Source organism: Orcinus orca, chromosome 5 (genome assembly GCF_937001465.1).
Source record: "Orcinus orca chromosome 5, mOrcOrc1.1, whole genome shotgun sequence".
Taxonomy (NCBI): domain Eukaryota; kingdom Metazoa; phylum Chordata; class Mammalia; order Artiodactyla; family Delphinidae; genus Orcinus; species Orcinus orca.
In genome coordinates, this window is record NC_064563.1 from 29,583,955 (window position 1) to 29,728,133 (window position 144,179).

The 144,179-nt window shown below is 46.2% G+C and overlaps 2 protein-coding genes across 3 annotated transcripts; one reads left to right on the plus strand and one right to left on the minus strand.

Moving 5' to 3' along the window:
- Window positions 1–1,849: 1,849 nt before the first annotated feature.
- Window positions 1,850–32,968, plus strand: COPB2 (COPI coat complex subunit beta 2). The gene is made up of 22 exons (XM_012536425.3): window positions 1,850–1,990; window positions 6,331–6,468; window positions 9,972–10,058; window positions 10,261–10,387; window positions 11,265–11,413; window positions 13,280–13,426; window positions 14,374–14,473; window positions 15,121–15,263; window positions 15,513–15,712; window positions 17,032–17,142; window positions 20,197–20,285; window positions 20,376–20,482; window positions 21,552–21,695; window positions 22,341–22,471; window positions 22,742–22,949; window positions 28,764–28,874; window positions 29,908–30,122; window positions 31,495–31,587; window positions 31,676–31,856; window positions 32,043–32,111; window positions 32,264–32,335; window positions 32,597–32,968. Exons 1-22 carry the CDS (start codon window positions 1,988–1,990, stop codon window positions 32,690–32,692), a joined length of 2,721 nt encoding a protein of 906 aa, XP_012391879.2. The 5' UTR covers window positions 1,850–1,987; the 3' UTR covers window positions 32,693–32,968.
- A 609-nt stretch (window positions 32,969–33,577) lies between these two features.
- Window positions 33,578–62,619, minus strand: MRPS22 (mitochondrial ribosomal protein S22). 2 transcript variants are annotated; one of them, XM_033404121.1, is made up of 8 exons: window positions 62,592–62,619; window positions 46,044–46,207; window positions 44,813–44,977; window positions 42,829–42,972; window positions 42,438–42,521; window positions 40,809–40,954; window positions 34,704–34,812; window positions 33,578–33,706 (listed from the first exon to the last, which is right to left on the minus strand). In XM_033404121.1, the coding sequence occupies exons 1-8, from the start codon at window positions 62,602–62,604 to the stop codon at window positions 33,611–33,613; spliced, it is 921 nt and encodes a 306-aa protein (XP_033260012.1). In that variant the 5' UTR covers window positions 62,605–62,619; the 3' UTR covers window positions 33,578–33,610. The 2 variants fall into 2 exon arrangements, with proteins under 2 accessions (XP_033260012.1, XP_004279018.1); XM_004278970.2 differs by lacking the exon at window positions 62,592–62,619 and adding an exon at window positions 52,682–52,884.
- Between the last annotated feature and the right edge of the window lie 81,560 nt (window positions 62,620–144,179).

Below are 144,179 nucleotides of genomic sequence, written 5' to 3' on the forward strand. Positions count from 1 at the left end.
TTCAACCCAAATCCAAGACTAAATTTTTACAGGTATAATCTTCAGGCAGCACCTAGTATAGTGCTTTGGATACAGTACAAATTCATTATGTAATATCTGAAAGAAGAATGAATTTATAATGCACAACTCCAGAACTTAATGTTGGTTAACTGCCATGGAAAAAAAATGAGAAAATATATAGTCAAAGTGAGTGTGATACTTCGGGACTCAGCATCTTGGGTGCCTAGCGGTGTACAAAGATTTTTTTTTTTAAGATGAGGAAAACTAAGACCCACAAAGAGGTCACATTGGCAACAAACTCCTGCTAAAGGCAAATTACTGAAGGCAAATTACCTGATGCAGAGTCCATATGTCTCCCTCTGAATATTACTTTCCACACACACACACACACACACACACACACACACACACACACACCCCTCTTTTTTTTTTTTTCTTTCCGATAATCTAGAGGTCTAAAAAATCCCCAAGGCTACTCTCAGGCCTGAGGTACACGTTTATATGTAGCAAAAGGGCAAGTGTTACTTGGCCCACAGTGTTTAAAAAATAAAATTTTAAAATAAATAAATTTATTTTAAAAAGTGGGAAGGGATTTCCCTGATGGCGCAGTGGTAGGATCTGCCTGACAATGCAGGGGACACGGGTTTGAGCCCTGGTCTGGGAAGATCCCACATGCCGCGGAGCAACTAAGCCCGTGCGCCACAACTACTGAGCCTGTGCTCTAGAGCCTGCGAGCCACAACTACTGAGCCTGCATGCCACAACTACTGAAGCCCGCGTGCCTAGAGCCCGTGCTCCGCAGCAAGAGAAGCCGCCACAGTGAGAAGCCCAAGCACCGCAACGAAGAGTAGCTCCCGCTCGCCGCAACTAGAGAAAGACAGGGTGCAGCAACGAAGACCCAACGCAGCCAAAAATAAACAAAATTAAAAAAAATAAAACTAAAAAGGCGAGAAGAGGGTGCGGGTAGGCAAATGCTCTAGCACTTTACTTTGCAACCGCTATGGCTCAGGCCCTTATTCTAGAGTTCAACTACCTTAATGAAGATATACTTCGGTGTAATAGAGCACAGGACTTGGAGGACTTATCAGTCTGGTATCAAATCCTGACTCTACCATTTAGTGTGGCCTTGGCGGGGACCCTGAACTTCTTTGAGCCTTAGCTTCCTCATCAGTAAAATGGAGATAGTTCAGATTCGATGTGAAGATTTGAGAGGAAAGTATTCTGGCACACAGCCGAAGATCAATAAATAGTTATAAATGAATGAACAACGCGGTCGACGCTCAATAGAAGGAGATCCTGCAGGGTCGGATACTCCCATATCCTGGGGAGCTCCAGAGCTGAAGACTCTTCGCAGCCCTCAGACCACCAATGCCTGAAGCTCAGCCCAGAAACCGGCCCACATCCTTCCAGCCTCAATCAGGGCCCCGAGCAGGCCCCGCAGAGGACTCTCTGGGCCTCGTTCTCAGGTCCACCAGAGTACAGTAGGCTTAGAGCCTAGCTTCGCCTTCTCTTCTCTTCCCCGCCCTCTCCTCAGAGCCAGAATCAGAGGAAGCTTCACAGCGCTTCTCAGCCCCTGCGACACAACTCCACTATAGGGGAGTTTCTCCGGCCGTTAGCATTCGGATGAAGCATTTCGCTTTTCCTCATCTCATTTAACTCGCGGTTTTCTGATTCTCGTACAAGCTCAGCAGCCCCAGGACACTGCAGCGGATAGTGGAGGCCACACCCCCACGTCCCCAGCAGCGCCAGGTGGGCTCGAGGCCATTTAGGAGGCCCTGTTGCCTTGGAAATTGGGGCGGGGCTTGGGAATCGTCAGCCCTCCGCGCCGCGTTTGCGCAGGCGCTCGGGCCCTGGACTCGAGTTCTATCGCGAGAACTCCTCCCGGAAGTTCCACGTCAAGCAGTCGGCCGGTCGGCTGGTCGGTGGGTCTCTCCCGGACTGCTTCGTCCGCAGCGAGTAAAGGCGCCCGGGCTCGGACCAACGGAGCCATGGTAGGTCCAGGCCCTGCAGGAGGGAGTGGGGCCCCTGCGGCCAAGGCCAATTCCTGGGGCTCCTGGCCTGAGGACCGTAGTCAGCAGCGGCCTGCGCTCCCGTTGCGGCCGCCGCCTCAGGCCTTGCGGGGTCTTGGTCCAGTTTGAACTCTGGGAGGGAGTGGTTTGAGGAGGCAGTGCCTGGAATTGAGGGGTCCCTGACTCCTCCGGTGCTTACGGCGTTTGCCAGAGGTCGTGCGGTCTGCAGCGGGATCCTTGGTGTAGGGAAATAGAAGAGACTGAAAACGTTGAACTCCGTAGAAGGCTTTGGCGAAACTGCCTCATTGTGCCTTTAAAACGACGACAGCTGATTTTGCAGTCATGTTGGGTTCTGGTATAGTATGTGCTGACCGCAAACTACGAACTTAAACAGGCAAGCCCCCCCCCCAAAAAGTAAATAAAATGCATAGAGAGTCAACAGTGGAATTTCAGATGCTTTGGGACCCCAGCTTAAGTTTCTAGGGAGAAACGAAGAGTTGGGGAGTTGTTTATAAAACTGGTTGGCGTGTTTTTCTTCATTTGCAAATATAGCGGCTGATAAGAATGACAGTCATGACAGCATTTTTTATTATCACCCCCAAATATGCTCTAAAATACTTTTGCACAAAAAGAGTTATAATAGTAAGAAAAACAGTATGATAGTGTGAGAATTTCTTTCCAAAAAGATGTAAGAAATTCAATATTTTGTATTTAAACATTTTCCTGCTTTTCTTCACTTGTTAGGAAGCACAGGTTCAAGGATTTTGGAGCTTGAAGACCGTAGGGATTGATAAGTCCGAGTTCCTCACCTTGCTGTTAAAGGAAAAAAAATAAATAAAAACTTAAAAGCAAGTTAGTTTAAGGCTCATTGCTGCAGAGTTTTAACTACAACAAGTTGATTTCCTGGGGAAACTTGTGAACATTATGGATACTTCCAGAAAAATGCATAGAGAAACACGCTGTGTTTTAGTGGGTTCACTCACAGATACCGCCCCCCCACAATCCTCATCCATGAACTTTATTGGGTTCCCAGGTTAAGAGCCTCTGAACAATACTGAAGTCACTTAATTATGCCCCCTCGTATTACCAACCACCTGCTCTGGGGTGTGCTGTGCTTTCAGCACTGGACATTTTTGGAAACAGCCCTTGCATCTGCCTAATTTAGTTTTCTTTTGCAATGTTTAAGAGTATTTTTATAATTACATATTTCATTCTTTAACACATTTAAAATCTTTTATATAACTACAAAATGTGAATTTATTTATTCACTCATTTACCATAGAGTGTTTACTATGTGCCATGGATTTTGCTAAACATTTGCCTCCTAATTCTCACAACAGCTGGGAGAGTGAATTATAAATGCTTATGGAGTGGTTACAATAGGCCAGGCACTGTTCTGTTTAACACTGAATTTAATTCTCATTATACTAAGCGGTAGATAATAGTCAATGGTTTTACATTTTTCAAACCTGAGAGTTAAGTAAATTTACCCACTGTTGTACGTTTGAAATGAGTAGTGGAACTGAAGTTTGAGTCCATCATGATTCTTTAGACCTCGATTATACTGTCTGTACTTAAACCTCTATACCCAAATATATAAGATGCTGTGGAGATAAACACATGAATAAGCAGTGACCCTGCCCTTAAGTAGCATCTGTTCTAGAAAGCAAAAACAGACATGTGCACAAATGTTAAATGTTAAAATTAAAACCTGTAGGATCCCGTAGGAAAGGATGCTTCTGGTAGGGTAATCTGAAAGATCATAGTAGTGGCAGTAGCATTTAAGCTGAGTCCTAAATGCATCCAGCTTTTGGGAGATATAAGGAGACATTTAGAGTTAAGGCTGCAGTATAAGTACCTTACTCATTTTGTATTCCACAGTGCCTAGTACAATGTCTCATTCAAAGTAGGCACTAAAATCTTGGGAGAAATACAGCAGGAGCTCTTGGCTGTGCTTTTTGAACTGAGATTGTGCATTGGGGGTATGTAGAGTTATACTGGGGTTGCTCAGTCCCCTGGACCACCTTCCTGAAGCATCACTTTTACTCAGTAATCAAGCATTTAAAATATTTTTAATGGTAAAATATACATAGTTTATAAGTGTACAGTTTCCTCATTTACTAGAGGAAAAAGCCTCCACCGTGCTTCCTGGCATATAATAGACACATAATGTTTGCTGACTCTGAAGAGACCAGAAAAAAAGAGTTAACATTTGTGATGATAATTAATGGGACAAAATTCAGAAATGGGTGAAGTAAGAGGTCCTGCTTCAGCAAGGTATGTGAAGATGATGGTTTGAAAGTAGCAAGTTTGAGATGGAGAAGAAGGTAAGACAGTGGAAACATTTTTGTGGCTATTGTAGAGAAGAGCCAGAGAACTCGGATCTTTTAAAGGGAAGTAAGAGGTGTAGGTTGTTGCCAAAAGTGAGGGAGGCCTGTATAGAAGTCAGAGCAAGGTTCGAAGCAGTCAGTGACCCAGATTTGATAGAGATCCAAAACGATGAATAAAAGCCTTGTGAGGTGTTTGCTTTGTCTCAGGAAATTATCTCTGCGGAAATTATGTAGCAGTCTTCATTTGTGTAGAAAAGTAACGTTAAATTTCTGTCCAATTCATGATCATCATGGAAGATCGCAAAAATAAAAATTGGATGATAACGCAACTTGCCAAATAAACTTTGAGGTTGTGTGTAAAACCTGTTGAAGGAGAAATATATTTTAAATCAGTCTTCCTCAGATCTGCTTCCAAGAGAGAATTAAGACTACTGCCCTAAGCCATCATTATATATAATGAGTTAACTTTTCTCCTAGAGAGGTATCCTTGGGAGAATTGAGAAAGTAGTTATTCAGATCATTTTCTTTCTGTGGTTTAGATGAGGAATCCAGGTTGAAAAAGGCTGTTTTAAACTATTAGTATTTTATGACTCGAGAGAGTATTTTAGCTTCGGTTTAAAATTGTAATTTCCGTTTGGTTCTTGTAACTTAAATACATTAAAACATTATAAACATTCCCATTTGGCTCCAAAGCCCTTCATGGACATGGATATAACCCCTATTGATCCCACATTACATTGCCTAGCATTTACTGATATTATTGCCAAAATAAATCTAATACTTTTCTCTGAAGAACTCAATTTTTTAAAAAAATAATTGAGGTATAATTGACATATGACATTATATTAGTTTTAGGTGTCCAATATAATGATTTGATATTTGTGTATATCGTGAAACAATCACCACAATAAGTCTAAACACCTGTCACCATACATAGTTACAAAAATGTGTTTTTTCTTGCAATGAAAACGTTTAAGATCTACTCTCTTAGCAACTGTCAAATATGCAACACTGTATTATTAACTACTGTGCTGTACATTACATCTCCATGACCTACTTATTTTATAACTGGAAGTTTGTACCCTTTGACCCCCTTCACTCATTTCTCCCTCTTCCACACTCCACCTCTGGGAGTTACCAATCTGTTCTCAGTATCTGTGAGCCAGGTTTTTGTGTTTTGGTTTTTTTGGGTTTTTTTCATATACATCAACCAAAACAATATATCACAACATATTGAGGGCTGAAGCAGATATGGGAAAACAAATGTCCTCTATTAAGTCAGAATTTAAAGAGTTTTGCAAAAATGTAAAACATTGCTACTCTTCTCACTAAATTTCTTTTGAAACTATAGTTAGTTTTCATAACAATATCTTACTTAAGTTAACATGTAATGGGTTTAGTTCATTTTTGAAAATGAATTAATACAGAAATATTTTAATGTCTCAATTTTAATTTTTAGCATGGTAAATATTAATAAATATAATCTACCTAAAAAGAAGCTTTTTAGTGTCCTCAAAAATTAAGACTGTAGGGCTTCCCTGGTGGCGCAGTGGTTGAGGGTCCGCCTGCCGATGCGGGGGACGCGGGTTCGTGCCCCGGTCTGGGAGGATCCCACGTGCCGCGGAGCGGCTGGGCCCGTGGGCCATGGCCGCTGGGCCTGCGCGTCCGGAGCCTGTGCTCCGCAACGGGAGAGGCCACAGCAGTGAGAGGCCCGCGTACCGCAAAAAAAAAAAAAAAGACTGTAAAGGTGTCCTAAGACCAAAAAGTTTGACAAGTGCTGCTACAAATTAAAAATTCTTAAATACTCATTTTTTTTGTATATATGAGTGAATAAGTAGGTGCTTTAGACTTCAAATTGTGTCTGTAATTTAGCAAAGTAAAAACTGAATTGTTTTGTAGGCATGTTAATGCACTGTTTTTAGTTAAGATCTCACGCATGTTTTATTTGGCATAGCAATTTAATGTTTGTTTGTTTTTTATGTTTGTCCTTAGCCTCTGCGACTGGATATCAAGAGAAAGCTAACTGCTCGATCTGATCGAGTTAAGAGTGTGGATTTGCATCCTACAGAGCCGTGGATGTTGGCGAGTCTTTACAATGGCAGTGTGTGTGTTTGGAATCATGAAACACAGGTAGGAATTTTTAAAGACTTTATTAGAAATACCATCTTAATCTGTTTACAGTGAAAGAGAAGAAATATAACAGAGTTGAGTAGTGTATGCCTACTGCTTTCTTAAATAAAATTAGTACGAAGTATTTTTAATAAACTAACATTTATGAGGGTAGAGCTTGTGGGAGAAACTGTCTGGACTCATTATATCCAATATTTAAGTGTTAAGTTCTGAGATAGGTAGTATTAGCTCTACTTTGAAATTAAGGAAACTGACACCAATATAAGATCACTTGCTCTAGATGAAAGTATTTAATGGTACTTAATTTTCCGTTCAGTGAGTATTCTAACCATCTTAAGAATGGGATTTTTACTTTTATTAAATTGTCCCCAAGTGCTCACTGTAATGCATGATGCAGGTAACTTCCAGTCAGCCATACAAATTATAGATTATATCAGAGAGAGATTTGTAGTCAGCTTTTCATTACACATGAGAATGTGCCTTTTACAGATTATTTCCCTTAAATGCTTTCATCTGAGTAAATAATACGTCTTTCAGCTTAGTTTGTCTTATCTTTTCCAGTCTTTGTTGGCCATCCTTAATCTTTTTCTTTCAAAGTACAGAACATATCATAGTTTTGAGTCTATTTATACAGTAATTATCCCCAACATCCAAGGTTAAGTTCTTAAAATCCAGATAAAATTCACATTTGAGGAACTTAAGGTGGCAAAAATAGGCCTTAGGGAACCAAGTTCAGGAGTAAACCTAAAAACACCCTTATAGCTTATATCACTCTAATGAAACAGTAAGGACTACACAGTCAGCCAAGTCCCACCAGTGACATTTTATTCACATTAACACTTTGATCTCTGCTATATCCCAGTGCCTATGACATTACCTGACACACAGTAAGGGCTCAGTAATTATTTGTTGACCTAGTGAATAATAAACTTTCCTTTTATCAGTATATCACTAATTCAGAATTTCTGTCCAGCGACTTCAAATCTTTATCTTGTGAATTCCTTTTGCCTTGATGTGGAGAGTATGCTTGTTAACTGCTTTTGTGTGGGTGGGGTCGGGGGGAGGATCTACTCTCTCCATGTGTTTAAAACCTTTCAGATTTTATGCTTAGCAGATACACTGGTACCTGCTCCACCGCCACCTTGCTTCCTGATGCTCCCTGGAGTCCCCTCTGTCAGCTCCATTTAACCATTTCTCAGCTCTGTCATTTCACTATAGTTGTGCTCTAAAGCCCTGGTGTACTTCCCTTATCTTTCTCCAGGCTTTACTGTAACATAACTGCTTTATCTGGGTCATCTACTTTGCTTCGTTTTTCTTTCTGTACCCTTCTGTGCCCTCCTGCAGGGCCACCTACTTCCCCTTTCATAATTCATCTCATTGGTAAGTTTTTGTTTAATTTCCTTCTTTCCTTCAAAAATGGAGGTTTTATGAGGACAGGGATTATCCTAGTGTTAATTCCTATTGTTATTCCAAGTGGGTACCTGGCAGACAGGCTCATAGTAGATACTCAGTAAGTTTTTGTTGAATGGTTGATCTATTTTTGGTTCTACCTGCTTTTCCTCCTCTTTTTATCACCAACAGAAGTTACTTGCCACTCGTGTATTGAGAGCAAAATTCTTGAAAGAGCCAAAAAATGTTTTTGGAAGTAAATTCAAATGTACTTGAATTTCAGATAAGGAGATATTATACTCTTTGAGGTGATGGGTGCAGCAGTTAAAAAATCAGTATGTTATATATACAATGGAATATTTCTCAGTCATGAAAAGGAACGAAACTGAGTTATTTGTAGTGAGGTGGATGGACCTAGAGTCTGTCGTATAGAGTGAAGTAAGTCAGAAAGAGAAAGACAAATACTGTACACTAACACATATATATGGAAGCTAAAAAATTGGTACTGAAGAACTTAGTGGCAGGGCAGGAATAAAGACACAGATATGGAGAATGGACTTGAGGACTGGGGAAGGGGAAGCTGGGACGAAGTGAGAGAGTAGCATTGACATATATACCCCACCAAATGTAAAATAGACAGCTAGTGGGAAACTGCTACATAGTTTCCCTGCTAATTAAATGATGTGGGCAAGCCTTTTAACCACATTGAGGCTCGGTTTACTTACCTAAATGAAGATGATATGTTGCCTTCTTTACTTCGCAGGATTGTCAGAAGGATTAAATCAAATTGATAAAATTGTGTAGGAGACCTATAAGGCCCCATACAAGTGTTTCTTTATTTTCTTACATTTCGCTGCTGGTTTACATGTTGAGTGTGTAGCGTTTCCTCCTGTTTAGCTTGTTTAGCTTCTGGAGTGGGAAGACCATCCCTTAGGTCATTTGTATCAGCCACAGCACTTAACGTGGACCTGAAACATGACTGTTAGTTCTGTAGCTGCTTTATTTTTTATTGCTCAGCAGATCCCTGAATTTGTTGGCTCCTCACGAGCTTTCGTGGATTTGTCTGTCATCTTATAGGTTGCATGTTCTACCTGTTTGCAGTGTCTGTATCACAGTCAGCTGCTAGTGGTTGTGCAGGTTGGAGCTTATGTCCCCACTCATTCAGCCTTTGACTGAAGAATCTTTGAAGTCTTGCTCAGGAAGCCAGAGTGGGCTCAACAGTTCTTGTGAACCAGTCCCTATTTTTAAATTTGGTGCACATCGTTAATCAATCAGAATATGCTATTTTCATTATTCTCTTGTACAGAAAGAGAGATTAAAAAGTGATAGTTTGATTTTCAGAATTTTAAAGAACAAAGCATCAAAGTGGGAGGACAAAGAGATGCATTCATCCCTGCTCTTTCTAGCAGGGTCTAGTTTTCCACCTTTATCCTGTGTAAATAATTCTATTCTGAGCAGCTTTAAGGGACATCTGAATCACTGTGTTCTCGTACTTCACTAAAAGGAAATGGCATCTGTATGGAAGCATATTGCTGAAGTGTACAAAAGAGTTGTATCTTGTTTATAAATTTATTTTACGAGTTTATGGCTTTAATTTTTAAAAGGAGAAAACTAGGGGCTAATTCATTCAACAAATACTTATTACACATTCATTGTTTTTCAGCAGCTGTTCTAGGCTCTAGGTATACAGTGGTGAACAAGATTCCTGCCCTCAGGGGCTTAGCAGGAAAGATTGACGTTAAACACGTAATTATGAAGGTGCTATGTTGTGAAAGTGGAGTATAAGGTCCTCTGGGTGGGTGTTCAGGCGGAGGGAACATGAGCAAAGAAGGCACTGGGAGTAGCCAAGGATGAAGCTGGAGCACAGAGGATGGGGAACTTCATCTTGTTGACGTTTGCTTTCTTTTGTCATTTATAAGTATTTGCACTTTGAATCTGCTAAAGAAAAGATCTTTGGTCTATTGTTTTCATTTGACTGTTGCACTTTTATATTTTAGCCTGAGAACATTTTATGATTAGTAGTGATATAAAAAATCGGATGTTTTAAATATAACAGGATAGATTTTTCAGTTATTTTCTCATGACTCAAAGTGTATTCTTGTGAAATTTTTAAGACACTGGTGAAAACATTTGAAGTATGTGATCTTCCTGTTCGAGCTGCCAAGTTTGTTGCGAGGAAGAATTGGGCTGTGACGGGGGCGGTAAGTAATTCCCTGCGCTTCTAACCCATCCGTGAACCTGTCAGTGGCTGCTTTGGCGAGTCAAAGAGCTTTGGCTCTTGCTTTGTTTTGTTAATTAGTGCATTGTTTTGGAACCTGGGCTTTATACCCTGAGCCTATAATATACTTTTTTGTGCAATTTACTTCATAACAATAATGATGGTGTTAAACTTTCCATTTCCAGGATGACATGCAGATTAGAGTGTTCAACTACAACACTCTGGAGAGAGTTCATATGTTTGAAGCTCATTCAGACTACATTCGCTGTATTGCTGTTCATCCAACCCAGCCTTTCATTCTAACTAGCAGCGGTAAGAGATGACCCCTTTTGGTCATGTGCGTCTCTTTGAGTATTTCATTTTCATTCAGTGAGACATGCAATTCTTTTACTGCTGTTACAAGCAGAGTTCTAATTCCAAGCAGCCTTTAAACTATTTAAATCCATTAACATGCTATCAGTGCTGCTTACTTTTGTATTTTAATGAATATCAGTTCTACTTAGGATTTGTATAGCAGTTGCTCCAATTCCCGGTCAGGGAAGACCTGAAGGTCTAGATGCTGAAAAGTCTGCTGAACAGAAAGCTAATTTACATGCTGATTGAGTGAGTTTTTGGCAGATTGCCATATACCCTAGTCAATTTTATCTTTATACTCAGATTAGTTTGCTCCTTGGTATTATGTATAAAACAGTGGCGCTTTTGGAAGGCATTTAAAACCAGTTGCACTGAACTGGTAATAGCTCTTTGAAACAGTTTAATTTAGAGATTGAGAAGTAACTCAGAACTTTTTTTTTTTTTTTTAACCAATCTTGTATTAAAAGAGAAATGCTTATTTCTGAAATAGTCATTGCCATCATTATTCATTCATACTTAGACTTTAATCAAACTTGTTCCTCTTTCATCATTCTGTAAAGCCCATTGAGTCTGTCTTAAATTTTTTTCCATGAAATTTGTATATTTGCTATTAGTAATCTCTCTCTTTTATCTCCACTCTTTAGAGAGTTAAATTTATTCTTAGAATAAATAAGCATATTGAAAAATCTGTTCAATTCCGATTCTGTTTCTTTAAGACATGGAATATATGCTTTGTGTTAGATTTGCTGCCTTAAAAGGCACAGAGACTCTGCACCTTAGTTCTGAATGAAAGAAATAGAAATTGCAACTAACTGGAGACTTTTTTTTGGTCTAGATGACATGCTTATTAAACTCTGGGACTGGGATAAGAAATGGTCTTGCTCACAAGTGTTTGAAGGACACACCCATTATGTTATGCAGATTGTGATCAACCCCAAAGATAACAATCAGTTTGCCAGCGCTTCTTTGGACAGGACTATCAAGGTAGGATGTCTACTCTTGGTGTCAGTTATGATTGTTGGTGACATATAGTTGTGTCAGGTGTTTTACTACTGGCTGCCCAGAAAGTTATTCCTGAGAAGTTTCTCTCAAAAGCTCATTTTGAAGCAAAATAGGACTTCTCATTTTGAACCGGAAGGGCATATTCTGTTGAGAAGAACAGTGTGGCAGCTCAGTGTTCTTAATGAAGGAGTGTTTTTCCACGTGGAAGCAATATGGTGTAAGACTTCTTAAACCTCTGCACACCCAGAATAAGAAAATGCCCGTATCTTCTCTAGGTCACTGTTTCCTCTCCTTTAGTATATTTGTTGTTGACTTCTGCTGATTATTAATCTGTTTTATATTTAACTGTCATCTGCCTCCATTCTTTTTCTTACTTCATTTCTCCATACTGCTTCCAGTTATCTTTCTAAAACATGGATTCCATCTTGTCAGTTCCCAGTCTAAGGGTAAAGTCCAAATGCCTTGGTGTGGAATACAAGCGTTTCCAAGACTAGCCTTAGCTAATGTTATGAGATATCTCCAGTAACCCTGGTCTACTCACCATTTTCTAGAGAAGCCCTGAATGTTCACAGAACCTTACCTAATTCAGCTGGTCCTTCTGCCTGCGGTATTCTTTATTCTGCCATTTTGATTTCTTTTCCTCTGGATAATTAATTACTCATCTTTCAAGGCTTATTAGCACAGTTATTTACTCTGAGAAGCTCTCTTCAGACATACATTTCACCTCTAGACAGAGCCAGTCATTTTCATCCCGTTCCTTCCATCGCTTTTTGCCTCTATTATGACCTTCATGTTGAATAATAATGAACGTGTCTCCGGAAATTTTTATCCCTGAAATGTTGATGTTTGGGGCAGGAACTGTGTGTTACCCCCTCCCCCAGACACACGTTAGCAAGCAGCACAGTGCCTTGCCTATACTAGATGCTTAATACACGTTGCAGTGAGTGTAAATACATTTCTTTTCCCACTGTAGTATTTAAATTATTTCTGTATGCATAGATTTAAAATATACATTACATAAACTTTTGTTTGCATGTATAGGCTTACATCTATATAACATTTTTATTAGTTTTCCTTTAACTTTTATAAAATGTTATATGCTGTTTGTCTGACAATTTATTATTAAACGTTATATGTTGAATATCTTAGGACTTCGGCCTACTTTATTTTTTTTTCCTTTCACTGGATTGTCCTTGCTTTTGACATAGGTTGAAACTTTGAAATTAGTTTTAAACTTTCTTCACTAAATTAGGTATATCTTGAAGACAAAAATTATCTTATCTTTGGCTCTAGTAAAGTTTGTTTACACATCTTTATACTCCCCACAGGGCCTCCCATGTAGTAGGCATACAAAATAAACATTTGTAAAGGTAAAGCTCAATACCAGTGCTGTAGTAATATTTGACTACTTTTCCATACTTTTAATTTTTTGACTAAGCAGTAGTTTTCTCCTTTTAATATGTCCTACTAAGTCCACTTTCATTAGCTTTATATTAAATCTCTCATGAAGTCATTTCCTGCCCTTAAAGTAGTGTTTCTCCAAGTCAAGACACCTGGGCTGTCTGTTAAAAAAATCTGGATTCCTGGGCTTCATTGTAGATCCATTGAGTCATAATCTCTGGGGATAAAGCCCGGAAATTGGCATTTTTCAGAGAATGCTATAGTGATTCTGCCCCCTGGAAATTCAAGGAAAGTGAGAAAAAACAAAAACAAGTGGGTGAAAAAATGAGCTTTCTTCAGCCCGCCCCCCCAGCTTTGGCATTTACATGACCTGTCGGGGGTGTGGTGGAGCTGCCTTCTGAAAAGCAAGGCCCCATATTGACTGGCAGATGCTGTTGCTCTCTGAAGGTATGGCAGCTGGGCTCCTCGTCACCAAACTTCACTCTGGAGGGACATGAAAAAGGTGTGAACTGCATTGATTACTACAGTGGGGGCGACAAACCATACCTCATTTCAGGTGCAGATGACCGTCTTGTGAAAATATGGGACTATCAGGTACAGTTTTTTCATAACTTACTTGCCATATATTAGATATGCTTCTTACTGTTTCTTACAGGACAGTTAAAACTTGGGTTTTAAAGTTCTTACAGGACAGTTAAAACTTGGGAACTCTGTTTATAGCATAATAACTTAAGGCATCAGAATTTGCACCTAAAATGTGGTCTCAGACTTTCATTTATATTTGAAAACTAGCAGACAAATGAATAATGTCATGACATCACCATGGTACAATCATTTTGCCACAAAGACTCTTGTAAACCTAGGTATGTTACTATACTTTATTTTTTTGCGGTACGCGGGCCTTTTTTTTTGCGGTACGTGGGCCTCTCACCGTTGTGGCCTCTCCCGTTGCGGAGCACAGGCTCCGGACGCGCAGGCTCAGTGGCCATGGCTCACGGGCCCAGCCGCTCCGCGGCATGTGGGATCCTCCCGGACCGGGGCACGAACCCGTGTCCCCTGCATCGGCAGGCGGACTCTCAACCACTGCACCACGAGGGAAGCCCTGTTACTACACTTTTTATCTCCAAGAGTATGTTAAATTTTTATTTTTTTGTTTCTCACATCAAAATTTCAATAAACAGTTAATAAAATGAGGCGTAGAAACCAGTTGTACTGAGATACTCAAATTTGTGTTTAAATACAGGATAAAAATATTAAAGACAGGAATTTGAGGGAATGATACTTAGATGAAGACCACATCTTTCAGGGGTGTGTTGTGTTTTCTTCTTTAAATGTGATAGTTACATTTACATTTGCCTGTACTATCAAATAATTAGAGAAAATGTGTACACGGTAAGATGGTTCTGTTCCAAAAATCTCTGTATTGAATACTGTTAAGATGTCATAACCACTCTTATTTATTATGTATCTGTGCACTGGGAAAATTAAGGATGAGTTATTGTTTGCCACTAATAAAAGTGTTTTCTGTGTACTGATTACAGAATAAAACATGTGTACAGACACTGGAGGGACACGCCCAGAATGTGTCTTGTGCCAGTTTTCATCCTGAGCTGCCAATTATCATCACAGGTTCAGAAGACGGTAAGTTAGAAATGGGTATTTATTCCTGTGTTTAATATCATTACTAAGTGGATATTTAAGCTGGCTAGTGCCCTGCATTTTCATTGGAAGTTTTAAAGGATTTTGATATTTTTATTAGAGTAGACTGCTTAAGCTGTAAAAGAGTAAAGGGGCATTGTTACCAGCATCATTCTAATGTGTTTTGACTCTGTTACTTAAATAAGAGGACACCAGAAGTGCTAGAGAAAAGCTGAAAAAGCCTGTGCTTTGGAGTCTAAAAGCCCGGGGTCAAATTCAGCCTCTGCCACTTCATAGATGTGTGGTTTGGGTACATTATGAAATGGGCATAGATATATCTGCCTCATAGGATTACAGTGAAAGGATGGGAAGAAATCATGTATAGAAAGCATCTGGCACATAGTGGGCACTGTACCCAGGAATCCTGTCATTATTTCACACTTAAGATCACATTTCTTAGTTTTAGTTTCTTATAAATTTTCTATTATTTATTTATGTTGCTTTATAAAATCACAGACTATAGATCAAGAAATTAAGCTGTCAGGAAGTGTGTTCTGTTTGAATATAAAGACTTCCATGTGGCTGGTTCACCTGACAGTTCATTCTTGGATGTTCAAATCAAAAGGGCATATTCACATGGTTCTTTTCAGGAACCGTGCGTATTTGGCATTCAAGCACCTATCGCCTTGAGAGCACGTTGAATTATGGCATGGAGAGGGTATGGTGTGTGGCCAGCCTGCGAGGATCCAATAACGTTGCTTTGGGCTATGATGAAGGGAGCATCATTGTGAAGGTAATCTCTCATTACACTGTCTCTGAATAGATGGACATAGGGGAAGCAGTTATCTTCCAAGTCACCGGTTTTGTTAAACTGGCATTTCTGTCATTAAGCTCAAGAGATTAGCACCGGAGATTTAAAGTGGAAGAAAGGAGCCCTCCATTAAATGAAAATAGAAAATGTTTATTTTGTCGTGGTTTTATTTTGTTGTGGTTTTATTTTGTTTTCCTTTTCATTGCTAAGAGTCATTTGTCATTCCTCCAGCTTGGTCGGGAGGAACCTGCCATGTCCATGGATGCCAATGGAAAGATAATTTGGGCCAAACATTCGGAAGTCCAGCAGGCCAACCTAAAAGCAATGGGAGATGCTGAAATTAAAGATGGAGAAAGATTGCCACTGGCAGTAAAGGATATGGGCAGTTGTGAAATATACCCTCAGACTATCCAGCACAATCCTAATGGGCGGTAAGCCACCACCAAAATCTCTCTCTGGGCTTCTGTGTATGTTTGCATATCCACAGCATATCCCACCCCTGCCCTTTGGTGGGCATTCCTCATTGAGCTTTTGCCGTGGCCTCACAGTCCTCAACACAGCAGCAGGCAGCCATGCTTCTGATCGGGTTGGCATGCAAGGTGAAGTATAGTTGCCTTCCTGGCCTTATCCCACCACGCAGTTTTGAACAGTTGAATAGTTTTGTGTTGACTCTTTATTTCAGATGTGTTGGTATGTGTCCTTCTGCTCCTTCAAGGCATAGAATCATGTCTTATCCTGAGACTTAGTAGGTGCTCTCTAAATACTTGCTGACTCAGTGCTCTTAAGAAGAAGAGTTGTGAGGTCTTTGTCTTTTGAAAACATTTGGGGACTGCTAATAATTCTGCTTCTTCTCTGTAATTTGAATTGTCAGCTCTGTTTCTCCCTTAAGATTTGTAAAGCACTGAACATCTTGTGAGAGGAGAGTTTCTAGTACAATTAGTTTAAACCTGTGAGTTTTAAAAATTATTTTACAATAGATCTTGGCATTTTATAATGCTGTCCTGAGTATTAAAAAAGACAGAGTATATAAACCAAGTATGCTGCCTAGTTCAGTAAATGGTATCCATAATTACTTGTAATAAAATTTTCTTATGAAGATTAAGAACACATTGCATTTTTTCCCCTTAATATCATAAAATGTTTCTTGCTGAAGTTTTACATTTCACCTTTGGCAATCTAATAACAGCCAATATGTCTACTGAGAAAATTTTGACTATGCAACATTCTTTTTTTCTTATATTTAAATGTTAAAATATCCTGTTTATTTTGATAAATTTAACAGTCATTAAAAACTGGGGTAAGATATCTTTATTCATTTGAATGATCAGCTTTAAAATGAAGATAGCCTTGCAACAAGGTAGTGCCTCCCTATGGTGTAAATGTAATGAGCAAACTGCCAAGCATCTTGGTGCTCAACAGGTGCTCGTTGAATTAGGGGAATCTTCCCCTGGTGCCTCCACCCTTTCTCATCTTCCTGACCCTTTGTTTATAAGAGAGGCCACTGCAGTAACATTTTCAGTAGTAACCCCCTCTTCATAATCTGCTTTTGATTTGTTGGGTGGAATATTTATGTCTAGCTCCATATTCAGAGAAATATATAACTTTAAAAGGTAATAGGTTCATTTGTAACAGTCAACTGAAATAACGTTTGTTATTAGAAATATTTCACCATAAAGATGAATCATTGTTACTTAAATTTTACATGTCATTGGTCCTCTGTACTTCCCTCCCTGGGTTCTATAATTTCTAGGTTTGTTGTGGTGTGTGGTGATGGCGAATATATCATCTACACAGCAATGGCACTGAGAAACAAGAGCTTTGGGTCTGCCCAGGAGTTTGCGTGGGCCCACGATTCTTCAGAGTAAGTTTTGGCTGTGTCATATCCAGCTTGCCCTGATTGCCAATGTGTGTTCTCTGTGCAGCTGTATTAAAGAGGTTTGCAAGGCTCAGTGTAGGCTGTTCTTCACCATGTTAAAGAACAGTTCTCACCAGAGCTGTGTTGGAAGATTGGTCAGGGGCAGCTATGCAGCCTGAGCTGCCTCTGCCTTTTCTGTGTTCAGTATTGAGCGGGCACTCAATCTGATATAATAATCACATTAAACCGGGGACCCAGCACCTATTTCCTTGGTGGAGCCCATGGCAGGGCCTGGTACTTATGGGCTGAAGGCAAAGTAGGCCCTCAAATCAAGACCATGGCAGGCCCTCCCCAGGACCTGGCATCCTGAGCTGCAGCTGCCCTTTTCTGAGTTACTGGGGAGAGATGCCAAATTCTGATGTAATCTTGATGAAAACCTCAATGAATCTTTTTTTTTTTTAATATCTTTATTGGAGTATAACTGATGTACAACGTTGTGTTGGTTTCTACTGTACGACAAAGTGAATCAGCTATATGTATACATATATCTCCATATCCCCTCCCTCTTGAGCCTCCCTCCCACCCTCCCTGTCACACCCCTCTAGGTGGTCACAAAGCATCAAACTGAATCCCTGTGCTATGCAGCAGCTTCCCACTGGCCATCCATTTTACATTTGGTAGTGTATATATGTCAGTGCTACTCGCTCACTTCATCCCAGCTTCACCTCCCCGCCATGTCCTCAAGTCAGTTCTCTACGTCTGCGTCTTTATTCCTGCCCTGCCATTGCAGGTCTGTTTACAATAGCCAGGACATGGAAGCAACCTGAGTGTCCATCAACAGATGAATGGATAAAGAGGATGTGGCACATATATACAATGGAATATTACTCAGCCATAAAAAGAAACGAAATAGAGTTATTTGTAGTGGATGGACCTAGAGTCTGTCATACAGAGTGAAGTAAGTCAGAAAGAGAAAAACAAATACTGTATGCTAACACATATATATGGAATCTTTGGGGAAAAAAAAGGTTCTGATGAACCTAGGGGCAGGACAGGAATAAAGACATAGATGTAGAGAGTGGACTTGACATGGGGAGGGGGAAGGGTAAGCTGGGACGAAGTGAGACAGTGGCATGGACATATATACACTACCAAATGTAAAATAGATAGCTAGTGGGAAGCAGCTGCATAGCACAGGGAGATCAGCTCCGTGCTTTGTGACCACCTAGAGGGGTGGGATAGGGAGGGTGGGAGGGAGATGCAAGAGGGAGGGGATAGGGGGATATACATATGCATATAGCTGATTCACTTTGTTATACAGCAGAAACTAACACAACATTGTAAAGCAGTTATATTCCAATAAAGATGGTAAAAAAAAAACTCATTTTCTGTAATGTTACCTCCCATTCTTTTTTTTTTTTTTTTTTTTTTTTTACAATCTTAGGATCCATTTAATTTTATTTAAATATATCATCACCCTCCTTGAGAATCTAAATCAAGGACTTGGGATCCTAATTTGAAAATGAAACAGAACAACACAGAGGAACCTGTTTCCTCAAAACAGTAATGGGCTTACAGAATGCCTTCTAGGAACTTATACCTAATTAAGTCTGTTCATTCCTTGCATAAACTTTAAGCATCCTCAAATTTTATACATCTCTAAATAAAGTGGAGAAAAGGGGAAAAACCACATTTAGCTGCGTAATTCAAATAAAAGTATTTCTTTACTCACGTCCCAATCTTAACAAATTCTGTCAGAATTCAAAATGTTCATAAAATAGTCTCATTAAAAACAGGAAAAATTTACGTCTCAATTATTATAGTCACTGATCGGTTCCATTTTGATTCCTGTTTGGTGCCATGTAATAAACTACGGGGCTTACACGTTTTTTTCAGACACTGAATTACATCTTTACAGTTTTCTTAGTTTTGTTTTCCCCATATTTTGTGTTGCCTCTTCTGCCAGCAGTGGGTAACGTAAGCCTCAGTGTTGCATAGTAAGAGGCATGCTTTTTATTTTTTAACAAAAAGGTCACTGAAAGGTAAGATCTTTTCATAAATTTCCTAAATAAACTCATTCATGCACAGTTCCATATACTAAAAGGTACTTTGTAGGTACTTAGTTACCATCTTAAGCATGGTCGCCTTACCTCTCTCAACATACCTCTCTCTCTGTTTTGATAGTTTCCTCTTTTCAGCTTTATCCAGCCCAGACCCTGTTCAGCATCTTTCCCGTCTTGAGCAAAGCACTTGTCAGATCACTTCCTCATATACTCCCAAGTATCCAACCACAGCCCCTTTTCAAGGCAGAGGCCCGAGTATATATGATTTATTAAGTTGTTGCCAAACATGGCTGACTAATGAGCCCTTTATAATAAAAGTTTTATTTTTTAAGTTACTTTTATTGAGGTATCATTTATACCAAATAAAATGCACTGTTTTAAATGTATATTTCAGTGAATTTGGACAAATGGATACAATCCGCAACCACCAGCACAATCAAGATATATAGAACATTTCTGTCATCTCAAAAACAATCCCCTTGTGTCCCTTAACAGTCAGCACCCCAGCCCCTACTCCCCAGTAGATTAGATTTGTCTTCTTTAGGGTTTCATGTCAGTGGAGTTGTGTGGTATGCACTCTTAGTCTGGCTTGTTTTGCTCAGCATTAATGTTTTTGAGATTCATCCATGTTGTTGCATGGATGGGTAATTGGTTCCCTTTTTTGCAGAGTAGTGTTCCATTGTATGAACAGACCACAGTTGGTTTAGTTATTCACCTGTTGAGGAACATTTGGATCTTTTCAGCTTCTAAAATAGTTTGTAAGCCCTAGTAATTTGTGTAATAGACCTTGTGAAACCCATTCATTATTTGTCCAACTGTAAGCAGGTCACTGATCTCTCAGGAAAAAATATAATATTGAATTTTCAACTATTAATTTTATATTTTTGCATAATTCACTACTCACATATATTCGAAGATATTTGTAACATTCGGTGGAATTGCAGTTTAGTATATACATAATATGCTGTTTGCTTTCCTTTTTTTTCCCACCCCCCAGATATGCAATAAGAGAGAGCAACAGTGTTGTAAAGATATTTAAGAACTTTAAGGAAAAAAAATCATTTAAACCAGATTTTGGAGCTGAAAGTGAGTGCTGTTTATATATGATACAATTTTAGAAGCTTTGTAATGGCTCAGAAACATCTAAAGATCTAAAATTTTTTTTGTTCTTTTTAGGTATCTATGGAGGCTTCTTACTGGGAGTCAGATCTGTAAATGGCTTAGCTTTCTATGACTGGGACAATACAGAACTCATACGCAGAATTGAAATTCAGCCCAAACACGTGAGCTCCCTCCATTGCTGTTTTTGGAGTGTACATCTTTGTGACAAGCTCTGAGTTCCTGAGGCCAAAAAACATCCTTGTACCCTGCTGTCCCTGTTCCATTGTGCGGGACACAGTGCCATGTACCTCAGGATTGCTTAGAAAAGGAGAGTCGTGGTATTTGAGTGAGGCAGTAGATGTTGGGCTTTTTGAAAAGTATAAAAAGTTATACAAATGCCAAGTGCTGTTCATATTTTAAATGGCTTTAATGCTTTGAAGATAAGTAGCCAGGGAGTTCTTGACCTGGAAAGGCCTACAAGTCTCCCACTCAGTTCAGAAAGCCTTTTCATACCTTACCTGATAATGGCTGTTTAAAATTTAGGTAGCCATTCTCCAGTGACAAAGTTTTCAACCTTTACATCTGCCTGCTTCTTTGACAACTTTAACTGTCAGGAAATTATCTGTGGAGGCAAATCCACTTCCCCAGGGTCCTGGTTCTGTCTTCTAGAGCATGCATTTTCAGTAGGGGGACGTTGTCCCCTAGGGGGAAGAAATTGGTTCCTGAAACCAATTGATGAAAAAAAGTACTCTCTTTATCTATAAAGCATAGATGCTCATATGTTTATACAGATTATGTGTTTGTGTACCTTATGTATATGTTTATGTACTAATATATGTGTAGACATATAGTATCTGTGATACTAAAACCTCAGGGGAAGATGATTGGGAAAAAAATGCCTAAAAAAAGTTTGGGGTGGGGGTCATAATGGGAAAGAAAAAAAAGAGTGAGAAACACTATTCTAGAGCAATAGGGAACAGGCTAGTGCTCCTCTGAATCTCAGCACACCTGGCACTTACTGCCAGCGCTCCTTGCTGCCTCCCTTAGGTCTTTCCATTTCTATGAATGGAACAGTCCTGCCCTGTCCACCCTCCCAAATATGTGTGTATATACATGACAAAATTGTTAAGTGTATACTTAGTATCTTAATGTAGGAAGATAAATCTTGTAGGAAACAAAGTGTATGCAGTTTGTCATACCCACTTAGAAATCCGAAATCATTTATCTGTGTTTTTGTTTGTCATGTTGCAGATTTTCTGGTCTGACTCTGGAGAGCTAGTCTGTATTGCCACTGAAGAGTCATTTTTTATCCTTAAATATCTGTCGGAAAAAGTTTTGGCTGCACAGGAAACACATGAGGGAGTTACTGAAGATGGCATTGAAGATGGCTTTGAAGTAATTGCATCAGCACAACTTTAGCTTTGTTTTTAAATGATTTATATTCTTATAGCAGAACTTCACTCATTGTAACATTTTACTATAAAATAGGTTTGGGGAAACTAATAAGCATTTAAGGAGTTACGGTAAAATGTGAAAATTAAAATCTTGGCTCAGAGATCAGGGTCTGAAAGTATTTGTTCAAAAGAAATTTGTGCTTTGATTTTAGGAAACCTTTAGACTAACTTTGATTATCTTTCAGTAAGGAAATTAGAAGGTGTTTTGGTCTTAAGATAGTTTAGCCAGAGTTATTTGAAATGAGCTCTCAAATGTAAAGATAAATTGTGCATTGTGGAGGTGTCTTGGAAGACATTTTGAAATACTTATTATGCCAGTCTCATGTATGTTAGGAGTTTAGATCAACACATCTTAGATTACAGCTTTGACGCTACAGTGAGATTTTACAGTACAGATACTCATCCAGGAATCTGTTCTTAAATGAAGAAAGTAGAAATTCCAAGGAAAGATTTTCTGTCTTGAAATAGGATTCTTTCTTTGCATTTCTTATTTTACGTATCACCCCTAATTATATTCAGTTTTTTGTCATTGACAGGATTCCTGTTGCTGAATAAGACAATAATAGACTTTATTCTTTTCCTGCAGGTTCTTGGTGAGATTCAGGAAATCGTGAAAACCGGGCTGTGGGTAGGCGACTGCTTCATTTACACAAGTTCTGTGAACAGATTAAATTATTATGTCGGAGGAGAAATAGTCACCATTGCCCACTTGGACAGGTAGCTGAGTATCGTTTTGCTTTTGTCTTTAGCATCCTAAATTTAAAAGTATACTTTTTAAACATAAAACCAGTTGCTGGCTTTTAACAATGATAGGCCTGATTTTTCAGTGTTATCGTTTTAATAGATGGCAGTTCCTAACCAAAATTGCATCAATCAAATGGAAAGATTTTGAGCAAGAGGCAGAGTGAGTGAGTGACTGCAAGAGAGAGAGTGTGTGTATGTACTGACTTGGGCTTAGTTCTAAATTAGTTTCCGTTTCTCTTACAGGACGATGTATCTCCTGGGCTATATTCCTAAAGACAACAGGCTTTATCTGGGGGATAAGGAACTCAACATCGTTAGCTACTCCCTGCTGGTTTCAGTGCTGGAATACCAGACAGCTGTCATGCGGAGAGACTTCAGCATGGCTGATAAGGTCCTTCCGACCATTCCCAAAGAGCAGAGGACCAGAGTTGCTCACTTCTTGGAAAAGCAGGTAAGGGGGTGGGGGTTGGTTGTTTGTTTTGTGTGTGTTTTTGAAAACCAGCAATTTGAAAGAATGTTAATACAAATTTGAAGAACTTTATTTCTTAACTGCCACTGATTTCCTTATGGCAATGGAATTTCTCTTGTAAATTTAAGTCACTTGTACACTCCTCCTCCTCCTTTCTCATTGCCCTTCGCATCCTCTTTAAATGTTGGAGGTGATTACTAGTCTTCCCTTTTTGTAGACTGCTTTTCCATTCTATCAATATTTTCATTTCTATGCTGCATTTTTCTCTGTCCTAGCTGGCTTCTCTCTCTGTCTCTGTCTCTCTCTCTTTGTAAAATATACATAAAATTTACCATTACTGATAAGCCTTTTCCTTGATGTAGCACTTTTTAGTATAAATTCAAAGTTATATGTGCACAAAGTACTATGTTTTGCAAGGCTTAGGAAAAAAACAGCCCTCCCTCTCTCATTTCTCCTCCCTAGCGGTAATCACTTGTAATTCTTTTAGCTGACTCTGTTGGCATTTATTTTCACATGTCTAACATGCTTATATTGCTGTTTCTCAGCTTTAGGCATTTCTTGGGACTTTCCACTCTATACAAGATGAGGAATTTATCTTTCACTCCACCTGCTTCTACCACATACATGCCACATTCCTATTCCTTATCCTCCCAATATAGTTACATCATAATTTTGATTAAATTGGTATTCATTGTTTATATTGTTGTGGCTGTGTAAACACTGTTCATAGCTGAGCCATGTGATATATTATGGCAATAGCTTTCTCTTCTTGCAGTTGTTTGTTTTCCTTGGAGTTAATAATTGTTTCTTTTTTTAAAACTTTGCTTATTTTTCTATGTGCTTAGGGTTATTCTCCCTACTCTGATGGTTCTCCAGATTTCCTTGAAATCTCCTTTCAGTATGTTCAGTCTGCTTCAGGCTAAACTGGTTTCTGCCCTCATCATGGATATCCCCTCACCATCGTGTTGAGGCTTCCCTTTGGCTCTCTTGAGTTGGATCCGTTGTTTCCTATATTCCCTATCTTTCCTGGTTTACTCCCGCATTTTGCTGGAGTATGTCCTTCAGTAGTTTCCTGAGAAAAGGGTTATTTATTAATAGCAAGTAAATTTTTTTGTGACCTCGATTATCTGAAAGTGCCATTGTTCTACCTTAAAACATATTTGGCTATTTAACTGGATATAGAATTCTAGGTTGGAGATGATTTTCTCTCAGAATTTTGAAGACGAAACTCTTATTTTGCCTTCTGCCTTCTAGCTTCTAGTTGTTGAGGTCTAAAGCCATTTATATGCCTGATTCTTGGTACCTGATCTGTTTATTTCTCTTTGGAAGTTTTTTGGGTCTTGTCCCTATTGTTCTGTGATGTTATCATGATGGTGGGCCTTGGTGTAGGGGTTAATTATTGTTCATTCTGCTGGGTATTAGATGAGCTCTCTTAATTGGAAACTCATTCCTTCTTTTTTTTTTTCTGATACAGTGCCTGTGAAGTTGGCACTATTTTTATTTTTTATTTTTTTAACATCTTTATTGGAGAATAATTGCTTTACAATGGTGTGTTAGTTTCTGCTTTACAACAAAATGAATCAGTTATATATATACATATGTTCCCATATCTCTTTCCTCTTGCGTCTCCCTCCCTCCCACTCTCCCTATCCCACCCCTCCAGGCGGTCACAAAGCACCGAGCTGATCTCCCTGTGCTATGCGGCTGCTTCCCACTAGCTATCTACCTTACGTTTGGTAGTGTATATATGTCCATGCCTCTCTCTCGCTTTGTCACACCTTAACACTTCCCCCTCCCCATATCCTCAAGTCCATTCTCTAGTAGGTCTGTGTCTTTATTCCTGTCTTACCCCTAGGTTCTTCATGACATTTTTTTTTCTTAAATTCCATATATATGTGTTAGCATACGGTATTTGTCTCTCTCTTTCTGTCTGACTTCACTCTGTATGACAGACTCTAGGTCTATCCACCTCATTACAAATAGCTCAATTTCGTTTCTGTTTATGGCTGAGTAATATTCCATTGTATATATGTGCCACATCTTCTTTATCCATTCATCCGATGGTGGACACTTAGGTTGTTTCCATCTCCGGGCTATTGTAAATAGAGCTGCAATGAACATTTTGGTACATGACTCTTTTTGAATTATGGTTTTCTCAGGGTATATGCCCAGTAGTGGGATTGCTGGGTCATATGGTAGTTCTATTTGTAGTTTTTTAAGGAACCCTCATACTGTTCTCCACAGTAGCTGTATCAATTTACATTCCCACCAACAGTGCAAGAGGGTTCCCTTTTCTCCACACCCTCTCCAGCATTTATTGTTTGTAGATTTTTTGATGATGGCCATTCTGACCAGTGTGAGATGATATGTCATTGTAGTTTTGGTTTGCATTTCTCTAATGATTAGTGATGTTGAGCATTCTTTCATGTGTTTGTTGGCAGTCTGTATATCTTCTTTGGAGAAATGTCTATTTAGGTCTTCTGCCCATTTTTGGATTGGGTTTTTTTGTTGTTGTTGTTATTAAGCTGCATGAGCTGCTTATAAATTTTGGAGAGTAATCCTTTGTCAGTTTCTTCATTTGCAAATATTTTCTCCCATTCTGAGAGTTGTCTTTTGGTCTTGTTTATGGTTTCCTTTGCTGTGCAAAAGCTTTAAAGTTTCATTAGGTCCCATTTGTTTATTTTTGTTTTTATTTCCATTTCTCTAGGAGGTGTGTCAAAAAGGATCTTGCTGTGATTTATGTCATAGAGTGTCCTGCCTATGTTTTCCTCTAAGAGTTTGATAGTTTCTGGCCTTACATTTAGGTCTTTAATCCATTTTGAGCTTATTTTTGTGTATGGTGTTAGGGAGTGATCTAATCTCATACTTTTACATGTACCTGTCCAGTTTTCCCAGTACCACTTACTGAAGAGGCTGTCCTTTCTCCACTGTACACTCCTGCCTCCTTTATCAAAGATAAGGTGACCATATGTGCGTGGGTTTACCTCTGGGCTTTCTATCCTGTTTCATTGATCTATATTTCTGTTTTTGTGCCAGTACCATACTGTCTTGATTACTGTAGCTTTGTAGTATAGTTTGAAGTCAGGGAGCCTGATTCCTCCAGCTCCGTTTTTCGTTCTCAAGATTGCTTTGGCTGTTCGGGGTCTTTTGTGTTTCCATACAAATTATGAAATTTTTTGTTCTAGTTCTGTGAAAAATGCCAGTGGTAGTTTGATAGGGATTGCATTGAATCTGTAGATTGCTTTGGGTAGTAGAGTCATTTTCACAATGTTGATTCTTCCAATCCAAGAACATGGTATATGTCTCCATCTATTTGTATCATCTTTAATTTCTTTCATCAGTGTCTTATAATTTTCTGCATACAGGTCTTTTGTCTCCTTAGGTAGGTTTATTCCTAGATATTTTATTCTTTTTGTTGCAGTGGTAAATGGGAGTGTTTTCTTGATTTCACGTTCAGATTTTTCATCATTACTGTATAGGTCATTCCTTCATTTTTGAGAGATTTTCTTGAATCATTTCTCTGTTGATTTCCTTCCTTCGTTTTCTATATTCTCTCTGTGCAACTGTTATTCAGATGTTGGACCTCTTGCACTGGTTTTCTCTTTTTGTTATTCTTGGACTTTTTAAATCTTGTTTATGGATCAGAGTTTGTCTTCATACCCTGTGTAAGGGTATGAATGATAGTTTTTGTTGTTGAGTTTTCTTTTCCCCTTATGTGGTATGCTTTCTTCAGATTGCTGTTATTGGTTCATTTTGATCTCTGTCTTTCCTTTTAAAGATTTTCCTCAGGTATCTGATGATCTTTGGGCACTCATTTAAGAGTGGAGGTCTAAGAAGCAGGTCAAAAGATCTGAGTTTATGGGTGAATTTATTGGCTGGACTAAAAATATGTGATGTGGCTGGGCCTTTTGATTGGGGAGCCTCAATTAGTATCAGTATCTTCATCTAATGAATTTAATGACTCTTCACTTATTCATTTAGTGAATTTAATGAGCACTTAATATTGTACCAGGCACTGTTCAGGCTGGCATATGGCCCTCGTTGACATTTTAGCATTTTTAAGTCTTACCCCTTTGACTCGTTAGTTTACAGAGAAGCTCCCCAATCACCATCCTTGTGCGGGCTGAGCAGAATATGACTTGGTGTCTCAGTATTTAGTATTTCAAATATTTAGTGTCAACATCTATTCTTATAATCTCCTGTTTTCCTTTTGCCACTCAGCACTCCTTCTGGGTGTGCAGGGATCCCTTGGTGTGCAGGGATCCCTCAGACTGGAGACCCTCTAGTTTACTCTCTCCAAAGAACAAGATTCCTGTCTTCTGTGTGTGTCGAGAGGTCGGGGCAGGGAGAGGAGTGGGGACCTGGGGTATCTAACGGCTTCTTATATAGACTTTCAGGCAGTTATGTTTATTTGCTGGTTTTAGCACTACCCTTCACAAGACACCTCTGGGGATTCTGAGGTGTGAATCAGGTTGTTTCTATGCTGTCTTCACTCCTGATTTAGGGATTAGTCCTCTCTCGTGTTTTAACTTGAATGTTTGTACTCCTCCACCAGCTTTCAAGCTTCCAAAATTGTTACTCATGTCTCTGCTGCCTTTATGTGTGTCCTTGGGAGTTTATGCTTTTAAAAAAGAACCCCCTAAGTGTCATTTCAGTGGGGATTTGCAGGAAAGCAAAAGTAAGTGTATATAGCCCACCTCATTTCATCTGCTTTGCCCTCACCTATATCTGACTAGTTCTATAGATCTTCCAACCTCCACTCTTGGATTTTATATTGTCTACATCAGTGCTAGGGAAAAAAGGGAGTAATGCAGATTATTCAGAATGCCTTGTTACATTGTACTCCTGGGAGAATGAAGGGAGGGGCAGCTTGTATAGTCTGGGAAGTTATTTTAAACACAGTGATACAGCAATGCTGAATATCTACCCAGACAGAACTTAGACAGCTGTCCAGCTTCTCCCTCCTGACCACCCCCTAACAGAGCATTCACTCTCAGTCTGAGGAAGTCATATACCACATCCCTGGAGCTGAAGAACTTACCCATAGGGCAGACCCCATCAGCCCTGTTTGTCTTGGGGGAGAGGCTAATATAGTAATTACAGTAGTTGGTTTAAAAGCTTGTTGCTGATGACTGGAGCATGGGAAGGCAGTTTTAGACTTCTGTGCTCTGGAATACTTGCTCATGAGTAAACTGGACATGAGACCAACAGTAAAGGCATAGGTAATGACACCAGATCAATATCAGGACCTGAAGGCAAAATGTTTGCTAAATGACCTGCAGATGATAGAAAATTGGAAGGTTTTACATTCGACTTCCTTTTCTCTGAAGCACTGGACTAGATCTCTAAGGCCCAGCTCGGAGATTATGGACAGCTAGGTTTACACCACTGTGTCTGTCTTTCTCTTTTTGAAGTGGCTCTTGTTCAGTCAACTTTCCAAAATCCTTTTCTTTTTGACATTCGTTTACTTTTACATTTCTAAATTTTACTGATTGTTGTTTTACTTGAGTTTATCAAGCATTGGTCAGCTCCCACTGCTTAGAAAACAGTAGATGTTGTGTGACTGAATTTTGTCTGCCCTGTTTTTTACCAGTTAATTTAACAACTCCTTAATTTTTCTGTCTTCTAATTGAAGAGCATTTTTTATTTGTTACTTTGTTTAAGTAATGGGGCTTCCAGTGTCAGCAGCCTGTTTAGTTTGAGAGAGCAATGGATTGTTTGCCATGTGTGTGCACTGTATATGTAGACTACACACACAGGTTTTTCTGTACATAAACACGTATTTTATCTGTTTAGGGCTTCAAGCAGCAAGCTCTTACAGTATCCACAGACCCTGAGCATCGCTTCGAACTTGCTCTTCAGCTTGGAGAACTAAAAATTACGTACCAATTAGCAGTGGAAGCAGAGGTATGTACTAATTTATGATTTTTTGTAACTGATGGAAGGGTCAGTAGGTACTTACATGTGTTTACTATAAGTTATGTTTTAAAGTTTTCTGAAATGCAAATTAGTGACTCATTTTGGTGAGGTTGTTGCCTTTCTTTGGTCTTCTTAAAAAATGAATTACGTTTATCTTTGCATAAATTAAATGGATTATATTGGAGATATATATTATTATATTCTTATTAATATATTCTTAGCATTCTAATTTAAGAAAAAGTGGGGTTTTTTTAATCTTACATGAGATCTGTTTTGGAAGAGAAGGAAAGCTAGAAGATAGTAGATAAAGGAGTCTGGAACTCTAAAAGGATGCAGACACAGCAGTAATTTGCCAATATCCCAAACTAGTGAGGAAGATATTGGTTTTAAAGAAGGGTTTTGACATTTTGAGACAGTTTGATGACATTTTTATGGATCGTTGTATATTTTGTGTACTGAGGGCTCCCAGTTGTGGTTTAAGTCTAGCATTTACTGGTAAATTCATTTCAGATGTACTAAATAAATTTTAGCTATGTTAAGATCATCCAAATGAGCAGCATTTTATTTGATTTCTGAGAAGCTACAAATGACAGAAATGTTTATTATTAAATATTTAAGGACATAAAAAGTTTTTTCTGCTTTCAAAAAATGGTATTAAATCGTTCCTTAAAATAATTAGTCTAATTACCTTAAAACTCGTTAGTTTTAGTTTCACTGTGTAATTACAAAATAAAAATATAATGGGCTGACGATTATTCACATGCAGCATTAAATTTGTGTTTGAATTAATCTTATGTATGTGAATAATTTCAATTTCCTCATTATACATTTTGTCATTCCGTTCTTAATTTGATAGAACCTACTTAAGCACAGCTCAGTATATATAAAATATGTATTTTATAATTATAGAAAATATAAAATTGTTATTACAGTAATGTTCAGACTAACAGAATAACATTGATGTTGGAAATTCAAATGTTTATTTAAAAGATATTTTAATGTGGAATCTCTTTTCTTACAGTCAGAACAGAAGTGGAAACAACTTGCTGAACTTGCCATTAGTAAATGCCAGTTTGGCCTAGCCCAGGAGTGCCTGCACCATGCACAGGATTATGGGGGTCTGTTGCTTTTGGCCACTGCCTCTGGAAATGCTACTATGGTGAACAAGCTAGCAGAGGGTGCGGAGAGAGACGGCAAGAATAACGTGGCATTCATGAGCTACTTTTTACAGGGCAAGTAAGTATTAACCCAAGGTCTAAAAGAGGTGGGCACAGTAATAAAGCACTGACTTCAGGGGTGGTCTTTGGAGAGGAGCATGAAGAAGGAACCCTGGAGAGAGCGCTGATGCCTGGCCAAGTGGTGCCGCTGACGGGAGCAGGCAGGAGGACAGTGCTGCTTTGGAAGAACTCAAAGGATGCTCTTCAGCAAAGGATGCTCTTACCACTAACATTAGGTCTGATGTTCGAGCAAAAGGAGCTGCTCAGGGAGGCTCAACTGGGAGAAATGGTAAACCCCTTTCTCAACAGCCCTGCCACTTACTGGCAAAGGTATTTTATTTAATGAAGGCAGGAGGCTGTTGGGCTGCTTGCTTCATTTGGTACCTGAACGGCAGGTGATTTTACCCAAGTTGAATAATTCTGATCTGCTTACAACAAAAATAAGGCGGATGAGGATGCCAGTTACTTTTAGATTTGATTTCAACTGTAAAGCATAAAAATGTCATGTATTAAAAAGTCTAGCAGTTAGTGCATATCAGATCATTAGTTGACCATATGATGAAATAAAACACAAAAGTATTCAGTAACTTTGCCCTACATACTTTTTAAACCTCGCACTTAATCATAGAAACTTTGAATGTGTTTTTTATAACATATGTATGTGTAAATTTATATACCTGTAAGAATAGGTCCACTATTTCTTATCAATAACTCAAAAACCCAAAAACATTCTGAGAATATTTTATTTGGTGGCAAAACTTGGCCTAAACGCTGAAGTGTTATTATTAGTTGCTTTTATGCCACTTGGTTTGTTTTTATTGCATTTAGTATTCATGTGTTATAGCAGAATACTGATGTGTGTGACTCTGATGCTGAGGGTATTATGGAACGTATGGTATATGTACTTCCTAAAATCCAAAAAATTCTGAGTTCTAAAGCATGTTATCCACTTTATCAAACTTACCCAAGAAAAAGTTAAAAAAAGAAAATGGACACCTGGATATTTTCCTACTGGGCACCACTGGATTGTCCAGCACAGTCCATGTTAGAGATGCTGCCCTCAAAACTGTATTTGTGAAACCGAGTTTCTGCTCTTCATATTCTGAAGCCCTTAAATGTGCTCATCTAAGCTTCCTTGTTTTAAAAAGCCCCTTTAGATTCTTCTTAGGGAAGTTAAGGAGATTGAAAAATCTCTCACACTCCTGGAGTCCGTTATGTAACACACTGGTGATGACAAGTTAGTGGCTCGGTGACAGAAAAGAGGTGTATGCGTGAGAGTTGGAGAGGGAGTGCTGACTTGCCAGCACTAAACCCACATTTCTTTAATGTGTTAAGTGCCATTATTATAGCGTTTATTCTTGGTAACAGTGCCTCTCCTTTTTAATCTTTAGGCTTGATGCTTGCCTGGAGCTCTTGATTAGAACTGGACGACTGCCAGAAGCTGCCTTCCTGGCACGGACTTACTTACCCAGTCAGGTTTCAAGGTACAGACTTTTCATTTTAGGAAGAAATGTTTCAGATAAAAACAGAGCCCCTAACAGTCTCCCAATGGTTCTATGATATCTGTAATAGGGTGGTGAAACTCTGGAGAGAAAATCTCTCAAAAGTCAATCAGAAAGCAGCAGAATCCCTTGCTGATCCAACAGAATATGAAAACCTTTTTCCTGGATTAAAAGAAGCCTTCGTTGTAGAAGAATGGGTGAAGGAAACACATGCTGACCTGTGGCCAGCCAAACAATACCCACTTGTCACGGTGAGTGCCTGGGGTGCCTCATCCCGTGTGACTACGGGGTGGAAAGGCATTCACGACTTAAGGTTTTGAACTGCACCACATACATTATGGTTCGATTAGGAGCTAGTATCTGGGATTTAGGCCAAGTTTATAGATGACTTATGCTTTCAGAATATCTCATTTCATCATTGCTTTATTCTCTGATAGCCAAATGAAGAAAGAAATGTTATGGAAGAGGCAAAAGGCTTTCAGCCCTCAAGATCTGCATCTCAGCAGGTCAGTCAGACATGAGAAAGTCTGGCTGAGATTTGGTGATTTTAAGTACCATTTCCCACTTCCTAATCCTCGTCTGCCTTCTCTTTGGGAAAAATTTCAAATTCCTAAACAGATTCCTTTGTTTTTATGTGTGTTTCTACTTGGGTTTTCAGGAACTTGATGGGAAACCTGCTTCTCCTACTCCTGTTATTGTGGCCCCCCACACAGACAACAAAGAAGAAAAGGTACGGACATCATACCCAACTTCCTATTGGACCCCAGCCTCACCCTCCCTCCTCGCAAATGTCTGCAGGATGTGCAGGCCTCTGCGTTTTAAGTGATGTAATCAGTTTCAGAGCAGGGGTTCTGAAATGAGAAAATGCCCCCTTTTGACTGTTGTTTTAGTCCTCTTTGGTTCATGAATCACAGATAACTCTTCTTTAATAACTTTGCTTTAACACAGTACTATATAACTATATTACTCACCCTCTTCCTTTTCTTTGCAGAGTTTACTTGAACTGGAAGTAGATTTGGATAATTTGGAATTAGAAGATATTGACACAACAGATATCAACCTGGATGAAGATATTTTGGATGACTGAATAATGTTTCCCATTTACTCAACTAAACAGATCATTATTATGGACAGGTATTGATCATCACCCTGACCACAGTGCTTTGGACTCTGAGAAACTCCTTAGATTTTTATATGCAGATGCTGTGGCCCACTGGGAGCACAATGCCCTCATCTTCGGAGGAGTTTATGTGCAGCATCTAAATCACAATGTTTCCTTGTTAACTAAGACTGCTGTGGGCTTTGATTTTTTTCATACTGTCATTAAGACCATATCTCATAAAATCTTTTGAATTAATGAAGATACTTCAAAGTTTCCTTTCTGCATAATGAAAATAGGATTCTAGTTTTAGAAGGCTGAGCCAAAACTACACCTCACCTAGGGATCAGCCCGCATTCTCTTTTCTTTGAATAAGTATTTTCAGATACCATCAACCACATTTTTCTTAGAACTGAATATCCGTGCTAAACCATTTTCCTTGACCTCATGGCATTATTCCTCTCTATGTAGCTTTCTTATGCCTTGCCCTGACTTTGTCTGGTAGGTACCCGTTTCTGGAATCAGGGTCTGAAACTCCAGCTCCTCTGACCTCATTAAGCTGGGCTCTAGTTAAGTTACCGACTGACTGGCCCATTTGGTAACACAGAGAGGCACAGTACTTTTTTTTTCCTTTCTTGTTACACTGTACTCATCTGACATGATTAGAAAAATTCATAACCAGGCACTAAGATGTACTTCTCGGTTATCCCCTTGTAGCCTAGGAAAGTGAGCAGAGTAACAAGTTTTTCTTTGTATTTCTGATAGAGGCACTACTTGGAACTTAAAAAACAAAAGAAGTAATTTTATAGGGAGGGAACTCCCAATTTTGACATTTTTAAACCGCTCAGTATTAACAGAGAAAACTAGCCAGTATTTAGTAAAATGAAATTTATTTAAAAAGTATTTTTAGGAAGCTGCAGAATTGCTAATGAATGCATCTTGATAAGCTTGCAGTGTTAATTCTATATATGCTCCCTTCTGTGCTTCTGTTTCTGCAAAGACCTGTTTAAAAAAAAAAAGTTTGAAAATAATAGAGCATATACTATTGGTAGTTTTTAGTTTTGAGACATCACTAACATTTCTGTAGCAGCAAAGGAAAGTCCCAGTTTAAAAAGCCTTCCACATTTCCAGTATTTTTCTGATTACCAAACAATAAGCATACTACATGGACAGAAAACAGTATCACAGTTAAAGCAACACTAATTCTAAACACCAGAGGTATCCAAATATGGATGCCATCTTTCAGAAAAAAATTAAGAAACCTGACATTGCTGGATCAAAATAAAAACCATTAGGTTCAAGAGAAATCTGGAGGATAAGAGTTAGCAAACTGATTTTTCACTTTAAAGAATGGTTTTTTTTCTACCCCACCGATGATGTCATCATCACTGGTTGTTTTTATCCTTAGTAAGCTTTGTAACTGCTTTGAAGTATGCATGAAGTAATATTGGGATAGAAGCCAGATCCACAAATACATGTCTAACCTGAGCATTAGAATCTAGAGATGAAAATTATACAATGGTCTCCCCTTCCCTTCCTGAAAAAAATCGTCTCTCAACATTTACAGAGACATCTGTGTTAGCCCATAGTTTTGAGAGGTATGGAATTCCAAAATGATAGCACAACTAAGGCTTGGTATTATACAAGCACTACCCTCCCAGCTTCTGGACACCTGAACAGGAATGTGACCGAACTGGAGGACAGGAAGCTGCACTGGGGACGTGTACTACCCAGCAGTCCTCCACCACGCCCTGCTGGTGACCTGACCACTTAGTTGCCAGTACTGCAAAAAACAAGGGGGCTACTGCCCCACTGTGTGAACTTCTTGGACTCCAGCAGCAGCTCTGTTTCTACTGTCCAGGCTAAAGAAATATGGTAGCTCTGATCACTCTGGTTCAAGGCCACAAATCTGTTTAGTTACCATTAAATATGACCCACTTAAAAATTCTTTCCAACTCAGTCACCACACAGTAGCTAATGTGAAAAAAAGTCCCTTTACCTTAACTAAATGTAATCCCTCAGCCGCCTGCTTTTTGGCCTCTTGAGCTGACTGGCCATCTGGATGGAGGATGTGATAGAGCTGGACCAAGCTGGTGGCATCATCGACTCTAGAGGGAAAGGGTTTACTGTTAAAAAGGTTTATTGTTTTCTTCTTTTTTAATTTTTGTTTGTACTGTTTTCTTCTTTTGCTTCACAGTCCTATAAATGTGCCAAACTTTAAATTACATTTCAAACTTCCCTTGGGCCAGAAAAAATTTTTTATGGCCTTCAGTTTCATATTTTCAAAGGCACTTTCAGGAATACTGTCTAATTTAGGCTTCATTTCAACTCTGAGATAGGTAGGGCAGGAGTCAATACAGGCAGGGCCCAATTTCTGACAGTGAATATATTCTAAATGTGGCTGTATGCTTTTTGGAAGCAGAACATCATTTCTTGTAGAGACAGCATTCTAATGGTAGATGATTTCCAAGCCAGCCCACATCATCAGCAGATAACATAATCCAACTCAGGGGGGGTGTGACTGTACCTTCATCCTACATAAGCTGGAGGCTGGTGGTCATGGGGATTGCTCAGTGCCACCACTGCAGTGACATCTGCTAACAAATTTTCATTGAGACAGATGCCTCTGTATGAAGCATTTTAGGAGTCCAAGGCAAGACTCCCAGGCCTCCTGTATTCCCAGGAACCCATCAGTTAAAAATCAGCATCCTAGGGAAGCAAATGTGCAATTATGCATACCAAACAAAAGGAAAGTCAGGTTCTACCTCAGCAACCTATCTAGTGTCACACAACTATCTATGATGAAGCCATAACAAAAAAGCTCAATTCTTACAGTTTGTACTTACCTTTTGTGAAACCTATAAACAATTTTCAACCTTAAAACTTACCTAGCCTTCCCCAAACTAAATAATCTCTGTGCTCTCACATAGTCAATACCTTCCTACCATTTGCCACCTCAAAGCTGAGAGGGTACATAAAAATAACCCTTCTAATGGCTTCACAGGCAAATTCTATCAAACATTTAGAGAAGAGCTAACACCTATCCTCCTCAAACTCTTGCAAAATATAGCAGAGGCAGGAACACTCACAAACTCATTCTAAGAGGCCACCATCACCCTGATACCAAAACCAGACAAAGATGTCACAAAGAAAGAAAACTACAGGCCAAAATCACTGATGAACATAGATGCAAAAATCCTCAACAAAATACTAGCAAGCAGAATCCAACAGCACATTAAAAGGATCATACACCATGATCGAGTGGGGTTTATCCCAGGAATGCAAGGATTCTTCAATATAGGCAAGTCAATCAATGTGATACACCATATTAACAATTTGAAGAATACAAACCATATGATCATCTCAATAGATGCAGAAAAAGCTTTTGACAAAATTTAAACCCATTTATGATAAAAACCTGCAAGAAAGTAGGCATAGAGGGAACTTTCCTCAACATAATAAAGGCCATATATGACAAACCCACAGCCAACATCGTTCTCAGTGGTAAGAAACTGAAACCATTTCTGCTAAGATCAGGAAGAAGACAAGGTTGCCCACTCTCACCACTATTATTCAACATAGGTTGGAAGTTTTAGCCACAGCAATCAGAGAAGAGAAAGAAATAAAAGGAATCCAAATCAGAAAAGTAAAACTGTCACTGTCTGCAGATGACATGATACTATACATAGAGAATTCTAAAGATGCTACCAGAAAACTTCTAGAGCTAATCAAGGAATTTGGTAGAGTAGCAGGATACAAAATGCAGAAATCTCTTGCATTCCTATATGCTAAAGATGAAAAATCTTAAAGAGAAATTAAGGAAACACTCCCATTTACCACTGCAACAGAAAGAATAAAATAGAAACCTACCTAAGGAGACAAAAGACCTGTATGCAGAAAACTGTAAGACACTGATGAAAGAAATTAAAGACACAAACAGATGGAGAGATATACCATGTTCTTGGATTGGAAGAATCAACATTGTGAAAATGACTCTACTACCCAAAGCAATCTACAGATTCAATGCAATCCCTATCAAACTACCACTGGCATTTTCCACAGAACTAGAACAGAAAGTTTCACAATTTGTATGGAAACATAAAAGACCCCAAATAGCCAAAGCAATCTTGAGAAAGAAAAATGGAGCTGGAGGAGTCAGGCTCCCGGACTTTATACTACAAAGCTACAGTAATCAAGACAGTATGGCACTGGCACAAAAACAGAAATATAAATCAATGGAACAGGATAGAAAGCCCAGAGATAAACCCACGCACATATGGTCACCTTATCTTTGATAAAGGAGGCAAGAATATACAATGGAGAAAAGACAGCCTCTTCAATAAGTGGTGCTGGGAAAACTGGACAGCTACGTGTAAAAGAATGAAATTAGAACACTCCCTAACACCTATGCAAAAATAAACTCAAAATGGATTAAAGACCTAAATGTAAGTCCAGACACTATAAAACTCTTAGAGGAAAACATAGGCAGAACACTGTGACATAAATAAACGCAACATCTTTTTTGACCCACCTCCTAGAGAAATGGAAATTAAAACAAATAAATGAATGGGACCTAATTAAACGTAAAAGCTTTTGCACAGCAAAGGAGACGATAAGATGAAAAAACAACTCTCAGAATGGGAGAAAATATTTGCTAACGAAGCAACTGACAAAGGATTAACCTCCAAAATATACAAGAAGCTCATGCAGCTCAATATCAAAAAAACAAACATCCCAATCCAGAAATGGCAGAAGACCTAAGTAGTCATTTCTCCAAAGAAGAAATAAATATGGCCAAAAAGCACATGAAAAGATGCTCAACATCGCTAATCATTAGAGAAATGCAAATTAAAGCTACAATGAGCTATCACCTCACACCAGTCAGAATGGCCATCATCAAAAAATCTACAAACAATAAATGCAGGAGAGGGTGTGGAGAAAAGGGAACCCTCTTGCACTGTTGGTGGGAAGGTAAACTGATACAGCCACTATGGAGAACAGTATGGAGGTGCCTTAAGAAACTAAAAGTATAACTACCATACAACCCAGCAATCCCACTACTGGGCATATACCCTGAGAAAACCATCATTCAAAAAGAGACATGTACCACAATGTTCTTTGCAGCTCTATTTACAATACCCAGGACATGGAAGCAACCTAAGTGTCCGCTGACAGACGAATGGATAAAGAAGATGTGGCACATATATACAATGGAATATTACTCAGCCATAAAAAGAAAAGAAATTGAGTTATTTGTAGTGAGGTGGATGGACCTAGAGTCAGTCATACAGAGTGAAGTAAGTCAGAAAGAGAAAAACAAATACTGTATGCTAACACATATATATGGAATCTAAAAAAAAAAAAAAATTGGTTCTGTAGAACCTAGGGGCAGGACAGGAATAAAGACACACGTGGAGAATGGTCTTGAGGACACGGGGAGGGGGAAGGGTAAGCTGGGACGAAGTGAGAGAGTGGCATCGACATATATACACTACCAAATGTGAAATAGATAGCTAGTGGGAAGCAGCCGCATAGCACGGAGATCAGCTCGGTGCTTTGCGACCACCTTAGAGGGGTGGGATAGGGAGGATGGGAGGGTGATGCCAGAGGAAGGGGATATAGGGATATATGTATCCATATAGCTGATTCACTTTGTTATAGAGCAGAAACTAACACAACATTGTAAAGCAATTATACTCCAATAAAGATGTTAAAGGAAAAATAAAAACCCTTCTAGAGTGGGGTAAAGAATTTCTCAAGACATGGTGACCTTTGAGAGATGCTCTGGGCTCATTCCAAGGCCCATCCACCCTAAAGGCCATGTCTTGGTAGAACTGAGAAGGCAGAAGTGAGAAAGTAAAACTTTCCAGAGGAAAAATATTTTTTAAATGTTCAGTATAAATCTGTTGTGTTTGTTGTAATCTAATAGTCCAGTAAACGTGACAACAAAAGATAACAGTAATTCTCTTTAGAGCATAACCATGTGAACCCATCAAGAGCTTAAATGGGTTTCTATATCTTAGTCATGCTTAGGGCTTCTTTACGTTCATGCGACGGTACAATGCCTGTGTCTCACAGAATAATTTAGCTTCACACCCAGCCCATATTTGAAATTAAAAAAAAAATAAATTTACATGCAAAGATTTTAAAGGCATCTCAATTCAAAACCAACAGTGGAACTTCAGTTTGAAATAAATGTGCAGAATCTCAATTCTGGCCTGGGCTCCGTTCACTGAGGACATGCACCCTCTACTGTTTAGCCTGGGATTTGCAGCAAACTGTCCTGTTCAGCATTCCCACAGGAAGTTTTACTTAAGCAGATCAGGAAATTCAGGGAACTCAAAATTCCCTCCCAGTATGCAAATGAACTGCTTCAGAGGTAAAGCATACGTGTGATGAGTATTATTACTATAATATCGCTTATTAGTACTCCTCGATAAAGAACCTTAATTTTCAAAGAAATACATTTTTTTTTTTTAAATTTATTCCTTTTTGGCTGTGTTGGGTCTCCATTGCTGTGCATGTGCTTTCTCCAGTTGCGGTGAATAGGGTCTACTCTTCACAGCGGTGCGCAGGCTTACTGCCGTGGCTTCTCGTTGCAGAGCTCGGGCTCTAGGCAAGTGGGCGCCGTAGTTGTGGCTCGCAGGCTCTAGAGCGCAGGCTTGTGATGCACGGGCTTAGTTGCTCCTCGGCATGTGGGATCTTCCTGGACCAGGGATAGAACCCGTGTCCCCTGAATTGGCAGGTGGATTCTTAACCACTGCGCCACCAGGGAAGTCCAGAAGTACATTTCTGTGTTGCTCTAATTTCTTATAAAAAATGTTAAATTCGGGCTTCCCTGGTGGCGCAGTGGTTAAGAGTCCACCTGCCGATGCAGAGGACGCGGGTTCGTGCCCCGGTCCGGGAAGATCCCACATGCCGCGAAGCGGCTGGGCCCGTGAGCCGTGGCCCCTGAGCCTGCGCCTCCAGAGCCTGTGCTCCGCAACGGGAGAGGCCACAACAGTGAGAGGCCCGCGTAGCGCAAAAAATAAAAAAAAGTTAAATTCTTTTTATAATAAAATAATTTCAGAATATTTACATTTGAGAAGCTTTGTAAGAAAATTCATTCACAGGAGATGTCACTGCTAATGCACCTAAAGGCAAGTCATTTTTGAGCATCCTCATGACCAGCAGCAGCCTCTTGCTTATGTGGGATGAAGGTATATTTCTGCCCTCTGAATTGGATTACACTACATATGCTGGAGAAGAGGGCTAGCCTGGAAATCACTTACCATTAGGAATGATGTTTCTATGAGAAATGACACTGTTTCCACATGGGCTGTAATTCTTAGACAATATGGAACCTTCTAGTTCCAAATGCCTTACCTTTGTGTGAACGATTCAGATTACACGGAGGATAGTCTGAGTCAAAACTCCTTACATTCAAGATGGCAATAATCACTAAGCTCTCTGGTGAGTTTCTTACTACAGCCGTGTTGGTTTCTTTTCCTTGTTATTTTGGCCTTTCTCTAACTCAACCAATGGAAAGATACTCGAAAATAATCTCCTCAGTTCATCACAAGTTGTAAAGTATTATTTCAGCTAGAAGGCTGGGTGCACACCAGTTGAATGCTAAAATACAACAGACATTCTTTGTTTCACACAACTTTGAAAAAAACCTGTAACCTTTTTAATGCCTTAAAAATCTTGCAAAAACAAGGAGGATCAAAAGCAAGAGTATTTTCATAAATTAAATGACTTTTACTGAAAAGCACCCATCAGAGCTTATGTCTACTTCTTTACATTTCCTATTTAATCCCCTTTAAGTATATGGAAAGTTCACTGGTATCCAGGAGCACCAGTAAGGCCAGGGATAAGTCAATATCCAGGGTATACAGTACAGATCCAAAGCCATTTACTCTTTCAAAGAATCCAGCCCCGTTTACACAACACAGAAGCAAAGACTGAGAAAACTGGATTATACTGGAAAAACAAACCCATAAACAAACTGAGGTAAGTGAAATCTATCACTGGACAGTACATTGTTATCACTGGAAAAATAACATAGATTAAATACAAGTTTAATGATAATAAGAATTTCTTTACTTACTAAGATCATACTTACAAATCTCTCTGAATCTGGTCAATCAGTAAACCATCAATCTTTTTCTTATTTACAAAATACCAAGCCATTCCACCGAAGTGTCTTGTTGAACGTAAAACGTCATACTTTCCATATTTATCTATATCTTCGTAGGTCTGATGATGAATCTGTCCACACAAAATGCAACTTTTCAGAGAGATAAAAATAAACAGAAGTGAGCAGCATTACTGGGTATACATCTACTAGCATGTGAGCTGCCCAAGAAAGTATCAGTAAACGAGGTCTACTTATACCGGCCTCCACTATCACTAACCAGCAGATATGATTTAGACCAGCCCTCTACTGTCAAAGTATATAGGGCCTGGAACAAGTCTGCCAAACATTTATAGCCAGATCAATTACTCTTCAGCAGCCACACACTATTTTTTTTTTTTTTTTTTTTTTGGCGGTACGCGGGTCTCTCACTGTTGCGGCCTCTTCCCTTGCAGAGCACAGGCTCCAGATGCGCAGGCTCAGCAGCCATGGCCCACGGAGCCGCGGCATGCGGGATCCTCCCGGACCAGGGCACGAACCCATGTCCCCCGCATTCGCGGGCGGACTCTCAACAACTGCGCCACCAGGGAAGCCCAGCCACGCACTATTTATTAAGCTCCTATTACATATATATATATATGGACCACTGGAAATAATGGGCCACCACTTCCTTTTTTCCCTATCCAATCAACTACCCCACACTAACTTACTAACGAATGTTCCTTCAGTTCTTCTAGAGTGATCTTCCTAAATGAGGACTTTGATGAGGGCATTCTTGTGTTCAAAAGGCTGCTGACTGAAGTCCAGATTCATCAGCCTAGCATCTGAGGCCACCTGTGATATGGCCCAATCTACCTTTCTAGCTTAATCTTGAACCACTCCCCTACATATACACTGCATGTACAAGCAAAGCAGATGACTGGCCATTTCTCTAGTATACTTTGTTTCCTGCCTGTTGTTCATACTTTCCCCTCTACCTGAAACACCTCTCCTCACCCAACTCCACCAGCCATAATGTTCCCTGCCCTTCTAGAACCCTCTTCAAGAACCCTATGACGCCTGAGAGCACGTTGTAACCTTCTCTTAGCACCTAACATCTTAGACCTACAGTGCTAATTATCTGTATACTTAACTAGCACTCTTCCCCACAATCATTTGTGGACTCTGACAGGGCTCCCTATCCTAGTTCATGCCATAACCTACACCTCCACAACAATACCTTATACATGGAAGGTACTATATGATTATTTATTAAACTGAACTGTAAGATGCATACACTGCATTCTGGCAAATTTCCGTGAACAACTGTTTTCCTGTGTGATTAACTGAAAAAAGAATAGTCTTTGCCGTCAAGTTTGGGTCTTACCTCTACCACTGACTAGCTGTGCAACTTTCAACAAGTTACTTAACTCTCTTAAATTCTCTCATCCTTCAGTCAAGGGTTGTGAGGATGAAAATATCTATCTGGTGTACATCAGGCACTTGATAGGTGTTCAGGCATTTCCCTTCTCTTCCCCCTGTATCAAAGCTTATAACCTAACTCATTGTGCTGGATTAAAAAATCATACTCTTAATCATACTTAAGCCCATACTTTAGAAACTGTAGAATATACTCACTTTGATATATTCAGCAGAATCTGGCTCAAACTGGGCAACGCAGAGATTGAGGACATCAGCATGCCGGTCCTGGCTGTACATGGTCTAAACCAACACACACAGAATTAGATGAGAAGAACATGAGAGTGCAACACCTGTCCTGACGCCATGCCGGACCTGCCCATCCACACACAGGCCACATCTGTGCCCAGCAAGAGGGATGCAGAAACAACACAGGCTTCGTAACTGTCACACCTGGATTCAAATCCTACCTAAGCCAATTACAAGATAAATAACCCTCCTTATCATTAGAAATGTCTGTTTATCAAAGCAAAAGGCCCAGCAGCACCAGAGCCAACTGTTCAACAAAGAAACCATCAGCGCTACCTCTATGAAACCAAAATCACCTTACCTGAAGATTTTCTTCCTTAAAAATTACTGGTGTTAAAACTCTACGACCTTCTTTTGGGAAATAAACTTGAATCATCCGGTCCCTTTCTTCCCAAGTGGCTTTGCGTAGTGTGCCACTTGGTTCTCTGACGACAATAAAACGCTCCTGAAATAGAAAACGTAGTCAAGGATGAGGCCGTGAGGACTTAATTTTTAGTTCCAGTGTCCCACTAAGCACCATTATAAGAATAACCTGCAATCAACAATATAAAATGCAACCGGGAAACATAAGATGCAATCATCTGTATGATTTCAACGATAACTGTAAGCCTCAAAGACCTGGCGAGATTTGATACTCCCTTCACTAATCACTGCCGTGCCTCTGACAAGCAGAAACCCAAATCAAAGTATGTACTAAATGTGATCTATAGCCTTCAAGTGGGTTCAATACATAAAACGGTTCAACTAAAAAAAGGTGACCTGAGATTCATCTAAATCCATTTCAGAAGAAAGAAGTGCTATAAAACCTTTCTGAATTATTTCATTTCCCCATCCTAAAGTCTCACACAGACAGACTTTACTACTTTATGATTTATGTTTAAAGTCCCAGGGATTGAAGGAACAAACCCAAAGGTGTGGAGTCTTAATCCCACACCTCTGCGATGCCTCATACTGGAGACAAAAGTGTCAGACTGGCTGGTCCGCCTGCCAAATCCCAGGCCACAGGACTGCTTCCTCCACTGAATTCCACCCACTGTGTGTACCACCCAACTGGCAATTTATCACGTGCAGGATTCTTAACACCTCTCAGATATTGTTAATATTGTTACAGAACTGGAAGAGGTCAGGAACTGTGGATTACAATTCTCTGCAACACCCAGAGTGACTTACACAGAGCCTTGCACATAGCAGATAAATGAGACCCCTCTGATTACTGTTTAAATTAACCAGATGGTACTGACACTCAACTCTTCAGAGATGTTAAGAGTCTCTGAATGTGTTCTGAGGATAATATAATTAAAACTTTCATCAAGCACTGCAAATAGAAAAAAAATAGCAGATGGCAAAGTACCACAGTTGTTCCTCAAAAGGATTTTGGTAATTTGAATTCCAAGTTCCTTTCTCCCTCTCAGGTTATAGAATGCTCCCACAACCAGCCTGCACAGCACTGCAAACATATATAAAAGCAAAACTCTCATTAAAAATGAAAATTCTGATCCCTGTTCATTATGTCAGATATACAGGTGATTGATGTACAGACATGGACATTGCTCAAATCATGTCTTCCAACCAAAATCACATATGATAGAAAGATTAGTACAGGGTGGCCCTTTTCCCAGCCCTATCACTATGCAATATTCTACTGCATTTTGTGGGCTGAACTGTAAATTACTCTTTTGCTCTTTACTTGAAAAGGCTCAAACAACAACTAATATATTTTGTAAGTGCCAGAGTGTTCTTTTGGAACTGGCAATCAGAGGAAGAGGAGCTAGACAATAAAAACTACAACAGATGAAGTGGTGCCTGAAAATTATCTGGGGAAACCTGCCATTTTTACTGCAAACTCTGAACAGTGAAAATCCTTCAGGAAGTCTGAGTTTTTTTGGCATCAGCAAGAATTTCCATCTTAAAAAGCTTCAGCTACGGAAATCAGTCTAACTTGAGCAGAATCTCCCTTCTCCTATATTGCCTTGAAGATACTTTCCTATTTGTGGTTTGAGGGTAGGTTTCTGTCTTGTTCTGTCTCAGCACACCTGTCTCTTTTTCTGCAGTCAATCTGGAAATACTGTGTCCATAATCTGTAAGGAAATGGTGACATGATGATGTGGTACTGGTTTGCATTTTTCTTCTTTATGCTGTATCTGCCAGGTCTCACTCAGTCGCAGAAATTCTGGTTTGGAAGATTCAGAGACAGCTGGGTCACACGATGTTGACCCTCGTCCCTCAGGCCCATCTCTACACAGTATTTCAAATAAAAATCATTTTGCAATTAGACATACACTTACCCGGTGTGGTATGCTATATGATATATCAGTAAACACATATTTGGCTGTTTCTGTTCCTTCCAAAATCTTATCTTCAGCTAACACGTCATTTATTGGCGCTCGCTCTTCCAGAACTGGTGGCATTTTTAATCGGACTTTAGCCGCCTCGACTGCCTGTCTTGTAGCCTAATGAAATAAAATATTTCTTGGGAAAGCTGCAAGGTTACAGACCAAAAGGATCACCTGACAAAAGCAGACACTAATGAAAAATGCTAAAGACTTCAAAGAGAAGAGGCTGTAGCCATGAATAAGTGGGCTCCTGGGCCCTGGTCTTTGCCTCTGTGGTGTGGCTGACAGCACTAGCTACAGGCTTAACCACTCTCAAAACAGCAAAGGGATGCTCTAAGACAGAGCCAGGCCACAAAAGCTGCCTGAAATAGGACAAAGGATTTCACTTATTGGGTGCTTACTATGTGTTTAAATATTTTGTATTAAATTTGGCTCATTTAATGCCCACAACTACCTTATGAGCTAAGTGCTACTGTTATGTCATTTTATGAGACAGAAAATAGAGGCACACAAACGTTAAGTAAATTGCTAAGAAGCTGCAGCACTAGGATTTGAACCCAGGCAACTTAACTCCAGAGCCCCTGCCCTTAACCACTGAGCACACTGCTCCATGCCATACTGTTAACGGTGGTTACCTCTGAGAGGTGAAAGGGGCCCTTCGTGTGATATGCTATTGGGTATTTGAATTTTCTGCTATGACTCTTAATTATTTTTGAATTAGAAAGAAGAGCTATTGCTCTTCACATATTCATACATCAAAGCATTTTCCACAAAGCACTCAATACTCACGACTCCAGGAGGACCCTTGCCTGGAGTTGGACGCTGTCCAGAAGGATCTCATAATCTCACCAAAGCCTCAGCCTCAAAGTACTCACAACAAATGTTCCTCTAGGAAGGAAGCTGGAACAGGCAGCACAAAGGGAGGCTGATCAAGCTGGTTCTGGAGCAGAGGCGGCTCTGCCGGACAGCCAGGCCTGGACCACACGCCCAGTCTGCCTAATTTTGGCCATACCCCCTGCTCCTCTCTGCCTGCCTGCTCACATTTCTTTTGTCACTTCTGTGCCTGCAACTCCCCCTCACTAGCACCTGTGGAAGAGCAGCTACCAGCGTCTGAAGGGGTCCTGGAAATCTTGTTTAATCCTTTAAAGGAAGGTATTATACCAATATTCTTACGTTCACATACCTCTTCCAACTGTGCCTGCGTCATTAGCTTATACGTTGGTGGCTTCGCTTCTTGTATAGCTGGCTTAAAAATCTTCTTCAGATCTAAGCCTGTCATCTTGATGAGTATGCTTTGGACTTCCTCATCCATAAAGGTAGGTTTCTTGATCTTTGAGCTACCAGATTCTGTTAAAATGAATTTTTAGTAAATAAGATGTCAAAAATGACAAACCAATAAGACCTCTAAATGGAAAAGTCAACAATAAAAATTATTAACACAAGGTCTACCTCAGTATGCATAATACTAATACCTCCAAGATTCCTTCATTCGTTCATTTAAAATTACTGAGCATTCACTATGATAAAGATACAGTTTCTGTCAAAAAGGCACTGAAAGTCTAGTGAAGAAAGCAACATGAAAAAAGTAGCTAATGCAACATTAACAACAATCATGGTTACTACCATCTACAGAGTTGTCTCCTATATGCCACTCATTACATACATTTTCAGGAATGCTTACAACAACCCACAAAATACTGATATCCCAGTTTTGTAGATGAGGATATCGGATATTGGAGTCTTCCTAAAGACAACTAGCTATTAAATGATAGAGCCAGGATTTAAACTGCAGTTTATCTGATGCCAGAGCCTAGATCAATTCCACTCTTCCATTACATTCCTTAGAGCAAGTGCTACATACAAGGAAGGTACAGGGGGTTGTGTGATTACAGAGGCAGAAACTAAACATAGCCTGGGAGCAGAGAAGGGCATGGTAGGGTCAAAGAAGGCTTCCCAGGCGCCTGAATAGAGCAGAGAAAAAGGGAAGGAAATTCTAGGCTGAGGGGATCCAGCTAGGAAAAAGAGGCCCGGGTCACTGGACATGACACTGAAGAGGTAGGTCATGTGGCATCATGGAAGAAAGCTGGACGGAAGAGGAGGAGACTCAGATCTCAGCTCTGCCTTACGCAGCTTGCCTATCCCTTTGCCCAACCTCCATTTCCATTAAAAAAAAAAAGCCATTCCTTCCCAACCACCTCTTCCTCTGCTAGTCCTATAAATGCTGGCGTCCTGGTGTCCCTCAGGATTCTGAACTACATTCTTCTTTTCTCCCTTCTCACAGTCTTGATGGATGATCTCCTAACCTCCTATAATTACTTCTATATGCTGGAGACTCTAAAATCTGAATCTCCAGCCAAGATCATCTTCCATCCAACTACCCAATGGATATCTCACATGCAGTTCAATGCTGCCAAAGCAGAACCCATAATTTCACTCCTGTCACAAACCTGCTTTTCCTATTATCCTTAGCACCATCCAACAGGTCACGTGGGCCAGAAGCCTACAGTCATTCTTGATTTCTCCTTTACCCTCCACATCTAGCCAACAGCAGGAGTAATGTTAGCAGCTGACACTTGTTAGATATTTACTATGTGCCGGTACTAACTACTTTACATACTTGGCACGTTTAATCCTCCTAACAACCCCACAAATACTACGATTATCCCCATTTTACAAAAAAGGATACTGACACAAAACATACTGCCTGTTACACCTCATAAATCGGTCTTTAAGCCTCCATTTCCCACTGCCACTACTCTAGTCAAGGCCATCCTATCTCTTGCCTTAGCCTCCTAACCTATCCCCCTGCCTCCATTCTGACCGTTCTCCACAGAACAATCACAGTCATCTCTTAAAAATGTAATTCAAACAACAGAAAAGATTAACAAAGAGTTCGTTCATTGAAAAGCTAAGCAAAATTGACAAACCTTTAGCTAGACCAAGGAAAAAAGAGGATCCAAACCAACAAAATTGTAACTGAAAAACACATTACAACTGATACTACAGAATTTCAAAGGATCATAAGAGGCACGAACAACTATATGCCAACAAACTGGACAACCTAGAAGAAATGGAAAAATTCTTAGAAATATACAATCTACCGAGACAAAATCGGGAAGAAATAGAAAATCAAAACAGACCAATTACTAGTAAGAAGACTGAATCAGTAATAAAAAATTCTCCCAATGAAGTAAGGCCCAGGACCAGATGGCTTCACAGATGAATTTTACCAAACATTTAAAGAATTAATGCCCATCCTTCTCAAACTCTTCCAAAAAATCGAAGAGGAGGGAACACTCCCAAACTCATTTTATGAGGCCAGCATTAACCTGATACCAAAGCCAATAAAGGATACTAACAGAAAACTACAGGCCAGGACTTCCCTGGTGGTGCAGTGGTTAAGAATCCGTCTGCCAATGCAGGGGATATGGGTTTGAGCCCTGGTCCAGGAAGATCCCACAAGTCGCGAAGCAACTAAGCCCGTGCACCAGGACTACTGAGCCTGTGCTCTAGGGGCTGCGCGTTGCGACTACCGAGCCCACATGCTGCAACTACTGAAGCCCGTGAGCCTAGAGCTCAGGCTCCGCAACAAGAGAAGCCACCACAATGAGAAGCCCGCGCACCACAACGAAAAGCAGCCCCCGCTCGCTGCAACTAGAGAAAGCCCGCGCACAGCAACAAAGACCCAACAATAAATAAATAAATAAATAAAAACTACAGGTCAAACATTCTCAATAAAATACTAGCAAATTGATTCAGCATAACATTAAAAAGATCATTCACCATGATCAAATGGGATTTATTTCTTGGGCTGCGAAGACGATTCAACATACTCAGGTCAATCAATCAATATTCATAGAATGAAAGGAAAAAAACATGATTACTTTGACAGATGCAGAAAAAGCATTTGACAAAATTCACGATTAAAAACTTCTAACAAATTAAGTACAAAAGGATCACACCTCAACATAATAAAGGCCATATATGACAAACCCACAGCTAACAATCTACTCAATGGTGAAAGGTTGAAAGCCTCTCCTCCAAGGTCAGGAACAAGACAGGGCTGTCCAATCTCATCACTCCTATTCAACACAGTACTGGAAGTTCTAGCCAGAGTACTCAGGCAAGAAAAAGAAATAAAATGCAACAGAATTGAAAAGGAAACTGTCTCTATTTGCAGATGACATGATTTTATCTATAAAAATATCCTAAAGACTCCATCAATAAACCATTAGATCTAATCAACAAATTCAGTAAAGTTGCAGGACACAAAATTAATATACCAAAACCAATACCATTTCTGTACGCTAACAACAAATTATCTGAAAAAGAAAGCATCAAAAACTATACAATATTTATGGCTTCCCTGGTGGTGCAGTGGTTGAGAGTCAGCCTGCCAATGCAGTGGGACACGGGTTCGTGCCCTGGTCCAGGAAGATCCCACATGCTGCGGAGCGGCTGGGCCCGTGAGCCATGGCCGCTGAGCCTGCGTGTCCGGAGCCTGTGCTCCGCAACGGGAGAGGCCACAACAGTGAGAGGCCCGCGTACCGCAAAAAAAAAAAAAAAAAAAAACACAATATTTAGTAATAAATTTAACCAAGGAGGTGAAAGATTGCTATACTGAAAACCACAAAACACTGCTGAAAAGAAATCAAAGACGACACAAATAAATGGAAAGGTATCCTGTGTTCATGGATTAGAAGAATTAATATTGTTAAAATGTCCATACTACCCAGCATCATCTATAGATTCAATGCAACCCCTATCGAGGGTCCAATGGCATTTTTTTACAGAGGCAGAAGAAACAAACCTAAAATTTGTATGGAACCACAAAAGACCCTGAATAGCCAAAGTAATCCTAAGAAAGAACAACAAAGCAGGAGGCATCACACTTCCTGATTTCAAGCTATATAATCAAAACAGTATGGTACTGGCATAAAAACAGACACAGAGACCAAGGGAACAGAATTGAGAGTGCATAAATAAACTCATGCATATAGAGCCAACTAATATTTGACAAAGAAACCAAGAATACTCAAAGGAGAAAAGACAGTCTCTTCAATAAACGGTGCTGGGAAAACTGGATATTCACATGTAAAAGAATGAAACTAGACCCCTAGCTTACACCATTCACAAAAATTAACTCGAAGTGAATTAAAGACTTAAATGTAAGACCAGAAACCATAAAACTCCCAGAAGAAAACACAGGAAAACAGCTCCTTGACATTCGTCTTGGCAATGATTTTTTGTATATGACACCTAAAGCACAAGCAACAAGATTAAAAATAAACAAGCGGGACTACATCAAACTGAAAAGCTGCTGCACAGCAAAAGAAACAACCAACAAATGGAAAGACAACCTACGAAACGCAAAAAAAATTGCAAACCATATATCTGATGAGGAATTAATATCCAAAATATATAAAGAATTCATACAACTCAATAACAAAAAAACAAATAATCCAGCTAAAAAATGGGCAAAGGGGCTGAACAGACATTTCTCCAAAGAAGATGTATGAAAGGTACATGTAAAGTACTCAACATCACTAGTCATTAAAGAAATGCAAATTAAAACCACAATGAGATATCATCTCATACCTGTTAGAATGGCTATCATCAAAAAGACAAGAGATAACAAATGCTGGTGTGGATGTGCAGAAAAAAGGAACCCCTCTGCACTGTTGGTGAGAATGTACACTGGTACAGCCACTATGGAAACAGTATGGAGGTTCCTAAAAAAAAAAAAAACTACCATATGACCCAGCAATTCCACTTCTGGGAATATATCTGAAGGAAATGAAAACACTATGTTGAAGAGATACCTGCAACCCCATGTTAATAGCAGTATTATTTACAATAGCCAAGACATAGAAACAACCTAAGTACCGACTGATAAATGATACATATTTACATACATACATATTTACATACATACGTATATGTTTATGTGTACACAAGAGTGAGATGTTATATACCTCACATCTTTATATACACATAAACACATATACATACACACGTGTATGTAAAATATATATATGTAAAATATAGTGAATAACATACAATTTTGTTACAGATACTTCTGAATTTTTCCAGAAAGATAGTTTAAAAACATGTAAAAGGTGGTTCTGTTAGAGTAGGCACTCCTGATAGCATCCTGTCTTTACAGTTACTAAGAAAGAAAATTATTAGTGAGAAGAAAAGCATCCCAAAGATCACGCCCTAGTACAAAATCATGGCTGTCAGAGAAGTTTAAAATTTAATATGTAAAATAATACACACACACAGAATATTTTTCAGCCACAAAAAATGAGGAAATCCTGCCATTTCTGACAACATGGATGGACCCTGAGGGCATTACACTAAGATAAGTCAGGCAGAGAAAGACAAATACCGTATGACCTTTGTGAAGTGCAAGGTGCTGGGGGGGCGGGGCGGTCAAAAGGTATAAACTTTCAGTTATAAGATAAATAAATTCTAGGAATGCTGTATGGTATACATGAAAGTTGTTGAGAGTAAATCCTAAAAATTCTCATCATGAGAAAAAAAACCTTTTTCTTCCTGTTTTTGGATCTCTATGAGAAGATGGATGAGAAGATGGACGTTAACTTACTGGGGTAATGATTTCACGATATATGTAAATCAAATTATGTTGTACACCTTGAAGTTATACACTGCTGTATATCAAATATATCTCAATAAAACTGGAAAAGAACTTTTATCTTAACAGTGTAATCAAGGTCACTCCCATACTTAAAACTCACCAATGGCTTTCAACACCATTTAGAAAAAAAGTTAAGGTGATCTGCTTACTGCACCGTGTCCCCACTAGACTCTGTGTTCTCCCAAGGCCACAATCCTGATTTGTACTGGTCTCTGGCACCCAGGGTCTCTTACAGTGCCTGGCACACAGTCGTGCTCAGCACTACTCTCCCCTCAGACAGTCCCTCCCACTCCGCCAGCTTCGGTTAACATTTTTACTCCAGTACTTCTCAATGTCTATGTAACTGCATACCCAACACCTCCACTTGAATCTCAAAGGCACCTCAAATTTAATGCGTCCAAAACAGACGTTTAACTTTGCTTCCCTTCCCATCTCCTTACCTCATCTACTCCTGCCTTTTCTCCCCGATTTCTCCTCCTCTCATTCCCATCTAAAAAACTGCCCTATAATTAATCTTCTCTGTCTTGGTGTAAATGGGACTACTCTCCACTCAACTGCTCAAGCCAGAAACTTGAGAAGTAACATTGATTTCTCCTTTGATATCCAGATTCAAAGTCATAACCAGCCTCATCAATCCTACCTCCAAAGTGGGTTCCCAAACTACCTGTGTTCGGTCTCATTTCTGGACTTTTGTTTATGCTGTTTCCTCCGCGTGGAATGCTTCTTGTTTTCTCCCTGGCACGATTAACCAGGTCTCAGCTTTGGCCATATTTTCCAGGAATCCTTCCTTGCCTTTTCAACCTAGTCTGAGTGCCACTCTTCTCTGCGACCCCTATCACAGTCCGGGTCACAATGTACTGCCATTCCCCACTGGGCCGCCAGTTAGCTCAGGGCAAAACCCATGTCAGTCCTAGTCCACCGTATCCCCTAAACGTAGCTCTGTGCTTTACAAAGAGCGGAGTCCAGGCACTGACGCTTAAGTGAAGGAATTAATGAACAAACGCGGTAGACTACAGACCCCGCGGGTACAGGAGAGAGACCACTGGGTCTAAGGTCGCGCTGCAGGAAGAGCCGGGGCCCCCGTGTGGGTCTCGCCAGCCTGAAGCAGGCTCTAGATCTCCCAGGAGAACGCCCAAGCGGACGCCTCGCAGGTCACTTACCTGCCTCGGAGCCGAGCCCACGGCATGGCGTTCCCGCCCCGCAGACCCCGGGCAGAGGCTGGAACAGGGAACCGGGCCGGGGCCAAGTGTGGGCCCGGAAACAGACCCGCCAGGTGACCCGAGAACCTGCCTGCGGGGTGAACAGCGACACAAACGCTCCGAGGATCGCCATACTTATCCGGGCCACTTACGCCGGAAGCGTCTGAGAGCGATCCCGGGTCTCGCGCGGTTCTTAGGGCATTCTGGGAAATGTAGTGTGGAAGAGGGAGGAGGGAGGAGGCTGCAGGAAGCTACGCAATTTCTATTTATAAAACAACAAATTTCTGCTTATGAAGCAATAGATTGTTTCTTGTAAACCAATTGTTCACAAGTAGAAAGTGTTTATGTGCTCTTTTTCCTAGATCTTTCCTTCGTTTCCATGGCTCTCAATAACAAATTTCCTGCCCAAACCTTTTCTCCCAGCCCCAGGTTTAAATCCAACTGCCCATTCGACTTCTCCGTTCAAACTTCTCACGGGGCCCCACCCCACCAACCCCGCCGAATAACACCTGATTCCAAGCTCTGATTGCCACCACCATTCCCCATCAACTCACGCACCGTTTGCTGTCTTGGAATCTTAAGTCTCTTCTGTAGTAGCTCTTTTCTCAATTTGTGCTCAATTATTTTGCTCATTTATCTGCTTGCTTATTTTTCTCATGCCATGAAGACAATGACTTTATACACTGTATTATAATATCACCTAGCCTGGTACATATGTACACAGCAAACATTTGTTGAATAAATGACTAACTAAACAATGAAAGGATCCCGTTAAGTTCTTCCCAGCTGTCCAGGATGTGCAGGTTTTGCCCTCCACCAGACTATAGGCTGGTGCCTGTACTAACTTGTCCCAACACCTGGCTAAAGAAGGGTGTTAAGTAAACGATTGTTTGAATTAGCTAGACAGATAGACTCATCTTCTAACCTCACCTCACCCACTGCCCAGTAAGAGCTCTGTTTATGAACTCATTCCCTATTCAGGCAGGGAAGGAGAGAGCCGTAGGCTTGGTGATGCATTAAGGCATGACTGCTGCCCAGTGTGTCGCAACACTTCCTCTCACACCTATCGGATAAAAGGTGTCAGGGAGTAGTAGTGGGATGCATGCAAGTGTCTCCCAGCTATGTCCTTTCTCTGAGAATATACCAACTACTTTCCCAGAGGATAGGCCTCTGTGGTTGTTCATTTAACATCCCCCTGGATAAAACTAACTGATTGGACAATGAGTGGACACCTAACGCAGGAGAAGTGAATCCATTGGCTACTGTATTAGTTCCCTGTAGCTTCTGTAGCAAATCATAACAAATTTGGTTACTTTAAACAACAGAAATGTATTCTCCCCCAGTTCTGGTTGCCAGTAACCTAAAATCAGTAGTACTGGACTCAGGTCAAAGTATTAGCAGAGCTGTGCTCCCTTCAGAGGCTGTAGGGGAGAATCTGTCTCTTCCAGATTCTTGTGACTGCAAACATTCCTTGGTTTACGGCTGCATCACTCCAATCTCCGCTTCGTATCACCTTCTCTTCTGTCTGTGCCCAATCTCTCTTTGCCTCACTCTGTAAGGTTATACATACGATTGCATTTAGGGCCCACCCAGATAAACCAGGGTAATTTCTCCATCTTCAAATCCTTAACACTTCTACAAAGACCCTGTTTCCATATAACATTCACAGGTTCCAGGGATTAGGAAATAAATATCTTTTCAGGAGGGTGGACATTTTTCAGCTGACCCCAGCTGTCCAGGTACCAAGCAGATTTTATCTCAATATTTCAAACTAAGAAACACAGAAACTATAGTTGATGGTAGAAGCTTGAAGTGAGTAACTATTTAGAGTTAGGTTTGGAACAGCCTTTTTCAGCAATATGCTCACTAATGAGTGAGCAAAGAAAGCCAGTCTACAGAGAAAGGCAGGAAAATGGAGCAGAAGCAGAAATGGCAGAGTAGGAGGTCTGAGAAAGAGAGAGATGGAGGGAGGTGCTATCTTGGCCAGAGACGCTCCCACTTTCCTTCTGTTAACCTCCTTTTCTTGGGCTACACTAAATTTTACTAATGGGATGACCAAGTTTCCTGGTCCCAGCTTTAATCCTCGGCAGATGCCCACATCTTTCAGAGCCTCAGTCTCTCACCTGAAAAATGGGTATGATGATAGTACTTATCTTGCAGACTCTGAGGATAAAGTACTTTCAGGATCTAATGCCTGGTGTTTCCAAAGAGGGTACAAGAAGGTCATGTGGTAGCCAAGTCGGTGGCTTTCTGAAGATCTTCAGAGGGAGAGCTTTACAGAGGTATATGCTTATCAGTTAAGATTCTCTGGTTACAAGCGACTAAAATCTTTCCTATAAAACAGAGATGGAAGTGATGGGAAGGATGCTTAATATCTCACAGAGTTAAAGGGGAAGCTGAACAGCCAAGCCTCAAGAAGGACTTGAAGGATGCAAGCTCCAGGCAAGAACTGAAGAGAAATCTCTCCAGGAGGCTGCTGTCAGAATGACGTGGTTCCAACTACAGTTGGCCCTTTGAATCCACACATGACACATCCACAACGTTTTTTTTTTTTTTTGGCTGCATTGGGTCTTCGTTGCTGCATGCGGGCTTTTCTCTAGTTGTGATGAGCGGGGGCTACTCTTCGCTGCAGTGTGTGGGCTTCTCATTGGGTGGCTTCTCTTGTTGTGGAGCATGGGCTCTAGGTGCGCGGGCTTCAGTAGTTGTGGCCCGCAGGCTTTAGAGCGCAGGCTCAGTATTTGTGGCGCAAGGGCTTAGTTGCTCCGCACCACATGGGATCCTCCCGGGCCAGGGCTCGAATCCGTGTCCCCTGCATTGGCAGGCGGAATCTTAACCACTGTGCCACCGGGGAAGTCCCCACATCCACGACTTCTGCATCCATGGGTTCAAACTGTGGATTGAAAATATTCACAGAAACAAAATTCCAGAAAGTTCCAAAAAGCAAAACTTGAATTTGCCATGTGCCAGCAAATATTTACGAAGCATTTACATTGTATTTACAACTATTAATACGGCATTTACATTATATTGGGTATTATAAGCAATCTAGAGATGATTTAAAGTGTAAGTGAGAATGTGTGTAGGCAATAAGCAAATGCTATGCCATTTTATGTAAGGAATTTGAGCATCCTTGTATTTTGGTATTTAAGGAAGTCCCAGAACCAATCCTCCACGGATGCTGAGGGATGACTTTACATGCTTGCCATCAAATTCAAGTTCTGGTGAAAGAAGCTGATTGGCCTGGGTGGGGTTCTATTCACCCCTGGGAAGTGGAGAGAGCTGGTCCTCCGACTGACAGTTTCAAGACAACTTGGCTGCATCTACTGGTAGGATTCATCAGGTCAAATCTGGGAGAGGGATGCCTAGCTCTGTGCAGCAAGAATGAGTCCTATTATTTGTAAAACAAAAGTGATGTTTCAATTACTCAACTGCCAGTGATTTTACAAAGTCTGAACTTTTCATGATTTCCCTAAAGGGACTAGGATTTTAATTCTTCAAGATGAGGGTATGAGGATAGATGTCAGGGAGAGGGACGGAGACAGAAAGAACAGGGACTGAGGGAGAAGGGTGACAGTCTGGACAATCTAAGAACCCTTGCAATTTTCAGCAACACCCTTGCAACTTCCGGAGAGTCTTCAAAACCTTATCTTTGAAGCCTTTCCCAAGGGCCACACCTGCTGCATTTTTGTCCTCACCCAGAGTGTTTCCGCCCTGTTCCTGTTCACAGTCCAAACCCCCAACAGGTTCCTACAGACACAAATTCCTTGGTCAAAGCCCCGTTGTGCGCCGAGAAGGGACCAGTAGCAAGAGAAAGAGTAAAGCGAGAAGGGATACGTGATGAGGGGAGGTCCCCAAGGAAGTATCAGGAAATAAGATTCTAAGTGGGGACACTGTCCATTGATGGGAAGGGGCCTCTGAACCAGCAGGCAGGGAGTTAAAGATGGGTAGAGTGTGGATAGGTTCTGAGTAGGGAATCAGAGGGCCTTCCTGCCTCTTGGCCTCTCTCTTCTCTGAGCAATGGAAAGCAAAGTCATTGGCTGAGAAAAGGTAGGGTTGTGTTGGGAGCTGCAGGAGTGAGAATTCTGAAGTAGCTGCTGGGGGCTGTGCATGTGGCTGTGATGCTAGAACTTGAATCCACGCAGCCCACCGAGTAGTGGGACGGTTTGTAGCACTGCAGGGCAGTCCTTCCTGATCACTCAGAGCACAGTCTTCTCATTAGCCCTGTGTGTCCTCATGGCAGACTGGTGAAGTAGACAAGGCAGGCACTGATAGTCCCACCTTCTATATATAAGCTGAGGCTCTGGAATTAAGGGTTTTGACCAAGGCCACCCAATTTATTCAAAGCAGAGACGAGGCTAAACTCTGTGGTCCCTGGCAGCTGTTACGATGGAAAAGCTCTGTTTCACTTGTGTTTCATGGGGTAGGAAAAACACTGAGACTTGTGAAAATAATAGAGACTGCCTTCCGAGCCCAGAATGTGGCCCAAAAGAGAGCAGGCAGGGAGACTGTCCTCCACCACGAGATGGTGCGGTGGATGAGTCAGTTCTTCCAACCCTGGAATTATCAGCTTATCCCTAATTTTCCACATGACACTCTGTCTCTTTTCTTCTGACAACACCTACTGAACTACAATTCTACCCCAAACTGAACACTCAAAACAGAAAATAACTGCCCAAGGCTAGGGCTACATCTGTCTGTGATGACAGGCAGACTCTCTGCCCTATAGCACAGCGACATAAATGTCAAAGGCACCTGGGCCGGCTCCTTCCCACCATCCCGGATGCCCCCACTGTGACGCAGGCCCAGAGCAATCATCCCATGTCACAGCCAACTGTGGACATGATCTATAATAGCTGACACTTGGCTCCCCTCCTCCCCAGAGCTGGCTGCTGTCAGGTTTGGTATGTGGAACATTTTGTCTGAGGGACATGCTGGCCTGCGTTGAAAGTAATTCCCATCAGCTCAGAACCGGGTGGTCTGTCACAAGGTTATTTTTCAGTTTGATCTGGACTCAGGAGGTCTTTGGGACTGAGAGCTGGTATTTTCAAAGGTTAATAAGCACATCAGAAATCTCTTTCATGAGAAAATGTGATGCATCTGACTGCCCTGACTTGCATGCAGTTCCCAGATCAGAGGCCTGGGCATTATTTCACTTTAGACTCAGGACTGCAGTTTCCTGAAGATTCCTGGGGCCTGGGCTGGGAGAAGCTGGCAGTGGGATGCCCTGGCCACTACTAATGGGAAGCCAGAAAGGACAGAATGTATGTTCTTAGGATGCCCTAAGTGTGTGTCTGTGTGTAGGTGCACATGCAGTGCGTGTTTGGCTGTGTGCATCACACAGATGTTTATGTGCATGTTTGTTTGTCTCCAGGGCACATGTGTTTGTGCATATGTGTATGTATGGGTGGTCAATTGGTGTGAGTGTGCATGTGTATTCAAATGTGTGTGTATGTGTGTATACATGTGTATGCGTGTTGAACGTGTGTGTGTGTGTGTGGTCCTGTGTATGCATAGATGGACATGCATGTGTTCACACATCTATGCTGGCCTGGGAATGGGGCGGTTTAATGGTAAGAGCTTTGGAATCAGACAGATATGGGTTCAAATTCTAACTCTACAATTTATTAGCTATATGAGCCCTTGCTACTCACCACCTTGGCTTCCTCCTCTCCAAGATGGGATGATACCACCTTTCTCATAGGAGCAGGGTGAGGGTTAACAGCCATGAAGTAGATACTGCCCTGGCACATAGTCAGTACCCAGCAAGTGGTAGATAATATTATTACTATGACTCTCATCACCACCATTATCATCCTTCTTGTCTCATCTTATTTTGTTCCCTGGCTGTGTGGCATCCGTTCTGTCTCTTTAAAACCCATCCAGGGGGCTTCCCTGGTGGCGCGGTGGTTAAGAGTCTGCCTGCTGATGCAGGGGACACGGGTTCGTGCCCCAGTCTGGGAGGATCCCACATGCCGCGGAGCGGCTGGGCCCGTGAGCCATGGCCGCTGAGCCTGCACGTCTGGAGCCTGTGCTCCGCAACGGGAGAGGCCACAACAGTGAGAGGTCTGCGTACCGCAAAAAAAACAAAAAACAAAAAAACAAAAAAAACCATCCAGGGCTGCAAACATTTCAGATGGAAATGAACTAACTTGAACTAGCAGTCCAGAGAAATGGGTGACCACACCAATTCCCCTCACCCACTGTGACTTTGGCTACATCAGTGAATAATAATATCCCCACCAACTAAATGACATGAACAACCATCCCTGCTCAATGAGTTTTATTTCTATGCTGGTACCTCTTGTAGGGATGAAAGTAATCAAATGGTTGTTGGCCACTTTCTGCACACCCAGGCCTGGCATAGCTTCCATGGAACATATGAGAAGAGAATACACATATCCCTGACCTTAACAATTTCCAGTGCAGTTGTCTTGTTGTTTTTAATAAATAAACAAACAGGCTCATTCAGGTATAATTGGCATACGATAAACTACACACATACAAAGCATATGATTTGGTAAGTTTTAACCTATGTACACACCATATAACCATCACCACAATCAAGATAACGAGCATGTCCATCACCCCATCCCTTCCTCCCACTCTTCCTGGCACAGCCCTTCCCCCCAGCAACCATGCTTTCTTTCCCTGCAGACTGGTGTGCATTTTCTAGAGTTCTATAATCTTCAGATTATAATCATAAGCATGAATTCTGGGGGGCTTTCTCACTAAGCATAATTATTTTAAGCTTCATCCATGTTGTCATGTCAGTTTAACCCTTTTTATTGCTGAATAATGTTCCATTATATGGATGTACCACAATTTGTTATCCACTCACCTGCTGAGGGACTTTTGGGTTGTTTCCAGCCTTTGACTATTACAAATAAAATTCCTATGAATATTTGTGTACAAGCTTGGATGTATGTTTTCATTTCTCTTGGGAAAATATTTGGGGTGGGATGGTTGAAACATATGACAAGTGTATATTTAACTTTTTGGGCTTCCCTGGTGGCGCAGTGGTTGGGAGTCTGGCTGCCGATGCAGGGGACACGGGTTCGTGCCCCGGTCTGGGAGGATCCCACATGCCGCGGAGCGGCTGGGCCCGTGAGCCTTGGCCACTGGGCCTGCGCGTCCAGAGCCTGTGCTCTACGGCGCGAGGGGCCACAACAGTGAGAGGCCCGCGTACCACAAAAAAAAAACAACAAAAAAACAATATCTTTTAAAGAGAAATTTTAAATTTATCACTGTGCTCTTTTATGGGTTATGCTTTGCCTAATCCAAGGTCACAAAGGTTTTCTCCTATGTTTTCTTCTAGAAAGTTCATAGTTTTATGTGAAATAAATGTGAAATCACATTTAGGTCTATGGTCATTTTGAGTTAATTTTTGAAATATAGGGAATTCCCTGGATGTCCAGTGGTTAGGACTCTATGCTTCCACTGCAGGGGGTCTGGGTTCAATCCCTGGTAGGGGAACTAAAATCCCACAAGCCATGTGGCATGGCAAAAAAAAAAAAAAAATATATATATATATATATATATATATATAAAATGAGGTACGGATTGAAGTATATTTTTGCATATATATGCCAGTTGTTCCAGAATCATTGTTTAAAAGACTGTCCTTGGGGCTTCCCTGGTGGCGCAGTAGTTGGGGGTCCGCCTGCCAATGCAGGGGACATGGGTTCGAGCCCTGGTCCGGGAAGATCCCACATGCCGCAGGGCAACTAAGCCCGTGCACCACAACTACTGAGCCTGTTCTCTAGAGCCTATGGGCCATAACTACTGAGCCCACGCACCACAACTACTGAAGCCCACGCGCCTAGAGCCCGTGCTCTGCAACAAGAGAAGCCACCGCAATGAGAAGCCCGCGCACCACAACGAAGAGTAGCCCCCACTCGCCGCAACTAGAGAAAGGCCACGTGCAACAACGAAGACCCAATGCAGAGAAAAATAAACAAACAAAAGTTAAAAAAAAAAGAATGTCCTTTCTGCACTGAATTGCCTTTGCAACTTTTTCAAAAGTCAGTTGTCTGTATATGTGTGGGTCTATTTCTGGAAACTGTTCTATTGTGTTGATCTACTTTTATATCTTTATGTCAATACTATGCTGATTGTTACTGTGGTTTTATGATAAATCTTGTAGTGTTAGTTCTCCAAGTTTGTTCTCTTTTCTTTCAAAGTTGTTTTGGCTATTTTATGTCCTTTGCATTTCCATATAAAATTTAGAATCAGGTATTCAATATCTATAAAAATCCTTCCTGGAATTCTGATTGAGATTATATCATATCTCAGATCAAATCTAAGATCTCAGGTCAAATTAAACCTATTCTCTCCAATAAATCAACTTGGAGAGAACTTAGGTCTTAAAAATATTGAGTCTTCCCATCTATGAACAAGGTTTATCTCTCCATTTATGTAGATCTTATTTACTTTCTCTCAGCAATGTTTTGTAGCTTCCAACGTACAGATCATATCTTTTGTCAGACATATCCCTACTAGTCTACACTGAGCCTCCAGCAATTTGTCAATTACAGTTCAAGTTTTCCCACCTCTGTGCTAGTTCCTGCAGAAGTTGTGACTCTATGTATCCACCTATCTGTCTCTCCAATTTGGGGGCAGCAGTTTGCCCTGTGATCTCACTTCTCTGACAGACCTAAGAAGGTCTGCTGATTTTCAGTTTGTCCACCCATTTAATTGTTAGGATAGAGTGATGACTTCTAAGCTCCTTACATGCTAAACCAGAAACCTGTTTAGGTTTTATTTGTCCAGACTGTTCATGATCGCTTTTCCTTAATTTTCTGCTTTTTCCCAAAGTGTTCATTTTTTTTTCATGACCCACTTTATGTCCTTTGTTGGCTTATCGTATTCTTATCTTAGTAATTATTTTAGGATAGTATATATCTATAACACATTTGGTGTGATATTACACACCATAGTATACGTCTGTTTTTTCCCCTCCAGTATTTATGCTATTTTATCATACCTTTCACATATATATCGACATATATACATATATTTTACATACAGATATTCTAGACCCCAGAGTGGGTGGTTACTATTTTTGTTTGAACAGTCAATTACCCTTTACATTTTTAATACTTTAGTTTTTAGAGCAGTTTTAGGTTTACAAAACCTAAAAAGTACAGAGAGTTCCCATATACCCTCTCTCCTGACCTCCACCCCAGTTATTAACATTTTGCATTTGTTGCATTTGTTACCAATGATAAACAATCTTGATACATTTTTTAAAATGCTAATGTTCATAGTTTACTCTAGGGCTCACTCTTTGTGTTATACATTCTATGGGTTTTCACAAATGCATGAGGTCAGGTATCCACCATTACAGTACCATCCAGTATAGTTTCACAGCCATAAACATGCCCTGTGCTCCAGCTCGTCAACCTTTACTGCTCCCCCAAACCCTTGGCAACCACTGCTTTCTCCAGGATGTCCTATAGTTGGAATCATAAAGTATGTGGCCTTTTTAGACGGGCTTCTTTCACTCAGTAATATGCATTCAACATCTCTCCATGTCGTTTTGGGGCTTGATAGCTCATTTCTCTTTGTCACTGAAAAATAATTCCATGGTATGGATGTACCATAGTTTGTTTATCCATTCACGTAATGAGAGACATCTTGATCGCTTCCGATCAAGCGTTCCAATATAAACATTCATATCCAGGTTTTTGTGTGGACATAAGTTTCAACTCACTTAGGAAAATACTTAGGAGCATGATTGCTAGATAATATGGTGAGAATATATTTAGTTTCGTAGGAAACAGCCAAACTCTCACAACGATTACATTTTAAAGATATTTAAGTAATAAGAATATACATATAGATAGATAGAGATAGACAGATACACACATACCCATATATGCCATTTCTAGTGCTCTTCATTCATGTAGATCCAGATTTTCACCTGGCCCGTAGGACGTGTTCTGGGTTCCTGTCCAGCGCCCACCTCTGCAGGGTGAAGGGACGCATGTTATTCTGGGACGACACTAGGTGGTGCTGTGGGACCGCTGTCAGCCCCCAGGTCCCAGGCAATGGGTCCTGCCGGCTGGCTCAGCCCTTGGAGGAGCCCTCTCCCACCTGGTCCTTCGTAAAGCCAGGGTGGCCCCTCTCCCTGTTCTCCTTCTCTCGGAATGATATAGTTGTGTCCTCCCTTTTCATGCAGCTTCTTGGTTCCCTTTCCAACGGCCCTGTGGGCAGAGAGAATCCTCACCCTCCCTCCTTCCCGCAGAGAGAGACACAGGGTCTCCGAGGATGGAGGAGGAAGTAGGGAGCAGACAGCAGCACCATTCTTGGGGGAGACAGAAACCTTGCTACAGAGACCAGTCTACCTCCTAAATGCCCAAAGCCCACATCCAGGCACGCTAACCCCTCTTTCTAATTTTGGAAGCTTGGTGATAAATCTCTGCAACCCTGTCTTTGGGGAGACTTGCTTTTCTAAACGGGCCTGTTCAGGAGAACCAGAGGACCAACGCTCCTCGCATCTGGCACTGAGGGACCCCACTTGTGCCCACACGGCTTGGCTGTGGACCTTTCAATGTGGGATAACAGAGAGAGTGTGGGTCAGGAAACGTCAGCCCCGGAAGCAAGCTCAGCCTCACAAACTGGGTGATTTAGAATCAGTCAGCTTCTCTGAGGCTTGTCTGCAGAGTGGGGAGAGGAAGCCCTGCGTTGGAGGGCTGCAGTGAGGAATGAGCGTGTCTTGTGGAGGTGCTTCATCCACTGGGAAGCTCTGAGCACCTGTGTGAGGTGCTTATCACAAAATGATAACAAACTTGGACAGCCTTGGGACATGTACAGGATGGCTGGTGTGGGCAGCAAGGGCCAGGGAGGCCGGAGGAGGGTGGAAGGGAGAGACGGGCCTTGAGCCAGGCGGTTGGGACGAAGGATGGGGGTTGGGTTCCCAGCAGCACGGGGATTGCAGAGTGCGGGGTGAGTGGGGCTTGGTCCACAGGCTGGAAGGAGAGGATGCAGTCTGAGACGGGGACCTGAGTGCCTGACTGCTGAAGCTGAACCAGTCCTCCAGCCATCAGAGAACTTCTACCCAAGAGGGGCAGCCCTTGCAAAGATCCCTCTGGCAGCAGTGGGATGAGAGGATGGGAAGGCAGCCTGGAGGCTACGGAAATCAGCGTGCTTTCACCCTGTTCTTAATTGTGATTTTGGAAGCACTGTTCCTCCTCTAACTTTTCCTGACTACAGTATTGAAATGGGCTTGAGAGTCGAGGTTTGCCCAAGGACGGGACTGGCCGGGTCGAGGCAGGCAGCACTTGACGGATGACACAGGGCTGTTCACACACGTGTTCCCCTCTGCACTGACACCACAGAAAGTGTCCCTAAGGCTTCCCCCCCTTCTTCCCAGCGAGCCCAGCTGAGGCCTATCTGGGTTGTCTCAAAGAGAGAGGCTAGGGCTTCCCTGGTGGCGCAGTGGTTGAGAGTCTGCCTGCCGATGCAGGGGACGCGGGTTCGTGCCCCGGTCCAGGAAGATCCCATGTGCCGCGGAGCGGGCCCGTGAGCCATGGCCGCTGAGCCTGCGTGTCCGGAGACTGTGCTCTGCAACGGGAGAGGCCATAGCACTGAGATGCCCGCGTACCGCCACCAAAAAAAAAAGAGAGAGAGGCTGGTCACAGAACCCATGGCAGCACCATCCCAGCATGCACACACACGCGCACACACACACACACACACACACACACACACACACACACACAGAGCGGTGGGGCGGGGGATGAAATGTATGAAGGACAGGACTAGCTCTGCTCTGAGGGAAAGCCAAAAAAACACAGGGCCATGAGATGTGCCCACACCTCTGGGCTTCATCTCCTCTGCTACCCACCAGAAGGAGAAGGCGCTGCAGGACCTACTTCCTTGGTATTTCCTCCACAGCAACCTTATCGCCGAGCTGTGGAACTGTGGGTCAGGAGGCCTTGGCTGGCCAGAGGTCTGGGGCAGTGGGCTCTTCTGCTGGGGAGGAGAGGGGGCACCTGAAGTCGCTTGCCTTTCCCAGCCTGTGGCTGATAATCTTTCTGAAATCCCAGCACTCCCATCACTGCTGGTGACTCTGGGTGAAATGTCCCTTGAATGTTAACTCTGAAGCCCCAGCAACACAAGGACTTCAGAAAGGGAAGGAGCTGGGCTGGCCTGAGGATGCATTTGAGGACTCCTTCCTTGGGGGGAAGCTCGAATCTCATTTCCCTCCATGCATTCATGGAGAAGGCAGAGGAAGGCGGTGGAATGTGGGACAATGGGAGACTTGGTTTGCTGGGTCCCGCCTTAGTGAGATTTCTGTTCTGAGCTCTCGGAGCAACTCCCCATGGCACATGGCTTCCCCCCGCCCCCACCCAGGGGAGCCAGGAAGACCTCTGATCCAGAAAAGAGGCAGAGAAGCCTTCTATGTGCTCTGGACAGCCCCCTACGAGCTTTGCGCTCAATGTTTCCATCTGTAATATGGGGACAACAGTACACAAAGGCACTTCATGGGGTCACTGTGGAGATTAATGGATGTAAAATAATTTGGAAAAGGGCCTGGCACCATTTAGTGAAGGTGGTATTTTTCCCCCCAGTGTGAAAAAGAAGCAATATCTTCTCACTACATAGAAGTAAAACCTTAGTCCCCAGAGCCAAGCGAGTCCAAGAAATGAAGCCAAGAGCAAAACTGGAAGGCTGTGGCTGGAATTCTCAGCGAGGAGGCCTTTGAAGTGAGGCCTCTCCCTCCCTCCAAGGGCTCCGGCAGCTCCCCACTCCGCTCTTGATAAAAGGGAAGACAGGCTCTGTTGTGGTTTGACACATGCCCCAGATGTCAGGTTGCAGCTCCACTTGGCAATTAGCTCTCAGAGGTGGCAGCTGTGTGGAGTGGAAGGGACCCGGTCTTGGAATCAGGGTGCGCGGTGCCAGTGCCAGCTGTGCCCCACACAACTTATTTGTGCCTCTATCCTTTGTGAATAAAATGGGGGTGACACCAGCCCACGCCACCTCCTCTGAAATTCAGATCAATCTGAATTTCAGATAATGAACATATGATCTTTTAGTACAAGTATAGCCCATGCAATATTTGAGACATACTTACACTAAAAAAAAACATTATTTGATGTTTACCTGAAATTCAAATTTTCCTGTATTTTATTTGGCAACTGTATTCCCTCGGAAGGCTTTACAGGGGTCATCGGGGTGAAAGGGCTTCAAACTGTAAATGCTTTGAAAGTACAGGCTGGGAGGTATTCTGGAAAGATGGTGGACGGTAACTTTGGCAACCAAAAAGGCCTTTTATCTTGAAACGCCCAAGGCCCTCCCCGCCCCCCCGCATCCATACCCACTCCCACTGCAGTGGAATCTCTTCATCTCTAAAGGACTCCCCTGCTCTTCTAAGCCCTACTCCCCTCTGGCTCGCACACCTCCTCCACCCCCAGGTCCTGGAGAGGCTCGCTGGGTTCTTGGAAGCTGAAATCATCCTCTGCTCTGGGTCCTGCGCACTGGGCTTAATCCACCTTGGGTTCAACGTGACTTTGGCCTTCATGGAGTGTGTGATGCAGTGGGGAGGCTCCCAGGTCCGGGCAACAGCCCTGGCTGGAGTGCGTGCTCTGCTGTGGAAGCAGAGACCTTGGACAAGCTACTTCTGTCTCTGAGCGTCAGAGTCCTCACCTGCACGATGGGAAGATGCTAACCCTAGCTCATCTTTAAGACAAGAAAAGAAGACGATGCTGGCAAAGCACCTAATATGGAGCCAGGCGCACAGAGGACACACAGTGGGCCAGTTCCAGTTCCACCTGTTCACCCCGCCCTCCGCCACACCAGGCTGGGCTGCTGGCAGTCCCCCAAGTGTTGTCTAAAGGAAGGCTCTCCCTCACCGTTGCCTCCCCCTATATGTTCCCACACTCTCAGGATTCCAAGCTACTAGCTTTGCCAGCTTCTATCTCCCATCTGTCTGCCCCTCCCCAAACCGCACTGGATACCCTCTCTTATGATGGGAATCTGGTCACTGTCATTGTCCCCCAAGTGCCGCAGAAAAACAGACAGACTTAGCTCACACTGCCTCAATCACACCACCAGCCTATTCCCTTCCCTGCCCAACCAAGACATCCCAGAAATCCAGCCACTTGAGGGAAGCAGGGCAGGTGCCCAAGGTGGGGCTGTCTGCTGCTTCCCTCTTGGGACCCCAAGTGGCTTTCAGGACAAAGTATATTGGGGGATGGGGGTGAGCAGAGGACAATTACAAGAAGCAGGGTTTGGGGGGCTTCTGCTTTTTTTTTTTATTTTTTTTTAACATCTTTATTGGGGTACAATTGCTTTACAATGGTGTGTTAGTTTCTGCTCCATAACAAAGTGAATCAGTCATACATAAACATATGTTCCCATATGTCTTCCCTCTTGCATCTCCCTCCCTCCCACCCTCCCTATCCCACCCCTCCAGGCTGTCACAAAGCACCGAGCCAATATCCCTGTGCCATGCGGCTGCTTCCCACTAGCTATCTACCTTACTGCGTTTGTTAGTGTGTATATGGGGGGCTTCTGCTTTTGTTCCCTCAGCCCCAAGTGCAGCTGGGGCCAAGTGTCCCACCGGGAGGGGCAGGGTTAAAGGGTGGGGAGCCTCTGCCTTCCTCCACGGAGCCCTGGCCCATTCTTCTTCTTTTTTTTTTTTTTGCGGTATGCGGGCCTCTCACTGTTGTGGCCTCTCCCGTTGCGGAGCACAGGCTCCGGACGCGCAGGCTCAGTGGCCATGGCTCACGGGCCCAGCCACTCTGCGGCATGTGGGATCTTCCCGGACCAGGGCACGAACCAGTGTCCCCTGCATCGGCAGGCGGACTCTCAACCACTGCGCCACCAGGGAAGCCCCCCTGGCCCATTCTTTATCTCCACTGGGCTGCAGCGTCTCCAAACGCATGGACAACCCCCCCCCCCCGAATTATTCATTCATTCACCCAACACACAGACTTCTCGTGGGACCGGGGGACACGGCGATGAAGACACATCCCTGCTTTTGTGGGGCTTCCAGGCCTGAGAGAGGGAGGGCCTGAAATGAGGCAGATGCAATGCAGGTAGGAAGAGCTAAGACAGAGGGAGGCTCGGGTCACTCAGGATAGCATGGGGGGCAGGCTCCCAATGGTGTGCAGACCAATGGGTGTGCAGGATAACAGAGGAGGCACACATGCATCTACAGCTTGGCAAAAATGTTAAAGTTGGCCATCGCAAACGTCAGCAAAGACGGAGCAACAGGAATGTTCACACCCTGCCAGTGGGAAGCTGATTTAGTGCAACTACTCAAAAACCACTGGAGATGCCCATTCCCTGTGACCGTAGGAGAAAGTCTATGCCCAGGTCTGTGCACCAGGAGGGCTGCTCGAGCCCACTCCCAGTCTCACTGCTCGCCATAGCCTGAGACCCAAACAGCCCCCAGGGCCACCAGTGCTAGGATGTGGGTGAGTAACGTGTGGCAGGGTCACACGATGGAAGGCTGCACAGCTACGAAAATGCACGGGTGGCAACAACTACAAGCAGTAGCAGGGACGAATCTCACAAACACAGACACAAAACAGCACATGCATGATTCCATTTTGACCGAGTTTTAGAACAAGCAAAACAAAACCATGTTGCTTTAAGGATGCGCACGTGGGTGTTACAACTCTACACATCAAAGCCGTGACTGTCACCAGTCAGAGTAGTGGCTTCCTCCACGGCAGAGGTCCTGTACTGGGGTGATTTTGCCCCCATGTGCTTGGAGAAGTATTTGATTGCCACAACTGTAGGGGACAGGGGAGTGTGCTACTGGCCAGGGGTGCTGCTAAGGCCCCTCCCCCCATACACACCCCCCATAGTATTATCCTGTCCCAATCTCACAGTGCTGCCCTTGAGACACCTTGATCTAGGGGACAAGGAGGGTGGCTCTCACAGGGCTTCTAAAACCTTGGCAATGTACAAAGGTGGTCATTTTATATATATCCTGTAAACCCTACTTGATGTTTTATACGTGCCAAAAATAATTCCAGAGCATGCAATTGGGCATTTCGGTGATGAGGACAGAGGCGCATGAGATGAGGTCAGCCTTGGCCTCCAGCTGCAAGGGGAGGCCAGGGACCAGTACTGTTGCTGGGACAACCCTCAGAAGGCATTTCAGAGACCTGGGCAGCCTGACACGTGTCCTCAACACTCCTCCAAGAAACTAGAACACAGAGGGGCTCCCCATGCCAAGGACAAGTGCCCTGCCCAGGGAGGTGAGTTCTCTGGGCTCTGCTGCACTGTGTGGCACGGCAGGGTCAGTGGAGGGCCAGGTGGACCGATGGCCTGGCCAGCCGCCTCCCCTCCTCTCTGCTCAGGAGGGCCTGGGTCTCCTGGGCTTCATCAAGGCATTTGGTGGGGGGGGGGGGCGGTCAGGAGGTAGATCCTTTTGGTCCTTGGATTCCACAGGTGGGGGCACCATGCAGACAAGGTCTGAATGTTTATAACCCAAGATTAGTAAGGAAGGGCAGCAGTAAAGAGTACTGGGATTCAGACTGAGATCTGGGTTCGAATCTGGACGTGCAAGTTCTAAGTGGTATGACCTTGGACGAGCTACTTGATTTTGTTGAACCTCAGCTTCATTATGTGTAAAAAATGGAAATAGAGGTGCCTCGGTCACAGTGTTCGCAGAGGAAAAGATGTGCTAATGTAGGTAAGAAGGCCAGACGAGCTTCAAGGGCACAGTAGCGGCCGTTACCGTGGCAGCTGGGAACCACTGCTGCCATACTGAGTAACACAAAGGTGAGGGCTCCTGTGGGCTCTCAACCTGCTCTGTGTCACCCGCCGTGGTTCAGGCCTCTTGTGTCCTGTTTCCCTGCTAATGTCCCTTGGTATTTACTCATTTAAAAACTAACAGCCCCTTTAGGGAAGGAAGGAAGGAATCTGGTTCCAGGCCTGGGCCAAGGCTTTGGAAGAAGACTGGGGGTCAACCCCAGTGGGCGATGACATGAGAACTCACACATTAGCAGGAAATTTAGGGCCCCTTGGCTCTGCCTTCACCACCTCCACCTGCTCCCCAGACGCTCTTGCCAGTGTCAGAGCCTCTGATTTGTTGTACCAAAAAGATCATGTGCTCTATGAGTCAGGATGCCAGCAGGCAAGGTACGGCATACTCGAATTAGGATGATTTGAAGGAGTTTAACCAATGGACCATTCAAACGTTGTGCACAAGTGTAGGGCCTCCTCAGGGACAGTGCAGACGCTGAAAGAGTGGGAGTATGGAAGGGTCACCAGAACCTGGAAGGGAGAGTGGTCCAGACAGGACTGCCTTGAGGGGCCTGTGACCTACAGTCCAGGAGCACCGGTGGCCTGCAGCAACCCTACAGGATCTGCTAGAGGAAGAGATACTCCTACTAACCTTCCTCTTCCTTCGAATCTGCTGATGCCTGTCATTGGCTGAATTTAATAGGAAGACAACTGGCAAGGGGCTGTCCATGCAGCCCATTCTCGTCAGCCTGCCGGAGACAGAGCAGGATGGAGTGGGGAGAGGGTACCCAGAGATACCCAGCACAGGGGTGTGAGGAGTACATGAGGGGTGCTACTTAGGGGCTCTCTCTGGTGATGGGTCCCTGCCTGAGTGATATCTTTAAAATCAACTTTCTATGCAACTTCCCTGGCAGTCCAGTGGTTAAGACTCTGCGCTTCCAATGCAGGGAAGATCTAACACAGGTTAGATCCCTGGTCAGGGAACTAGATCCCACATGCCTCGCGGTGCGGCCAAAAAAAAAAAAAAATCAGTATTAAAATCAACTTTCTTAAGGTATAATTGAGACACAATAAAATGCACCCATGTTAAGTGTACATTGTGATGAGTCTTGATAAATTTATACACCCACGTAACCATTGCCACAATCAACGTACAGAACATTCTCATCACGCTAAAGTACTCCATGCCCCTTCCCAGTCAATGCTCCCTTCCCCTTTGGCTCTAAGCAACCGCTGGTCTGCTTTCTATCATTAGAGACTCCATTAATCTTTTCTAGAGGTTCATATAAATGGAAGAATACAGTGTGTAATCTTCTGTGTCTGATTTCTTTCCCTCTGCATGATTTTGAGATGTATCCGTGTTCCTGTGTTCAGTTGCTCGTTGATTTCATTGCTGACTTGTATTCCATTGCACTAATATGTCACAATTTATTCCTTCACCTGTTGATGGACATTGGGATTGTTTTTAGGTTTTTGCTGTTGTGAGTAAAGCTTCTACAAACATTTGCATACAAGGCTTTATAGAGACAGATATTTTCATTTCTCTCAGGCAAATGCCTGGAGTGGGATGGCTGGGTCATTTTGTAAGTGTTGTTTAACTTTATGAGAAACTGTCGGAACTTCCCTGGCAGTCCAGTGGTTAAGACTCTGCACTTCCACTGCTGGGGTTCAATTCCTGTTCTGGGAACTAAGATCCCACATCCCACATGCTGTGCAGCATGGCCAAAGAAAAAGAACCAAAAAAAAAAAAAACCTGTCAAACTGTTTTCTAAAGTGGCTGTATCTTTTTGCATCCCATCAGCAAAGGAGGAGCATTCCAGTTGCTCCATATCCTTACCAACACTTGGTATCATCAGTCTTTTTAACTGTAGCCATCCTAGTGGGGGCTGCAGTGATATCTCACTGTGGTTTCATTTGAATTTCTCTATGGCTGATATCCAGCATCTTTTCATGTGCCTGCTGGCTATTCAGATACATTCTTTTGTGAGGTAGCTATTCAAATCTTTTGCCCATTTTTTTAGGTTGTTTGTGTACTTATTAGTGAGTTCGTTGTTCCCTGTCTATAGTTTGCTTTTTTGCTTCTTATCAGTGCATTTGAAGGTCAGAAGTTTTTGATTTCTCATTGAGGCCCTTCTTAAACGTGGCTTCGGTCTGGGTAAGAAGGCGGGTTTCCCTCGGCCCCCACCCCACTCCACGGTGGAGAGACACGCAGGTCCGGGTCTGTCTTTTATTCCGTCAGTTCTCACAAGAGCTCCTGGCTGGAAAGAACTGCCTCTTTGTCAGATGAGAGGAACCCAAGAGAGCACTCTCCTTCTTCCTTCAGCTTAAAACAGACACAGGGCGCTGCACTGGGGGCCCCCGGTTGCTGAGGCTTCAGGCACCCAAACCAAGTCCTCCCTGGGCGCCAGACCTCGGTCCGTGATGCCCTTCACAGGCGTCTCGTCACTGAGCCCTCATGACCACCTGTGTGCATGGAGTCCCCATTGGACGGATGCAGACTCTGAAGAATGAACAGGTGTGTCCATCAGAAGATGGAAAATGTCTTTTTGACAGAGCTAATTTCACGTAAGCATTGTTAACCAGGAACTGCAGAACTAAAAAGACAAAAGGGAACACAGAGATATCACAGAAGTAGTAACAGCAGGGATGTGGAAAGGACTCCTGTAACTCAACAACAAAAAAGCAATCCAGTTTTTCAAAATAGAAGATTTCAACAGATACCTTAAAGAGAATATAGGAATGGCAATTAAGCACATGAAAAGATGCTCAATAGTGGTAATAGCTCCCAGGGCTGGGGGAACAAAGGTGAGACTCGGGGGTTATAAAGACCTAGACACTTGGAGGAGGGGCCTTTGAGGCTGGGACCCAGACCCTGAAGGTACACGGAGGCCTCTGGAGGACACAGACAACTGGAACCAGCAGCTGCTGCTGGAGTGCAAGGCGACTGCTGGTGGGAACAGGGAGCAGGTCCCTTCTTCCTTCTCCAGACTGGCGGGCTCCCTCTGGTGTCCCCTCTTGGCGGAGCCTAGAGAGTCCCTGGCAGGGCATAAACCTGACTTGTAGCATCCCACAGGGCGGGTTTGGAGCTGAGAGATAAGAAGTCAATAACCAGTAGCACAGATAAAGTCTCTTGCCCAGGGAATACAGCTAGTAAGTGATGCAATGTTGATCCAGGAGCGTGTGGCTCTGAGGCCAACGCCCAGCTGGAGGTTGGCCAAGTGCCAGCCCTGGAGATCAGAAGAGACCCTGAAAAGTCTGATGTGTTGGGCACGGGGGCCGGGGCAGAGGGTTGGGCAGGCACTCCACAGAGCTGCCAGTGGGTACCAGGGACCTGCCCTGAGTCCTGAAGCACAGAGCCAGGGCTGCCAGGGAAGCCAAGCTGGAGCTCAGTTACGGCGCTGGGGTATGTGAGTTACATGCTCCTGAGCTAGCCCCCATTGCAGCCCAGATGAGGCAGCAAGGCAGCCAGGGTGACCGCATGCCCTGGCTCTGGGCTCTGCATCCATGAGTCGTGGATGGCCCTGCCCAGGATGTCCTGGTGGTCTGAGCCTGGGCCTCCCACCAGGGAGCACAGTGCACAGAGCTGGACACCAGTGCCTCTCCCCTAGACACGGCACCCTCTTCAGCTGAAGTCTTCCCGAGGCAAGGCCATTAGGATCCCATTTGGAACATCTCCCGTCTTTTTTTTTTTTTTTTGCCGTACGCGGGCCTCTCACTGCTGTGGCCTCTCCCGTTGCGGAGCACAGGCTCCGGACGCGCAGGCTCAGCGGCCATGGCTCACGGGCCCAGCCGCTCCGTGGCATGTGGGACCTTCCCGGACCGTGGCCCCTGCATCGGCAGGCGGACTCTCAACCACTGCGCCACCAGGGAAGCCCCATCTCCTGGCTTTATTTGCAATCTTCTCCTGAGACTAGCCTCCTTGTCGTAATGACCATGAGCCAGCCACCACTCCCTCCACCTCTGTGAGTCCCTTTTTCTCAGAAGTTTCTAGAGGGTGGGGCCACTCCCCAGACTCCAGGGTGCTGGGCAGAGCTGTGAGCTGGGGAGTGTGGGCTGCCCTCCCCAGTCATCTCTGGGCAGGGCCCAGAGATGTCCTGTGGGCGGTCACCAGCAGGACACACCACACACGCATTTGCTCTGCTCCTCCCCTTGCAGTCTTCCCGGGCGACGCAGCTGCAGAGCTGCACACGTGGCGTTGCTCAGAGCCAGCCTCCCACTGCAGAGCCCTGCACCCCAAGCTCTCAGGCCCTCTGACACCACCTCTCCTTTCTGTGATGAAGCCACGTCCAGTCTGATCTCTGAACACCCAGGGGTTAGGGGCCCCAACTTTGGGCTCAGCGGCCACGGGTTCCAATCCTAACTCTGCCGCAAGCCAGCCGCGTGACGGTGGGCACGGCACTCGGTCTCTCTGTGCGTCGTTGCGGTATTTGTCAAACCGGGTGACACGAGGATGCCCAGCCTTGCAGCCTGGTGGGAGGACTGCCCGAGGCCAGGTGCGAGAGCGCTGGTGCGGTGCCGGGCGTACGGCTGGGTGCTCACGCAAGGGCGCTGTGGTAGGTGGAGCTAGCTTCAGATCTGGGGCTTCCGGGGCCTCCTTTGGCCCTCCGCCCACCGCTGGGGTATGAACACCATGTATAAATGCTTTCCAATTTCCCACCCAGCCCTGCTCATCAGAGAACCAGATTAATTCCCCAGCCCGGCCCGAGCTGCTGTGGTCGGCTTCAGACAAGAGGAGTCACTGACCCGACACAGACACCTTGGGCGCAGGGTCCATCCAGGTGCCTAACTGGTCAGCAGCGGCTGGCCATCCCAGCTCCCCTCCACAACTAGCGGGGCTGTCGGCCTGCAGTCCTAGCTGGCTCCTCCCCCGTTCCGCTCCAGCACTACCCATGGGCAGCGGCCGTCTGCTGCCTCCACTTTGATCAGGACGGGGGGGTGTGCAGCGGTTGGTGTGGGACCATCTCTGTGATACATTTTGACAGCCTCGGCCAAGCATGTGCTTTAAATCCTCAAGAGAAAGGGTCTTTTTAAGTGGAGAGGAAGCCCACTGCACGCAGCCTTCAAAGGGCTCTCTGGACAAATCGGGGTGCATGGAAAAGACCCCCGGCTCTGGATCACCCTGCGGCCCATGTGCAAGATCAAGGTGGCCTGAGAGAGAAGACTCCTGGCCTGTCCTCAAGTCCAAACGGCAACAGTAGAGTCGAGTCATGGCCTCGCTCAGTCTCCCCCCCCCCAGGGTTCGTCCTCCTGCAACTTTCCCCACGTTTTCCATGCCCAGCTTTTTTACAGTCCCTCTAAGCAGGTCTCCCTTTGCTCTCCTTCATCAGCCGCCTTAAGCAGGACCTGCATTCCTTCTAATGGCTTCAGAAGGAGTTAGAGGATTTGTCACTGACACACCTGGAAAAACGTAATGAGATTTCAACTCAGTCCTTTTCAAAAATCAGTGATATCCAGCCACAAGAACTTGGGCAGCAGAAAGAATATTGCCAGCAAAAAGATTTCACCTTTTTCTTCTTTTTTTTGTTATTAGTCCCCCTGTTCCAATCGATATGAACATATCACCTAGATGCAATGCCACCTGGGGGTCACAGCTCCCCAGCTGACAGCAGGGTCAGCCTCTCCCCCGACGGTGCTCAGAGCCAGGCTGGGCCTCCAGGAAGGCAGGGAAGGAACCTCCCTGGAACTGGTGTGTCCTTCTGTGTTTAATTTTCCCACAAGTCAGCTCTGATTAAGGGGGATGGCCTCATGTTTCGCGTATTCAGAGCTGGGTTCTGAGACACCTTGCGAGGGCGGGGGAAGCCCCCTGGCTGGCGGGTGGGGGCAGAGGGGTAGCTGCTCGCCTGGTCACCCCCCCCCCCACCAGCACACACGTCTGCTACCTATCAGGTCTCATTGGAGGAATGATCCTCTGGACGCTGAGATCATCTGACAGCCTCCTGCTAATGAGACCCAGGGCTGCTCCCAAGCTTGTGTGGGAGGCCAGATGGAGAGGAAGCCCCACCAATCGGGAGAAACATCTCCAGGGAAGGCGAGATGTTCTCCTCTGAGCTTGTTTTCTGTGTGAAATGGTGGACCCAGCACTTCAGAAGCAGATGCCTTCGTGCTCCACTTTCTTCCAGGGACCACAGCTTCTCAGGTCCCTCCAGGTCAAGACAGAACTTTCAATATTTCCTCCTGACATTTCGCATCTCTGTCGCTGGTTCCGTCCTGATGGCTTCAGACGGCTGCAAGAGGAGATGAGTTCAGTTCTCACCTCCAAGAACTTGCAGTCCTCCTGGGGAGACACGATGGATGCCCACGGAACAAGAAGGGTCGATGTCACCATGGAAAAGGGGAGTTCTGTGCATAGGGGCACCCATCTAAAAGCATAATCATGCGTCCCGCCGCTGAAGATGCTCTACTGTATCTCATAGCACTTGGGGAAAAATCCACACTCTTCTCCAAGACACTCCAGTCCCTGCCCAGCTGGGCTCCTGCCAGGGTGGTTTTCTTTCATTTTTCAAATGCAAACTACAACCCTCAGGGCCTGCGCCCTTGCTGTTCTATTGCCTGGAATTCCCTTCCCCCAGATCATCACAAGGCTATCCATCTCGTCATTAAAGTTTCAGCCCAAATGCCATCTCCTCAGAGGGTCCTTCCCAGACCAACCCGTATAAACGAGGCTCTCTCCCCAGTCACTCGTAGTAGCACCAGCTCATCAGAATGGCCTACTTAGTCTTTACCATGATATATTTCCTACTGATTGCTTTCTGAATGATCTCCCACACTTCCCACTAGAACGTAGCTCCACGAGAGCAGGGACCTCATCCATCTTGTTCTCCACTGTATCCTAGAATATGAGGATGTTTGATGAGTCTAACAGAGGAGACTCATTAAATATCTGTTGAATCTGTGATGGAAGAGGGAAGAAGGAATCTACAGACAGCAGCTGTTTCGAAATGCTCCCAACAACCAACATCAGCACCCAGAGTGGTGCAAAAATGACCTCAGTTCCACCACCTGCCAGCACATGGGAATGAGCCTCAATTCCCTTGTAAGTAAATGGGACTGTTTCAGGATTCAGCATGGACCACTTGGTAGGGATCAAGCATGGCACACAGTAAGTGTTCCATAACTTGGAGTTTCGTCCCCACCACCACCATCGTCATCATCCCCAGCATGCCTGTCATCCCACCACCATCATCATCACCATCATCTACACTGCAGTTCAGCATCGATCCACTTTAAATTCTCTTTGTTGTCTCCTCTTAGCTTTTGCTACATGTCTTCCTGTCCTGGCTCCCTCTCCTTGCCTGGTCTCACTTGAACCATTGGCAAATACTGTTGGTTTCCTGGCCCAAAGTCATCCCAACCTTTATCCCTGCTAATAGAACCCTGATTATCTCATAATAGATGTCTTGATCTTAGGGTAGGTGGGTGCAGAACCTGGTCTGAGGAATGGGCACATGAGCCATCCCTGGTCAAGCTTCTGGAAGAAGTTTTCCTACCAGAAAAGAGAGGTACATGAGCTAGACTTGAATAAAGTTGAATGTGATGTCTGGAGTTGTGGCAGCTATACTGTAATTATGAGGCAACACACATGGGAACAAAAATGCTAACAGGCTGAGGATAGGGAAATAGACAGCTAGAAAGAGCCTTGCTCCTAGATGACATCCTCGAGCTACTGATCTGACTCTGGATACACCTTTCTTCAGTCCTCCTGTAAAGCATCTACATTTTCTAAGTCACCCTTAGTTAAGTTGTTACTTGCAGCCAGAAGCTAAGACAGCGAATGCGGTTTCAGGCCATCTACAAAGCTCTGATCTAGCGGTCCTTGCAGCAGTCTATACTCCAGTGGCCACGCACCCTCCCTATGAGACACCAACTAAGCTGGGCCTGCTGGAGAACACACCCCTGCCCTCCCTCCTCTCTCTCCCACCGAAGAAGGGGAGCATACTGGAGAGTAAACAGGAATCGGAATGGGAGAATAGGGAGTATAGCAAGAAGCTTCCCACTTGAAGAGAGGAGGATGTGGGGTATAATGGTCTTCAAAGACCTCTGTTTCTGGGTACTTAAAATGATAAAATGATTTAAAATAATAAATGGTCAATTCTCTGAGAGAGAAAAGAAAAACAACTTCACATGTGAGATACTGTGTCTTAAGCATACACTTATGGCCAAACCTGAGATCAATCTTGTTTCATGTTTAAGAATTTAACACGTTACACACTGAACTATGCCCAAAGTGAGGCTTTCTTTTATATTTTCTGTAATATATCTCCTCTATCAGGATAGTGGAGGGAAACAGGGGCGACTGAGTTTAACAATGAAAGGAATTAGTCCTCTCAGGTATAAAGTCTTTCCCCCTCTTTCTTCTTTCTTCCTAAAGCAGCTTCCAAGAGTAGGAGAAAGCGTGTGTCCTCTTTTGGTGGAGGGAGAGTCCTCAGGAAAGTGAGAGATAAGCCCCGGAACTGTTCTCTCCACCTACTCCTGCCCTCCTCTGATGGCACTGAGGCTGAGAACTCATGGTCTTTCTTTCAGCATGATCAGTGCCCCCTGGGCTCCCCCAGCGCAGCCCCTGGTTCCATCCTCAGTGATGCTGTGAGCCCTGTGTCTTAGCCACATGCATCACGTGGCCCAGCTCAGTCTCGCCATCCTGGTCTCTCATCTGGGGTCACCTTGGCCCTCATCACGGTGGTCCCCTGGCTGCCCCACTCCCAGCCTCCCACGTCTCTCAGCGGGAGCTTGTGAACAACTCCAGATTCCTCCGGAGGAGCCAAAGGAGACCGTCCGCTATTTGTGTAGTCCCCCGTCCAGCCGCTGCCGGCTCTGTCTTCTGGGCAGTGACGCCATGTTGGATGCAGTGCTTCTCTAAGAGGGATCAAAGTTCTCTCAGTCTACCTCCATGGGAACTATAAACAAGCCCTGAAATCAGAAATACCCTCAAATTTATCTGTATCTTCTCACACCACATCTCTCTTAGGTTTCACAGGAGGGAGCCAGATGACATAGTCCGACCACTTCCCCAGCCTTCCTCCCAACATTGGCGGAGACTTGTCCTCCTTTGAAGCCTGACAGGATTCCTCTACTCATTTCCCCTTCCTTGCCCCAGGGATCTCCACCTTCTAGGCTACACCTGCTCTCTTCTCTCCTGGAGCACCAACCTCATGGCTTTACCTCAGTGGGTAGGTGGGATTTCAGAGGAAAAAAAAGCCAACTTGCCCATTTTAGAATATATGTTGAAAGGCATTTTAACAACAGTATCAGGCTTTCCTGGTGGTGCAATGGTTAAGAATCGCCTGCCAATTCAGGGCACACGGGTTCGAGCCCTGGTCTGGGAGGATCCCACAGGTCGCGGAGCAACTAAGCCCGTGCGCCACAACTACTGAGCCTGCGCTCTAGAGCCTGTGAGCCACAACTACTGAGCCCATGCACCACAACTACTGAAGCTCGTGTGCCTAGAGCCTGTGCTCCACAACCAGAGAAGCCCGCGCACCGCAACGAAGAGCAGCCTCTGCTCGCCGCAACTAGAGAAAGCCCGCGCGCAGCAACGAAAACCCAACGTGGCCAAAAATAAATAAATAAATAAATAAATATTTTAAAAAATAAAAATCAGTATCCTGGTTATATTCACCTCTGTACACTCTTCAAGGAACTGCTTAGTTGCAACTCTTTGAGTAGAATTTATTTCCAAATGAGAACCCATTGAAAGCTCCCTCCCACTGGGTTTGTTCAGCAGATGACAACGGCTCTTTCCCTCCGCTCCCTCTCCATTTCAGGGGGCCCCAGTTTTCTGCAGGACCTCCAGGTGGTGGTGTTTCTACCCAGTGGAGTGCTGGGGTTGGGACACAAATATCCTGCACACAGGCCAGGGCAGGCCACCCTGAGGGTACCATCAACGCGACTGAACTAGACAAGAAAGGCTTCCTGGGAGAGGTGGGCTTGGAGCTCAGCCCTGAAGGGTGGGTAAGCCTTGGCTTTGCTCAAGGACTGCAAGGCGGGATGAGCCTGGTGAGAACATGCCCTTGCCCTGGAGTCTCCCTGATGAGCCTCTACCTGACCTCTAAGACTCAGATCCAAAGGTCTCTGACATCCTGTCAACACTGCTGACACGAACTCTGTGCCAATCGTGGGAAAATACGAGCCCTCCTTGATCAGAGGCACTGGGCTCCCCGACCAGCTTAGGCCTGGCAGCCCCTCATATCCATGCTGCAGTGGCCGTAATGCCTTGTAGTGGAGGCCTGATCCCTTAGTCCTGAGTAAGGAAGACCTCCCGTGGCCCTTTAAGACCCGTCCCCTGGGCTTTAGATTGGCTGCCCTTGCACCACTCAGGAGGGCTGTCGGCTCCAGTCGCTGGAAGTCACGCCCATCCTTGTCCTGATTCATGTTCATCTCTCTGCTGTGCGGCCTAGACAAGCCTCTTCACCTCTCTCAAGCCTCATTCCTCACTCATGATGTATCCTTGCAAGGGTCTGAGGACTACAAATGTTCATGCGTGTCACACACACAGCACATAGTAAGTGCTCAGCTAACGACAGTTATTACTGTATCTTTTCATACCTCATCATTGAGACGGGTCCTTGTCCTTTTTTTCCTATGGGTCCACACAAGCCTGTGCCAGGCTGCCCAGCGTCCATGACAAATATATCACTCAGGAGAGCGTCTCCCTCACAGAGGCCTCACCATCTCCGGGCCTCCAGACCCTCTGCACCCCTGTTGGGCCTCCCCTTTGTCCCTTGTGGGGAGCAGCAGGGCGCTCTGGGAACCCTCGGCCCATCTTGTCGCCCAGAGATCTGCTCTGCCCAGCACCCTAAGGTCCTTCTGACTTGCCTCCCAGCTCTCATCTCCCATCTCTCCCCACCAACATGGGCACACAACCGCAGGCACACCTGCTCTCGTACATGTACACAGATGCACATGACTACTGGCTCCCTTGTGCGTGGAACGACCTTCCAGAAACCACGTGCCGAGGTCTGGCCACACTAAGATGCCTCAAACACACAGGGAAAAACGGGTTTAAGTGGCACCTGGAGATGAAGAGGCCAGTCCCCTCACACCTGGGGGTTTGGCATTAACTAGGAGGCAGGGCGGGAGAACGAGAGCTGGCCGTGTGGGTCGCCTGCACACAGAGAGCGCAGAGGTGAGGGACGCGGGCTCTTTACCATACAGAGGAGGGGTTCAAATCGCAGCTCTGTCATCTCCCAGTCGTGTGGCCTCCAGCAAGTGACTTAACCTCCCTGAGTTTCCGCTGCCTCATCTGAGCAAGGAAGACAAGAGGACCCACCTCTGAGCAGGGCTGGGAGACTTAATGCAAATAATGTGTACAAAACGCTGAGCAGAGCAGGCATATGGCAAGCAATCAATAAGCAGGACAGCTTTTTATTATCAGCATCAGGCCCTCGGAGAACAGGAAATAAACGAAGGCCAGAGGAGCCCAAGGGGGCTGGGTGGAGGGCGTGGACGCTGACCCGCCTTGCAGAGGGGTCAGGGAGCTGGTGGAAACAATGCGCGTCCAGGAAACGCAATTTACACATGCGCGGTCCAGGTTGGCAGAGGGTCTGTCCAGTGGGTTGAAGGGCATTCAGAGGACGCTCTGAGCCTGGAGCGAATCTTATTTAAAATCCTCGTACCCCAAACGCCTTTGGAACTAGTGCGAGGCCTCAGTATCAGTCAGCATCCCTGGGTGTGTGACAAGGAAGAGCGATCTGCAGCGAGAGGCAGCTCAGGCCCAGGCCTCAGGTCACGGTCCCACTGAAAGGCCCAACACTGCCCACATCACAGGGCAATCCAGGACAACCCACCCTGGAACCCACAAACCCAGCCTGGATCCCAGCTCCCCACTCACTGGCCACGTGCGCTTAGACAAGGCAATTCACCTCCTTTATGGGACAGGCAAACAGCAGGTGCTCAATGACGGTGCTCAGCAAACACCCCTCCAGTACCAGCCTGCCTCCCAGTTCTGCTTCCTGCCCGAGATTTAACCCCCTCTCTGAGGATCCAGGCCACGTGGTCACTGTCCGTGGTGTGCCCCCCTCCACGTGAATGCTATAACGTTCCTCTCCTCTCCGGAAGAATTCAAAGGGCCCTGGAAACTTGTTTATTAGGAAAAGCTGTGGGAGTCTGTCCTGCTTGGTGGATTTGCTGACCTCTCCCATCCTTCCCTGCATATTTCTCCCCAGCGACATCTTTTCATGTTCCCTGGCTCACTTGGGTGAGTCACAGATCTGTAAATCCTGACCACAGAAAGCTTGGCAAAGTATGTTAGGTGTTTATTGGAAGGGGGAAGGAGGCAAACGATCAAAACATTGGCTGTGGCTCTCGTCTCTGATATTTGCAAGAGCAAGTTTTAAAATCTGTGTTTGAAGCATCGAAACAGACTCATGGAGCATTTTTTTTTAAAGCCAAAATGAGGATAAGACTGTATCTACTCCTTAGTTATAATCAGATCTTTAAGCTGCCTTTGTATAGTACCAGATATATGAGTGAAAACCAAGAAATACAATTCCGTTTTCAGTTTCCCTATTTAGACAGCCTGTGTTTGCATCAGCTCTGCTGATGCAAACACAGGCTGTAGTTCTCTGTACACTCCACCCCCATGCTGAGTCGTGCCTGTCTCCACGCCTTTGCACATGCTGTTCCCACTGTCTACAACTCTCTTCCACTCATACCCGAGTGGAGTGTTTTTACTCCGTTTGTTGTTACTCTGTGCCAGGCCCTGGGCTGGGCCCTGGGACACAGAAATGAACCAGACACAGTTTCTGACCTCAAGAATTAGTGAGGAAAAGAGGCTAACAGAGGAGGAGGCCCAAGCTCGGTCTTGAGGGATGAGCAGAAGTTCTCCAAACCAACGAAGAAGGGAAGACCCTTCTCATGCAAGCACATCTGCTCATCCTCGAAGACCCTGGTTCTGTCTCCTCTGGGAAGTGTCCCCGTTTGTTAAGTTGGTGACTCCTCTCTGTGTCCACACTGTACCTGGTACACTCCCTCTCCTGCCCACTCTTTCCTGGGTTATTTATCTGCCTGGTGATCTAGTCTGGGGGTTTGGAGAGTAGACATTATCTCCCCTCTGGAGCTGATGGCGGCTAGGTGTTTGGTGGTGTTTGGTGGTGTTTCTAAGCTGAGCTTCACCATTATTATCAGGGGGCAAGAACTGACATGGCCACAGGGTATTATGAGAGTGCTGAGTGCTGTTTTGTCAAAGAATCCACACCTGAACCTCACCCACTGAACCCCCATTGCTCCAGGCATCTGAGCCCTGAAGGGGTCTGGGTGGGATTAACCCCTGGATCCCAGCCTCATTCCAGCATCCGTGGTTTGGTGGTGGTAGTGGGAAGGGGGAGCTATTCAATCAAGGAAGAAATATGCTTTGAAATGAAAACACTTCTCTTTCTGATCTGCCTGGCTCTCCTTTCTCCTGCCTCCTTAGTATGCATGAATTCAGCCCCCATTTCAAGATGTACTCTCAGCATCTTCTCCATGCGGATGGGGCTGGAGTGGGCTCCCTCCCCTCGCCCCTCTCCAGTCCTCTCCAAAGACAAATTGCTTACATCTGTCAAGGCTTTTCTGATTAATAGAGGAATACGCCATGGGATGTCATCAGGGGTTCAGAGGCTTTTGATCAAAGAGGGAGGGGAGCCCAGCCACACATCCCCGTTGGTTCATTTATCAGGTCAGTCTGGCACCTTCTCTCCTGAGTGCCCCCGGCAAAGGCCTGCCCAGCAGGCCACCATCAGCTCCCACACCCCTTCTGGAGCAGAGAGGGAAGCAGAGAGGAAACAGTGCTCCAGTGAGGGGGCAGCGGGGGGCCAGATGCAGGGAGAGAGGAAGAAGAGCGAGTTTGGGGCAGCCGGGGTGCTGACTGGGGCAGCAGGTCCCAAGTTCTTCCTCGTTTCTGGGCAGCCACTGGGATGAGCATCTACCAGGCGATTCCCCAAAGCAAGGGATGAAAGGGAGGGAGGGAGGGAGGGAGAAAGGGAGGGGCCGGTGGATGAATGAATAAATCAGCGAGAGAATGCGGGATCTAAGAAAAGAACAAATAAAGGAGGGGACGGGGGCGGGGGGGGGGGGGGGGGGGGAGGGGGGTTGAATTAATGAGTCACTAAGCATCTGAACGGCGCAGGAATTTACAGTCCTTACAGAAGTTGAGTTTTAGAACACAGATGAGCTCTCGTTCTTTCTTCCATTCACCCGTTGGTTGTTGTCAACAAGACCCGGCTTGGAGGAGCCACACAATGTTGAAGGCAACTCTGGAGGAGTTCAGGCCTCCTCTCCACCCAGCTGCTCCCAGATGATGGGGGAGGGGGGGCGGCTGGGTGACTCGTGCCCAGGCAGGGGCAGCACGAGACCCGGGCCCGCCTCTTGGCTCTGTTCCCTCCCCATGGCCCGGTCCCCGAAGAGCGGCTGGTGTCCATCCCAGGCTCCGAGCGGCCTCAGCTGCAAGGTCACTGCCCACCGTTCCCCCAAAGCTCACTCTTGCTGAGACGCGGCAATGGCAACTGCAGAGAGCCATGTAGGGTAAGGCTTCGGTTGGCCTCGGAGGCTGCTAAATTAGGCTCTGAGGATTTAGATTAGCCTAATTCAATGACACGGATGAGTGGCTGGATTGCAGTGCTCGCTACAATTTTTTTCTTTCAACTTGCTCAACAATTATTTCCCTCAAGTTGGTTGCAGATGCAGCCTGCCCAGGAATTATAATCCATTCCTTACTGAACAGCAAGGAGACCCGAGATGCTGGCCACGTCCACACGCACACCACCCGGGCAGGGGGCCGTGGCTGGAGGGAGGGCAGTGCCACCGTCTGTGTCTGTGCCATGACAAAGAACTTGGAATGGAGAGCCCAGAGCATCTTGCTGGGCTGGGCTGGCTATCCTGGAGGCTGGTAGGCAAGAGGCGTAGCTGCCTGGCTCCTGATTGGGTGGTGACTATCTCTACCCCCTGCTCTCAGCCCAGAAGGAGCACCCCCTACAGACATGCAACACACACAGGCGCGCAGTCACAAAAGACACATATGGACACAGCCAGGAAGAGACAGCCACGGACACTCAGTCACACACACAAGCACGCAAACCTGTATGACACAGACCCAAACCACAAGGTGTGACACATATACACAGAGACACACCAAACCCCCTACCCTGATATCCCTCCTGTCTTAAGCCTAGTCAGCGAGGCACACAGGTAAACAGGCTAGAGCATCACCACATGTCAGGGCTGTGATGGAGGGGACTGTGGAGTCCTGAGGCGCCCGGGGTGTCTCCAGGTTCTTCCCAGAAGAGGGGATGCCTAAGGCCAGGGATTAGGTGAAAATGGTAGGATGGACATTCCTGGCGTAAGGAGGAGCCCAGGCCAGGACCCAGGGACACCAGGGAGAAACTATGTTCACGGAAGGGTGGCTCACACAGTGCGGCCTGGCCACAAGGAGGGGCCGGGAGCATCTGAAGAGAGTCAGACCCCGGTCCTGCTGCCCCAGCAAGTCAGCCTCAACCTAGAGGCACTGACACTGCTGTGATTCACATTAAAAACACCTTTTCCCTCTGAGCAGGGGGTCATCTGGGGACTTCCCAGGGCTGGCCAATTGCACTGGCCATGGCGGCCGACCCTCCTCACCACCACTGGTCTCCACTCCCTTTAGAGGCTGGTCCAGCCTGAGCAGGAAGGGTGCTCTCTGGAACCACTCACTGCTGTCTGTGGGGCCACTGCCTGGGCCCAGGGCCTGGCTGCAGACAGGGTTTCAGAGCCTGCGGTCTTGATTTCGTCTGTCCTGGGCAGATGCAAGGGGCTCTGCCAGCTGTGAGGCCCTATATGACAGCCAGTTCTTAGAGAGACCTGTCACACACATGCAAAGCGAGCAAAGCCAGGTAACTCCCTGACAGCCACGTCCCAGGGGTTCGGCCCCTGATCCAGGTTCTCCGTGGAGTGTCCCATCCCCACACTCTTTCCTATTTCCCGTCTTCCCCCTAGATAACTCTCAGTTGCCCTTCCAGACCAAGCTGAAGTGTCATCTCTTCCAAAATGCCTTTCTGAACCCCCCACCCTGTCCTCACTGTCCCAGGGGAGTTCGATACATTTCCTCAGTGCTTCCCTCTGACCGGCCTTATCAAACAACAGACTCATTGTATGGTTCCTTGGAGATCTCCCCAGAGACCCTGAGAGCTCTCCCTCTCTGTGGGGTCAGCTTCCCCCATAGGACCTACGTATTAGCTATCTAGGGCCACATCACAAACCCTCCCAAAACTTAGTGACTCAAAACAACAACAGTTATTTATCACCTCCCAGGTTTCCGGAAGTCAGGAATTTAGCGCAGCAGGGACATCTTATCCACAGCATATGAGGCCTCAGCTAGGGTCTGGAACTGTCAAAGTATCATTCACCATGACCGGTAGTTGATGTTGCCTATTGACTGAGGACCAGCTGGGTGTCTCCACGTGGCCTGGGCTTCCTCTCAACAGGGTGGCTGGAGCATGCCAGGAGAGAGAGACAGACAGGAAGAAGCTGTATCATTTTTATGACCTAAAATTGGAAGTCATATAGCATCGCTTCTGCCGTACTCTGTTGATTGAGGCGGCCACACACACCCATCCAGATTCAAGGGGAATAAACATAGGTGCCCACTTCTTGGTGGAAGGAGTAACAGTCACCTTGTAGGAAAGGCATGTGGGTGGGATAAATACTGAGGCGTAGCTGTGTTTGGAAAAGGCAATCTGCTGCAAGCAGTTGCCACCAGGTGCTAAACGAAGGGGTGATGAGTGAACGAATGAGTGAAATGAATGAATGCGTGAATGACTCTTGTTCTGCACTGTTCATCTCTCCTCTGTCCTCACACAATTCTCAGTCAAGACTCTAACCAACTGTGACAAGCCCCAGGGCGAGTCACAGCCCCTCCTTCCACTCTGGAAGCTAAGAGGCCATGAAATCCCTTCCAGGTTCCGAGTTCTCAGAATTGTCCCCTGAGTCTGAGTGGTTCTCACTGTGGTTTCAGGGCACAGGGGCATGCTCAAGGGAACTAGAGAGGCCGACGGGGGAGGCAGTTTCCTTGCTGATTCACAGACAGGGCTTCAGGAAGCAGATCTATGGAACTAAAATATTAGAGGAAAGTCTCCTTTAAAAGGTTTTCAAGGTTTAAATAACTGTCTTCAGTTCCTTAATATTCTTAGGAGAAAAAGTGCTACTTGTACAAGCTGATCATATTTTACTGAGCTCTAACTTTTGAACAATTACTATGTGCTTCCACAGCTTGTCTTATTAATAACAGAATGCACTGAACTCTTAAAGGGCCAGGCTCTACGTGCTTTATAAGCACTATTTCTGTAACAGGGAAACGTGATTCATGTATGAGTATTGAGAGGCTCCCTCCACTTGCCATGTTATGATGGTAACCAGTGGGGAGACAACAGAAAAGCCCTTTGCTGAGGGAGATTTTTTGGAGCAGGTTACGGGAGGACTGAGGGGAAGAGGAAAGCGACCTTGAGAATCATTCTGGTGAGCTACGGACTGGATCTCCGGTGACATTCTTCAAGAAATGCAGTGGAGACTGAAATACTTTTTAAAGTTACTTTTAGCTCTTGGAACGAGCTTCTTTGAATGTGTGCACAGAGTCTGAGCCACAGGGACGCTGGAACTTATAAGGGCGGCATCTCGCTTGGTCCACAAGATAATGAATGAAATAGAAACGCCCATCCTCTCTTTTCAACAGCTGAGAAAAATCATATGCAGACCTTAAACAACATGCCTGAGGTCACAGCACTAAGGAGTGGCCGAGCAAGGGCTACAACCCAAATCTCTCTGATCTCTTAGTGACATGACCACTGTGTGATACCACCTCAGTCTTCACAGATAGGAATTGGAAGAGCACAGGCATTTCACCAGAAAGCAAGGCCAGGTATGATTCCCCAGGTGGGAGAGGGTGGGCAATCCAGCTCCTACCCTACTCGGGTGCCACTCCTCCAGGGGGTCACCTGTGAGCACCCCAGCCCACAGTATATGGAAACGGGTGCCAGTCTTCTCAGCTCCGCCTAGACTGTAAGTCCCTGTGCGCAGGGACCACACCTGCTCCCCTGTCCCGCTCAGGAGCAGCTAGCTCAGGCTAAGTGTCCACTAGAACTCTGGACTGAATTGGGCAGTGGGGGCAGGGATTAATCGGAGTCTTAGAGGGCGCTTTTTAGAAAGTCAAATCTAGTAAGACAAATCTCACGATCGCAAATTCAGTCTCAGCTGCTCCTATGTTCTCGGTTCTTCCTTTTGTGTTTACTCTGTTGAATGAAAGTCTGGGGAACCTGCAAAATGGACTAGGGTCATCTGATAGACCCAGGGTTCCTGCCTCTTCCAGACCCAGGCCCCCTCTCAAACAACAAATCATCACACACACACAGACACACACACAGACACACACACACCCCCCACTTGTTCTAAATCGTGTTTCCGAGGGCCCCATTCTCAGTAGCAATCCCCAAAGTTGCCGGCCTGATACACACACAGCCGTCCCTGGATCCGGACCCACTTCCACCTGTCTTCCCTCCCCTCTCATCACTCCTTGCCTTGAGCCCTCAGTCAGTTGCTTAACCTCTCTGAGTCTCTGTGACTGCAACTTAGAACAGGGGTGATGAGAACGCCTGGCATATGGTAATAACTCATTCAAGAGTCGAGGAATGAATGAAAAATATCTACTCTGTAGGGCCATTGAAGGGGCAGAGTACACAGTAAGCACTCAATAAACAGTAGTTACTATTATAAAAGAGGTGGAAGGACCAAAACATTGCACTGAGAGTTTGCATCGCCTCGTGAGTCTTCACGCCATTCACAGCCAACACTCCTTACTTTTTTTGCATAACCACATCTCCGTCTGATCTAAGCATTATGAAGAAACAGTAACAAACAAACAGAACACAAAACCAAAACAACCAGCACCGAGTAACTCCATAACTGTCCCCTGTGACCACACACAAGCCAAGCATCGCTTAGCGAGGCCAGTCCAGCCACCATGGAGAGGGAGAAGTCGTGATGAGATCCAGCAAAGGAAACCCGAGACCACTCCTGGGGGTGAGTCAGACTCCGGAGTGGAGACCGAGGCAGCCAGGGCGAGCGGGGTGCCAGTGAGGCCCGTGTGCACATCTGTCCAGCTCCAGTGCCATGGACAACTGTGCCCCACACACTGTGGGTGGGCGGGGAGGCAGCTTGGGATTGAGCTGAACACGGAACCCCTGGAACAGAGGAGGACCATGCAGAGCTCAGCTTTCCACCCAGTGGAGCCTCACTGTCAACCCGCTACACAGAGGCTGTCGCTCCGCTGGCTCCTCAGGGGCCTTTCTCAGCACCTGTGGCTCTCCTGGAGGCCAGCCCTTCCTGCCCACCCTGCCCCACTGCTCACGTTCAATTCCCCCAGGCGGCAGGCCTAGGGCTAGGACAGGTCCCAGGCAGGGTCCTGCTGACATCTGTATCCACATCTGAGCAGTTCTTGGGGCAGGGCCCACCGTGGCAAGACAAGTGCTCAATAGATGGGTGCTACCATTATTGCTGATACAGCCCGGCCTCTCCGGAGCCCACTCAGCTGCGGGCCACAACCTCCAGTGTGCTGCAAGCTCGGTCCACTCACTCCCCGAGCCAGTGGCCTTCCCGGGGTACAAGCATTTGGACCCTCAGCCCCATAGGAGGTGGGCATCCAGTGGGGGCTTTGGCCTGGATTTGATGGACCCGCCAAAGCCTGGAGCTCTAGGCCCCGCCCAGTGTCCTGGACCTGCGTGCAGGAGGCTTCTCCCGACCCTCCAGCCGTCCCAGTGGATATCAACCCCGAACCTGAACTCAGGCCGCTTCTAGCCTGGAGGCTCTGCTCTTTCCTACCTACTCAGCACAGCACTTTGCAGGCAGCACAGACTTTGTCTGGCTCTGCAGAGGGGACAAAGGGAAGTATAACTCTTGGCCGGCAGGGTCACCCTCCTGGTGGGCCTGCTTCTTCCCTGGGCGTCAACTAGGAGGCCTGCAAGGGCTGGGCCCTCTCTCTGAGCAACAGGCAAAGTCGGCTCAGCTGGCTGTGTGGAAGAGTACCCATCAGAGAAGTAGCGCCCCATCATCGCCCATTCGCACACTCCTCCCTCCAGGGAGGGCGGGCTCCGAGCCCCACCGCACCCCAGCAGAGGGCTTTCAAGGTCAATTCGGGCACATGGGTCCCCCTGACAGTCCCTGAGCCCCATGGGAGTGGAGAGGGCTGAGGCTGCCCCTGTCCTCCCAGGCTAGAGAGGCACCAACCCCAGGAACGTTCACTTGTATTTATTGTTGTGGCTGGTTAGTTGGGTTTTTTTCCCCAACTACACAAGTAGAGCTAAATCTGCAGAAATTTGTACAAACAGAAAAGTGCAGAGAGAGGCAACCAACATTATGGGATTTTTCCTTCCAGTCTTTTTTCTCCCCATTCATTTATTAAAATGCAATAGAAATCCTAGCTCCCCCTACCCACCCTCAGCCTTAATCTTGTATCAGCAGAATTTTCCCCACCTCACCAAACTCTCTTTGTAAACACCATTTTTAGAGTCTGCATAGCCTTCCACCACTGGGCTGAGTCAGGGTTTGTATGAACATTCCCCGAGCGTAAGCTTTGTTCGTTTGTTTTGCGGTATTGCAAAAGTAATGACACGAAAAGCTTTGCCTGAATTCCAAAATATTTCCTTGGGATAGATTCCTAGAAGTGGCATTGTTGGGTAAGGTGTAAGAACATTTTTAGGGTTCTTGGTCTCTGTTGCCCAATCGCCTCTGGGAGGACTGAACCAGTTTACCCTTGATAAACAGAGCCTTCGACACAATGTGCTCGGTGCTAGTGACAACGGGCCCCCAGCCACAGACCTTGCTGCTCTGAACCCGTCATCTTGCCACCACTATCAATTCTGGGATTTCTAAGCCCCAAACAGTCTCCCTTCTCCCGTATCCCCAAAAGCCACCTTCCCCACAAAATGAAAAACTTTCAGCATCTTTGGAAAGAGTTCTGGGCCCAGGAGATAAGGACAGCAGGTTCCAGACCTCTCCGTCACCGGTGAGCTGGGGAACTCAGGCCTTAGGTCTTCATTGGCCAAGCAGGGCACCTGAACTGGATGGTCCCCAAGGCCCCAGGCCAGGGGCACAGGCTGGTAGTATAGGAGTCAGGGGTCCCAACTGGGGTGTCAAAGGGCCTTGGCTCATGTCCCAGCTTTCAGCACTTACCAGCAGCACGACCTTGGGTAAGTTATTTGACTAGTTTAAGCTTCAATCCTATAATCTTTAAAATGGGAAGGAAGAAAATTAAATTACCTATCAGGGTATCATGATGATTGAATGTAATTATATATTGAAAAATTATACGTTGGCAAAAAAAAAAAAAAAGGCAGTGCCTGGCACAAAGTAAATACTACGTAAAGGGTTTGATGCTATTGCATTTGCAAACAGCAGTACAACTGAAGGGGGTCCTCTGAGGTTGATATAACCAGTTGGGAAAGAGGCAGTGTTCCCAGCCCACAGCGGCATGGTAACCTGGCAGCTGCCTTACCCATCTCGCTCTGACTAGGTCTGGCTGTGCTGCACCCCTCAGGCTCTGAAACATGATGCTTCCCAGGGAAGGGAGTTGAAGGCCGCTACACCAGGTGGTTATCAAGGCCCAGGCTGCCAGGAGGCTTGGGAACCTAATCTCCGGAAAGAGATTGAACTCACCCAGTGGGGAACGAGGACACTGGGCTCTCATAAGCCTGTGGAGCAGATGAGAGGAATTATACCTGGGGGCTTGGGGAGGACCCAAGGCTGACTCAGCCTGCAGACACTTCCTCCGGGCTTCACTGAGCTGGAAGCCAGATCCGTAGACCTAGGTGATAGAGGGCGGCAGAGAGATGGGGACAGAATCCTCTCTGTGGGCTGAGGATGGAGAGAAAGAGCCATGATCAGAAACATGTCTGTCTTATCGCCAGGGGCCAGGCCCCAGCCCGGCATCCAGCCACAGGGCGCGGCCAGGGCCTCTGGGGTGACTGGGGGCTGGCCCAGGGGCTGTCCAGGCTCTCGGGAGGAAGGGGTCACAGCTCTAGGCAATGGGTGTCCTTAGCAGTTTGCTCAGCAGCAACAGGAATGAACCTCTGCTTCCAGGACAGGATGTCCTCACGGAGGTCACTGTCCTCGCGGCAGTGACCCTCGGCATTTTACAGCTCCCAACCAGAGGCTGAGGTTGAGAGCAGTCAGAAAAGGTGCCTGACCTGACAGAGTGAATCAGGGGCCAGGCGGCACGTGGACACAAGTCTCCTGGGCCTCCTTTCCCTGAGAAGGGCTCATAGGCTTCACCAGCCTTACAGGAGAGGTCAAGAACCCCTGAAGCACATTTCGAGGTGTCGCAGTCACTGACAGAAACTAAGTGAAATGATTCTATGTACTAGGAATTAAGTTTCTGCAGCAAACTCTGTTCCTTAGTCATTAATGTCCACTTCAGTAGACCCTGTTACCTATGCAGCTGCCACTCTCTCTCTTTCTCTCTCCCAACAGGACCCTAATTTTGCTCAGGTCTCTATGGCACTCAGGCCTGGCTCCATAGAGGCACAATCATTACTCTAAGCCAGTGGTTCCCAAATCATGTACCAAAGCACCACAAGGAGGGCCAGTGAATTCACTGTAGCGCCAAGTGATAGCTTACATTTCGAGGGAAACGCAGTGACGTCTGTCAGAATCACGAGGACTGCTAGCTCAAGGCACTTCACAGGTTTCACATCAATAACACCATATCTTTGTAAAGCCAGGTTTTCAGTGGTCGCCATCATAAAAAGCAAGTACCGCCTCTTCTTTAACCATATACACAGTGGAATATTACTCGACCATAAAAAAGAATGAAATATTGTCATTTGCAGCAACATGGACGGACCTAGAGATTATCATACTAAGTGAAGTAAATCAGACAGAGAAAGACAAATATCATATGTTATCACTTATATGTGTGGAATTTAAACCAAAATGTTACAAATGAACTCATTCACAAAACAGAAACAGACTCACAGACTTCAAAAACAAACTTATGGTGACCAAAGGGGAAAGGCGGGGGGTGGGGGAGGGATAAATTAGGAGTTTGGGGTTAACATATACGCACTACTATATGTAAAATAGACAACTAACAAGGGCCTACTGTATAGCACAGGGGACTCTACTCAATACTCTGTAATAACCTATATGGGAAAAAAATCTGGAAAAGAATAGATTATGTATATGTATAACCAAATCACTTTGCTGTACACCTGAAACTAACACAACATTGTAAATCAACTAATATGCCAACGTGAAATAAAAGTTAGAAAAAAAGAGGAAATACCACACAGAAATCCAGGTAAATAGGAAAAAAGGGTGTGGCATCCAGTCTAACTTCAGGTTTGAGAAGTTGTGCAGTGCCCGTCAGGCACACACATCCCATTAGGAAATAGTTGTGGTTAATTAGGAATAACATAAAAAGATTTTTTTTCAATTTATTTTTCAAACAGCCACTAAGTTGTTAGGACATAAACTCTTATTAAATTGTTTGTACCTAACTAATTAATAAGGAGAACTGTTAGGCATTTCTTTTGCCTTAAGATGCCATGAAAAACTACTGAGATACTTAGGGTGCTATAATTGAGAAAGTTTGGAAACCTCTGCCCTAAGCTAATAAGAACAGGGCATTTCCCTGGCACCTGTCCATGGTCCCTAGTGGGCCACTGTCCCTATCAGACTGAGGATAAGGACACATGCGGCATGGCTGCAGAACTGATTCTCTCACTCTCTCGTGGGGTGAGAACAGAGTGGCACACAGACCCAGGTGCCACTGGTGTCCACCTTGTGATCTCAGGGAACCGCCCTTAGCACGGCACCAATACTGAGGACGGCAGAGGGACAGGAGACCTGGGCCCCTGATACCGTCACTGAGCTGCTGGATCTATTGCCCCTGCCTCCGGGCTTCCTGTAGTGGGTAACAGGACACTTCCTATTGACTGAAGTCGTGTGAGTCGGCCTGTGCTGCTTGCAGCCCAAAGCATTCCACGGTATAAACGAACTCACTGTGATTCAGGCTGTGTTAGGAGGAGCTGGGTATGGAGAGGCGCCCTTGAGGAGTCATGGGGCAGGGGAGTCACCAGGACTCCCTGCGGCCGAGGTCTGTACAAAGCTCTCCTGGTACGGGGCCTGGAGGACTGGCTCGCCCCGGGGTGAGGGTGAGGGCAGTGGGTGCAGGAGTCTTCTGGGGGGCGCTCTCCCCACAACACATCACCCAGGCAGCATGCATGCACTTGTCACACTGCGCCAGAGCTCACTGTTCCCACGTGTCTCCTTCACTCGCCTGAGCTCCTTGAGGGCAAGAACTGAGGACCCACCTAGTCCAGCTGCGGCCAGTAGGCATGAAACCAGGCGCGTTCCCACTCCCCAGACTGCTCGGGCTTCTCCGGGTAGGCAGAGCAAAGCTGCCCTGCCCTTCTGATGGCCGGTGGGATGGAGACGGCCCCTCACAGAGGCGGGGGGCCCTGGCTAGCTGAAGGGTGGCCTCTGCTCTCCAGCGGCCTCCATACTTTCCTACAGAGGGAGGACTCAGCTCCGGGAGCTCCCATCTCCACAGATCAAAATGGGCTCTAAATGCAAATCAAGAAGGAAATTACAACAATGTGAAGCAGAATTGCCTTCTATTTCTGGCACCTCGGTAACTTTAGAAAGTCCTGAAAGATTTACATGGTTTTTCATTTAAGGAGAATTCCATCCCCCTTCCAGAGCGAGGCCACGCCTGCCAAGCTCCTGCCCAAACAGTCAGGCATTTCAGACATGCATTGTTGCCAAAGAGGGTGCAGATGGGAAACCACAACTCACTGCTTACTGCTGAGCCTCAGAGCCAGGGGTCCCTGGGCCGGGCCAGTCCAGCCCCTCTCCTCTCCCTGTGGGTCAGGGCTCACGGCTGGACTCCAGCTGCAGCAGCAGTCGCAGACTCTGATCTAGGATCCAACAGGGGGCACCAGAGACTGCTCAGGACAGTGAACACAGAACAGCCAGGAAATTGGTGAGACCCAGAGCCTGATCCCAGGAGCAGCAAAGGTGAAGATCCCTGTACATTCACAGTGGGCCCTTTCTCCCTTTCTGTCTTACGATAAAGAGCAGAAATATATTCAATACATGCTCTCAGATGACTGTGAACAAACTCAGCCGGCACACATCTTCATCCCCACATACACAGAATATTGTAACAGCTTCCAACTTGTCACCTGACTGAGATTGATTAGCAATGTCTGCTATGGGCACAGGAAAAGGGGGAATGTGCCAGGTTTTACCCATTCATGGACTGCACAAATCTTCTTGGAATACATATGTTATAAGTGTTCACTAGTTCAAAGAGCTACAGTGGTCCCTGCTGCCTCCAGAAAAAGCTAAGCTAGGTATTGAAGGCCCTTCACAATCTGTACCCCACCTCCCTGGAGACCTTGATTCCCACCACTTACCCACTGGCCTGGCGGCCTCACTGTGGGCCTCCAACATGCCCTCAATAGGCCCAATGTACTTTTGCTCACTAGGATCCACCTGAGGGGAATGTACTCTCTTTGCCTTTCCAAAGTCCACTGGCCTCAACTCAAGGCCGGGGACCCATCCGTGATCAGAAGGTCTAAGCAACCCACTTTCTGCTCAGCTTCTGTAGCATCTAAGCCTTTGTGGCTTTTGTTAGCCACCACTTTGTTAAGGCCTGGAAGAATCAACTGTCTTTTGTGCACATGGAGTTTGCCCATCTAGACTATAAGTTCCCTGAAGACAGGGATGTTGCCTCGTTCGTCCCTTTAGAAAGGAGGCAAAACACTTACTCTGTGCCAGGAACCATCCTGGAGAGTTTCACTCATTCTTTCACTCAATAACAATCTCATGATGTATGACCACCTTCATTTTGCAAATGGGGAAATAAAGGCACAGAGAGGTTAAGTGACTTGTCCAGGGTCGTACAGCTAAGAAATGCCAAGGGCATGGATTCAGACTCTGATCTGCCTGATTTCAAATCCAGGCCTCTTTTGCCCTGTTCTAGGATTCCTCCCACAGAGAACCACATTTTCCACAGAGGACCCTGAAGAGGGCAGTGCTGACCCCCTACAGAGGTGCCTGACACTCCAAAAATAGTTATGGTCTGACTGATAAAGGTCTAATGGTTGAGTGTGACGTGTGGTGGCAGATGGTGGAGGGGCTGATCAGGCGGTGGGATGTGCCCAGCTCTCCACCCATCTCACCTCCCAGGTGACTGCTGATTCCACCTGTCGAAGCCTAGCACAGCCAGTAAGCCACACAGACCATGCCCTCCCTGCCTTTTTACTTTATGCCCGCCCCTCCCTCTACCCCCAAGATTCAGTCTTCCACCATCCCCGGTGATTCAGCCTTGAACTGCTGAGGCTGCCACACCGACTGCTTCAACCACATAGAGAAGTCAGAAACTGCCGTCACTTGTGCCCTCGGTTTATCTTTAGAAGAATGGCTGAAAGGACCTCCACTGCCCAGGATGATTGTTTTGACAGTCTTTTTATTGTGCATAAAATTGCATCATTGTTTTGTTTAACATTGAAAGGAGTTAAACTGCTATGAACTTAATGTGCCACCCCCCGGTAAACCATTAGGTCCCTTCTGTGTTCCTGACTTTATAAGTCTGTTTCCCTCAGAGGAACATCTGTTGTATACTTAAATGACCTTAGTTCAAAGGCACGATCAACAAAAAATTCTCAACTCCACTAGGAAGCATTCGAGGGTATCCGTTACTCTGCGCTGGTTGCGGTATTAGGGGCTTCTCCGCCAACAGCTGTGCACATCTGCCCGCGCGGGCCGAGGCCCCTCTCTTTCTGCACATCATTAAAGATGCTCAGGCCTGCTTTTCGGCCTCATTCCCACTCTGACCCATGCAAGTGAGTCTCGCCAAAGTCTCCATTTTATGGGCATCGATAGCCAGGGTTCCACTCAAATATAATTTCTACCCTGCGTGCGGAGGGAGTGTGATGAAAGACGAGCAAGGGGTGTTCTGCTAATCCTTGGAAAGAACATGAATGAGCATCAGGAATTTCGAGCAACTTGACAAATGCAGGAAAAACAGATTGTCCTGAGCCAAACACAGAGGAATTTGAGGAGAAAAACGAGCCCGTTGCCGAGAAAGATTACAAGGAGACACCATCTTGGAGGCCATAAAAATCATATTGGAAACAGAAATGGCCAGGCAGCAGGCTTTCTGGCTTTCACCTTGATTAGCTCATCCAGATGTTATCCCCATTTTCCAGATGAGCCGACAGACACTGAGAGCTCCTGACTTGACCAGAGGAGGGCCCAGGCGTCCGCCTCCTGCCATCCTGTTTACGGGTGGCTGCTGCAGAGGTTAAAGGGAACCCGACCAGTCTGGAGAGAGGAAGACAACGACAGCAGGGACAGTCAAGGGGAGGGGCCTGAAACGTCTCTTTCCCCAGCTCCTCTGCTCTGCGCTTGGTTCCCAGTGGGTCTCCATGAAGTTAGCCGACAGTCGCTTTTTTTTCTTAGTGTTTGGTCAGATTTTCCAGGGGATGTGACTTTTTGAGGACGCTCTGATGTCCGCTGCACCGAACATCGGGGAAATGCAGAACTGAATTTCTCCAGGAGGTTGAGGACAGGTGGGCTACCCTAGAGCAGCAGAGCCGAGCTCGCTCTGGGGCTGTACCATCCAGCCTGGCTGGCGAGTTGTCCTGGGGATGGGGCAACCAGCTCGGGTTTCGGGCTTTGTCTGGGGGCCCCTCCCTAAAAGGGGTCATTGGGTTTTCACGCACATGGGAATCTTTATGAGCTGTTGAGACATTTCTGGAAGATGGTGGGTTTCTGCAAGGCTGGTTCACGGAATTGTGCCTTCTTGCAGTTGGGAAAATCACTACTAAAAATAAAGGAAAGTTGGGTTTTGCCTTATTTGGAGAGGACTGGCCTGCACTGTCTCCCCCTTCCTATGTTATCTTTTAGAGAAAGTGGAAGATACACACACAGAGTGTTTTTTTAAAAAGTATAGGTCAAATTCCATTGCCAAGAGTTTCAGAGACTGCTAGAATCTCTTTGTTGGACCACAGGGTTGCAGCATCTATTCGATGGTGCTGGTAACGTGTGGACCCATCTGGGTCTGAGGAACCTCAAGGGGTTTGTCTGGTTTGGTCATTAAAATTCTAGTTGAAAGGGGATGTGACCCACAGCTCTGCTATTCTTTCATTTGTCCATTCGGTCAGTCAGCCGGCCAGCCAAAGATGATCGAAGCCAATCTGTGTCAGGCCTCATGATGGGCTTTAAAGATGCAGAGAGGAACAGAGTCAGCGTTCTGCTCTGAAGGAGCCCTTGGCAACAGTGACTGGCAGAGGCGAGTGGAGCAGGGAGGGGGTGGGGAACACGGAAGGGCTCCTAAACTGGCCTGGGGATAAGGGAGGGGCTGCCACAGCTGAGTTTCACAAGGATTTTAAAGGATCCTGGTGAGAACAGAGACAGAAGACAGGAAAGAATTCCAGGAAGAGGGAAGAGCCCAGCAAAGGCCTGAGGTGCTCAGCGGATTGTAAGCAGCTCCTTGGGCTCAGCTGGCTGATGCAGGATGAGGTGGGCACATCCAGGTACATGGCCAGCGCCAGGGTGAGGGAGTGAAGACCAGCTAAAGACGGGCTCTGACCCTGCGCTTGCACGATTCACCTCACTTCCCTCACTCGAATCCTGGCCCTGTCTACTTCTTCGTTCAACGTTTTATTTATCATGGATTTTTTTTGCATTAATTTTGATTCTAAAAAAGATGGCACTAAAACATTATTTATCTTGATCACTGAGCTTTGGGGCATCCCCTTAAATTTTGTTCCAGAGGTGAGCATCTTTCTTTCCTCTCTCTAGTCCTGGTTCATTCAAGAGAAGAGGCTTGGGAAGTGGGCAGGACAGGGGGCCCGGGGGTGGCCTTCTCAGCTCAGAACTTTGCCTTTCACCCTGAAGACAGCAGGGAGCCTCAAAGGATGGTACAGCAGGGAAGGAATGCCATCGGATGTGATGTAGAAAATCTCCCAGCAGGAGCAGCAGGGTGGAGGCGGCCCAGGGTGGAGGGATTAGAAGCAAGAAGATCTGTGAGGAGTGAGTCCTAGAATCCTAGGTGAGAGCTGATACGGGCCCAAGTGAAGGTTGGGAAAATGGGGTTCTAGAGGAGGACCTGGAGGGGGGCAACATACACTGCGGACCCTCTACAGCAGTCCCAGTGCCCAGCCTCCCTGGGTTCCCTTTGGCAAAGAACAGGAAGAGAACTCCCGGACTCTCTGGTGGGCAGAGGAAGACGCGGGGGGTTGGAGAGGTCAGACGACCTGGCTGCAGCTGCCTAGGGCACGCTGAGCCCTGCCATGCCCACCCCGCAGGCGGGCTGCCCTGCCTCCTGCAGAGTACGGGCCCCCCGCAGGGCTCGCACCCCTCCCTGGACCCCACCCCCCAGCCTACCCAGCAGGAGACAGTGGGCCTGGGGCCTGCAGGCAGTACAGGGGTCCCAGGGGCAGGGCTCTGAGCCCCGCACACAGGCATGCAGACACACAGGGCGGGCAGGTGGGAGGCTGGGAGGAGGTCTGGTCCCCATTAGGGGCCATTTGCCTGTGGTATCAGGCCAGTGGGGCTGCGGGCTGGTTAACAGGCATGGCCACTGGCTGCCTTGAAATTGCACTGATTGGCTCTAATTTCCCCTGCTCCACGCAGGGGGCCTGAGGACAGCCTAATGTAGGGTGGCAGCCGTGGCAGCCCAAGACTAGACATCTCTGCTCACTAAAAACACACGGAGTTTCTTCCCTCCAACCAGTTCTTACAGATAATGCAATTTACTGTCCCTGACGTCTGATCGAATTCCACCTCCTCCAAGAAGCCTTCCTGCCCTACCCTGACCCCTGGGCTCGGGCATCAGACACATCTGGGTCCCTTCCTTCTTCGTCTCTGCCCCCTCCACCACCACAAACCTCTTAGCCTCTCTCAGAGTCAGTTTCTTTAGCGGGAGAGGACCCCCAGGGCAGACAGGGGTGACAATGATGGGGTGACATAATGGTGCGGCACCTTGCTCGGGACAGCCCTTCCCTTCCAAAAGCAAGCACGGCCTTCACATCCAGACGGTCACTCCACTCCACACCCATCCCCACCCTCGCCCTGCCAGGTCTGAAGTATTTCTCTGAAGCTACAGAGGAGGAAGTTCCTCCTCCCCCCACAAAGAGACCAGCCTCATAGTTCCCACCATGCCCACTGCAGAGGAGCATGGAGATAAAGCCCGCCGGACTGGGGATGACCTCGACGGTGCTGGTACTTGGGTGGCGGTGATGGTGGCCCGCGTTTCCAAGGTGCCCGTCTGTAGCTGGAACACTTGGGGGCAAATCTCCCCACCCTCCGCCGGCTTCCCTGCCTCCTGGCTCTCTTCGCCCTCTCCCTCCCCATCTCCACTGACCTCCTGGGTAGAACCTCACAGCCGGCTGGCCTCCCCTCTTCGCCCTTTGGCATTTTTCTGGCCGCTGCTGCTTTATCTTCTTTTTCTCCACCAACCCTTACCCCCCAAGCTTCTAGCTCTTTCCCTCTTCATTCAACAATACTTATTAAATAGTCAAAATACATTTTTTTAAGTGCCTGCTGTGTGTCATGGGCTCTGCTAGGCGCTGGGCATGGAAGGGTGGGCTGATACAGGAGACGTTCTAGTGGGTGACTTCCCGCCGTCTGTCAGTTTCCATCTTCCCTTAGGGGTCTTTCCTGAGCTAAGAGGGAGGTCAGGGCTGCCCTGTAACCACAGAGTGGGGCAGGCCCTTGGAAGACCATCCTTTCCTCTCTCCCACGCCTGCCCCGGGATGCAGAGGCCCCGCCTGTCCTCCTCCCCCTCTCCATCCTCCAGGGGCTATTCCTGCCCCCCATAAGACTGGGGAGTGAATGGGGAGGAAGGGACCTCCTTTCTCAGGCAGCTGCTTCGTTGGGCTAGGATGCTGAATCGCCACAGAGGGACAGAAGGAACGAGAGGCCAGGTCACCGCTGAGTCAGGTCCACAAAGCGCTGCTTCCCCCACTGGCCTGGCCGCCAGCCCCCGACCATTTCAAAGGGCTTGATAAACAGCTTGGCGGCCTTGTCTCCCCCACGTGCTGCTCAGGAGCACGGCTGGGAGAGGCAGCACCAAGGGTAAGGTGTTCCTCTGCTGGGTCAAGGTGCTCCAGGCTCCTTTCTGGGCCCCCAGAACCGGCGCCTTCTAGCAGCCAAACAGCTGCGAGCCCCGCCTGGCCCTGCGAGGCACATCTGTTCACAGTTAGGGGTCAGTGCCCATCTGGGAAGCACGGCCAGGCAGCACATGCTCAGACCCCCATGCATGCGTACCCGGGCCTGGGTACATCAGGGTACACACGTGACACCACAGTCACCCACATGTGCCCACGGGTCCCTGTGCACATGCAGAAACACATATATATGCTCACATCATTGAGAACATGTTCAGTCCAGGAATTATACAGCCAAGTAGATTGGAGGAGGCAGGAGAAGCGCTTTCAACCGAAAAATAAAATATAGGCTAAGGAGGTTCAGAAACAGCTTTGAAAGAAAAAAAAAAAAAATGGAAGGAGCTAAGCCAACATCTTAGCACTCCTGATGCTATCGGATAGAACTGAGTCAACACGCGCTCAGCCCCGCTCCCCGGAGAGATGTTCCCTCAGGGGCACACCGGCCATCTACCATACAGGGCCCAGCAGTGCGTTCTGTGAAAGTCAAGGCCTGGCCTCAGTCCCCACTTCCTTCTAAGGCCTGCGCCCCTGACCATGCATGGAGTGGATTGGCTCCAGGGAGAGGCCCAGGGCTGTCATGAGCCTGCCCAGCCCAAGGCGGCTAGTGCAGCCCCTCTAGGTATTAGGGCATGATGGGGCCCGCTCCAGCCCTCGCCAGCCCCTCATTTCCCAAATGCAGAGGCTGGCCCAGAGAGGGGCAGAGACTTGCCAGTGCAGCCCAGCAAGCCAGCGGCAGTTAGGATGGTAACCAGGGCCTCCTCACTCCTCACTTTCCTCCCGCTACTTGTCTGCCCCATGATTCAGGCCAGTTCAGCTGGACTTAGGGAGACCCTGGTCTGGGTCAGCAGCATCGTGGGGCAGAGGCAGTCCCGCCACGGGCATGCCCAGGCCTCCCCTGTCCCTTCCACGAGAAGGCTCTGAACTGATCCCACGGTCGGTGGCCATTTACCTGTGCGTCCTGAGGGGCCCAGGTATACGGCAGCCCAGCAAACAGCCTCTGGGGCCAGACTGCCTGCATTCAAGTCCTAGCTCTGCTACTGGCCAGGGTGTGACCTCCACCCTGTCTCAGTTTATCCTTCTCTAGAATGGGAGCGATCGTTCCATTTGGCAAAGTCCGCGTAAGAATTCAAGAGGGAGTTCCCTGGTGGCCTAGTGGTTAGGATTCCCAGGCTTTCACTGCCGTGGCCCGGGTTCAGATTCAATAAGATAATGTAGGTAAAGTGACCGGGACCCAATAAAAGCTCAAACGTTACTCCTCCTCCAGTCAACCCTGATTCAATCAATTTCGAGGCCCCCTTCGCTTCCTTTAGTGCACGCAGCCTGGCTCTTCCTGCTTCCCAGGGGGTGGGGATGAAGGGGACTTCAGGCAGTGGTTTTAAAGTGCGATCCCCAGACGCGCGGCAGCAGCATCACCTGGGAACTACTCAGAAATGCAGATTCTGGGCCCGACCCCAGACCTACTAAATCAGAAGCTCTGGCATGGGGCCCAGCACTGCGTGTTTTAAGAAGCCCTCCAGGTGACTCTGATGACTCAAGGTGGAGAACCCCTGGAGAAGGCTGGTGCACGCCACTTAGGCAGTAGGTCCGACACCTGCTTTCTGTTAGCTTTCTACGGCCGTTGCCCAGAAATACTCACCCCTGGACTCTGGGGTTAGGACCTGAGCACTATAGCACCTGGGCTCCACAGCCAGTGGCGGTCTGGGCCCCTCCTGGTTACCACACCTGCTCCCATCCTGCTTGCCCCAGGCCGGCCCCTCAATCTCCACAGCCCATATGCCGGCGCCCTCCCCGCTCCCGCCTCCAGCCATGTGCACCCTAACCTCTGCCCTGCACTCAGCCCGTGTCCAGCTGGGCCTGGCCCAGCCCCGGAGGGGGAGATCCAGGCACTTGACTTCAAAGCCTTGTCAGAGGGAGCCTGGTTTGCAATGGAGGTCAAAGATAAACCAAGGAACAATTCGGCCAGAAAACGTGTCGGGGGAGGCTGCCCAGAGCTCCAGCGGAGGAAGGGGGAAGGGGGAAGGGGGCTGGGCTTGTTCTGCAGCCCTTCCTGCAGGAGCCCCACCTTCCAGCAGCCTGGGGCCATGCTGGGCACCCTTCTGCGAGGCAACCTGAGGGGGAGGCTGGCCCCAGCCGACCCACTCCCACCCAACCCCTGCCTGCGTCTGAACTGCATTTGTTCTGGCCTGATCTCTTGCATCTCCACTCAGTAGAAACATGTGCTCAGAGCTGGGACCGACACTTGCCCGGACCCATGAGCACCTTGGAGGAGGGGGAACACAGCCAGGTGGGAGTAGAACAGTCCAGGTGGGACCCAGGTGTCCAGTGAGGGTGCTGCTGTTTAGACCGCATGGAGCTGCTCACGCCACCACGTGCCCTCCCGGGATTCAGGCGAGGTCTGCAATCCCCCCTCTCCAGCGGCCACAATGCCCTGTGTTGCCATGGCCAGGCCCCAGGCCCCCCATCTATGCGCATCTATGTTACAGGGGTGCCCCTCAGGAGCACGTGAGTGGGGTGAAGGCCTGTGAACTCCATCCTACACTGGAGCAGGGGCACGGCGGGTAGTGTGGGAGAACAACATGCTAGGGTTAACCCTCCAAATCCAGCTTACGTGACGATGGCCGGTGGGCGTGCTGGGGGCTGACCAGGACTCGGGGCCTGGTGGGGTCACCGTGAGAAACAGGGCGGGCCCCCAAGTATCCGTGGGGAGGGACGGGGGCCCAACCACGTTGGGATACCACCGTGTGCTAAGCACGTCCACGTAGATTATCTTCCTTAACCCTCAGGGTCCCTTGTCAAGGTAGGGGCTGCCGTCCCCGTCACAAGGAGGAAAGTGAAGCTGCATGGGGCCCCATGTGGCAGGGTCAGAGAGCGGCCAGAAGTGGAAGCCTCAGTGCTCCCACCAGCCTCTACTGTGGTCAGGGGGCCCCTGTCCTGCCCCTGCAGGACACCCGCTTGGCCTGCGTCCTCAGTGTGCGAGGAGCTGGCCCTGTCCTTGGCAGCCACGTGGAAGCACTGGATTTTTGGTTGCTCACAAAGCCCACATGTGACCATCACGTCCAAGGTGAGCCAGAGGTTATCACCACCATTGTTCCCACTTTCAAATGGGAAAGCGGGTTCAGGGAGGCGCCCTGCCCAGGTCTGCCCCACTGGCAAGTGGGGAAGCTAGAATGGGATCCCGGCTCAGATGGACAGATGCCCTGATTTCAGATGAGCTGAGATGTGAGTAGAGCCAGGGGTCCTGAGGTGGCGGGGAGTATGCTTTTTGTCCTGAGGGTGTTCACCAACATTATTTTAAATAAACTACAAGCCGTGCAGTGCAGCATAGAGCATGAGACACACACGCCCCTGGCCAATCTCCTCCCCTCTCCAGAGGTGACCCCCGTCATCAGAGGCCGTGGCTCTTTCCAGAGCCTTTCTGTGCACTTACAGACATCTACAAGCACCTGGACACTAGGTGTGGGGTTCTGTTGCTTCTTAACAGAAATGGCTCCTCGCGTGTACATATTCGCACATGTATGTGTTGGTCTACGGCTTGCTGTTTTCACTTAACATTTCTTGTTTGTTTGTTTTGCGGTTCGCGGGCCTCTCACCGCTGTGGCCTCTCCCGCCGCGGAGCACAGGCTCCGGACGCGCAGGCTCAGCGGCCACGGCTCACGGGCCCAGCCGCTCCGCGGCACGCGGGACCCTCCCAGACAGGAGCACGCACCCGTGTCCCCCGCATCGGCAGGCGGACTCTCAACCACTGCGCCACCAGGGAAGCCCCTCACTTAACATTTCTTACAAAGGGTTCTACATCAGTACCTAAAGCTCCCACCACGTTCCTTTTCAGGGGTGCAGGGGCCACCCATTAATGCGAGTCCTGTGGTCAGTTTACTCTCAGAGACCAGCCCTGGGCAGCAGCCATGGCCCATGTAGCTGTGGGCTAACGGAGTGACAGCTGTCCCACACTTCAGGCAAGACCTGAGGCCCAGGCTTCCCTCGTGGCCACGCTAGCCCTGGTGTCCTCCTGCCTGGCCCGCCTCACCCCCTTCCCAGCCTCCCAGGACCTTCAAGCCGGCTTGAGTGTCCGCAGCCCAGTCCCACTGACCCCCGTGGAGGTATTTGAGGCCTGATGCACTACCTTTCTGGGAGCGCTGGCATCGCGAGCGGAGGCAGTGCCTTAAGCCAAAGGAACAATGCCTGCGTGGGAGCCCAAGGCACCATGACGGGGGAGTGGCAGAGACATGTGGGGCGCAGGGGCCTTCCAAAGTTCACGTGGCCCTGCACAGGAGACCCAAGCCCCCTGCCTTCATGCTTGTGCGGCCAGACTCCTGCCCTGTGTGAAGATCCCCGATGCCCCCCGGGTAGGCTGCAGCAGGTGGGATGGGGATGCTCAAAGCCCCTCAGTCTGGGCCGGGCTCCTGGCAGGTGTGCAGAGGAGGGCTTGGATGCAAGGGGCCCTCAGGCAGGCCCGGGCAGCTGCAGATGCCAACCTCACCTCTTCTTCCTTCTCCCACTCCTTGCTCTGGGATTGTGGGAGCTGGGCTCCCATACAGCTTCTCTGACCCTGAAGTGCTCCACAGACTCCTGCTTCCCTGCCTTTGTCCGTGCTGTTCCCTCCACCTTGAACACCCTTCCCGCTCATCAAGCCTGTTGAAACTCTACTAGTGGCCCCAAAGCCACCACCAGCTCTCCCCACTCAGGCCGTTCTGACGTTTAGAGCCATCTGCGATGGTTGTCACACACCGCCTGGGGGGACCCCGTCAGCCCAGCTGCTCTCCACCCCACCAGACTGCATGTTCCCCAAAGACGGGGACTGGGCCATACTTGCTTCCCACCCCCAAGGCCCAGGCGGGTCTGGCACAGAACAGGCTCCCTGTGGTTTCTTGGCCAGGTGACCTCAGCCACGGGGTCACCCCTGCTCCTTCACCAGCAGGAAGCCCTTCCTTGAATCACAGGAACCCCTCCTGTTACAGTTCAAGACTGTCCTGATCACAGTGGGGAAAGGACAGTGTAGCCACTCGCTGGTGATTCCCTCATCAGCTCCCCGATATCTACTCGGTCGACGTTTACTGAGTGTCTATGTGTCACAGACATCACGCTGGTCAAACGTCACTCCCTTCAAGGGGCTCACAGTCTAGCTGGGAGACAGATGGCCTGACCCGACACAGGGAAACCGGCGTACGCGTGTGCGTGCACGCCTGCCAAGAAGGGGTTCTGAGGGCATAGCAGAGAGAGAGGTGAGGAAGGCTTCCTGTAGGAGGCGAAGGTGAAGCTGAGTTCTGTAGGCTGAGTAGAAGCTCTCCAGGGAGGCATGGGAACAACACACATGAAGTCACCCAAAGCGGAACTGCATGAGGTGCCTGCTCTGCTGTGACGGCCTCCCCTGCCAGGTCCCAGTCCCCTGAGGACACAGATGGCCTATGACATGCCCAGTCCTGGCCCAGGCTCGTCGCTCAGGAACATGTGCCGAGCCAATAAGCTGAACCGAGGAGGCCTGGCTGCTGGGCGTTGCTAGCTCCTCTCAGCAAGGGAGCAGGCCACGTCTCCAGGCCAGGAGGGCCCCCGGTGCGGCTCCACTGGAGACGCAGGCCCTCGGAGAAGAGGGGGAACAGTCAGGGGGACCAGTAGAAACAGCCCAGGGCTGCACGTTTCAAGCCCCTTGTTCTATGTTCAGCTCTTCCTCTACTTCTCTGGGTGGCAGTGTGTACGTCACTTTCCTGCCTCTGAACCCTAGTTCCCCCAAACTGCAATGAAGTCCTTTCTGATTGAAGACTGTCACAGATATAACTGGTACAACCACCTGCTGCCTTGAGAGAACCTTTCTGGTTCCAACATTCTGCGCTTCTGATCTCATGGACCACGCTTAGCAGCCTGAACCACCTGCTTCCCTGCAAGACATTCTGCCCCCTCCCTGCATGGTCTCCCCAAGGCAGGGCTGGGCAGGCAGGCGCCAAGCTAAAGGGCCCCAAGTCAGGAGCCGAGGCCCTTTTTCTGTCTCCTCTTCGATGCCTGCTCAGTCACTGACTTGGATCTCGCCCCTTCTGGCTGTGCGCCTCCCAAGCACGCACTTGCACGCCTAGCACTTCATCATGAGTCAGGCGCCCTCTGAGGACTCTGCCATCTCTCACTCCTCAGAACGGACCAGCGGACAGAACAGGGAGACCAGCTAATTGGCTCAGAGGCCCCGCCCAAAGTCCCAGACCAACTGTGTCCAGGTCCCCGGCTGAGAGCCTGTCCCAGACCTGTCTGCATTGGGCACTTCCCTTAAAATGCCCACAAGCCAGGGGAGAGACGGGCCCTCAGGCCCATCTCCCGTCCTGGCTGCCAGAGCTCCTGGCAGGAAAGCCATCCAGAGTGGATGCCGTACACTCAGAGCGGCGGCATCTGCCGGTGACGTGACCTGGCCCACGTTCCCCCAGTGAAGAAAAGAGAAACAGCCCCTATCTCACCCGCTCTAGCTGCTTTCCTGCGGCCCCGGAGAGGGAAACTGCCACGTTCTGCCAGGATACTGCCTCCAGGAGGCTCCCAGGATCTTCCTCCAGGGGGGATGGCTTCGTCTGGCAGGGCCCGCGGGGCAAGGGTGTGTGATGCACGTCGCAGACAGAGTGGCTGCCGCGGGGCTGGGGGTGGTGAGGGGACACAGCTGCCGCCCCTCTGCTGCAGCGCTGGCGGTGAAGAGCAGGCGTGCAGATAATTGGGGTGACGTCCTGGTACACTGATGAGACCCACTTCCAGATGGCGCTGAGGGCCCATTTAGAACAATTAGCCAGGGGAGATGACTCCACCTGCTATTTTTAGAGGGTACCACATCTGGAGGTGGTATCTTTTGGCTGGAGATGTCTTCACCAAAGGCCGGGGGATTTGCATCATCTTCCGTGATCAACTCATCAAGACTTCTCCACCATGTTTTCAGGCCTTCAGATGACAAGTCATTCTGGTGTTTTATGCACGGGGCCTGGACCTTGAGCAGACTCCAGAAATATCTTCCGATCAGTGCTCAGTGTTGTGTTGGGCGGGGAGAAAAGGGCCCAGGCAGACTTGCTTCCTGTAGCCATGATCTCCAGCTCTGTCCGCAGGCCGTGGTGCTGAGCAGCTTGGGAACCAGGCCTCAGGCATGGGCTAGGGGAGCTTCTCTGGGTTCGTGGGTCCGTTCACCGGGGATGCAGCTGATATGTGGTCCCAGGATCCCTAGGGAGCAGGCCACAGACAATGAGATTCCCACCTGTAATAGGGGAAGAGACCTGCCTCGGAGTAGAACTAAGCTAAACACACTGCAGGGGAAAGTGTGAATTTACACACCCGGACCCCAGGGGACAAAGTTGTGCCTTTCTTGATCTCACAATCCAACGTAGCTCTTGACGCCTGTGTCCACAGCTGGCAGGCAACCATCCAGCCATTTCACAGGAGACCCAGTCTCTGCAGGACTTTCTTAATCAACTGTCCATCGACGTAGCACTCCTTCCCTCTTTCTCCCTTCTTTGGCCCCAGGGGAGATGAAAGCTGAAGGCATTAGAGGGAGGGACTCTTGCCTCTCCCCCTGGCTGCCTCTGCCCGATGCTGGTACTGGTCCTGGACGTTCCTTGTCTGGTTTTTGTCCACCGGCTTCTGGCCATGCTGTGACTGCTGTTGCCACTGGTCTCAGCTCACCAAGTACACGTGGTCACTCAGTGTCCTTCCTGTTCTGATGCGGGATGTTCTGATGCCCACCCTGCTCTCAGCCACTCCCTCACCCCTGCGGGGCCCAGCATGTTCGCAGATGCTCCCTCGTACCACGCCTGGAGTCTTTTGGTGTTCCTTGCCCCACATCTCTTCCCTGTCCCCTCATCACCCTGCCAACCCTCACCCCTCAGAGCCTTGCTCCTGGAGGCCTGCCCTGACTACCAGTCTACTCCAGACAGCATCCCTTCTCCGCAGCAGCCCAGCAGCAGGCCCCACTTGGACAGCCCACCAAGCATAGGACTCTGGGCGTCTGTGGGTGTCCTCTCATGTTTCACACTGCTGGGAAGTCCCTGAGGGTGACCACAGTCCTCTCCTCCAACTTTCCAGGACCGGGCCCCCAGCTGGGCCTCCCCACGCCGGGCTGCGTTCCCCTGTGGTGGGCGGGGGGGTCTGTTTCTATGACCTTCTTCACACCCTCTGGTATTCTCTAAGGTTTATAAATCAACACATAACTCAATTTTAATAAAAGTCTTTCTGATTTTTATTAAATAAATTAGTCTTTGATGAATAGCTATCCCCTCATCCCCGGCCAGAAAGGTAGGACGGAACAGTGACTAAAAGTGGGGGATTTTTACCAAAGTTAGGAGAAGAAAGGAAAAACAAAGATCAGAGCAGAAATAAATGAAATAGAGATGCAAAAGGCAATACAAAATATCAGTGAAACTATGAGCTGGTTTTGTGAAAAGACAAACAAAATAAACAGAACTTTAACTTGACTCACCAAGAAAAAAAGATGATAGGACTCAAATAAATAAAATCAACAATTTAAAAGGAGAGATTACAACTGATACACAGAAAAACGGAGGATAAGAGACTACTATAAACAATTATATGACAACAAATTGGACAACGTAGAAGAAACTGATAAATTCCTAGAAACATACAAACTACCAAGACAGAATCATGAAGAAATAGAAAATCTGAACAGACCAATTACTAGCAAGAGATTAAATCAGTAATCAAAAACCTTCCAACAAACAAAAGTCCAGGACCAGATGGTTTCACTGATGAATTCTACCAAACATTTAAAGAACAATTAATACCAATCCTTCTCAAACTCTTCCAAAAAATAGAAGAGGAGGGAATATTTCCAAACTCATTTTACGAGGCCAACATCACCCTGATACCAAAACCAGACAAGGACACCACAAGAAAAGAAAATTACAGGCCAACGTCCCTGATGAAGATAGATGAAATAATCCTCAATAAAATATTAGCAAACTGAATTCAATAACACATTAAAAGGATCATACCTCATGATCAAATGGGATGTATTCCAGGGTTGCAAGGATGGTCCACATCTGCAAATCAATCAATGTGATATACCACACTGAAAAAAATGAAGGCTGAAAATCACATGATCATTTCAACAGATGCAGAAAAAGCACCGGACAAAATTCAACATCCATTCATGATTAAAAACTCTCAACAAACTGTGTCTAGAGGGAACGTACCACAACTTAATAAAGGCCATGTATGACAAGCCCACAGCTAAAATCATACTCAATGGTGACAAGCTGAGCGCCTTTCCTTTGAGATCAGGAACGAGACAAGGATGGCCACTCTCACCTCTTTTATTAGCCATAGTCTGGAAGTCCTAGCAAGAATAATTAGGCAAGAAAAATAAATAAATAAAAGGCATCCAAATTGGAAAGGAAGAAGTAAAACTGTCTCTATTTGCAGATGACATATTATATATAGAAAACTCCAAAGACACCACCAAAAAAATGTTAGAACTAATAAATGAATTCAGTGACATTGCAGAATACAAAATCAATATACAAACATCAGCTGTACTCCTACTCATTAACAATGAACCAACAGAAAGAGCAATTAAGAAAACAATCCCATTTAAAATTTCATAAAAAGAATCAAATACCTAGGAATAAATTTAACCAAGGAGGTAAAAGATATGTACAGTAAAAACTATAAGACAGTGATGAAAGAAACTAAAGAAGACACAAATAAATGAAAAAATATTGCATGCTCATGGAATGAAGAATTCATAGTTAAAATTTCCATACTACCCAAAACAATCTACAGATGCAATGCAATCCCTATCAAAATTCCCATGGCATTTTTCACAGAAACAGAACAGACAATCCAAAACTTTGTATGGAACCACAAAAGACCCCCAAATAGCCAAAATAATCTTGAGAAAGATGAATAAAGCCTTTCCTGATTTCAAACTATATTACAAAGCTATAGGAATCAAAACAGGATGGGATTGACATAAAAACAGACACATAGATCAATGGAATAGAATAAAGAGCTGAGAAATAAACCCATGCATATATGGTCAGTTAATTTACAAAAAAGGCAGCAGGAATGTACATTGGGGAAAGGATACTCCCTTCAAAAACTGGTGCTGGGAAAACTGGACAGCTACATGCAAAAGAATAAAACCAGACCCCTATCTTACACCATACACAAAAATCAACTCCAACTGGTTTAAAGACTTGAATGTAAGGCCTGAAACCACAAAACTCATAAAAGAAAACAGGGGGTAAGGTCCTGAATGTTGGTCTTGGTGATGATTTTTTAAATTTGACACCAAAAGAAAAGGCAACAAAAGCAAAATTAAACAAGTGGACCTACATCAAACTAAAAAGCTTCTGCACGGCAAAGGAAACCACGAACAAAATGAAAAGATAACCTACTGAATGGGAGAAGATATTTTCAAATCATATATCTGATAAAGAATTAATATCCAAAATATAAAAAGCTTATACAACTCAATAGCAAAAAAGTAAAAATCCTGCAAAACAAAAAACAAATGAATTGATGAAAAAATGGGCAAAGGAACAGAATAGACGTGTTTCCAAAGAAGACATACAGGTGGACAAGAAGTACATGCAAAGGTGCTCAATATCACTAATCATCAGAGAAATCCACATCAAAACCACAATGAGATATCACCTTACACCTGCCAGAATGGTTGTTATCAAAAAGACAGGAGATAACAAAGTCCTGGGGAGGGTGTGGAGAAAAGGGAACCCTTGTGCACTGTTGGAAGGAAGGTAAATTAGTGCAGCCACTATGGAAAACAGTGTGAAGGTGCCTCAGAAAACAAACAAGCAAACAAACAAAAAGCCATCACATGATCCAGCAATTCTATTTCTAGGTATATATCCAAAGAAAACGAAATCATTATCTCAAAGAGATATCTGCACCTATGTTCACTACAGCATTATTTACAATAGCCAAGACACTGAAACAACCTAAGTGTCCATCAACAGATGAATGGATAAAGAAAATGTGGTACACACACAATGGAATATTACTCGGCAATAAAAAGGAGGAAATCCTGCCATTTGCGACAAAACAGATGGACCTTGAGGGCGTTATGCTAGGTGAAATAAGTCAAACAGAGGAAGCCGAGTACTATATGATCTCAGTCATGTGGAATCTAAAAAATAAAATACAATAAAAAGCTGAATTCACAGAAAAAGAAAACAGAAGCAGTTAGTTGCCAGAGGCAGGGGTCAGGGGAAGTGTGGGTAAAAGTGAACAAAAGATACAAACTTCCAGTTACGAGATTAAGTTCTAGGGATGTAATGTACAGCGTGGTGACCTTGGTTAACAACGCTGTATTGTATAGTTGAAGGCCATTAAGAGAGTAAATATTAAAAGTTCTCATTATAAGAAAAAAAGTGTGTAACTCTGTGAGATGATGGATATTTACTAAACTTATTGTGGTGATCATTTTGATCATATATATATCAAATCATTATGTTGTATACCTTAAACTAATGCAATGTTACATGTCAATTATATCTCAAAACTGGGGGAATCAAACAGGTTATTCAATAATCTCACTTTTACGGAAGGAAAAAAAGAATATATTAATTACACTGAATCTGAGGTATCATTGATGATTAAATGCACCATTCTTTTTCACCATGAAGAAACACACCAAAAAAATGCCCCCAATGAAACCGTAATGAGCCACAGATTATAGGATACATCGTGATTTCAGAGATGTTACAATGACACAGGTATCCTCAAACTGCTAAAATACTACATTGTGTCATTTTCCTTTCATTGTAAAATAAACTACCCACCACCACCACCTGCAAAAAAAGTGGGGGCTTGTGGTTCAAAGGGTGGGTTCTTACCCCTCTTTAGCTTCAGTGTATCGAATCTAAATGGGAATAATAACCATGCCTCCCTCCCAGGACTGCTGGGAGGGTTAACTGCCCTCAGCACAGCACCCTGCACAGCGTTAAGGGCTCAGCAGAGGACAAGAGTCGCTGTCACTACTATCATTGTCGTCTTTGTCCCACCGACAGAGCCAAGTTGGATGGACTCATTCCCAGGAGAATACGGCCTCTCACACTCCCCCAAGCTGGGCCCCTGGGCACTCTCCATCCATTTTTCTGTGAAAAATGCCATTGTCCCCCAGATGAAACGGGCTACTTTAGGCCAGGGGTTTGTCTTTGCAAGAGTTAAAAGGGAGACATGAGTCCAGAAGTACCTGCTTCCCAGGCCACCAACGTGGGAGCTGCTCTGGGGGCACATGACCAGGTTGTCAGAAGCAGCCTCCTGGGGCCTCAAGACCAGAGGCCTTGGGCCTCCAGTGTGGCAAGACGGAGTGTCAGGCAGGCAGCCGTGGGATGTGTGCCCCACCAGGCTGCCACCCATGGTGGGTGCACAGCTGAGCCATCTCTAGGAGTCTGGCATCACCCAAGCCAGGGCCTGGCCCAAGACAGGAGGAAATAAAGAGCTACATTCTCACGGAAAGCAACTGGAGCTGTCAAACTTGGGAAAGAGAAACCCAGACGTGAGCAGCACAAAGTGAAAGGAAGTTCCACACAAGCTCACACTTGCCAATCACACCTGATCTGATATCATCCACTCGGGGGTAGGTAGGGGCTTGTGAACCCTGTAATCAGATGAAAAATTGGAAGCTCAGAGACACTCAGTGATTCGTCTGTCACACCACAAGTAGGGGAGGGAACTGGAGCCAGAGCCCATGGGCACACTGGCCTTCGGGTCTAGAATTTTCCCACTGAAAAGCCAGTCAGTAATGTGTCAGCAAGAAGGTGGGCGTTTACTAAGTGGAACATATGAGATGGCCATTTTTGCCAGGCAAAAGTTGAAAACTACCCAGCGGTTTTCTTATGTTTCAGCCAATATTTAAGGTGATGTGCACACTCTGGGAAGATCCCCTGCCTCCCCGCAAATCTCTCCCTGCCCTGGGACCTGCTACTCTACCATGAGTAGTATGCTCTTTGGCACCCATCTTTTACAAAGTACAGGCCCCTCCGAGGAGTAAACAGAAAGGCAAGGAGGGTCATTCACACTCTAGTGTAAATTAGTTCATCAGGCCAGTCAGGAGGAACAGAGCTGAGAAACAGAACACTGCGGGAATGGAAGCTGCTAAGGAGAGGGTGAAAGTGGTGATTTGAAAGGGAAGAAAGAAGGCAGGAGTGACCATGAAGAAAGGGTCCAAGAAGGCTGTTGAGTCTGACTGTTTCACCATTATACCCACAATCCTTAGCGATAGAGATTTGCCGCATGCCTCTGGAGAAGCCACCTAGCCTCTCTGAGGCTGAGTTTCTCCTCTTCTGGTGGGGACTAATGCCCCTGCCCACTTAGCTCAGACAGGACAGTGTACAGGCGGCCTTGGGAAGCCTGTATTCCAAGACTCCTCCCAGCTGGGACCTTGTCCTTGTGGCAGTTGGGATGTTTTGCCCCAAGGGGAGGCAGCAGGCCATCCAGGACCCTGAAGTTTTCATGAGTGTCTCTGCTCTCCTCCAGGGGGCTTCCTAACCTTCAACAATCAAAGCTCCCACTGACTGCACTTACTGTATACCAGGATCTGGCATGGAGATCCCTCTCCCCAGTTGACAATGAGGAACGAGGGCACAGAGGAGGGAAGAAGCCCTCCTGGGGTCACACAGCCTGGGCAGAGTTAGAGCCAAATTCTAACCCTCATGTGGCTGATTCCAAAGCTCCTGCTTCTACTCTTGGTTCTGCCAGCCAAGGCGCTGTGGCTGGGGTCCCTGGGGCGTGAGAAGTGGACTAGGGACTCCTTCAGGCCTCTGGGTATACCCAGCTCTGACCCCCTGGGTGAGGCTCCCTGGGCACCCAACAGCACAGAGGGTAGGCTTTGAATTCTCACAGACCACAGTCTCACAGAACAAGCTGGGTCACATGACGTGGGGCAAGGGCCCCGGAACATGCCTCAGACCTAAGCTTCTGGGCAAGGCCTTCTGAGAAATGGCAGGATGGAGTCCAAATTCTGAATGATCACAGACCTGGGCTGGAATTCTCACTCTGTAGCTGCACAATTTGGGGGGAAGTGGCTTAGCCTCTCTGGCCTCCAGCTTCTCCATTTCAAGTCCTCCTTTGCAAAGCTCTTATGAGGAAAAGTGAGGACATATGCAGACAATGCTTAGCATTGGGCCTGGCTCCTAGCAGGCACTAAGTAGACAGTAATAATTTTTATAGAGCTTCAGGGCAGGTATAATTTGGCTTCGCTGAGAAGAGAAACAAGGGCATGGAGGCCTCCTGAGAGGGCAGGGGAAGCAGGGCTCCTGGTCCATTTTGTGAGAAAGGACTTTGGCTACACGTCACTAAGGTCTCCCTGCCCAAGAATTCTTTGAATTTATAGCATCTCCTAAACACATCAAAAAGTGAATATTATTATCCTAATCTTATAGATGAGGAAATATACTAAGAGAGGCAAAGTAACTTGCTAAGTATCATACAGTTGAGAAGCAATAGAACTGAGCTTTGAAATGAGGTCTTCTGACTTCAAATTTAAGTCCTTCCCAGTACACCACACTGCCCTGGGTGCTCTAAAACTGAATTTAGAGATACTTCTAGCCACCTCAGTTGAGCCACATCTTTTCAGAAGCTCAAAGGCACGGGAAATTCTTTATTGTGAAATATACATACAAAAGAGCGTATTAACATAAGTATTTAACAAAAGGAATAATAATGAAATGTATATATACTTAAAAGTATTGTCTTTGATGTTCTGCAGTTTCATCAAAATTTATGTGGCTGTGAATTTCTACTTAACTTGTCTGAAATTTGTTGTGCTTTTTAGATCTGAGTTTTGGTGTCTTTTAACAATTCTTGGAAAATGTTTCCAAGCCATTATTTCTTTGAAGACTGCCACTGCCCCATTATGTCGACAATTACCTCCTTTTGGAACTCCACGTAAATACGTTAGATCTTCACACTCTACCCCTCACGTCTCTTAACCTTGCCTCTTGTTGTTCATATCTTTGTCTGGACTTCATACTAGACAGTTTCTTAAGAATTCTCTTAGTACATTCATCTTCTCTTCAGCTGCATCTAATCCTATTGTATCTACTTCTGTGTCTATTGTATATGCATCCACTGAATTTTCCATTTCAATTATTATTTTTTCCTAGAAGTTCTTTCTGGTCTTTTATAAATCTGCATTAAAAAAAAAAAGTGTCCTGGGAATTCCCTGGCTGTTCAGTGGTTAGACTCTGTGCTCTCAATGCCAAGGGCCCGGGTTCAATCCCTGATCGGGGAATTAAGATCCCACGTGCCACACGGTACAGCTAAAGATAAAAAAAACTAAAAGAATTAAATTAAATAAAATAACCATTCTTCTCAGAAAAAAAAATAGTGTCCTGTGCTGTTTTAATATTTCCAAACCTTTCTTCTATTTCTTAAAAGACATTAGGCATAGTTATTTTTCATGTCTGCTCATTTTAATATCTTTAGTTTTTGTAGGTCTGCTTCTGCAGCCTGTTGTTTCTCCTGATTCTTATTCATGGTGCCTTGTTTCCTGGTATGATTTTGGGACTTTTTGACTTGAACTGAAATGTTCCTTGGAACTATACATCTATAAGAAATCTTTGAGTCTGGGCTGAATTCAGCTTCCTGCAGAGATAATCTGCCTTTGTTTCTGCTGGTCACCTATGGGAAGCATTAACTCAGCACCATTTTAAACTAGATTCTCTACTTAAGGATTTCAGACTACACATTACTTTGGACCACATATCCATGTGAGAGCCAGCTTTTGATTACCACAGGAGGTATTTTTGCCCATCCACACAGGGCCAAGTTGTCCTTGCTCTCTCTTCTATGGAGTGGAATTTATTTCTTGGTTACTCTTATACTGATGGTGTAGCCTCTGGGGCACAAGCTTTATGCAGGGCTCCTTTAAACTGCCCACTTGGGCAGGCCCCAGGATTTACCTATTTTCTCCCATTCCCAGCACAGCATCAACAGGGAGGCTTAAGGTCACCACCAGGTTTGGAAGATCCTGGAACAAAAGCCAGCACTGTGCTCCATCCTCATGTCCACACTCTCCATTCAGTTTCAGTCTCTGTGATTCCCTACTTTCTTGCCAACTCAGTAGTATATTATAATTTTTAAAACATTTTATCTGATATATCATTGTTTGCATTTGAAAAGGTGTTCAGGGTATTTAAAGCATCATTGGGAATTCCCTGGCGGTCCAGTGGTTAGGACTGCGCACTTCCACTGCACGGGGCGTGGGTTTGATCCCTGGTCGGGAAACTAAGATCCCACATGCCGCAGTGTGGCCAAAAAACTTTTTTTTAATTAGAAAAAAAAGGCATCATTGTTTCAGAAATGAGTCCTCCACAGACATTTTGGGTAAAATATAGAACATTTCCTGTCTCAAAGCTAGATTTAAGCAAATTTGGGCTGCCGGCAAATATTTTTCTAAAACACCATTTTCCATTTTCTTTCTTCTTTTCAGTAACTCTCCCCCATCCTTAATTCTCATTGTTGTTCTCTCCCTCCCCTTGATAGAAATAAATGAATAAACTAATTAATGCTAATATATTAATGACTAAAAACAGTTGACCCCCATCCCCTGGTATATCACATATCGTACTTATTATGTTACATACTAGGAAGCTTCTTAAATTTTTCTCTTCCTTAAAGATTTACATTTTGAAGGATCCTGGAGAGGACAGCATTTGAGTGAAGGAGTGACTCTGATTTAAATTCCAGGATACTGTCAGGCAGGGACTCCCCTCCCCCTGCCCACAGGCTGGACTGCATAAAGACCCCTCCCTTGAGAAAGCCCCCTCTGTACTCCAGACACCAGGCTGTATAACGCAGGCCAAGGAATTAATACATTCAGTTGTGAACTGGGCAGCCACACCCACAGGTTCCTGGGGGCATCCAGACCCCTAACCCAGCAGACCTGCCATGGAACTGTGAACATTAACACACTGGATCTCGCCAAACCTGGTGGACGCTGAGCTCACAGCAGATGACTCTTTACAAGCGCTCACAGCTTACTTTCCTCCCCCAGCTCTCACTAGCACTTCCCATCCTCTTGCTCCTGGAAGGGAGTGGGGTATTGGGGAGGTAGAGTCACTGACGGATGCAGGAAGAAAAATGGATTCTAGTGTTTTCAGCACGGAAAGCTTTTAACTCTAGCTTCTGAGTAATGCTTAAAGTACACGTGTGAATGTGAGATCCTGGGAGCATGCACAATGCTCTCACACAGCCTCTGGCCCAGACAGCGATAAGAGCCCCAAATACCCTCTGCCCATCCCCGTGGGGTGCTGCCCTCTCTTCCATCCCGGCTTCCAATACGAGACAAACTTCGGGGTTCTAGACAGCTGGCCTATCTGCTCCTTCCCCTATAGGAGGGATCCAGGGATGCAATGTGGGCAAACTTCCAGCATTCCCTTGAGGGACCTCAGGTAGCACTTCCTCTCACGCATATCGATGGTGTTCTAGTTATATATTGCTGCATAATGAACCACGCCAAAACTTAGTGGCTTATCACAACAATCATTAATTTTGTTTATGAATATGCAATTTGGGTAGAGCTTGGTGGGGAAATCTCGTCTTTGCTCATTAGCTGGGGCAACTCAACCAGGGCTGGAGATAACCAGCCCTTCCAAGATAATCTACACGGCTGGGAAGCTGGTGTCATCTGTTGACTGGGGCTTCCTCATAGCATGCCGGTTGGGTTCTAAGAGTAAATGTTACCAGATATCCAGGCAGAGACTGCAAGGCTTCCTATGATCTAGCCTCAGAAGTCCAGGACGTCATCTCTGCTATATCCTAAGTCACTAATGGCCAACCCAGACTCAAGGAAAAGGCAATCAGTGCCACTCTCAATTGGGACAGTAAGAAAGAAGATGCGGCCATCTTTAATTTACTACACATGAGTCTGGGTGATCAGGACCGTTTTAAAATTTCAGAGTGTGTGTGTATGTTGGGGATGGGCAATCATTTACCCATTCCTTCAATAAGCACTTTTGCGCATGTCCACAGGGTCGTTCAAGACACGTCCCCACTCTCAAGGAGCTCCCAGTCATGTGGGAGATGCAGACACAGATGGATGAATGTGGATATTTATTTAGCCACTCAACCTACATTGTCTGAGCACCTATTAAGTGCCAGGCCCAGTGCTGAGGCACAGGGTGGCCAAGCTGGGCAGACCCTGTCCTTATGAAGGTCACAGTTTGTCAGAGCAGTCGGACATCAAAGCTGGTATCACAAGAGTGCGGTGAGGGCTCAGAGCACAGCTGCATGGATGGAGCAGGGAGGGTCTCTGGCAGGCAGATGTGTCACTGTCTCCCTAGAAAAGAGGTATTCAAGCAGAAACCTTCAGTAGGAGTTTGTGCAGATGGAGGGGAGGAATGAAGTGCATTGCTGGTTGGGAGAACCATCCATGTGAAGGCTCAGAGGCAAGAAAGAGTGAGAAGCTCTTCTGGGCTTCAAAGCTGTTCAGTTTGGTGTGTGCTTGCATGTGCACGAGGTGTATGCGCCTGGGTGCGTGTATCTGTGTGTGCACATGGGAAGTATGCGCGAGTCTATGTGTGTACATGCACATGTGAGTGCATGGACGCATGTGTGTGTGCATGTTGTTTGTAGGAACACCAGAATCTCCTCTGCACCTACCCTAAGCTGATGAAGTGTCCCCACTCTGCAATCCAGAGGTCTAGGGAACAGCACCCTCACCCCTGCTGCCATGCATCTCAAGGGCACCCATGGCCCATCCCCTTTGGCACTGTGGCTGGGAGTAGACACACACCACTAGCTCCCCACGCAGGCATGTGTTGACATGGCTGTGATTGGTGTGTGGCACTGAGGAGGCATGCTCCAGGCCCAGCCTCAAGGAAACCAGTCCGCCACCTCCTCCAGGCTGCTGGGGCATACTTGGGACCTCCTGCCTCCACTGTTGGAGCTGTGTCTGACCCGAGCTCAGGGTGACATGAGAGAAGGGTGCCGGAAGAGACCCTACCACTGATCAGACTGGACTGCCAACTGCAGCCTAGACCAGCCCTTGCCCATCTTTGGGCTTCAGAATTCATTGTGAGAAGGGGACCCACCCTGTGAAGAAGAGACTCCCTCCCATGTGAGTCAGGGAACCCCACCCCAAAGACATGTACACAAAACTCTTCAAGACCCACTTTCTAGTTTCAGGTCTATTTCCCCGTTAGTGGGGTTAGGCGCTGGAAGGAGTAGGCAGAGGAGGTGGAGAGGTGAGGAACAAGCTGGGCCTTCCTGTGCTCAGTCTGGAAGATGGTCCCAAGGGAAAGCTGTCCTAGCACCACATCTCCACTTCGCCTACCTCCCAGCAGCACACCAGGAAGAGAAAGAAGAGGGGACAAATACTAATCAGAGTAGTAATAACAGTCTCAGGACTGTTTTAATCATTCTCCTTTTGCCCTCCTATTGCCCTACAGGCATTTTCCTTCTGTCAGGACTTGGTTCATTTGCACATGATCAACAGCAACAGCAAAAGCTAACAATGACTTTCACAAGGTAAATGTTTCTCTTTCACATAAAAGAAATTCAGTGTCCAGCAGTCTAGGTCTGGTAAAATGACTCCACGAAGTCTAGCAGGACCCAGGATCCCTCTAGTTCACTGTTCTGCAATCATCTTCATGTCCAAGATGGCTGCTAGAGCTCCAGCCATCACATCTGCAAACAAGGCAGCTCTCTTTCGTATTTTTTAGTTTAAAAAGTTTTATTGAGGTACAATTTACCTAAAATAAAATGCACACATTTTAAACATAGAGTTTTATGAGTTCTGCCAAATTTAAAACACCCATGTAACCACCACCTTAGTTGAGATATAGAACATTTCCACCTCCCTAGAAAGTTCTCTCTTGTTCCTGCAGTCAATGCCCCCCTTTGACATTATTATAGATTAGTTCTCCTGTTCTAGAACTTCGTATAAATGCAGTAATTCAGTATTTACTCTTCTGTGTCTGGATTCTTTCATTCAGCATGATGCTTTTGAGGTATATCCATGGTGTTGTTTGTATCAGTGGTTTGTTCCTTTTTACTGCTGAGTAATAACCCATAGTATGGATGGGCCACTGTTCACCTGCTGATAGACGCTCACCTCTTTCTTCTCCTTCCCTTTTAGGAGACTTTCTACAAGTTCCATGTAACATTTCCTTTGGATTTCAATGGCCCAAAATAGTCACGTGGCCACACCTGGAAAGGTATCTCTTTAGTTGGGTAGCAATGGGATTTTTTCTAGGAGGAAGAGGAGGGTAGATGCTGGGTACAACTAGTGGGCTCATTTGACAGACTGAGAAACCAAGCTCCGAAGAAGCAGTGATTCCCCTAAAGTCACCCAGGTCCTCATGACAGAGGTGGGTCAAGGCTCCAGATTTAGGGCCTTTTCAATCTGTCCCCAGCAGGCCACTTCACATCTAGTGGGTATTCCCCATTGGCCAATGCCCACAGAGTGTGGGTACTGGGCAAGAGCAACGTGAAGGAGCTGGCTGGCCTCAGGAAGGAGGGATAACGCTGATACCAGGGAGCACTGGACTGGGCATTCACTAAGCATCAGGCTGGGCTAATCATAAAGCCATCCAGTAGGCTGGTCACTTCTGTTTGCCCCATTTCTCAGATGAGGAAACCACTCAGAGAGGTTAAGTAACTTGCCTGAGGTCACACAGCTAGCAAATGGCACCTCTGGGTATGGACCTTCAGTTCTGTTGAAGGCAGGTTCCGACCATGGAGAAAAATATACTTTAGAGTTTCTCAACATCCTTTCCAACAGGTAGAGGAGGTTCTATCCTGAGACTGGTAAATAAACAATCCTTCCAGAGCCCCGCCTGTCAGCCTCAGGGGCCTGCCACAGACTCCTACTCTCCTAATTCACCCAGGACCTTTTCTCATAACTCTGCTTTCCTCCATTTCATGCCTATAACGTATTAACATAAACAACAGTGCTGACAGCAGCTCAGCTCTAACTGGCTCATGCTGGAATCTGACTGATGATTTTCATCAGGGAAAAAGACTAAACAGGTTAAGATGATTAAATTTTCTTAAACCTACAGCTAAGCCTAATCAAAGCCATTTGTTCAGAGGTGTGTGTGTGTTTTCCTTTGCTGGAAGGTTGATTGGCAGTTTCGAAGAGACGAGTGTGACTGCTGGGGGAACAGAGTTAAAATAAAGCATTTCCCACAACTTCCAGACATTAGCACAGGCCACTTCCACTTCCCTGTCTAGGCTGGAACTATCATTTCCCCCGAGAAACATCTGATGACGAAAATGAAATTCAGCGCGTCTACATTTCATCCTCTCCCTGTTTTTCCCCTCAAGTTGAGTCCTTTTATAATTAGAGCTGTCTGTGTGGAATAACTAGGGAACTGCCATAGCTTCCTAATTTCCAGGAGCTGGAGGGGTCAGGAGCCTCCCACACAGCATGCCCGTATTGTCTTGGGCAAAGCCTTTCCCCTCTCTGGGCCCTAGCTGCCCTGTCTGTACAATGGAGAGACTGGCCCTAAGGATCTCCTGTTTATCGTGTCCAGTCAGTGGATGAGGGGCACAGCAAACAGCATGAAATCAACTCCCTTTGTGTGATGTTCTTTGTCACACAGAACTCACAAGAGGACTTGCTAATTATGTCATATAACCTACCTGGATACTGAAGGGGCTCAGTGGGAGCGGGGTACACATGGGTGACTAGAGACGGGAGGAGGAAACTCCTGTTTGTAGTTCTCTCTAAGACATTACTGGCCGGCTATTTTGCCTTCTGTAACATCAGATATCAAAATGCTAACCGTCCCATCCACCCACTGGGAATGCATTTGTAGGCCCTTGCAGACACCCGCCCTCTGCGCTGCACAGCACAGCTTCCTGAGGATGGCTATGCACCCCCTGGCTGACCTCTTCAACCCCTTTCTCAGCACTCTCCTAAGTGGTCCTCCTCACAGCCTCTTACTGCTCAGGTTCCCTCTTCCCAGTAGGCAGATCCTGTCAAGAAAGTTTGAGACCTGGGACCTCCCATGGTGTCCACCTGACCTATGGGAAACTCTCGTGTGAGACCGCTCTACTGCATTGCCCTTACCCCTCCCCCTGCATCCATGAGCCATTCCAGCCAGCCCTTCAAGACCCTGAAAAACAGCAGGCAGCAGCCTCCATGTTCACAATCATCCCCAAACTCCAGGAGACGTACACCAAAGTCACGCTCACTGCTTTTCCCCTTACTTCATGCAGCAAAATAGCCTGTGGGTTTCTGAAACTCAGCAAATATTCTGCCAGTGGGTAGTGCTAGACTGCTCTGACCTCCCAGTCCCAATTTCTGCAAGTACGTTTGAAGTCCTATTAACCTGTTTGGGGACAGCACCTCCCTCTTCCCCATAGAGCAGTGGACAGGGAGGACACAAAGACTCCTGAATTCCTTTCAAATATCCATTTTCTTTTACATAGGCTGGAGGTAGATGATGAAGGCGAGTATTCACTGGACCATTCCTGCTACCTTTCAGTAATCTGGACGGGTATGGCTGCCATCTTACCTTATAATGTATTTTTTTCAGCTTTGGCTTCAGTCAATCTCCTAAAACATCAATATTGTATTACATAGTTTTTAGGGTATTTCCCAGTACTTTCTCCTAGAAAAAGAAGAGTAAACTAAACCCAAAGCCAGCAGAAGACAATAAAGACTGCGGTGGAAATAAATGAAATAGAGAACAGAAAAACAACAGAGAAAATCAACAATCCAAAAGTTATTCTTTGAAAAGACCAACAAAATTGGCAAACTTTTAGCTAGACAGGCCAAGAAAGAAAGAGAGAAGGCTCAAATAACTAAAATCAGAAATGAGAGAGGAGACATCACTACCAACCTTACAGAAAAAAAAAGAGGACTATAAGGAAATACTATAAATGACCATATGCCAACAAATTAGATAATTTAGTTGAAATAGATGAATTCCTAGAAAGACAAACCATCCAAACTGACTCAAGAAGAAATAGAAAATCTTAGTAGATGTATAACAAAAAAAGAGAATTAGTAATTTTAAAACTTCCCACAAAGAAATGCCCAGCCTCAGATGGTTTAATTGGTGCATTCTATCAAACATTTAAAGAATAATTAATACCAATCCTTCACAAAATCTTCCAAAAACAGAAGAGGCAGGAACATTTCCCAACTCATTACATGAGACCAGAATTACCTCAATACCAAAACCAGACAAAGGCATCACAAGAAAACTACAGATCAATATCTCTAATGAATATAGATGCAAAAACTCTCAACAGAACACTAGCAAACTGAATCCAGCAACATATAAAAAGGATTATACATGACAATCAAGTGGGATTTATCCCAGGAATGCAAAGTTAGGTTAACATCTCAAAATCAATTAATGTAACACACCATATTAATAAAAACAAAACAAAACAAATCCCACATGATTATCTCAATAGACACAGAAAAAGCGTTTAGTGGTGAGCCAAAAAGTCTCCAGGTAGAGGAAATGACCTAAACATAGTCACAAGGGAAAAAGTTTTATCTGGGGGATACACAAAGAGTAAAGGAGATGTTTTCAGAAAGGAGATGAGAGGGTCGATCTATGAAGAACCTTGGAAGCCAGTTTAAAAGATCACAGGGGAGCCATGAGGGTTTAGAGCAGAGCTTTGACATAATGCAAGTGGTATTCTAGGAAGTTAATCTAGACCAAATTATCCAGTGACAAATTTACATACACCAACGTGACTCTGAGGTACAGAGTAACGGTCACCAAAATTTTCTGGAGGATGAGTTGCAACCTAATTTACTCCCAGGGAGGATCCATGCTTTGCAGCTGGAAGTATATATAAGTTTTGAGGCCCTCTTTGGAAAAGGAAAATAAAATTATAAATCACCGTTAGGCACAAAAATGAATATATATTTAAAATGAAAAAAGAAATCACAGGTCCATGGCTACTCCAAGCCATTCAATACAAGTCAGAGTGGAAAGAGGCAAGAATCTTAACCAATGCAGTTATGACATCCAACTTCTGCAAACTGTACAACACATATGACCACGCGAACACACTGTACAGGCCTTGGAAGGATCCCCACAAATGAGGAGCCCTGAAGCTTGAACCTCCTCTGCCGTGTGGTGAACCTGCACGGGAGTGTGCTGGAACCAGTGCGTATAGGCTTGTGAGAACCAGCTATTAGCACCGCTTCCCAACTTAACGTTCAGTGATGTCGTGTTGGTAGCCTGTGATCGGCCTTGGTGGGAGTACTTACACCAGAGAAGCTGCCGAACGCTACAGATTAGGGCTTCTCCACATCCCCAGAAAGCGGCTATTAAACGTTTGCCAGCATACCACTGAATCCGCTTCTATTTATGGCTAAAGTATAAATCCAGTTCTGGTCCTTGGCACAAAGTCCCTATCACTGGCCATCACAGCTGGATTATTCAGAGGTCAAAGTCATTAGACTCAGTATCAAATTCGGAGACATCTCTCTAGGGCAGGGGTCCCCAACCCCCGGGGCCGCAGATGCGGGGCCTGTTAGGAACGGGGCTGCACGGCAGGAGGTGAGCGGCCAGAGAGCGAACCTTCATCTGCCGCTCCCCATGGCTCGTGTTACCTCCTGAACCATCGCCCCCATCACCTGCATTACCGCCTGCACCGTGCCGCTCCCCGCCCGGCCCCTGTCCTTGGAAAAATTGTCTTCCGCGAAACCGGTCCCTGGTGCCAAAGAGGTTGGGGACCGTTGCTCTAGGGCAGTGATCTCTGAGCCTTCCACCTGTGCACTGACCATCCTCTCCACTGTAGCCCCTTCACTCTCTCATCTTCTCTGTCCCTCGCCTGCCAAAAACCCCCCAAGGCAGCCCTGTCAGCATCTCTGTGTAGGTGAGATGAGAACATTTCAGATCAGAAATGTGAACCTTTTTCTAGGCCCAGTAGAAGCAAAGAGACAGCATCGCAGGGGAGGGAGACTCTCTAAGCTACTGACCTTGGAGTCCTCCATGATAATGATCCTAAAGATGAACCATGCCCTGACCCATCTCAACAACCCAGGAGGCCTATACCTGAGACGACCTGTATCTCCTGGATTAGGCGACAATTCCAGCCTTCAGCACTGTCAGAGCAGTGCAGTCCTGAGTCTCCACCCCAGTGCCCACTTCTTCTCTCATTTTCCCTAAATATGATCACCTCCAGTTCTAAGGAGCCCCTCATTCCAATACGATAGGCTAAGGGAAGGAGTTTGCACTCCCCTCCCTGTGCTCTCCAGAGTTCACAGGCTTTGACTCTCTCCCTACTCTTCACCCTTCTCCAGAGGGAGGGGACCTCAGGTTTTACTGGGCCTCCATATAGCCAGCCTTCTCCACCCTTCCTCTGGACCTGCAGGCCCATTTCACAGATAGGAAAACTGAGGCTCAGAAATCAGGAGTCACGCTGAGGCCTGTCTGACTCCAGTGTCCATGCCCTTTCCACTCTACTATGTTGCCTTTTGAACAGGTGTGCACTCTGTTTCCTGCCATCAGGGAGTCATATTCTTAGGTAGAATGCATCCCCATGCTCCCCGCAGGGTCCAGAATAATTCCCAGGGTAGCTACCTGCAGCTTTAGAAACAGGTGGGAGAGCAGGCACGATAAAGACAAGGAAGAGAAGGGGTTGGGTAGGGATAGGGCAGTGCCCCGGGGTTATGGCCTGAGGACATAAGTGAATGGTATTCAGTGGGCCATACCTGGTTCCTGCCCACCTCTGGGGCTGCTCACATCTAGGTGCGTGCAGCACCCACCAGCCAGTGTCATGACTGCCTGTAAGGACACCTGCCCAGGCTCCAGATGAGGACCCGTTGAGAATAAGCACTCAATACCAGCAGTCATTTAGGGACTGTGCTTTGAGCCAAAAGATGCAGGTTTGAATCCTGGCTCTGCTACTAACTAGCCATGGGACCGGGGGGAAGTCACCCAGCCTCTCTGAGGTTCAGTTCCCCTCCCTGTAAAATGCAGACAGTAAGAGCACCCACCTCATGGGTTATCAGGGGGAGGAAGGGAGCTAATGCATGTAAAGTGTTTAGTACCTGGCATGTAAGAGCCACACACAGTGGTTATTCCCATTATTGCCAAGACTGCAGTATACCTGACAAATGTTTGCTGACTGAATGAATGGCCGTTATCCAGCAAGCCAGGGAGGAGATGCGAGCTCACTCAAGGTAATGTCGTCTAGTGGTTATGACTTTTAGGTCATAGCACACAAGATCAAGATCCCAGCTCAGCCCGGGAAAATTACTTAACCTCCTGTGCTTTAGTCTCCTCATCTGTAAGATGGAGACAATAATAGTACCTAACTAGTAAGACAGAAAGATAGATAGGAAGATAGATAGATAGATACATAGAGAGAGAGAGAGAGAGAGAGAGAGAGAGAGAGACAGGTATAAAGGAGATCTGTATTTTTTTAAGGATTAAGTTAATTAATATTGTAAAGAACTGAGAACAGTGTTTGGCACATTTCAAGCGCCATTCAGCGTGAGATACTGCCATGATCCAGGTGTCAGCCTATGGTTGTCGGCCAAGAGGACACTGGGCCTCAAGACTGAATTACTCCCTCCAGGAGCTTTGTCCCCATACAGAAAGTCTCCCACAGCTGCCAGACCTCTGTCATCCATACCACTGGCCCTACCACTCACCCTGCTCAGATTTCCAATTATTTGTCCTGTTTTGAATTCAAGTGGGATATTAGCCGCGAGTCTGGCTTTATTAATGGCGGTGTCTTTAGCGTTATCGACTTTCTCACTCACTCCTCACTCTCACTCCAAGAAGCTCTGTTTCCTTTAATTAAGCCCTGTGCTAAGTGCCTAGCAGGTGACGTGAGTCTGGAAAGGCCTTTGTTCTGGGACTTCGGCGCTTTCTCATGGGCTGGAGATTGGAGAGACAGTGCGCTACTGCCTTTGAAGTCTGACATCCATCCCCACAATAGGAGGAGTGGGACAGTGTGGAAAGCCAAGCCCAAGAGGCAGGAGCCCAGCTCTCCCCCCAGCCTGCCTCCTTTATATCTGTGAAGTGGGGGTGGGGTGCAGGAGGGTACCTTTGCCTCCGCCCCCAGTGCCATGACACTTGGCGTCTACTCAGGATTGGAAAGGTGACAGCCCAGAAGACAGGAGTTCCAAGAGCCAAAGATATCCAAAAGGAAGTGAGGCATAGAGAAAGCAGCCCGAACTTTGCATTACCCAGCCTGGGGTTGAATCCTGGCCCTGCTGTGCCTTGGCAAGTTGCTTCAGCATATGGAGCCTCAACTGCCTTCTCTGTAAAATGGGGTGATGGAATCTACCCCATAGGAGAGGGCATACGGGAGCCATCTTACTGCCAGCTCTGCTACTGTTAAGATTTTGCTGTGCAACAAGCTTCCTGTTTGAAGGACAACACTTATTCCCAGCCTCCCCATCCCGACTGGCCATCAGCACCTCTGTCTGCTTCTTAAAACTACTCTTTTTAAAATATTTTTTATATTAATACTATTTTTATTTATTTTTTAAATATGTATCTATTTGGCTGCACTGGGTCTTAGTGGTGGCATGTGGGATCTAGTTCTCTGACCAGGGATCAAACCCGGGCCCCCTGCATTGAGAGTGAGGAGTCTTAACCACTGGGCCACCAGGCAAGTACCAATCCTACTCTTCTTTTTTGTTTGTCTGTTTGTTTTTTAACATGTTTATTGGAGTATAATTGCTTTACAATGGTGTGTTAGTTTCTGCTTTATAACAAAGTGAATCAGTTATACATATACATATGTTCCCATATCTCTTCCCTCTTGCGTCTCCCTCCCTCCCACCCTCCCTATCCCACCTCTCTAGGTGGTCACAAAGCACTGAGTTGATCTCCCTGTGCTATGCAACTGCTCCCCACTAGCTATCTATTTTACGTTTGGTACTGTATATATGTCCATGCCACTCTCTCACTTAGTCCCAGCTTACCCTTCCCCCTCTCCATGTCCTCAAGTCCATTCTCTACATCTGCATCTTTATTCCTGTCCTGCCCCTAGGTTCTTCAGAACCTCTTTTTTTTTAGATTCCATATAGCCAATCCTACTCTTCTATGTACATGTTTCTGTACCTGTCATGGAAGGATGCATGCACACATCACCGAATGCACCCCTCACTATGAAATGATGGTGGACGTGTCTTTTTTCCCTCTATGGCCTGCTTCTTCTTCTATCTCTGGAAGCCTAGTGAAGAGGGAGGCAGGCTCAGTAAACAGTAGACACTTGGTGACTGAGCCACGCGAGTTCAGCCCAATTTACAGTACAGTAAGCCATCGCCATCGTTGCCAAGCAGACCCTCTCACCTGGGTGAGACAGACCTGCAGGTGGTTCAGGGCTTTAAAGCCTTTCTAAGCACCATCAGAAAAATGAGAGCCAAGGTGGGTGATTCCCTGTTAAGTGAGGACACAAAGGTTGAGTGTAAAGACCCCAGCGCGGAAATACCAGACAAATGTCATAAAATTGGTGTTGACGTCACAAAGGACTTAAATAATAAATGCTGTGGTGAACGTGACTGGCTCATACAGACAAGCATTGGCACCTGTGTCCCTGCCTCACCATGTGGTCAGAAAGCTCCGTCACCTTCAGCTCCAAATGCCCATCGGTGTCCCCAGACGACCACTGCCCTATTCCGCCTGTTCCGTCAGCTGCTGAACAGCAGCTCTGGGTCCTCTTTCCCAGAGGTCTGGGGCAAGGGGCCTCAATGCTCCTCACCCCGACAGTCCTGGCACTGCCACTAAGTTCACCATTCACCCCGTCACCCTCCCCTGGGGGCCTTTCTCAGCTCCCAGATGAAGCCCTGCCCACCCTCATATCTCCCGCCTGCGCTCCTGGAGCCCTGTGGTTGGCGCCATTCTCCATGGCACATGGTACCACTTCTTCCTCTCAGCCCCCCGCTGCAGGTCGCCGCTGCTTCTCTTACCTTCTCTCCAAGATTGTGGGCTCCTCGGGGCTGGGTCGGCTCTGATTCTTCTGTGCGTCCCCAGCACCTAGAGGAAGAGCCAATACAGAGCAGGCAGTCAGGAAAAGTCTGGAAAACTGGCTTCAGTCACAGAACTATATCCAGAAATCTTTTTTTGGTTTCAATACTCTCTAAATTTCACTCAGTTCTAGAAGTGCCTACTCGTCACTCCTGGACACCAGTCCTGTGCCTACGGTGTAAATCAGAACTACAGGTCTCTGTAAAAGACTGAGACGCAACTCACATTGGCTGAAACAAACGAAAGGGGTAGGTACTGGATTAAAGTGTGAGTATGAGTCACCCACTGCTGGATTCTTGACTGCGAACCTAGGAATCTCTCTACGTTCCTCATCTCCATTTCCCATGTATTGGCTTCACTTTCAGGGGAGATTCTCCCATGAAATGACCAGATGGCCACCAGGAGCTTCAGCTTTCGATTCTCCCCGTTTAGCAATTCCAGAGAACTTGCATCTCTTCTAATAGCTCAAGTAGCCATCCAAGGAGGCCTCTCACTGGCCTGGCGTGGGTCACATGCCCATCCCTGAACAAATCACTGTGGCCATGGGAGTAGTGCTCTGATTAGCCGTGTCTGGGTCACGTGCCCACTTCTGACACCCACAGCTGGGAGGAGTCTTGTCTGCCCTGCCCACGTGGGCTGAACCTAGGGCTGGGCAGTTTCCCCAAGGGGAATCAGGATGCTCTTTCCATAACGAGAATGGACCGTGGTCAGGCAGAAGCAATTAATACTCGCCAGAGCTCCTCCGTTAAACAAGGCAAGAAAAGTAACAAGTCTAGATTGCAAAGGAACATCCAACAATCTTCAAGAGACAGCACACCGAGAAAAAACAATCCAAGCTAGTTAAAGTCTAAGTAAGAGCCAACTCTATCTAAAGGAAGCCCAGCTGTGTGTCATAGGCCTTCAATTGCTGGAGATGAACAGAAAGGCTGGAACAGTCAGGAAGTCTTCCTGGAGGGGGAGGTGGGGCTTAAAGGACCAGCAGGTCCAAGATAAAGAGGGGAATGGTACTGGCCTTCAATGTCCTACCAGGACTCTGTGTGTGTGTGGGGGCGGGGTTGGAGGCGGGGGGTGGGGGGGTGGGGGGCGGGGCGGGGGTGAAGTGTGAGGAGGGAGAGGTAGGGCAGGAGAGCCTCGCCCCTCCAGTGGGCTAGGCTCCACCCACAGGACCCAAGCCAGCAAGATCAAAATCTAATTTACTCATTAGGCGTGCTTCTTCTGTACAAATTAAATCACTGGCTATTTTTCTACATCGTAAATATTGTTTTAAACTCTTGCTCATAGGCAATTAGATTACAAGCATTGCCTGGTGAGCTATACGCCAGCGCATTTGGCGAGCCTCTGGCTGCTTTGCGAGCGTTTTCCTTTTGAAATGTTTCCCAATGATTTTTAAGGGTCTTTGAAATCGTGTCCCTAGTGATGCGTGAGGGCTCTTGTCTGTGGCCATTAATTTCCATAGCAGCCCAAGAGAGACCCAGTCTCATCTGTGTTCATTTCCAAACAGCCTGGCTGGGCTCCACACCCTCCTTATTTCTGCCTGTAGTTCGGTGACTCTTCACCAGTCAGCTCCACCCGCGTGCCCCCAGCCACCCCCATCTCCCACCCCTGCCTCTGTCTTTGTGTTAGTTGAAGACCCAGGAAAGCACACACTTGAGCACTAGCTCGCAAGGAGACCTGCATTCCAGTGCCAAGATCTTCACTCATTTTGAGAGAGTTATTCCACCTGCCTCCCCTGGGCCTCAGTTTGACCTCTGTAGAATGGAGTTAATTCTCGCCTAACCCAAGTGGCCTCCTATTCTCCTTTGCTGGCATTTCTGGGCCCCCTTGAGCTTCCACAGCTGACTAGAAAGACATTTGTTCTTGCTTCTCTCCCCAGATGCTCTCTTCCGTTTCAGGTCAGCCCCTCGACCCTTTACACGCGCTCCACCCTGACTCACCTTAAGCTCTGCCCCCAGGGTGGTTGCTCTTTCGTTGAGACCCACATAACCCCGCCTGATCTGGCTGAGCATCAGGGCCACCTCCTCCAGAAGTGTTACATGGCGGCCTTGGCCCTCGGTTACCTGTCTCTTCTCTGGACGTCCACCCCATGCAACACAGTTTAGTCCCTGATGATAGTAATAGTTATAACCACCTTTTACTGAGCACCTACTACGTGCCAGGCACCATGGTAGTGGCTATGTATACTATTCCTTTCAGTCCTCCCAACAGGCCTGCACTGTATGTGTTATTATTCCTATTTTACAGATGAGGAAACTGAGGCTCAGAGAGGTAAAGTGACATCTCAAGGTCACACAATTTGTAGTGCCTGAGCCAGAAGTTTCTGCCCAAGAAGAATGATCTTGTACTGACCCTCTGCTGTGTCAGGCAGGGGCTGCACCTCATTTAATCCCCACAACAGCACGCCCCACGAAGTAGGTAGTGCTGTCCTCATTTTATAGGATAGAAGACAAAGGCCCAGAGGAGTGGCATCTCCCATCCATCACTTAGCTGACGCCTGGAGTGAGATTCAAAATCAAATCTGCGGACTCTCCTCCTCCTACACTTCCCCTCACCCACACACAGCCCCAGAAGTGTAGTTGCCTTGTCCCCAGGCCAGAGGACAGCCCCACCTCCCAAGGCACTGGCCAATCTTCCCAGAGACAGTGCACCTGCTCTGAGCTGTGAGCACAAAGGAGGAAGGTCAGAAGCCCACACTCACGGAGAAGGTCCAGAGAGCATGACAAAAATGTGCAGTCTCTTCCAATAGGCTTTTCCTTCCCTCCGCCCCTTCCATAGCTATTTATGGAGCAGTACTCTGGACAAGGGGGTACCTGGCTCTCTGTCCCTCAGAAAGCCAAGAGCTTTCTGGGGAAGTGCTCCCAGGGTTGCAGGTTCTCCCTGGAAAGATGTGCCTGAGAGGCAGCAGTGACACTGACATCCTGGAGGCTGCACACCAGTGGGCAGGGCTGGGGTTGGAGTCCTGATCTAGGGCTCCCCAGCCCTGCACAGATGGAGGGACGGGAACCAGGGTTTCCACAGTAGTATCTGTCCCCAGGGAATGATGTCAGCCCAGTCCTGAGAGGGAGAGGGCACTGGCCTTTTGGGGGCTTCGTGGACTTGTGAAAGCAATAAAGGGCCTTCCCCGCCCCCCTATTCCAACAGTTCATGGGTGTCCCGCATCCCTGGTGGGGCCCTTCTGTGTGCCTGAGGTTATGGGATGACCTCCTTGCAGCAGAGACAGCCTCTTCCCAAGGGTCTGACTCTTACCACCCTGTTTATCCCTCCCTGCAGTTGCTTTTCCTAAGTTGAGCTTTGACCTCCACCAAAGGGCACTGTGAGGAGCCTCCTCACGAAACCTCCTTTTGTCGCTGTTGAGGGATGTTGTTGCTGAGGGCAACACAGGTCACGTCACATCTCATCCTCATGACACTGACTTCCAACGATCCTCTGAGTCCTAACACCGGGAACATTACAGTTTTTAATATTGTGAAATTATGAATCCTATATCTGATCATATTTCCCTCTTTGCCTTGGTTGCTAGGAAACTGAGTCAATATTCGTCTCACTCTCAGTGTTATAGGGCCTTATTTTCTGTTCCTTTGCTGATTTTTTCCCCTTAGCCCCAATTTCCTCATCTATTTTTATTAAATTCTTTAGATTGAATATATTTCCGGTCGCAAACAAAGATCAGGAACTAAGAGTGGTTAGAATTTAAGGTGGGATTTTGCCCACACTGCGAACCACTGCACAGCTGGCCTCTCTTCACCCATGTGCCTTCACTAGGTGGCTCCCATACTGACCTTCTGAAGAAGCCTAAAGTGCCCAGAGAGAGTCTGGATGGAGTGGGGCCTGACTGTGCTCCTTCCTTATGACGTTTGCAAGATTTGAACCCTGAGTCTTCGCTACTGGGCAATCTTTTGGGGGAGGCGATCTTAAGACGAAATCATCTAGGGAGGGGAGATGGGTCTGTGAGGGAAATGCAGCCATCCTAAAGCTCTTGGCTCCATTTCTCTCCAGTTAGAATCAGAAAATACCAGAACTAGAAGGCATTGCTTAGAGATCCAGCCACTTTATTTTGCTCATGGGAAAATGGAGGCCCAGAGAGGGAAAGGGATTGGACTGTGGTCACACAGCCATGTAAGGACTTCCTTGCCTGCTCCAAGACCTCTCTCCTCAACTCCAGACTCGTTTCTGACTTCCCACCTGACACCTCCAGTTGGGTGCCTCAAATTTAGCACATCTAAAACTGAAATCCTGATCCTTCCCCAAAACATTTCCTGATTCAATCTTTTCCCCTCACTCTGGTTAATGTCAACTTCACTTTTCCAATTACAAAAATTGAAAAACATGGCGTCATCCTTAAGTAACTCTCCCTCCCCCTCTCTGCCCTCTCTCTCTCTCTTTCTCTCTCTCCGCTCCCCCACCCCTGCCACTCCACCATCACCATATTTGGTGTGTGATCAAATCCTGTCATCCAGATTTTCACCACTTGTCACCCCCTGGCTCAGGTCACTATCTCCTTTTGCCAGAGCTTTTGCCCCCGGCCCATAAGTCTATTCTCAACATGGGAGCCAGAGTGGAAACATAAGTAGCCCTCCAATGGCTTCCAATTTTGCTCAGACGAAATGCAAAGTCCTCTCTGTGACCCACAGGCCCTCCACAATTTGCTCCCCGCCTCCCCCACCTCTCTGACTTCATGTCCTACCCTTGTCCCCCATATCCACTCCACTCCAGCCAAACCTGCTCTTCTTGATGTCCCCCTTTTGCACTGGCTGTTCCCCTGACAGATGCTCTTCCCCACATGGCTAGCTTCCTTACTTCTTCTAGGTCTTTACACAGAATTTACCTTCTCTCTCATATATGTGGCTGTATGATTTTCAACAAGTGTCCCATTCAATGGGGAAAGGATAGTCTTTTCAACAAATGATGCTAGGAAAGCTGGGCATCAACATGCAAAAGGATGAAGTTGGACCCTGTCCTCACACCATATATAAAAAAGTAACTCAGAATGGATCAGAGACCTAAGTATAAGAGCTAAAGCTATAAAACTCTTAGAAAAAAAACGATGGGAAAAGCTTCATGATGTTGGATTTGGCAATGATCTCTTGGATATGACAGCAAAGGCACAGGCAACAAAAGAAATAGTAGATTAACTGGACTTCATCAAAATTAAAAACTTTTGTGCATCCAAGGACACTATCAGTAGAATGAAAAGACAACCCACAGAATGGGAGAAAGTATTTGCAAGTCACATATCTAATAAGGGATTAATAGCCAGAATATATAAAGAATTCCTAAAACGCAGCAACAAAAAAAGCAAACGACTCCACTCAAAAATGAGCAAAGGGCTTGAATAGAGGTTTCTGCAAAGAAAATATATGAATGGCCAATAAGCACACGAAAAGATGCTCGATATCATTAATCATAAAGGAAGTGCAAACCAAAGCCACAAAATCTACTTCACACCCATTAGGATGACTCTAATTTATATATATATATATTTATAAAATCTATAAAATTCTGATATATACATATATTGTATATATAAATATACATACATTGTATATATACAATACATATACATTGTATATATACATATAGTATGTATACATATACACCGTATATATACATATACATATATTGTATATATACATACACACTTGTTTTCTGTGTATATATACACACACAGAAAACAAGTGTAGATGACGATATGGAGAAATTGGAAGCTTTGTGCGTTGCTGGTGGGAATGTAAAATGGTGTAGCCTCTGTGGAAAACGGGTTGAAGGTTCCTAAAAAGGTTAAACATAGAATTACCATATGATCAAGCAATTCCACTTCTAGGTATATACACAAAAGAATTAAAATCAGGGGCTCGAAGAGATATTTGTACAACCATGTTCATAGCAGCATTATTCTCAATAGCCAGAGGTGGAAACAATCCAAATGACCCTCTTCAGATGAGCAAAGAAAATGTGGTATATACACACAATGGAATACGGACAGTTAGGGTTTAATGGGTACAGAGTTTCAGCATGAGGTGACGACAGAGTTCTGGAGATGGTGATGATGGCCACACAACAATGTGAATGTACTGAATGCCACTGAGCTGTCCACTTAAAATGGTTAAAATTTTATGTTATGTATATTTTACCTCAACAAAACCAAATAAATTTAAAAATTATCTTCCCACGGAAGCCCTCCCTGGCCACTCTCTAAAAGTCCCACGCCTCCCCCGACAAGGTATTTCACAACTCATTTCCTTGCTTTATTTCTCCTTCTTAGTGCTTATGACTATCAAATACATTATGGCATTTGACCTTTTTTGTTGTTTATTGCTGTCTCCCACACCCCATCAAAAAAATACTAGAATATAAGCTCATTATAGGCAGAGATTTTTGTCAGTTTACCGTTGCACCCCCAGCACCTAGATTAGTGTTTGGCAAATATATACATTTGTTGAATGAATATCAGGCAGCAACGGGGCTGGAGGCCAAGAAGAATATGTCTCAGGTCATCTCTAGCAAATTCACAGTTCCCAAGAGGGGCTCTGACCCCAGAAAGGGGCTGGGACCCTGGAGGCACTTCCAGGCGTCTGCTCCCCTCTATTAGTGTGAGTGCCGGAAGGGCAGGGGGGTCATGGGAAAGGAGCTGTCTGGAGCCTCAAGAGAAACCAGGAAGGATCCCCCACCTCCTGCTGCAAACACTTCCCAGTCCCCTGCAGGAGGTGGCTGATGGGCGTGCCCCCAGCAGGGATAACTGATCCGCCAAGCTCTGGGCCAGCGAGATAGCTACGGGAATTTATTGGGCACCCACTGTGTGTCCAGTTCCTTGATGAGGCTAAGGGACCAACAAGAGAACTGTTCAGCTTCTCTTGTTGTACTAGAGGATGGACACACAAACACACACACACACGCACACACAGGTAACCGATACAGGTGTGAACTGAGTGCTTCGCTGTAGGGTGTAGGCCAGGCAGCCTGACAGTGTTCCTTCCTTTCCCACAGTTCTTATCCCCTTGCACGTAGCCAGAGAACTTATGCTCCTGGCCCCGTCCCACCTGTCCACACCTGTTCCCAAGTAAATGTGCTCTGCTGGCCATTTGCACCTTAGTGTGAAGTTAACCTAAATGTTTTTTCTCTCCAAGGGATTTCACATCTAATATTTATCTTTAACTTTCCGGTGAAATTTCTTATGTCCTAAGAAATGAATTTGAGTCCTCAGGTATGGTTGAGGGAAGAACTGTTCATGGAGAGTTACCCCAGGGCCTTGAAATGGGACCCTGGGGGACCTCTTGGTGCTAGTGTAGTCCTGGAGGGACCGTGAACTGGGGCAAGGGAGGATGTGCCCAAGGAGGAGTTTCCTGTCAGATGAGAACAAGACAAATGAGACAACTGGGTACAGAGGTGGGAGGTGGTGGAATCATAAACCAGCTGGTTAAAGCCAAGATGTAAAGGGAAGAGGCCATGTTTTCCTTCCAGTGACCCAGGATTCAGGCCCAATCAATGGACATTCATGGAGCGTCCATGGGCCAGACCCTGGACTAAGCGCTGGGGCCACCAATACATCAGACGTTGTCCCCACCCAGGCAGAGCCCAGGCATGGAGGCCGTTACCAAAGAGGGAGGCTGGGGGCGGGGGGTGCCTGGGGAATCCAGAGAAGGGGCCCCTTGCTCAGCCTTCAGGATCAGGAATGACTTCTAGGAGGGGGCAACGTCCAGGCTGGGTCCCGATGGCTTAATGACAATTCGGCAGGTGCAGAGGTCAAGGAAGAAAATCCCTGCCTGGGGGATGGCACGTCCAGAGGCCTCACAACCACTTCAGGAGGGAAAGCTTGGTGACTGTGGGTCTAGCAGCGTGGGGGGAGGGAGAAGGCTGAGATTAAAGAAGTTGGTGATGGGGGCTAGATCCTGGGGACCTTGGGTGTCACGTTGACCATGTGGGCTTTCTCCTTGAGTCCAGAGTTTTAGGCAGGCATGTTCTATAGTCAGACACGTGACTTAGAAGATTTTTCTTGCTGCTCTATGGAGGTTGGATGGAGTGGAGGTAGGGGAGGAGATGGGAGCTTATGGAATCATTTGGGAACTTACTGAGGAATCCAGAGGATAAACAAGGGTAGCACCAGACCTTGGAGATTAGCCAAGGAGAAATTAGATGTGAGAAAGTGAGGGGGAGGGACTGTGAAGGACGAGCCTGAGTTTCAAGCTTGAGCAGCTGGGTGAGTGATGGCCCCAGTCCCTGTGTCTGAGGAGGGGGAGGAAATGATGTGAAAGTTTTGGAAGTGTGGAGGTGAGATATCTGCTGGACATTCAAGTGGAAACCTATGAGGTTCTGGAGCTCAGAGGGGAGGTCTTAGCTGGAAATAGAGGTTTGAGAGCTACCTGCACATAGACGGTAACTGAAGCCAGGACTAGAAATGCGATCCCACAGCGAAGGTGTAGCAATGGGAAGAGAGTTCAGGGAGCCCTTTGAGGAATCCCACAACTTGAGGTTGGGCAGAGAAGGACAGACCCCAAAGCTGATGAAGAAAGAGCAGCCAGAAAGGCCAGTTCTGGGGGTGAAGAAGCTGCACAGCCATTGGCTGGGCTGGTCATTCAGTCATTCAACAAACGTGTATATGTGAGTTTGTGATTGAAAGGCGTGCAAAGAGGGGCTGAGAACTGCTTCCTGCTTAGGGAGCTCTGTCACCCACTGCAGCCTCCCTTGGTCAGAGATCACTCCAAACCCAGCAGGAAGGGGGGCCCCCGCAGCACTTCTGTCCACTGTCCTTCCTCTCCAGACCGTTTATCCCATTTGTGCCGGGAGACAGTGTTGATTCTGGCGATAGACTCCATGGGTCTGAATCTCATCTCAGCCACTTGCAAGCTCTGTGACCCTTGGCAAGTTACTTAACTTCTCTGAGCCCTAATGACCCCATCTATGAAATGAGGACAACAGCTGATTCTCAGGGTGTTTAGAAGACCAAGGATTATGTGTATTAAAAAGCACCCAGTAGAGCTCCTGGCTTCATACCCACTCTTCATTCTTTGAACAAACATCCACTGAGTGTCTCCTATGTTTCCAGACACTGGGCCAAGCCTGGAAATACAAAGACGAAGAGCAGGATTCCTTCTCCCAGGGAATTAACCGTTCAAACAAGGAAACAGCAAATAACAGACAACGGCCGCCCAGTGAGCTATGCCCTGGAGCTGAAGCTTGGAATGAAGGTAGGAGGGCCCCGGGTTCTATTCCAGTTCTGCTCTCACTTGCTGTGGACCATGAACAATAACTTAGCCTGTCTGAGCTCTAGGTTTATCTGTAAAATAGAGATAATCATACCTCCCAGGTACTGTTCACTGGGAGGAGATTCACAGGAAGAAGAGGTGGTTGAAATGTCCAAAATTCAGGACACTTATTTCCGCAGTTTCTGGGAATTTTGAAGAGAAACTGAAATGGAGGCAGGAAGTAACAGAAACAATTGGAAAGACAGAAATTTAGCCAGCAAGAGAACAAGCCAGGGATCACTGCCCTCTGGCTCCCACGGCCTCCATTCCCGGCTCTATCGACACTAAGGGGAGAGCTGAGGACTTCCCAAAGCAAAAGGGAAAACAAGTGCATTCCTGAGATTAGCCGAGGCAAACAAGAGCCAGGAGAGCTCCACGTTCCCATGGACCCCGCCCGGGCTGTCCCCAGGAGAGAGACTGGGGCAGCAGTGGGGTGGAGGGAGGCCAGGGGGTGTGAGGGGCCACACCTGGGAGTGGGTACCTCTGGCACCTGCTCTGGCCCCAGGGGACAGGCTTTGGGCTTCTGTTCTATGTCCCACGGCCCAGGGCTCCGTGCTCAGCTGCGCTCAGCACATACTTGCCGATAGCTGGACTCCCTCAGCCACAAAACACCTGTCCCACCTGCTGGGGACCAGAGCAGGACTTGTGTCAGGCTAGGGGGACACAAAAATGGTAACCAGAGCCATAGCCTTTGAGTTCCCTGAGGAGTCCCCGTGTGCCTGTGAAGCGGGGTGAGCCTGGCCTGAGTTCAAGGACCTGGGGTCAGAAGGAGCCCTGAGGCTTGCTTCCCAGCAGGGATGGCCACAGAGCAAACCCCTAGAGCCCAGATGATTAGATGATCGCTCATCCAGATGGACAGTCAAGGGTCCACTGCTGACCCAGAAGTCCGCCCACCTCCAGTCTCTGAAGACTCAGCCAGTGCAGTCCTGGCAATTGCCATCCCTGGCTGCTTCTGGGAAGAGCACCCTGCCTGGGGCGGTGGAAAGAGCACCGAAGTAGGGAGGTCTGGCCCTGACTCCTCTCACCTCTCCAGACCCCAGCAGTGCCCCGACTCAGTGGAAATGTCAGAACTGTCATATTTCTTCCCCCATAAAAATGGTGAAAGCTGTCCCCAGCTCCTCTCAGAAGGCTGTATCTGAGAAGAGGGAAGACATGCCCTTCTCTAAGAGCTGTCCTGGAAGGAAAGGCCAGAAGGTCCCACGACCCAGGGGTGTCCCTACACCAGGCCACTACCTGATTATTCTCTTGAGCCAGGACGGACCCCTCAGAATCCCAGGAGAGAGCTGAAGGGGCAGACCCCATCTTTGAGTGACCAGACAGGGGACAGACAACAACAGGCAAAGGGGCTGCCCCGCTGCCTCTAGAAACAGCCTTGTGTCCATGGGGAGGGGAGGGGAGGGCAGCCTGTAGGGCACCGCCAAAGCAACAACAGCGATCACAGTAGTGCGGCTGGGGAATAATAGAGAACTGAGGGCTTGCATCTCCACCTTGGCTGTGGTGAAGCCATTGAGGGAGTTCTACCTTGCCTCTTATAAGCAGGTAGCAGGCCTTAAGTTTTTGCGTGCTGGGCTTCCGCTCCCATGAGGAATTTAGAGTGGTGTGGTACGAAAAATGAAGAGAGAAGTTGCCTGGAGTCAGCATCCAATGAGCTTTGTTTTAAAGGTCTCCATTTATGGAGACAGTCACGAGGAGGGAAGGAAGGGAGGAAAGGAAGAGGGAAGAGGGATGAGGGGAGGAGGGAGAAGGGCAGGAGGAGAAGGGAGAGGAAGAGGGGCAGGGCGAGGAAAGGTTCTGAGACCTGGTGGTCAGAGTTCCGTGGGAGGAAGGACTTAGATCCACGGGTGCACAAAGCCCAGAAAGTGACAGGCCATGGGGTGGCCGTAGGGCTGTCCAGACTTTGAGTTCTAAGTCCTGTGTCCTTGCCAAACATAGAGAAGGTCCCTGCGGCCAGGCTTGCTGTGGGGGGAATGGAAGCAGTTGATACAAGTCAGCAGAGCTGCTGCCTTTGAACAGACCTAGCGGGTCTTCCCAGAGGTGTCTGGGCAGCTGCCATGGGGTCTGCAGACGAGAGACCTTGTCGCCATGAGCTCTGGGGTTGCCAGAGCCCTGGGGTCCTGCTCCTCTCAGGGGAGGGAGAAGGAGACTGAACCCATGAAAAGTGACCTTTCTTGGCCCTCACGTTTTGTACATCAATTCACAGCTGATCAATACTTATTGGTTATTGTTCTGTGCCATTTCTATATGCTCGATATTTAATAAAAATATTTTTAAATAATACATTAATTTTTAATAATAAAATAATCCATGGAGATTGTATCAAGATGGCACATTGAGCACATATGTCTGCCTGTCCCTCCATAAATCCTTAAAAATGATCAACACACACATGGGTACTCACACACACACACACACAAAGACACACACACACACACACACGGGCAGTGGAGAACTAGAAGTGGCTCTAGTGATGACTAGAAATGGAGACACATTCTTTTTTTTTTAATTTATGTTTTTTTATTGAAGTATAGTTGACTTACAATGTTGTGCTAATTTCTGCTGTACAACAAAGTGATTCACTTATACATATATATACATTCTTTTTTTTAATAAATATTCCTTTCCATTATGGTGTATCATAGGATGTTGAATACAGTTCCCTGTACTATACAGTAAGACCTTGTCATTTATCCATCCTGTATATAATGGCTTACATCTGCTGACCCCAACCTCCCACACCACCTTTCCCCCTCCCCCTCCCCCTTGGCAACCACAAGTCTGTTCTCTATGTCCATGAGACTGTTTCTGTTTCATAGATAAGTTTATTTGTGTCATATTTTAGATTCTACATATAAGTTACATTGTATGGTATTTGTCTTTCTCTTTCTGACTTACTTCCCTTAGTATGATAATCTCTAGTTGTATCCATGTTGCTGCAAATGGCATTATTTCATTCTTTTTTATGGCTGAGTAGTATTCCACTGTATATATGTACTACGTCTTCTTTATCCTTTCATCTGTCGATGGACATTTAGACTGCCTCCATTCTTGCCTATTGTGAATAGTGCTACTATGAACATGGGGTGCGTGTATCTTTTTGAATTATAGCTTTGTCTTGATATATGCCCAGGAGTGGGATTGCTGGATCATATGGTAATTTTATTTTTAGTTTTTTAAGGAACTTCCATACTGTTCTCCATAGTGGCCGCACCAATTTAATTCCCACCAACAGTGTAGGAGGGTTCCCTTTTCTCCACACCCTTTCCAGCATTTATTATTTGTAGACATTTTTTTTCTTTTTTTTTGCAGTACGCGGGCCTCTCACTGTTGTGGCCTCTCCCATTGCGGAGCACAGGCTCCGGACATGCAGGCTCAGCGGCCATGGCTCACGGGTCCAGCCGCTCCGCGGCATGTGGGATCTTCCCAGACCGGGGCACGAACCCGTGTCCCCTGCATCGGCAGGCGGACTCTCAACCACTGCGCCACCAGGGAAGCCCTGTAGACTTTTTAATGATGGCCGTTCTGACTGGTGTGAGGTGGTACCTCATTGTAGTTTTAATTTGCATCTCTAATAATTAGCGATGTTGAACATCTTTTCATGTGCCTCTTGGCCATCTGTATTTCTTCTTTGGAGAAATTGAAGATGAATTCTTGAAAGGCAGAACAAAGATGGGATTGGACCAATGGAAGGAACACCAGTCAAAGACATTCAATGGGGGACCACTGTGAAATATGGCACAATTGCAAGGGTGCTCCAAGCTCAAGATGAGTCTTGATATTCCTGTCTGTGGCGCATACCATTTTTACACACCTCTCTCCTTCATGCTCACCCTTTTTTCTCCCTCTGAAAAGAAATTACTAGAAGCAGGCTGATGGGCATATGGTAAGCACAAACAGCATCTACATATCAGGAGACAGGGAATCTCAAAAGCAAAGAAGAGCACACATCAAAGAATCACCAGTATATGAAAGAAAGGCACCAAACTCAATAAACGGTACAACATCTGAGGAAAGAGAGTTAATAAACAATCTGAAAGCAGCTGTAAAAGTATATAAATGTCCTCAGAGGGATAAGAAAGGATACCAAATTACTGAAACCAAAGCATTGAAACAAACAGTCAAAAGCTATCATTAAAAAAGACAATCAGGGACTTCCCTGGTGGTGCAGTGGTTAAGAATCCTCCTGCCAATGCAGAGGACATGGGTTCGAGCCTTGGTCCGGGAAGATCCCACATGCCGCGGAGCAACTAAGCCCGTGCGCCACAACTACTGAGCCTGCGCTCTAGAGCCCGCGAGCCACAACTACTGAGCCCGCGTGCCACAACTACTGAAGCCCGCGTGCCTAGAGCCCGTGCTCTGCAACAAAAGAAGCCACCACAATGAGAAGCCCGCGCACTGCAACAAAGAGTGGCCCCTGCTCTCCACAACTAGAGAAAGCCCGTGGACAGCAACGAAGACCCAATGCAGCCATAAATAAATAAATAAATACATTTTTAAAAAAAGACAATCAAAGGTTTTGGAAATGAAAAATATGATTGTCAAAGTTTTTAAACAATTAAATACACTAAATCCAAAAAGGGCAAAGCTGAGGAGTAAATTAGTATGCTAAAAAATTGTTTTAATTTCACAACTTAGGACAGAAAAACAAATGACCAGAAAGTACAAAAAGAATAATTAATAGTTGATTACTATAGTTAATATAGTGTATTGCATATTTGAAAGCTGCTAAGAGAGTAGATCTTAAAAGTTCTCAGGACAAGAAAAAGAATTTTTTTGTAGCTATGTGTGGTGATGGATGTTAACTAGACTTATGGTGGTGATCATTTCACAATGTATACAAATATCAAACCATGTTGTACCCCTGAAACTAATATAATATTATATGTGAATTATACTTCAATTCAAAAAGATGGACCTCCCTGGTAGCACAGTGGTTAAAAATCTGCCTGCCAATGCAGGGGACACAGGTTCGAGCCCTGGTCTGGGAAGATCCCACATGCTATGGAGCAACTAAGCCCGTGAACCACAACTACTGAGCCTGCGTGCCACAACTGTGCCTAGAGCCCGTGCTCCACAACAAGAGAAGCCACTGCAATGAGAAGCCCGCGCACCACAACAAAGAGCAGCCCCCACTCGTTGCAACTAGAGAAAGCCCATGCACAGCAGCGAAGACCCAACACAGCCAAGAATAAATAAATAAATTAAATTAATTTATAAAAATAAATAAGAAGAATTAAGAGATATGTATAAATTCCAGTATCTAATAAGAGTTCTAGGAGAAGTGAACAGAGGGGGAAAAAAGGGGGGTGGGGTGGGAGAATTACTGAGGAAGTGGAAGACACAGCATCCTTCTAAGGAGGCAAGCCAACTCAGATTCAGGCTCATTCTCTGAAACTCAGCCCTGGAGACAACCCAGAAGTCAAAGGGTGGGTGTAAGACGTCCAAACCA

What these genes read in the sequence shown, in the direction of transcription:
- COPB2 (XM_012536425.3), top strand. An exon ending in CATCACAGGTTCAGAAGACG is followed by an intron (nt 14,474 to 15,120) that starts GTAAGTTAGAAA and finishes GGTTCTTTTCAG; the next exon opens with GAACCGTGCGTATTTGGCAT. An exon ending in TGGGCCCACGATTCTTCAGA is followed by an intron (nt 17,143 to 20,196) that starts GTAAGTTTTGGC and finishes CCCACCCCCCAG; the next exon opens with ATATGCAATAAGAGAGAGCA.
- MRPS22 (XM_004278970.2), bottom strand. Translation starts at nt 52,853, where the DNA reads ATGGCGATCCTCGGAGCGTTTGTGTCGCTGTTCACCCCGCAGGCAGGT. An exon ending in TGGGCTCGGCTCCGAGGCAG is followed by an intron (nt 46,208 to 52,681) that starts GTAAGTGACCTG and finishes TCATTTTAACAG; the next exon opens with AATCTGGTAGCTCAAAGATC. An exon ending in GACCAGATTCAGAGAGATTT is followed by an intron (nt 34,813 to 40,808) that starts GTAAGTATGATC and finishes CTTTCCCTCTAG; the next exon opens with AGTCGATGATGCCACCAGCT.